This window comes from Pristiophorus japonicus, chromosome 22 (genome assembly GCF_044704955.1).
Source record: "Pristiophorus japonicus isolate sPriJap1 chromosome 22, sPriJap1.hap1, whole genome shotgun sequence".
Lineage (NCBI taxonomy): Eukaryota > Metazoa > Chordata > Chondrichthyes > Pristiophoridae > Pristiophorus > Pristiophorus japonicus.
In genome coordinates this window covers 48,564,720-48,708,898 of record NC_091998.1, presented here as the reverse complement: position 1 = coordinate 48,708,898, position 144,179 = coordinate 48,564,720, and the positions used below count along the sequence as shown (strand labels likewise).

At 48.7% G+C, this 144,179-nt stretch overlaps 2 protein-coding genes across 10 annotated transcripts in view; one reads left to right on the top strand and one right to left on the bottom strand.

The window, feature by feature from the left end:
• LOC139235022 (netrin receptor UNC5D-like) overlaps positions 1-55,387 on the top strand; it is a 664,622-nt gene extending 609,235 nt beyond the window's left edge. For 7 of the 8 annotated variants that reach the window (XM_070866104.1, XM_070866107.1, XM_070866110.1 and 4 more), the window contains 5 exons: positions 28,120-28,347; positions 36,004-36,153; positions 42,307-42,474; positions 48,121-48,299; positions 52,348-55,387. In XM_070866104.1, the coding sequence (XP_070722205.1) occupies positions 28,120-28,347; positions 36,004-36,153; positions 42,307-42,474; positions 48,121-48,299; positions 52,348-52,540 (918 nt within the window). In that variant the 3' untranslated portion in view covers positions 52,541-55,387. The remainder of the gene's footprint in view (positions 1-28,119; positions 28,348-36,003; positions 36,154-42,306; positions 42,475-48,120; positions 48,300-52,347) is intronic. The other variant, XM_070866105.1, reaches the window with a different exon arrangement.
• A 35,525-nt stretch (positions 55,388-90,912) lies between these two features.
• On the bottom strand, positions 90,913-143,841 carry LOC139234759 (cytoplasmic polyadenylation element-binding protein 3-like). Of its 2 annotated transcripts, none has more exons than XM_070865447.1 (8): positions 142,611-143,841; positions 123,894-123,984; positions 118,575-118,742; positions 115,555-115,644; positions 108,094-108,212; positions 100,604-100,718; positions 96,827-97,008; positions 90,913-91,259 (listed from the first exon to the last, which is right to left on the bottom strand). In XM_070865447.1, exons 1-8 carry the CDS (start codon positions 143,313-143,315, stop codon positions 91,032-91,034), a joined length of 1,698 nt encoding a protein of 565 aa, XP_070721548.1. In that variant the 5' UTR covers positions 143,316-143,841; the 3' UTR covers positions 90,913-91,031. The 2 variants fall into 2 exon arrangements, with proteins under 2 accessions (XP_070721548.1, XP_070721549.1); XM_070865448.1 differs by lacking the exon at positions 142,611-143,841 and adding an exon at positions 125,358-125,494.
• Positions 143,842-144,179: the final 338 nt, after the last annotated feature.

Here is a 144,179-nt window from a genome sequence, read left to right as displayed (position 1 = left end):
CTTATTAGGCAGGAAATTGTGTTAGGGAAATTGATGGGATTGAAGGCCGATAAATCCCCGGGGCCTGATAGTCTGCATCCCAGAGTACTTAAGGAAGTGGCCCTACAAATAGTGGATGCATTGGTGATCATTTTCCAACAATCTATTGACTCTGGATCAGTTCCTATGGACTAGGGGGTAGCTAATGTAATGCCTCTTTTTAAAAAAGGAGGAAGAGAAAACAGTAATTATAGACCAGTTAGCCTGACATCAGTAGTGGGGAAAATGTTGGAATCAATCATTAAGGATGAAATAGCAGTGCATTTGGAAAGCAGTGACAGGATCGGTCCAAGTCAGCATGGATTTATGAAAGGAAAATCATGCTTGACGAATCTTCTGGAATTTTTTGAGGATGTAACTAGCAGAGTGGACAAGGGAGAACCAGTGGATGTGGTGTATTTGGACTTTCAAAAGGCTTTTGACAAGGTTCCACACAAGAAATTGGTGTGCAAAATCAAAGCACATGGTATTGGGGGTAATGTACTGACGTGGATAGAGAACTGGTTGGCAGACAGGAAGCAGAGAGTCGGGATAAATGGATCCTTTTCAGACTGGCAGGCAGTGACTAGTGGAGTGCCGCAGGGCTCAGTGCTGGGACCCCAGCTCTTTACAGTCTACATTAACGATTTGGATGAAGGAATTGAGTGTAATATCTCCAGTTTGCAGATGACACTAAACTGGGTGTTGGTGTGAGCTGTGAGGGGGACACTAAGAGGCTGCAGGGTGACTTGGACAGGTTAGGTGAGTGGGCAAATGCATGGCAGATGCAGTATAATGTGGATAAATGTGAGGTTATCCATTTTGGGGGCAAAAACACGAAGGCAGAATATTATCTGAATGGCAGCAGATTAGGAAAAGGGGAGGTGCAACGATACCTGGGTGTCATGGTACATCAGTCATTGAAGGTTGACATGCAGGTACAGCAGGCGGTGAAGAAGGCAAATGGTATGTTGGCCTTCATAGCTAGGGGATTTGATTATAGGAGCAGTGAGGTCTTACTGCAGTTGTACAGGGCCTTAATGAGACCTCACCTGAAATATTGTGTTCAGTTTTGGTCTCCTAATCTGAGGAAGGACGTTCTTGCTATTGAGGGAGTGCAGCGAAGGTTCACCAGACTAATTTCAGGGATGGCTGGACTGTCATATGAGGAGAGACTGGATCAACTGGGCCTTTATTCACTGGAGTTTAGAAGGATGAGAGGGGATCTCACAGAAACGTATAAGATTCTGACGGGACTGGACAGGTTAGATGCGGGAAGAATGTTCCCGATGTTGGGGAAGTCCAGAACCAGGGGACATAGTCTTAGGATAAGGGGTAGGCCATCTAGGACTGAGCTGAGGAGAAACTTCTTCACTCAGAGAGTTGTTAACCTGTGGAATTCCCTGCCGCAGAGAGTTGTTGATACCAGTTCATTGGATATATTCAAGAGGGAGTTAGATATGGCCCTTACGGCTAAGGGGATCAAGAGGTATGGAGAGAAAGCAGGAAAGGGGTACTGAGGGAATGATCAGCCATGATCTTATTGAATGGCGGTGCAGGCTTGAAGGGCTGAATGGCCTACTCCTGCACCTATTTTCTATGTTTCTCTGTTTCTATATATGTGCACATGTAAGTGTGCGTATCTGGTGTATTGTGTGTGTGTGTGTGTCCATTTCTCACCAATGTTATCCCTCGTGTTTCATTCTGTGTGTGTGTCCCTCTCTGTGGGCCCAATTTTCCCCAACCCCTTTTTTCGGCGCACTTAACCTAAATGCGCCGACTTTGCGCGCTGGAAACGGCTCCGAAAAAAAGTGGGCCCATCCTGCCCGCTCTGCTGAGTCTCCAGTGTCCCAGTGTGGCGTATATAGTGCAATGGGGGGGCGGAGCAACAACCCAGCGCAGAAAACACTGCCGGCAGCTGTACGCATGCGTAGTGGAGTCTGCATGCATGCTCCTCGCCCTCCCAGCGTGTCATGCAGGCTGTGGGCAGGACCCGATGCTCGCAGCCCCTATCCCTGGCCAAAGGGACTCCCCGATGTTCACCGTACTCTATCCCTGGCCGAAGGGATGCCCCGATGTTCGCCTGGTGAGTGGGGAATATCCTGCAGTATTTATTCAGGGTCGCTCAGAGTTGTCAGAAAAGGAGTGCAAAAGTTGGGAATTTGGTAAGTGGGTATTCTGTGCAGAGAGGGGTAGAAGGTTCTGTTTTTTGGCTTCAATAGTTGTAGTAGTTCCTGTTACATATTTAAATATTTCATATAATCTACCTAGATCAAGCAATGAGTTAAAAAACTATAAGCTAAGTTGATTAAATAGATGTTGAATGGTTGTTTCCCCTGGCTGAGATTATCCACTTTGGACCCAAGAAAGATAAATCAGAATAAATGGTGTGAAGCTTGGAACTGTGGTGCTTTAAATGTACTAACCTGCACCGAATTCCTAACTGCCCGCAATGTTTTTCAGAGCTGGCCACATACGCTGACCTAAGTGGATTTGGAGTAAGTTTTAGCTGGCCAAAGTGGCATAAATGGCCAGAACTGGCGTAAGTGGCTGGGAACACCCCCTTTTGAAAAAAAACTCAACTAAAAAAAATCGTACCTAACTGAGTTACTCTAGGAGCACGTTTATTGGGGAAAATGGCGTTTTTTAACTTACGCCAGAAAAACCAACTTACTCCAAAAAAATTGGAGCAAGTCTTGACCAAAATTGAGCCCCATGTTTCTTTCTCTGGTGAGGGCCAATCACCCAGTCCCAGCTAGGGGTTGGCAGGGTGGGTTAGCACCCTCCACACTTTGCCCGATGTGCAAAGCTGACCCCTGTGTGATTTCGGTAGCTCAGCTCCCGGCACACGTTGGCACAAGGAACGCACTGTGGGCAGGATAGCCGGACAGACAGCAGCACGTAAAGGGCCGCTACTGATATTTAAACATGTGGGGATACGTGAAAATAAGGGGCCATATATGGAGGGGGTAGCGGAGGGGGAAATTCTCTGAGCCTTCTCAAAATGGATTTCGAAACAGTTTGCTCGAGCTGGGGAGGAGCAATCATAACAATATAGTGAGGAAACCGCAATATGGAAGTAAAAACAGAATCTATGGGCAAGTGACAGAGCAAGGCTTGCTCCCGCTGCACCAAGCCCCAGTGTGACCACAACTGGAGTCTGGAGACTTGCAATGTACATCGCTAGAAAGCACTCGAAAACATTTCTTTCTATAAAGAGAACTCAATAGAAATAAGAACATAAGAAATAGGAGCAGGAGTAGGCCACACAGCTCCTCGAGCCTGCTCCGCCATTTAATATGATCATGGACGCAGCTCCACTTCCCGGCCCGTTCCCCATAACCCCTTTATTCCCTTATCGGTTAAGAAACTGTCTATCTCTGTCTTACGTTTATTCAATGTCCCGACTTCCTCAGCTCTCCGAGGCAGCAAATTCCACAGCTTTTCAATTTTCTGGGAGAAGAAATTCCTCCTCATCTCAGTTTTAAATGGGCGGCCCCTTATTCTAAGATTATGCCCCCTAGTTCTAGTCTTCCCCCACCAGTGGAAACATCCTCTCTGCATCCACCTGGTCAAGCCCCCAAATGTAAGCTGTGTGTCTCTCCCTTGTGTGTCCGTCTTTGCCTGTGTGTGTCTCTGTGAGTGAGGGGAAATTGGGCCACATTGCACCTCCCGTTAGAACGGGGCGCGGATGCGTTTGCGACCAGCCGCGGAGCTGGCAACGGCTCCCGCCATGTTGGGTGGGGGTTTCGTGCCGATCTCCTGCGCCCGGAGATCTTGATGTCACCACCACGCACGTTACCCCGTTAGCGCCCCGAACTCTAAATTCGGTTTCGGCCCCCTGCAGCCCCATTGGGCGATGACAGCGGCAGCTTCCGGAGTTGCTACCAAGGCTGACGACTGAAAAAAAAACACTCATCCCTTTCGTTGCCGCTCCGCATGCGGTTTCTTCGCAGGGTCGTGGGGTTGTGGGCCGCCATCGCTCGGCCGATCGCGCGTAACCCCCCCACCCCCCCCGCTCCCCCCGGTGGTCCAGGTAGATGCCTCCTTCTTTGGCAGAGTCTGCAGTGTGGACCCCTCCCTTTAATTGAGGGAGGGGCCCCCTCAGGCATGGTGGCGCCACGTGGTTCAGTGAGCAGCGCTGCTGAGGCGTGACCTCCGTTACCGCCCCAGGAAGCAAATGCAGCGCTTGATTGGCGCTCCACTTCCTTCCAAGGGCCGTAACCCGAATTTATCGAGCAGGGCAGTTTTTCTGCATCTGCCGCAAAGTTTCACGCCTCCTGTATGTCACCATCCGAAATGGGACAATAGGGAATTTCTAGGCCTTAGTCTGTGTGTATCTCTTAGTCTGCGAGTATCTCGTTGACTGTGCGTATCGTTTTGTGTACCTCTCACTCTTTTGTATCTCTCTCTTTGCCTGTGTGTCTCTCTTTGCCTGCTTTGCCTGTATGTATCTCTTTGTATGTATAATTCTATCCTAATTCGCACTCACTCCCGCTCACCCATCGCCCGCTGTGCTCGTTGACCTACATTGGCTCCCAGTTAAGCAACGCCTCGATTTCAAAATTCTCATCCTTGTTTACAAATCCCTCCATGGCCCTCGCCCCCCCCCCCTCCCTATCTCTGTAATCTCTTCACAGGCATCTTCCACCCTTCAACATGTAGTTCGGGATCTGGAAAATTAGGTCCTTCATTGAAATACCTGTGAAATCATCCATTTTCTTCCGTGGAAACAAGTCATCCTCGATTCGAGGGACCACCTACGATGATGACGATGAATCTGTTTCAGCCTTATAACCCCACGAGATCTCAGCGTTCCTCAACTTCTGCCCTCTTGAGCATCCCTGATTGTAATCGCTCCACCATTGGTGGCTGTGCCTTCTGTTGCCTGGGCCCCAAGCTCTGGAACTCCCTCCCTAAACCTCTCCACCTCTCTACCTCTCTTTCCTCCTCTAAAGCGCTCCTTAAAACCTTCCTCTTTGACCTAGCTTTTGTTCATCTGCCGTAATTTTTTTTATGTGGCTCGATGTCAAATGTATTTGTTTTGTCTTATAACACTCCTGTGAAGCACCTTGGGATGTTTTACTATGTTAAAGGCGCTATATGAATAAAAGTTGTTGTTGTTGTATGTGTCTCTCCCATTGCCTCTCTTTCTGTGTGTGTATCTCTTTCAGTGTTGTGTCTGTGTGTTTCGCTCTGTGTGCATCTCCGTTTGCCTTACTCTCTGTGTGTACCTCATTATGTATCTTTCCTGGTGTATGCCGCTCCATTTCTGCTTGCACTTATTCACATTCCCCTTTCCTATATCTCTCTGACGCTGTCGTCTCCCGACCATTTCTCGTGAGGGTGAAGAGCAGATTATAAATACTTGGATTGCTGTGAATTTAACTCCCTTTCAATTGCAAAGGTAGACAAAGGCTGAGTCTTCGCGTTCAAAATTTTCTTTGAGCAGAGTCTTGCTTCTCAGTGATATTTGAACTCTACGAGAGCATTTGCGGCTTTTTGTTACCCTGAAAATGTGGCGGGCAGGGACTGGGAGATTCCAGTCTGCTCTGTCCTTTTCAAACCCGCTATCACTGTGTGGTATTCTCATCTATAGAGTTGTTAAAACCTTTGTACCCATGTGAAAGTTTTACTCTACAAAGCAGAACTGGGAAGATTATCCTCTCCTGTGCCTGGACATAGAAACATAGAAAATAGGTGCAGGAGTAGGCCATTCGGCCCTTCGAGCCTGCACCACCATTCAATATGATCATGGCTGATCATGCACTTCAGTACCCCATTCCTGCTTTCTCTCCATACCCCTTGATTCCTTTAGCCACATCTAACTCCCTTTAGAATATATCCAACGAACTGGCATCAACAACGTTCTGTGGCAGAGAATTCCACAGGTTCACAGTTCTCTGGGTGAAAAAGTTTCTCCTAATGACTTGGTGGGGTGAAAATTTTTATGTTAATTCTAGCACATGGGGCAGGGGGCGGGCATTGCGGGGGGTCATTTTGACTTTGTGTGATGATGCAATGTAAAACGGGCGATAGCGAATCGGAAGCCTGGTTGACATCTCTTCTGATTTTTATTTCCATTGAATGTTCTTCTCTGCACTGTCTCAACAACAACAACAACAAATTGCACTTATGTAGCACCTTTAACATAGTAAAACATCCCACGGCTATGTCACAACAGCGATTATTAAACAGAATTTGACAGCGAGCCACTTAAGCAGATACCAGGGGCATGTGACCAAAAGGTTGGTCAAAGACGTAGGTTTTACGCAAAAGGGAATTGGATAAATACTTGAAAAGGAGAAATTTGCAGAGCTGTGGGGAAAGAGCAGGGGAGTGGGACTAATCGGATAACTCTTTCAAAGAGCTGGCACAGGCAGGATAGGCCGAATGGTCTCATTCTGTGCTGTATGACTCAAGGTGCTCTATAAATATAATTTATTGCTGTTGCTATATGCAGGGAAGCCTGGTTGACATCTCTTCCGATGAGACATTAAAGCAAAGTCCCATCTGGACTGCAGGTGGCTATTGAGAGGCATGCTTGAATGGACTGGGTGGGTATTCTGCCTGGTATCGAGTAGCCTGAAGCGTTGCTTCATCTGAACCGATGTAATAAAGCATAGAAAACTACCCTCATAAGTGGGATGATTTGTTAACTCATGAGGCACAAAGCCATGGTGAATTTCATGAATAGAATTGTCTCACTCAGTTCTTTCTCAGTCCTTAAGGCTTATAGTCACATGTGCGCTTCAGGGTGCTTATATATAAGGCAAGAATCAAAAGCTGAATATGATTTTTTTTTAAATGAGAGACTTGCATTTATATAGCACCTTTCACAGCTACCGGACATCTCAAAGCGCTTTACAGCCAATGAAATACTTTTGGAGTGCAGTCACTGTTGTAATGTGGGAAAAGCATCAACCAATTTGCACACAGCAAGCTCTAACAAACAGCAATGTGACAATGACCAGATAATCTGTATTTTTGAGTGAGTGATAAATATTCATCAGGACACCCCTGCACTTCTTCAAAATAGTGCCATGGGATTTTTTTACATCCACCTGAGAGAGCAGATGGAGCCTCAGTTTAACGTATCATCCGAAGGATAGCACCTCTGACAGTCGGCACTCCCTCAGCACTGCACTGGGAGTGTCAGCCTAGATTTTTGTGCTCAAGTCTCTGGAGTGGGACTTGAACCCACAACCTTCTGACTCAGAGGCAAGTGTGCTATCCACTGAGCCATTGCTGACACAACTTAAGCTTCAGATGTAAGCTTTATTAATGTATAGAATGCAAGATGGGTTTCTCTCAAGCTGCTGTGCACTCTCTGCTAAGGTATCTTCTCCTAAGGCCAGCAGGAGTTCGAGCAGTTAGTCGGAGAGGCGGGAGCTCGGAGCAGCGCGAGTCCGGGGATTTCGGGAGGCCTATAAACGCCAGCGGGAGTGCGAGCAGTCAGTCGGAGAGGCGGGAGCTCGGAGCAGCGCGAGTCCGGGGATTTCAGGAGGCCTATAAAGTCCAGTGGGAGTTCGAGCAGTCAGTCGGAGAGGCGGGAGCTCGGAGCAGCTACAGGAGAAGGCAAAAAAGAAGTAGAAAGAAATCGAAAGGTGACATCACAGCCAAGGGGGTAAGTGATTGGCTGGTGATTGGTAAGTAGTTTTTTGTTTTCTTTTCTATATCAGTAAGTAACCTTTAGCATTGTTGTTGCCAAATTAAGTTTATCTAAGGATTAAGTCATGGCAGGACAGCTCGGACACGTGTTATGCTCCTCCTGTACTATGTGGGAAGTCAGGGACGCTTTCGGTGTCCCTGACGACTATGTGTGCAGGAAATGTATGACGGACTGCATTGTGGCACTGGAGCTGCAGGTGGATTCAGTCTGGAGCATCCACGATGCTGGGAATGACGTGAATAGAACGTTTAGCGAGTTGGTCTCACCGCAGGTAAAGGGTACATAGCCAGATAGGGAATGGGTGACCAACAGGAAGAGTAGTGCAAGGAAGGTAGTGCAGGGGTCCCCTGCAGTCATCCCCCTGCAAAACAGATACACCGCTTTGGGTACTGTTGAGGGGGATGACTCATCAGGGGAGGGCAGCAGCAGCCAAGTTCACGGCACCATGGGTGGCTCTGCTGCACAGGAGGACAGGAAAAAGAGTGGGAGAGCTATAGTGATAGGGGATTCGATTGTGGAATAGATAGGCGTTTCTGCGGCCGCAACCGAGACTCCAGGATGGTATGTTGCATCCCTGGTGCAAGGGTCAAGGATGTCTCGGAGCGGGTGCAGGACATTCTGAAAAGGGAGGGTGAACAGCCAGTTGTCGTGGTGCACATAGGTACCAACGATATAGGTAAAAAATGGGATGAGGTCCTACGAGACAGATTTCGGGAGCTAGGAGCGAAATTAAAAAGTAGGACCTCAAAAGTAGTAATCTCAGGAATGCTACCAGTGCCACGTGCTAGTCAGAGTAGGAATCGCAGGATAGCGCAGATGAATACGTGGCTTGAGGAGTGGTGCAAAAGGGAGGGATTCAAATTCCTGGGACATTGGAACCGGTTCTGGGGGTGGTGGGACCAGTACAAACCGGACGGTCTGCACCTGGGCTCGACCAGAACCAATGTCCGAGGGGGAGTGTTTGCTAGTGCTGTTGGGGAGGAGTTAGACGAACATGGCAGGGGGATGGGAACCTATGTAGGGAGAAAGAGGGAAATAAAATGGAGGCAGAAGCAAAAGATAGAAAGGAGAATAGTAAAAGTGGAGAAACCCAAGGCAAAAAACAAAAAGGGCCAATTTACAGCAAAATTCTAAAGGGGCAAAGTGTGTTAAAAAGACAAGCCTGAAGGCTCTGTGCCTCAATGCGAGGAGTATTCGGAATAAGGTGGTCGATTTAACTGCGCAGACAGCAGTTAACAAATAAGATGTAATTGGCATCACGGAGACATGGCTCCAGGGTGACCAAGTCTGGGAACTCAACATCCAGGGGTATTCAATGTTTAGGAAGGATAAACAGAAAGGAAAAGGAGGTGGGTTGGCGTTGCTGGTTAAAGAGAAAATTAATGTAGTCGCAAAGAGGGACATTAGCCTGGATGATGTGGAATCGGTATGGGTGGAGCTGTGGAATACCAAAGGGCAGAAAACGCTAGTGGGAGTTGTGTACAGACCACCAAACAGTAGCAGTGAGGTTGGGGACAGCATCAAACAAGAAATAAGGGATGTGTGCAATAAAGGTACAGCAGTTATCATGGGCGACTTTAATCTACATATTGATTGGGCTAACCTAACTGATAGCAATGCAGTGGAGGAGGATTTCCTGCAGTGTATTAGGGATGGTTTTCTCGACCAATATGTCGAGGATCCAACTAGAGAGCTGGCCATCCCAGACTGGGTAATGTGTATTGAGAAGGGACTAATAAGAAATCTTGTTGTGCGAGGCCCCTTGGGGAAGAATGGCCATAATATGGTAGTATTCTTTATTAAGATGGAGAGTGACACAGTTAATTCGGAAACTAGGGTCCTGAACTTAAGGAAAGGTAACTTCGACGGTATGAGGTGTATATTGGCTAAAGGGTTGACGGTGGATAGACAATGACATACGTTTAAAGATCACATGGATGAACTTCAGCAATAATTCAGTAACTTCAGTAAAAATAAAATGGGGAAGGTGGCTAACAAGAGAAATTAAGAATAGTGTTAAAACCAAGGAAGAGGCATATAAATTGGCGAGAAAAAGTAACAAACCTGAGGACTGGGAAGAAATTTAGAATTCAACAGAGGAGGACTAAGAGTTTAATTAAGAGGGGAAAAATAGAGTACGATGGAAGCTTGCAGGGAACATAAAAACTGACTGCAAAAGCTTCTATAAATATGTGACGAGAAAAAGATTAGTGAAGACAAATGTAGGTCCCTTGCAGTCAGATTCAGGAGAATTTATAATGGGGAACAAAGAAATGGCAGACCAATTGAACCAATACTTCGGTTCTGTCTTCACGAAGGAAGACACAAATAACCTTCCGAATGTACTAGGGAACCGAGGGTCTAGTGAGAAGTAGGAACTGAAGGATATCCTTATAAAGTGGGAAATTGTGTTAGGGAAATTGATGGGAATGAAGGCCGATAAATCCCCGGGGCCTGATAGTCTGCATCCCAGAGTACTTAAGGAAGTGGCCCTACAAATAGTGGATGATTTGGTGATCATTTTCCAACAATCTATTGACTCTGGATCAGTTCCTATGGACTGGAGGGTAGTTAATGTCACACCACTTTTTAAAAAAAGAGTGAGAGAGAAAACGGGTAATTATACACTGGTTAGCCTGACATCAGTAGTGGGGAAAATGTTGGAATCAATCATTAAGGATGAAATACCAGCGCATTTGGAAAGCAGTGACAGGATCGGTCCAAGTCAGCATAGATTTATGAAAGGGAAATCATGCTTGACGAATCTTCTGGAATTTTTTCAGGATGTAACTAGAAGAGTGGGCAAGGGAGAACCAGTGGATGTGGTGTATTTGGACTTTCAAAAGGCTTTTGGCAAGGTCCCGCACAAGAGATTGGTGTGAAAAATCAAAGCGCATGGTATTGGGGGTAATGTACTGACATGGATAGAGAACTGGTTGGCAGACAGGAAGCAGAGAGTCGGGATAAATGGGTCCTTTTCAGAATGGCAGGCAGTGACTAGTGGAGTGCCGCAGGGCTCAGTGCTGGGACCCCAGCTCTTTACAATATACATTAACGATTTGGATGAAGGAATTGAATGTAATATCTCCAAGTTTGCAGATGATACTAAACTGGGTGGCAGTGTGAGCTGTGAGGGGGACGCTAAGAGGCTGCAGGGTGACTTGGACAAGTTAGGTGAGTGGGCAAATGCATGGCAGATGCAGTATAATGTGGATAAATGTGAGGTTATCCATTTTGGGGGCAAAAACACGAAGGCAGAATATTATCTGAATGGCGGAAGATTAGGAAAAGGGGAGGTGCAACGTGACATGGGTGTCATGGTTCATCAGTCATTGAAGGTTAGCATGCAAGTACAGCAGGCGGTGAAGAAGGCAAATGGTATGTTGACCTTCATAGCTAGGGGATTTGAGTATAGGAGCAGGGAGGTCTTACTGCAGTTGTACAGGGCCTTGGTGAGGCCTCACCTGGAATATTGTGTTCAGTTTTGGTCTCCTAATCTGAGGAAGGACGTTCTTGCTATTGAGGGAGTGCAGCGAAAGTTCACCAGATTAATTCCAGGGATGGCTGGACTGTCATATGAGGAGAGACTGGATCAACTGGGCCTTTATTCACTGGAGTTTAGAAGAATGAGAGGGGATCCCATAGAAACGTATAAGATTCTGACGGGACTGGACAGGTTAGATGCTGGAAGAATGTTCCCGATGTTGGGAAAGTCCAGAACCAGGGGACATAATCTTAGGATAAGAGGTAGGCCATTTAGGACTGAGATGAGGAGAAACTTCTTCACTCAGAGAGTTGTTAACCTGTGGAATTCCCTGCCGCAGAGAGTTGTTGATGCCAGTTCATTGGATATATTCAAGCGGGAGTTAGATATGGGCCTTACGACTAAGGGGATCAAGGGGTATGGAGAGAAAGCAGGAAAGGGGTACTGAGGGAATGATCTTATTGAATGGTGGTGCAGGCTCGAAGGGGCAAACGGCCTACTCCTGCATCTATTTTCTATGTTTCTATGTTTGTATGTAATATTCAGTGCAGATAATTCCTCCTGTCCATTTACAAATAGATGCTTCAGATTACTGTTTCTTTTTCTTATCTGCATTAATTGGCTTTCCAAGTGTGTTCATGCTTGTGCTGTGGTTTTCAGCCCTGGAAAATTGCACGCACTCATCAAAACTTCATTAACAGCAGTGGTGACAGCTTTTAACAGTCAGAACTAGTGGTGCAATGTGTGCAGTCAAAGCCCAACTCATCATTTTGTCAGTGCTTTCTCTTATAAGTTTATTTGCACTACTGCTGTGTTGTTTTCTTTAAGAATTGCACTGGTCTCGCAAGAGGGGAGTGAAGGGTTATGGGGAACAGGCAGGGAAGTGGAGTTGAGGCCAAGATTAGATCAGCCATGATCTTATTGAATGGCGGAGCAGGCTCGAGGGGCAGTATGGCCTACTCCTGCTCCTATTTCTTATGTTCTTATGTTCTTATTAGATGGTGAATGATTCAAGCTCCAAATAGGATTGCCAACTTTTATCAGGGCCAAAAATGCAACAACAACTTGTCATGCCTGTAAAGTAGGAAAACATCGTACAGGAAATATAAGACAAAAAAAAATTGACATTGAGCCACATAAGGAGAAATTAGGACAGGTGACCAAAAGCTTGGTCAAAGAGGTAAGTTTTAAGGAGCATCTTGACGGAGAAGAGAGAGACGGAGAGGCTTCCGCTGGACCAAAGCAACAGACGGCAATGGTCGAGCGATTATAATCAGGAATGCTCAAGAGGGCAGAATCTCAGGTAGTTGTGGGCTGGAGGAGATTACAGAGATAGCGGGAGGGGCGAGGCCATTTAGGGATTTGTAAACAAGGATGAGAATTTTGACATCGAGGTGTTGCTTAACCGGGAGCCAATGTAGGTCAGCGAGCACAGGGGGCGATGGGTGAGCGGGACTTGGTGCGGGTTAGGACACGGGCAGCCGAGTTTTGAACGACCTCAAGTTTGCGCAGAGCAGAACGTGGGAGGCTGGCCAGGAGTGCATTGGAATAGTTGAGTCTAGAGGTAACAAAGGCATGGATGAGCATCTTGAAGGATGGGAGAGAGGTAGAGAGGCAGAGAGTTTTATGGAGGGAGGTCCAGAGCTTAGGGCCTAAGCTGTTGAAGGCACGGCTGTCAATGGTGGAGCGTTGAAAATTGAGGGTGAGCAAGATGTCAAAATTGGAGAAGCGCAGAGTTCTCAGTAAGTGGCAACGTAGTGCAGGATTTTTTGAATCATCGAATCTAACAGAAATAGGTAATTTGGCCCATCGTGCCTGTGCCAGCTCTTTCATAGAGCTACCCAATCAGTCCCACTCCCCTGCTCTTTCCCCATAGCCCCTGCAAATTTTTTCTTAAGAACATAAGATGATAAGAAATAGAAGCAGGAGTAGGCCATACGGCCCCTAGAGCCTGCTCCGCCATTTAATAAGACCATGGTTGATCCGATCATGGACTCAGGTCCACTTCCCCACCCACTCCCCATAACCCCTTATTTCCTTATCGTTTAAGAAACTGTCTATCTCTGTCTTAAATTTATTCAATGTCCCAGCTTCCACAGCTCTCTGAGGCAGCGAATTCCACAGATTTACAACCCTCTGAGAGAAGAAATTTCTCCTCATCTCAGTTTTAAATGGCAGGCCCTTATTCTAAGATCATGCCTTCTAGTTCCAGTCTCCCCCATCAGTGGAAACATCCTCTCTGCATCCACCTTGTCAAGCCCCCTCATAATCTTATACGTTTCAATAAGATCATCTCTCATTCTTCTGAATTCCAATGAGTAGAGGCCCAACCTCCTCAACCTTTCCTCATAAGTCAACCCCCTCATCTCTGGAATCAACCTTGTGAACCTTCTCTGAACTGTCTCCAAAGCAAGTATATCCTTTCGTAAATATGGAAACCAAAACTACACGCAATATTCCAGGTGTGGCCTCACCAATACCCTATATAACTGTAGCAAGACTTCCCTGCTTTTGTACTCCATCCCCTTTGCAATAAAGGCCAAGATTCCATTGGCCTTCCTCATCACTTGCTGTACCTGTATACTAACCTTTTGTGTTTCATGCACAAGTACCCCCCAGGTCCCGCTGTACTGTAGTACTTTGCAATTTTTCTCCATTGCTCTTTGATTTTTTTCTGCCAAAGTGCATGACCTCACACTTTCCAACATTATACTCCATCTGCAAAATTTTTGCCCACTTACTTAGCCTGTCTATGTCCTTTTGCAGATTTTTTGTGTTCTCCTCACACATTGCTTTTCCTCCCATCTTTGTATCGTCAGCAAACTTGGCTACATTACACTCAGTCCCTTCTTCCAAGTCGTTAATATAGACTGTAAATAGTTGGGGTCCCAGCACTGATCCCTGCGGCACCCCACTGGTTACTGATTGCCAACCCGAGAATGAACCATTTATCCCGACTCTCTGTTTTCTCTTAATTAGCCAATTCTCTATCCATGCTAATATATTACCCCCAACCCGTGAACTTTTATCTTGTGCAGAAACCTTTTATGCGGCACCTTGTTAAATGCCTTCTGGAAGTCCAAATACACCACATCCACTGGTTCCCCTTTGTCCACCCTGTTCGTTACATCCTCAAAGATCTATTGTTTGCTTTTCTCCTGATGAGAATTTATTGAAAACCTTAGGAACCACTGCCTCAACATCGTAATGCACTGCTGGGAAAAAATGGACTTCTGTTTCCAAATCCAGGCATACAATTATCCCGTTCACATTTTAGACATTTCTGTTAATCCAAAACTCGGCTGCCCCATGTCCTAACTCGCACCAAGTTCCGCTCACCCATCACACCCTGTGCTCGCCGACCTACATTGGCTCCCGGTTAAGCAACGCTTCAATTTCAAAATTCTCATCCTTGTTTTCAAATCCCTCCATGGCCCTCACCCCCCCTCCCTATCTCTGTAATCTCCTCCAGCCCCACAACACCCCCGAGATGCCTGCGGTCCTCTAATTCTGGCCTCTTGAGCATCCCTGACTATAATCGCTCCACCATTGTGGCCGTGCCTTCTGTTACCTGGGCTGCAAGCTCAGGAATTCCCTCCCTAAACCTCTCCGCCTCTCCGCCTCTCTTTCCCCCGTTAACATAAGAACACAAGAAATAGGAACAGGAGTAGGCCATATGTCCCCTCAAGCCTGTTCCGCCATTCAATAAGATCATGGCTGATCTGATCATGGACTCAGCTCCATTTCCCCACCCGCTCCCCATAACCCCTTATCCCCTTGTCATGTAAGAAACTGTCTATTTCTGTCTTAAATTTATTCAATGACCCAGCTTCCACAGCTTGCTGAGGCAGTGAGTTCCACAGATTTACAACCCTCTGAGAGAAGAAATTTCTCCTCATCTCTGTTTTAAATGGGCGGCCCCTTATTAGAAACATAGAAACATAGAAAATAGGTGCAGGAGCAGGCCATTCAGCCCTTCTAGCCTGCACCGCCATTCAATGAGTTCATGGCTGAACATGAAACTTCAATACCCACTTCCTGCTTTCACGCCATACCCCTTGATCCCCCGAGTAGTAAGGACTTTATCTAACTCCCTTTTGAATATATTTAGTGAATTGGCCTCAACTACTTCCTGTGGTAGAGAATTCCACAGGTTCACCACTCTCTGGGTGAAGAAGTTTCTCCTTATCTCGGTCCTAAATGGCTTACCCCTTATCCTTAGACTATGACCCCTGGTTCTGGACTTCCCCAACATTGGGAACATTCTTCCTGCATCCAACCTGTCCAAACCCGTCAGAATTTTAAACGTTTCTATGAGGTCCCCTCTCACTCTTCTGAACTCCAATGAATACAAGCCCAGTTGATCCAGTCTTTCTTGATAGGTCAGTCCCACCATCCCGGGAATCAGTCTCCCTCAATAGCAAGAATGTCCTTCCTCAAGTTAGGAGACCAAAACTGTACACAATACTCCAGGTGTGGCCTCACCAAGGCCCTGTACAACTGTAGCAACACCTCCCTGCCCCTGTACTCAAATCCTCTCGCTATGAAGGCCAACATGCCATTTGCTTTCTTAACCGCCTGCTGTACCTGCATGCCAACCTTCAATGACTGATGTACCATGACACCCAGGTCTCGTTGCACCTTCCCTTTTCCTAATCTGTCACCATTCAGATAATAGTCTGTCTCTCTGTTTTTACCACCAAAGTGGATAACCTCACATTTATCCACATTACACTTCATCTGCCACGCATTTGCCCACTCACCTAACCTATCCAAGTCACTCTGTAGCCTCATAGCATCCTCCTCGCAGCTCACACTGCCACCCAACTTAGTGTCATCCGCAAATTTGGAGATACTACATTTAATCCCCTCGTCTAAATCATTAATGTACAATGTAAACAGCTGGGGCCCCAGCACAGAACCCTGCGGTACCCCACTAGTCACTGCCTGCCATTCCGAAAAGTATCCATTTACTCCTACTCTTTGCTTCCTGTCTGACAACCAGTTCTCAATCCACGTCAGCACACTACCCCCAATCCCATGTGCTTTAACTTTGCACATTAATCTCCTGTGTGGGACCTTGTCGAAAGCCTTCTGAAAGTCCAAATATACCACATCAACTAGTACTCCTTTGTCCACTTTATTGGAAACATCCTCAAAAAATTCCAGAAGATTTGTCAAGCATGATCTCCCTTTCACAAATCCATGCTGACTTGGACCTATCATGTCACCATTTTCCAAATGCGCTGCTATGACATCCTTAATAATTGATTCCATCATTTTACCCACTACTGAGGTCAGGCTGACCGGTCTATAATTCCCTGCTTTCTCTCTCCCTCCTTTTTTAAAAAGTGGGGTTACATTGGCTACCCTCCACTCGATAGGAACTGATCCAGAGTCAATGGAATGTTGGAAAATGACTGTCAATGCATCCGCTATTTCCAAGGCCACCTCCTTAAGTACTCTGGGATGCAGTCCATCAGGCCCTGGGGATTTATCGGCCTTCAATCCCATCAATTTCCCCAACACAATTTCCCGACTAATAAAGATTTCCCTCAGTTCCTCCTCCTTAATAGACCCTCTGACCACTTTTATATCCGGAAGGTTGTTTGTGTCCTCCTTAGTGAATACTGAACCAAAGTACTTGTTCAATTGGTCTGCCATTTCTTTGTTCCCCGTTATGACTTCCCCTGATTCTGACTGCAGGGGACCTACGTTTGTCTTTACTAACCTTTTTCTCTTTACATACCTATAGAAACTTTTGCAATCCGCCTTAATGTTCCCTGCAAGCTTCTTCTCGTACTCCATTTTCCCTGCCCTAATCAAACCCTTTGTCCTCCTCTGCTGAGTTCTAAATTTCTCCCAGTCCCCAGGTTCGCTGCTATTTCTGGCCAATTTGTATGCCATTTCCTTGGCTTTAATACTATCCCTGATTTCCCTAGATAGCCACGATTGAGCCACCTTCCCTTTTTTATTTTTACGCCAGACAGGAATGTACAATTGTTGTAATTCATCCATGCGGTCTCTAAATGTCTGCCATTGCCCATCCACAGTCAACCCCTTAAGTATCATTAGCCAATCTATCTTAGCCAATTCATGCCTCATACCTTCAAAGTTACCCTTCTTTAAGTTCTGGACCATGGTCTCTGAATTAACTGTTTCATTCTCCATCCTAATGCAGAATTCCACCATATTATGGTCACTCTTCCCCAAGGGGCCTCGCACAATGAGATTGCTAATTAATCCTCTCTCATTACACAACACCCAGTCTAAGATGGCCTCCCCCCTAGTTGGTTTCTCGACATATTGGTCTAGAAAACCATCCCTTATACATTCCAGGAAATCCTCCTCCACCGTATTGCTTCCAGTTTGGCTAGCCCAATCTATGTGCATATTAAAGTCACCCATTATAACTGCTGCACCTTTATTGCATGCACTCCTAATTTCCTGTTTGATGCCCTCCCCAACATCACTACTACTGTTTGGAGGTCTGTACACAACTCCCATGATCTTAAAAGCCCAGCGGGAGATCGAGAGCCAGCGGCAGTTGGTGAGAGGGGAGCGACCTGTCAAAAGCCCAGCGGGAGATCGAGAGCCAGCGGCAGTTGGTGAGAGGGGAGCGACCTGTCAAACCTCTAAGATCATGCCCTCTTGTTCTAGTCTCCCCCATCAGTGGAAACATTCTCTCTGCATCCACCTTGTCAAGCCCCCCTCATAACCTTATACGTTTCGGTAAGATCACCTCTCATTCTTCTGAATTCCAATGAGTAGTGGCCCAAACTACTCAACCCCCTCATCCCCGGAATCAACCTAGTGAACCTTCTCTGAACTTCCTCCAAAGCAAGTATATCCTTTCGTAAATATGGAAACCAAAACTGCACGCAGTATTCCAGGTGTGGCCTCACCAATACCTTATATAGCTGCAGCAAGCCTTCCCTGCTTTTATACTCCATCCTCTTTGCAATAAAAGCCAAGATACCATTGGCCTTCCTGATCACTTGCTGTACCTGCATACTAACCTTTTGTGTTTCATGCACAAGTACCCCCAGGTCCCGCTTACTGCAGCACTTTGTAATCTTTCTCCATTTAAATAATAACTTGCTCTTTCATTTTTGTTCTGCCAAAGTGCATGACCTCACACTTTCCAACATTATACTCCATTTGCCAAATTTTTGCCCACTCACTTAGCCTGTCTATGTCCTTAGTCACTCCTTAAAACCTACCTCTTTGGCCAAACTTTTGGCCATCTGTCCAACATGTGGCTCGATGTGAAATTTTGTTTGATAATAATCCTGTTAACATAAGAACATAAGAACTAGGAGCAGGAGTCGGCCATTTAGCCACTCAAGCCTGCTCTACCATTCAATAAGATCATGTCTGATCTGATCATAGACTCAGCTCCACTCCCCTGCCCGCTCCCCATAACATTTTACTCCCTTATTGCTCAAAAATCTGTCTATCTCCGTCTTAAATATATCCAATGACAGCTCTCTGGTGCAGAGAATTCCATAGATTTACAACCTTCAGAGAAGAAATTTCTCCTCATCTCAGTTTTAAATGGGCAGCCCCTTATTCAATGTCCCCTAGTTTTAGTTCCCCTATCAGTGAAAATATCCTCTCTGTATCCACCCTATTGAGCCCTCTCATTATCTTATGTTGCAATAAGATCACCTCTCATTCTTTTGAACTCCAATGTGTGTAGGCCCAACCTACTCAACCTATCTTCATAAGTCAACCCCCTCATCTCCAGGATCAACCTAGTGAACCTTCTCTGTACAGCCTCCAATGCAAGTATATCCTTCCTTAAATACGGAGACCAAAACTGCATGCAGTACTCCAGGTGTGGCCTCACCAATACCCTGTACAGTTGGTAGCAGGACTTCTCTGCTTTTATACTCTACCCCCCTTGCAATAAAGGCCAACATTCCATTTGCTGTCCTGGTTACTTGCTGTTAAAGGGGCTGTATAAACGCGATAAGTTGTTTGTTGTTAAACTCACAGACTCTCTGGTCTAAAACTGGATAGGCGGAAACTCTTCGCTCAGCTGGTAGCTGGCACGAGACCTAAGTACTCTTTCCTAAGCCAGCAGAGGGAGGTCCAGATTATATCCATGAAACTGGTCAACATAAGGCGTGAATAAAATGACATTGCATGTCGGACTCCGCCTCCAACAGCACAGATGGTGTTGCATCAAGGCAGAGCTGCATTGTCAGCCCTGCTGTCTTTCACAAGAGATGTTAAACTGAAGTATGGCTGAACTAGTTTTCACTTTGAAAAAGATTAATGGATAGGCGTGACCACCATAAGAGCGGCGTCAATGATGTAGACATAAGCAATCTGTTTGACTTCGACTATGGGTACAGAACTGAAGGACACAGCTTTAAAATGAACAAATCTCAAACAAGACCCGAAATGGCATTTAATGGTACTCTGCTTTAAACCCCTACAAAAAGGAGCGGAGTTATTATTTAAGACGCAGATGAGAAGAAATTTCTTCTCTCGGAGGGTCATGAATCTTTGGAATTCTCTACCCGGAGAGCTGTGGAGGCTGGGTCGTTGAATATATTCGAGGCTGAGATAGACAGATTTTTGAACGATAAGGGGGTCAAGCGTTATGGGGAGTGGGCAGGGAAGTGGAGTTGAGGCCAAGGTCAGATCAGCCATGATCTTATTGAATGACGGAGCAGGCTTGAGGGGCTGAATGGCCGACTCCTGCTCCTATTTCTCAAATCTTATATAGGAGAGGGTTGCAGGAATACGGATGGCCTGAGATAGAATCATAGAATGATACAGCACGGAAAAGCAACCCAGTTTGTCGCACTCTGTACCACCACCCTCTCAACAGTGCATTCCAAATCCTACCCACTCGTTGTGTAAAAAAAGGTTTTCCCTCATGTTGTCTCTGGTTCTTTTGCCAATCACCTTAAATCTGTGCCCTCTCATGCCTTCAGCCATTGGAAACAGTTTTTCTTTATTCCCTTCATGAATTTAAACACCTCTGTCAAGCCTCCAATCCAGTGCTGTGATGCGAGAATATTGCCTGTACTGGGTAATAGGGCATAGTTCGGTAGTTTGCATGCAGAGACCGATAAATCTTTCGATTGCCATTGAGGAACTGCGATAATTTATGCAGAATTTCTCCGGTGGAAAGTGTGAGTTTGCTGGGATGAATGACCTTTTCTTATCCCACGTTTTCTCGTGTTTCCAAAGTGAATCTTGTGTGTAGAGTCAAAGCCTCCTGGTCGGAGAAGGAACTAAAAAAAAGACTTATATTTTTCAGCACTTTTCAAACTTCCCAAAGCGCTTTACAGCCAATGAAGTACTTTTTGAAGTGGAGTCACTGTTGGAAACTCGGCAGCCCCATTTGCGCACAGCAAGCTCCCACAAACAGCAATGTGATAACGGCCAGATAATCTGTTCTTACGTGTCAGTGGAGGGATAAATATCGGACATGAGGGAAGACTCCCTTGTAATTGTTCCGAATGGGATCTTTTTAGGGTTAGGGTTAGGGTTAGGAACACTTTAAGAACGGCACGATTTCTTCACTAAAATTTGAATCCCGACCAACTTATAAAACTAAAACTTCACATCCCTGTTTAAAAAGAAAGAAAAAAAAATATTTATTAAAAAAGTCGAGTATGTACACACGTCATTGTGGAAAACCTTGCTGATCTTGGGGGTATTCTGTATATAAAAAATATTGTTAGCATTCTACAAAAATGGTGCAGTGGTTATTTAATATACAGATAATTATTTTTAAAGTCCACCTGAGAGGGCAGGCGTGACTGCGATGTTGAAGCGAGGGAAACAAAGAATGGGTTTAGCCCATCCTCTGACTGTTGTTTCACATATTACTTTGTGCGGATTTCCAAAGACCCACTGCATTTAATTCTGCGGCGGTTCAAATAATTCATATCAGGCGCGAGCATACCGGCCAACTATGGAGAAATAGAGAAATATTATCTTTCAGCTTTAATAAGATTCTGCTCACCCGCTGTGCAACTTCAGGTGCAGAGCCTCATCTGTTTGAAATGGATAAGGCACTTCACATGCGTCAGTGATTAAGTAGATTCATTATGCCCTCATGTAAACAATTGCCTGCTTCTGTGTAAATGAGGGCTTGCTGAAGAATAGATCTAAGTTAATTAAGACAACATTAACGTGAATTGAATCAGACTTTATATTTAATATTTAAATCAAACTTAATCGCCATTTCTCACCAACATATTCCATCCAGTCTCTTTACGGGCAGTTACCACCCATTTCTTCCCTCGTTGCTGTGCATTGCATTCTTCTGCTAATAATCTTGTGGTGGCCATTGCAACACGTGTTAATGTTACTCCAGCTTTGTTGCAACACTGCATATCTCTCTACATCATCATCATCATAGGCAGTCCCTCGGAATCGAGGAAGACTTGCTTTCACTCTAACAATTAGTCCTTAGGTGGCTGAACAGTCTAATACGAGAGCCACAGTCCCTGTCACAGGTGAGACAGATAGTCGTTGAGGGTAAGGGAGGGTGGGATTGGTTTGCCGCACGCTCTTTCTGCTGCCTGCCCTTGAATTCTGCATGCTCTCGGCGATGAGACTCGAGGTGTTCAGCGCCCTCCCGGATGCACTTCCTCCACTTAGCGAGGTCTTTGGCCAGGGACTCCCAGGTGTCAGTGGGGATGTTGCACTTTATCAGGGAGGCTTTGAGGGTGTCCCTGTAACGTTTCCTCTGCCCACCTTTGGTTCGTTTACCATGAAGGAGTTCCGAGTAGAGCGCTTGCTTATCTGCATATCTCTCTACATAGGGTAAACGGCACAGAAACAGGCCATTCGGCCCAACCAGTCCATGCCAGCGTTTATGCTCCACTCGAGCCTCCTCCCGTCTTTCCTCATCTAGATCTATCAGCATAACCCTCTATTCCCTTCTCCCCCATATGCTTGTCTAGCCTCCCCTTAAATGCATCGATACTATTCGCTTCAACCACTCCCTGTGGCAGCGAGTTCCACATTCTCACCGCTCTCTGGGTAAAGAAGTTTCTTCTGAATTTCCGATGGATTTCTTGGTGACTATCTTATATTGATGGCCTCTAGTTATGCTCTTCCCCACAAGTAGAAACATTCTCTCTGTATCCACTCCATCAAAACCTTTCAGAATTTTAAAGACCTCTATTAGATCGCCCCTCAGCCTTCTCTTTTCAAGAGAAAAGAGACCCAGCCTGTTCATTCTTTCCTGATATGTACACCCTCGCATATCTGGTATCATCCTTGTAAATCTTCTCTGCACCCTCTCAAGTGCCTCTATATCCTTTCTCTAATAATGAACGCAGTACTCCAAGTGTGGTCTAACCAAGGTCCGATACGAGTTTAGCATAACTTCCCTACTTTTCAATTCTATTGCTGTAGAAATAAACCATAGAGCCTGGTTTGCTTTTTTTTACTGGCCTTGCTCTGCGAGACATCTTGCTCTGTTATCTCTCAGCCATGAAGGCAATTCAGTGGTTAAGTGATGGTTAGAGTGAGACATTTTTTCATTCTGTGCCTGCAAACTGGGCAAGCAGCAGCTGTGGGCCATCGCGGTGACAGTGTGCATCCATTTTCCCGGCTGAGTCAACTTTCAGGCAGGCTTTTAAATTGGCGGCCACCACTTTCGTCCCGGGGCACTGTTTAGTTGTGCAAGTCGGGGTCCCTTACGCCCACTACTGCAGCTTTGAAAGAAGAACGGACGGTGCGTGCACATGTCAGACCCATTTCCCCAGGGATCATTGGAGGCCTCGGCAAAGAGGTAACTTATTTTCTGTTTGATGGGATCACGAGTGAGGCTGCAGACCCCACAAAAAATCTTCCGCCCTCATGCCCCCCTGCCCCCCTGCCCCCCACCCCGGCGGTCTGGCCTCTCAATCTGTCTGGCTACAGCTGGGAAACCGAGACAGAAAATGGCAATCGGGTCCTATTGTTAAATTTGGTAGGGCCTGAGGGAACATAAGAACATAAGAAATAGGAGCAGGAGTGGGCCATTTGGCCCCCTCGAGCCTGCTCCGCCATTCAATAAGATCATGACTGATCTGATCATGGATTCAGCTCCACTTCCCTGCCCGCTTTCCATAACCCTTTACTTCCTTATCGCTCAAAAATCTGTCTATCTGCGCCTTAAATATATTCAATGACCCATTCGCACATAGGCTCTATGGCACAGAACTAGGCCATTCAGCCCAAACAGTACATTCTTGATGGTTTCCTAACTGAGGTTGATCTATCATGAAGAAAAGGGCTTGTTGGGCCTAATTTCCCTGTGCTATTCCTGCAAATTCTCATGGTCAAATAAATAACATTGAAAATAATTTCCCCAATAAGACATCTCATTGATGGGAAATGGTGACCAAGGTCAGTGTTGCAACTGCCTCCCATCAAGCAACGTGTGATGAGTTAAGTGACCATTGACCAGAAACATAACTGGACCATTCACATACTGTGGCTACAAGAGCAGGTCAGAGGCTTGGTATTCTGCAGTGAGTGTCTCACCTCCTGACTCCCCAAAGCCTTTCCAACATCTACAAGGCACAAGTCAGGAGTGTGATGGAATACTCTCCACTTGCCTGGATGTCTGCAGTGCAACAACACTCAAGAAGCTCGACACCATCCAGGACAAAGTAGCCTGCTTGATTGGCACCCCATCCACCACCTTCAACATTCACTCCCACCACCACCGGCGCACCGTGGCTGCAGTGTGTACCATCTACAAGATGCACTGCAGCAACTCGCCAAGGCTTCTATGGCAGCACCTCCCAAACCCGCGACCTCCACCGCCTAGAAGGACAAGGGCAGCAGGCGCATGGGAACACCACCACCTCCACGTTCCCTTCCAAGTCACACACCATCCTGACTTGGAAATATATCGGCTGTTCCTTCATCGTCGCTGGTTCAAAATCCTGGAACTCCCTCCCTAACAGCACTCTGGGAGCACCTTCACCACACGGATTGCAGCGGTTCAAGAAGACGGCTCACCACCATCTTCTCGAGGGCGATTAGGGATGGGCAATAAATGCTGGCCCACATCCCAGGAACGAATAAAAAAATCACTTCTGGTTATATTTTCCTCCAGGAAAGAAATAGATTTATTCACGATACTTTTAACGCCAAAATTGCATTTGGTCACAATTTTCCTGCATGAATTTTTGCGGAATCTGATTTATGTTAGTGGGGGACCCACTGAACACAGAATATGTGGTGCAAACTGTAGTTAATCCCTCTGAATGCCACAAAACTGAAGCACTGGGAAATGGCAGGAAACTGGTCTCACAGGGTGCCTTGGTGCTCACTGAGCAGATTATTTGTTGATAAGAAAGGTTTCTGTGTAGTCATCAAAGCCCTTGGAGATATATTACCAAAACCTCCTAAGAAAAGGTACTTAGAGCCCCCATTATCCTTTGAGATTGCATGAGTTGATTTGTTAGCTAAGAACATGATGTTGTGTTCGAAGACTGAAAGTATTCATGAAGTTCTGCTGAACAGCTAAAACGAAAACCATTATTTCTCATCCAGCAGTGGAATACAATACCAAAAGTAATATTGCGGCTGTAATGACTATTCACTCGTGAACGGCCAGGCATATTGCTAAAACAACTATTGAGTCGTTGCGGACTCAAGGATAAGTTGAAAGGATAAGTTCATTTGCTTTGTGATTATTTTTCTACTTGAGCACAAAGTCTTGGCTCACTCTCCAGCATTGGATGAGACGTTAAACCGAGGCCCCGTCTGCCCTCTCAGGTGGACGTAAAAGATCCCATGGCACTATTTCGAAGAAGAGCAGGGGCAGTTATCCCCGGTGTCCTGGGGCCAATATTTATCCCTCAATCAACATCACTAAAACTGATTATCTGGGTCATTGTCACATTGTTGTTTGTGGGAGCTTGCTGTGCGCAAATTGGCTGCCATGTTTCCCACATTGCAACAGTGACTACACTCCAAAAAGTATTTCATTGGCTTTGAAGCGCTTTGAGGCACCCTGAGATTGTGCAAGGTGCTATAGAAATGTAATCTTTCTTCTGAACCTCCCTACTTCCCCATTCTTCTATCAGTGGAACAGCCTTCCATCGTTTTTTTTTTATTCACGGGATGTGTGCATCACTGGCAAGGCATTTATTGCCCGTCCCCAATGGCCCTTGAGTGTCTCGCTAAACCATTTCAGGGTAGTTAAGAGTCAACCACATTGCTGTGGGTCTGGAGTCACATATAGGCCAGACCGGGTAAGGGCAGCAGATTTCCTTCCCTGAAGGACATTAGTGAAGACATTAGTGGGCTTTTACGACAATCACGGTCACCATTACTGATACTAGCTTTTTTTTTTTAATTCCAGATTTATTTAACTGAATTTAAATTCCCCAGCTGCTGTGGTGAGACCACGTCACACTGAAACTCACTTCTTAGTCCCTTTCACCTTGTTAGCTATCACCCCCATCTTCAGAATCCATCTCGAAACCTAACTCTATGACCACTCCTCTGCTCTCCTCTGCTAACTTCTCCCCAGCCGCATGGTCAGCCTCCATTGCTCCGCTGAAAAGTATTCTGGGCCATATTGTTACGTGAAAGATGCAGTTGTAACGGTAACTGGTGGTACCAAAGTTCAGCTTTAAAAGCATTGTAGATTGTTCACGGACTCCTAAGCCGCCTGTAATTTCTGCGGTCTGGAAGAGTCCGTGCTACCAATGTTTATGTGAAATGTGTCAGGTTGCAGCCCCTGTTCCAGTATTTGAAGGGTCTGCTCCTCAAATTCTGGTTGCACTTCAGTCCCACGTTCCTGATCTTTGGGCACCCTGTGCGGAGGGGAGCGGGTAGGTCCGAGGGCCTCCTTGTAGGACTGCTCCTGGGCATGGCCAAGGAGATCATCAACCGGTCCAGGCAGTGGGCGGTCGAGGGGGTCATTCAGCCCGACTGCCGGCCTCTCTTCCGTGGTTACATCCGAGCCAGGGTGTCTCTGGAGATGGAGCACGCGGTCTTCCGCGAAAGGTGGGCGCCGGAGGAACTGGAGTGCATCATCACCCCCGGCAACCAAATTTTAATTTGCCCATTTAATGTCTAAAGTTTAATTTGTCACTTTGTCAGCGCTAGTGCCTCTATTTTAGGGAGCACTTGATTTATAGTTTCATTAAAATAGTTATGCCTTTTTAACAAAGGAGGCACTTGGTTAATTGTATGTTTAAAATAGTTGAGGGGCAATCTGATCATGGTGATTAAAATGTTAAAAGGATTTGACAGGGTAGATACCGAGAAACTATGTCCTTGGGTGCGGGAATCAAGAACAAGGAGACACAATCTCGCAATTAGTGCTGATCCATCCATGAGCGAAATCAGGACTCACGTCACATGCAAGAATATTTGGAAATCTCTCCCTCAAAGGGCTGTGGATGCTGGGGAACAACTGGAGCTTTCAAGACTGAGATTGGTAGATGTTGGTTGGGTCAGGGATATGGAGCAAAGTTGGGTGACTGGAGTGGAGGTGCAGTTCAGCCATGATCTAATTGAATGACGGAGTAGGCCCAAGTGGCTGAATGGCCTCCTCCTGGCCCTGTGCTGCTAAAAGACTAAGGGGATGAAATTCGGTATTGGCCCGTTTGGGGGCGGTGACATTCGGGAGGGGCGAGACTTAGCGGCAGGTGCTGAAATCCCGCCCCCTCAAGAAATTGCCGTTACCACCCCCGGAAGGAAGTGGAGCGCTAAATCAAGAATTCCACTTCCTTCCTGGGGCGCGAACGGAGCGGACGCCTATGAGCGCTGCACACTGGGCCGCTCAGCGCTTCCGCGTCCGAGGGGCCTTCCTATCCTTAAAGAGAAGGCCCCACACTGCCGACCCTGCAGAATCAAAACGGAGATACCTGGTCCACCATGGAGCAGGGGTAATGTGTGATCAGCCCAGCACTCAATACGAGTGATGAAAGGTCATCGACCATTTTAGCCGAATTCGCTGTGGATCGGGTGACAAGCCGGTTTTACATACTGCCCAATATATCTCTCCGTTGACTTGCCTTTATTAGCCGAGGCATAGAATACAAGAGCAGGGAGGTTATGCTTGAACTGTATAAAACACTAGTTAGGCCACAGCTAGAGTACTGCGTGCAGTTCTGGTCGCCACATTACAGGAAGGATGTGATTGCACGAGGTTGCCTGGACTGGAAAATTTTAGCTATGAGAAAAGATTGGATAGGCTGGGTTTGTGTTAGAAACATAGAAACATAGAAAATGGGTGCAGGAGTAAGCCATTCGGCCCTTCGAGCCTGCACCACCATTCAATAAGATCATGGCTGATCATGCAACTTCCGTACCCCATTCCTGCTTTCTCTCTATACTTTTTCTTTGGAACAGCGGGGGCTGAGGTGAGGCCTGATTGAGGTGTATAAAATGATGAGGGGCCTGGATAGAGTGGATAGGAAGGACCTATTTCCCTTAGCAGAGAGGTTAACAACCCGGGGCATAGATTTAAAGTAAATGGTAGGATGTTTTGAGGGGATTTGAGGGGACATTTTCTCGTCCAGGGGGTGGTGAGGGTCTGGAACTCACTGCCTGAAAGGCAGAGGCAAGAAACCCTCAGAGCTTTTAAAAAGCACTTGAAGTGCCGTAGCCTACAGGGCTATGGACCACGAGCTGGAAAGTGAGATTAGCTCTTTGTCGGCCGGCACAGACACGATGGGCCGAACGGCCTCCTTCTGTGCCGTAAATTTCTATCATTATATGACTTCAATTTGAGAGTCGGGCGTAGAACAAAGCATTGCCCCACCCCTCCCCCGATTCCGTCCCTTCCCCAATGGGCGGGTGAGGTTGAAATAGCGCCCGAACTTGCCTCTGCCTCTTGCTCCGCGAGAGCTGCCTAAACCCGCAGGGTGTTTTCTGTTTTTACGGTAGTAGAGTTTGGGCGCATTGTTGCTGCCGCTAATTTTCCAATGTTTCCGTCAATCTTCTGCAGGAAGTGATGTTGCTTGAAGACGAGACCACCTCCTGCTACTGCCTGCTGGACGCTCACTCCTGTCACCTCCTCCTGGACCACCTTGGCACCTACGCCCTTGTGGGCGAGGCCATCACTGAGCGCGCAGAGAAGAGACTGAAGCTCGCCATCTTTGGCCGCTTGTCCTGCAGCTCCCTCGAGTACAACTTCCGCGTGTATTGCATGGACGACATTCCAAGCACCCTGCAGGTACGACGCGAAAGAGACATGGGGCTTGCTTGACTGCATTCTCCACATTTAGCGCCAACTCAGTCCCTGACTGCTCAGGGAGGCCTCACATCTATCTCAGACCTTTCAACGTTCAGTTTTTATTTTAGCGCAACTTCTGAGAGAAACATTTAGCTGTCAAGTTTGAGGGGTTGAAATTCGGCTGTTAACGCCTGCTGTAAACGCTGGTGTTAACTGGGAGTTGGGCAGTTGGGAGTGGCGCTGTGGGGGGGTGCTGTTTACGCCTGACGCGAAATTCGGTGGTCATTTTTAAGAGCGTTAAAACGTTGCGTCCTGCCGGCTAACGGCCATGGGAAATCAGTGCCCGTGCAACACCTTGTCGGCACCTCTGTCGCCATATTTGGTTTGTACAACCTGAAAAACGTGATGGTTAAAGAGCGGAACTCGGGCGGAATCGGCCCGAGAGCAAGGTGAGCGTTTTTCTTTATTTATTTCTTCGTTTTTTCAGTAGCTCTAACAGTGGGGAAGTGTGTGTGTGTGTGTGTGTGTGTGTGTGTGGGTCGGAGAAGTTTGAGAGGTTTTTGTTCTTTCTTCCCGTTTCCCAGCGGGCATGGCGGCAGCCACCCGTTGCGAGATTGAGTGGGCCCCCCCGAGCTCCCGCCCGAGGGGGAGTGTGCAACACCACCTTTTAGCGCTGCTCTCTCATCTTTGGCCGTAAAAACTGAATTTGGCAGTTTAGAACATTACACCCCCGTTGGGGGCTATTTGGTCCATCGTTCTTGTGCCGGCTCCTTGAAAGAGCCCTCCGATTAGGTCCACTTTCCCCATAGCCAATGTTCCCTCTAATTATTATTTTTGTACTGACCGGGGCACAGATTCCTTTGAGCGCAACCTTTTGGCCGGTGGGCATATTTTACAACAACAACTTTTACCACCACAACTTTTTCTCATCATCATCACATGCGGTCCCTCCTGTCCCGAATGACTTGCTTCCACGCCAAAAAGAGATGAGTACACAGGTGTTTCAATGAAGGATATGATAATCCAGGTCCCGAACTGCATGTTGAAGGGTGGAAGATGCCTGTGCGTGGATTTGTTTAACGTGGGGTGGCCGTTGCTCACCAGCCACCACACGGGCTCGACAGAGCTCGGCCTTTATCCAGCGGCAGGGATTACCCAGGGCGACCGGAGACCAGCTCTGCTGCACGGACCTAGTGCGCGCACATGTCGCAGTGTGGGCTGCCCCTGGGCCCCTCGCCTCTTCTGGGCCCCAAACTCACAGCTCTCCTGGGCCCCGATCACATCACTCCACGGTCACTGGCTGCTCCTGCGCCCCGAACTTTTACTACACAACGACAGCAACGGCAACCATGTCAAAGCATATATACAGTAATGCTATATTGCCACCCCACCGTCTCAAGTCTTGAGACTATCAGACGGAGGATCACAGTAGCATAATAGTTATGTTTCTGGACTGGCAATCCAGAGGCCTTGATCCGGGAGAGGAGTTTCAAATGCCATTACTGGCCGCTGGGGTCTGGCTCACCAATGCCCAGCGAACCACTCAGTTGTATTCAAGAAGGAGGTTCACCACCACCTTCTCAAGGGGCAATTAGGGATGGCCAATAAATGCTAGCCTTGCCAGTGTTGGCCACATCCCAGGAATGAATTTTTAACACCAATCAAACACTTAAAACTCATGAAATCAGTTGCTTTTTCGAGGTTCATAAACCTGAGGATAAAGGAATAAGGGGTTATGGGGAGCGGGCAGGGAAGTGGACTTGAGTCCATGATCGGATCAGCCATGATCATATTAAATGGCGGCGCAGGCTCGAGGGGCCGTATGGCCTACTCCTGCTCCTATTTCTTAAATTCTTATGTTCTTATCAGTAGCTTTATTTAAGCTCCAACAGGCTACAGCTCTTACACAATCTATATGAAGACTCCCAAAGCAAGCACTCTACTCGGAACTCCTACACGGCAAGCGAGCCCCAGGTGGGCAGAGGAAACGTTTCACGGACACCCTCAAAGCCTCCTTGATAAATTGCAACATCCCCACCGACACCTGGGAGTCCCTGGCCAAAGACCGCCCTAAGTGGAGGAAGTGCATCCGGGAGGGCGCTGAGCACCTCGAGTCTCATCGCCGAGAGCGTGCAGAAAGCAAGCGCAGACAACGGAAGGAGCGAGCGGCAAACCCGACTCCCCACCCACCCGTTCCTCCAACCACTGTCTGTCCCACCTGTGACAGAGACTGTAATTCCCGTGTTGGGCTGTACAGTCAGCTGAGAACTCACTTTTAGAGTGGAAGCAAGTCTTCCTCGATTCCGAGGGACTGCCTTGTGTCTCGTGTTAGACTTTGCTCTGTCAGGTGTCCCATCAACATCTCAGGGTCATTGTTCGATTAGGATGTGCTAATATTGGGGATTAGGCGGGACAATAGCCTTTGGCCCCGTATCACCAGCTCCGTTCCTTTACCATTGGTTCCTGGCCACTGTCTCAGAATATTCGCAACCTCGATGCGTGTTACTTGACCTTGGACTGATTTCCAATCCCCAGGACCCTCTCCATCACCGAGACCGCCTGCTCCCACCTGCGTAACATCACCTGGCTCCGCCTCTGCCTCAGCTCATCCGCTGCTGAAACCCTCATCCATGCCTTTGTTACCTCAAGACTCAACTATTCCAACGCTCTGCTGGCCGGCCTCCCAACTTCCACCCTCCATAAATTAGAGCCCACCCAGAACTCGGCAGCCCATGTCCTAACTCGCACCAAGTCCCGCTCACCCGTCACCCCTACTGCTCGCTGACTGACATTGTCTCCCGGTGTGGCTACACCTCAACTTTAAAATTCTCATTCTTATGTTCAAATCCCTCCCTTGGCTTCATCCCTCCCTACCTCTGTAACCTCCTCCTGCCCTACAACCCTCCGAGTGCTCTGCTTTTCTCCAACATTGGTATCTTGCTCATCCTCAATTTGTAATCGCTCCAGCATCGGCGGCCATTCCTTCAGCTGCCCGGGTCCTAAGCTCTGGAATTCCCTCCCTAAACCTCTCCACCTCACCAGCTTTTCCTCCTCCTTCAAGTCACCTCCTTAAAACCTACCTGAGGAAGAACGTTAATCTGAGGAAGGACGTTCTTGCTATTGAGGGAGTGCAGCGAAGGTTCACCAGACTGATTCCCGGGATGGCAGGACTGACATATGAGGAGAGACTGGATCGACTGGGCCTGTATTCACTGGAGTTTAGAAGAATGAGAGGGGATCTCATAGAAACATATCAAATTCTGACGGGACTGGACAGATTAGGTGCAGGAGGAGTGTTCCCAATGTTGGGGAAGTCCAGAACCACGGGACATAGTCTAAGGATAAGGGGTAAGCCATTTAGGACTGAGATGAGGAGAAACTTCTTCACTCAGAGAGTTGTTAACCTGTGGAATTCCCTACTGCAGAGAGTTGTTGATGCCAGTTCATTGGGTATATTCAAGAGGGAGTTAGACATGACCCTTGCGGCTCAAGGGATCAGGGGGTATGGAGAGAAAGCAGGAATGGGGTACTGAAGTTGCATGATCAGCCATGATCATATTGAATGGTGGTGCAGGCTCGAAGGGCCGAATGGCCTGCTCCTGCACCTAGTTTCTATGTTTCTATGTTTCTACCTCCTTGAACAAGTCACCCCCTCATAATATCTTCTTCTTTGTCAATCTTTGTCTGATAACGCTGGTGTGAAGCTCCTTGGGGACGATTTCCTACGTTAAAGGCGCTATACAAATGCAGGTCATTGTTGTGCTCTTTCTAAAATGGTGGGTTTGTAAAGCAGTAGCACGGAGGTGAGAATTCTGACAGCTGAACCTCTGTGCAGCAAATTCTGCTCTCCTTCACTGCTTGCTGTCAGCGCTGAAAAAATGATCATTAGCCACAGTAATTGAACATAAGTTACGGCAAAATGAATTCTTACGATAAGTCTAATAAAAGGTGTTGTCCTGTCATGTAAGAAAGTGTGAGAGATTTATCACAAACCGCTTTGCGAATCAGCGGGCTCCGCCATGCGAGTCCGATCAAAACTCATTGTCAGATGAAAAGAAGGGAAAACTCTCTGGGGTGTCGGGGGGATCATAGCCACAGAATAAATCGTGCACAAAACTCAGCTTTTATATCAAAAAGAAGGAAAGACTTGAATTTATATAGCGCCTTTCACGACCACCTGACATCTCAGAGCGCTTTACAGCCAATGAAGCACTTTTTGGAGTTCAGTCACTGTTGCAATGTGGGAAACGCAGCAGCCAATTGGCGCACAGCAAGCTCCCACAAACCATCACCTTCATAGGCAGTCCCTTGGAATTGAGGAAGGCTTGCTTCCACTCTTAAAATGAGTCCTTATGTGGCTGTACAGTCCAATACGAGAACCACAGTCCCTGTCACAGGTGGGACTGACAGTGGTTGAGGGAAAGGGTGGGTGGGACTGGTTTGCCGCACGCTCCTTCCGCTGCCTGCGCTTGGTTTCTGCACGCTCTCGGCGATGAGACTCGGGGTGCTCAGCGCCCTCCCGGATGCACTTCCTCCACTTAGGCCGGTCATTGGCCAGGGACTCCCAGGTGTCGGTGAGGATGCTGCACTTTATCAGGGAGGCTTTGAGGGTGTCCTCGAAACATTTCCTCTGCCTACCTGGGGCTTGCTTGCCGTGAAGGAGTTCCGAGTGGAGCCCTTGCTTTCGGAGTCTCGTGTCTGGCGTGCGGACAGTGTGGCCCGCCCAGCGGAGCTGATCAAGTGTGGTCAGTGCTTCAATGCTGGGGATGTTGGCCTGGTTGAGGATGCTAATGTTGGTGCACGTGTCCTCCCAGGGAATTTGTAGAATCTTGCGGAGACATCGTTGGTGGTATTTCTCCAGCGACTTGAGGTGTTTACTGTACATGGTCCACGTCCCTGAGCCATACAGGAGGACGGGTATTACTATAGCCCTGTAGACCATGAGCTTGGTGGCAGATTTGAGGGCCTGGTCTTCAAACACTCTTTTCCTCAGGCGGCTGAAGGCTACACTGGCGCACTGGAGGCGGTGTTGAATCTCGTCGTCATGTCTGCTCTTGTTGATAAGAGGCTCCCGAGGTCTAGGAAATGGTACACCTTGTCCAGGGCCACACTGTGGGTCTTGATCCCACAAACTCCCACCAACAGCAATGTGATAATGATCGGTTAATCTTTGTTATGTTGATTGAGGGATCAATATTGGCCAGGATAGCAGGGATAACTTTTCTGCTCTTCTTTGAAATAGTGCAGTGGGATCTTTTACTTCCACCTGAGAGAGCAGACGGGGTCTCAGTTTAACGTCTCAGCCGAAAGACGGCACCTCCGACAGTGCGGTGCTCCCTCAGCACTGCACTGGAGTGTCAGTCTGGATTTATGGGTTCAAGTCCCTGGAGTGGGACTTAAACCCACAACCTTCGGATTCAGAGACGAGGGTGCTGCCCACTGAGCTACAGCTGACAATATACTGAAAGTTAAATTGAGGACATACAATATGCAGTGAGAAACTGTGAAACTGTCAAGTGAGGTCACTCTGCAGAGTTGTGTGTTTTTAGTGCTTTGACTTTGAATCTAAGCCATTGATTTCCTTCATGTATTGTACTCTCAAGATGCACAGATGCTGCACAGTTGAATGTCCAACATCTGCCAGATTTTCTGTAGGACAAAATCTGGTGCAGAATGTTGCATTGCTGCTCTCGTACCCAGTCACCTCGTCTCTCTCATAAATCAACCTAACCTTCCAAGGGAGGCCAAATTCACTTTCTGTCATTTGTGCTACACTTGCCTTCAATGCCGTGCCTTCTGGCTTGCTGCACTGCGTGGGGGAGGCCCAGATTTGGGCACTGTCGATTATCCAACCAGTTCCATGATCGGGTGCGGAGTGGGGGAGGGGGTGTCCCCTGAATTATTGATGACAATGGAAGGTCCACTGTATTTCATTATCCTCCACATCCCCCCAGCATTGTAATCACTTGGCTGCAGCAGAGTGGGTGGATATATAAAAGGGCGGGGGTGGGGGGTGGATATATAGCAGGATGGGTGGTTATATAGCAGGGTGGGGGGTTATATAGCGGGGCGGGTTGTTATATTGCAGGATGGGTGTGGTTATATAGCAGGGTGGGGGGTTATATAGTGGGGCAGGGGGTTATATATCGGGGCGGGGGGTTATATAGCAGGGTGGGTGGTTATATAGCAGGGTGGGGGGTTATATAGTGGGGCAGGGGGTTATATATCGGGGCGGGGGGTTATATAGCAGGGTGGGTGGTTATATAGCAGGGTGGGTGGTTAACTCAGGGGTTTGTGGGGCTGGAGGAGATTACAGAGATCGGGAGGAGCGAGGGCCATGGAGGGATTTGTAAACAAGGATAAAAATTTTGATTTCGAGGCGTTGCTTAACTGGAAGCCACTGTAGGTCAGCGAGCACAGGGGGTGATAGGTGAGCAGGACTTGGTGCGAGTTAGGACACGGGGCAGCCGAGTTTTGGATCACCTCTAGTTTACTTAGGGTAGAATATGGGAGGCCAGCCAGGAGTGTGTCGGAATAGTCAAGTCTGGAGGTAACAAAGGCACGGATGGGGGCCATGAAGTGTAGCCACTGTTGTATGGTAGGAAGACTAAGGCCCTTCCTGTGTATCTGAATGCTTCAGGGAAACACTGAGGGGTTGAATATCTGCAGGCATTCTCTCGATTGTCTGCTGTAACTTCGGCAAATGATGGGCAAAACCCTGGAGGAACCGCATACAAGATGTTAACACTGTTTCTCCAGCGTCTCTGTGGAGATTCTGCCGAGGTTAGGGTCTGATCAGGAATTCAATCCCGAAAGATCCCATGGCACTACTGAAGAATAACACAGAGCTCTCATGCTGTTCCATCCACCATTCCTCCATCAATTATTCACCTTGCTGTGTGTGTGTGTATGTATGTGTGTGTGTGTGTGTGTGTGTGTATGTGTGAGTGACATGGTAACCCCTTGAGTCCAAATGACAACAGTTCACTGCTGTTCCAAAGTAATTCCACGTCCGGGAAGTACTTTGTGATGTTCTTGGCAGACATGACCAGGCACTAAATAAATGCAAGTCTTTCTAGTTTAAAATTTCTAATTTAAACATTCACTCCCTCCACCGTGGCTGCAGTGTGCACCATCTACAAGATGCACTGCAGCAACACGCCAAGGTTTCTTGGGCAGCACCTCCCAAACCCGCGACCTCTACCACCCAGAAGGACAAGGGTAGCAGGCGCGAGGGAACACCATCACCTCCATGTTCCCCTCCAAGCCACATACCATCCTGACTTGGAAATATATCGGCCGTTCCTTCATCGTCGCTGGGTCAAAATCCTGGAACTCCCTCCCTAACAGCACTGTGGGAGCACCTTCACCACACCGACTGCAGCGGCTCAAGAAGGCGGCTCACCACCACCTTCTCAAGGGGCAATTAGGGATGGGCAATAAATGCCGGTCTTGCCAGCGACGCCCACATCCCAGGAACTAATTTTTTTAAGAAAGAACAATTGTCCAGAATTATTTACAGTTCAGAAACACATCCTCTTGTTTAGTCGCTCAACAGAAAGTTCCCGTGACCACGGGGCTGTAAGTGTTCGTGCTGGGTGAAATAACTGTCTTCTCCGTTAGCAGATATTAACCGCTGTGCTCTTTCAATACCAGGAGGTGCTGACCGAGGAGAGAAGCCAGGGGGGACATTTACTGGACGAGCCCCGAACTCTGCACTTCAAAGCAAACTCCTACGGCCTCCAAGTCTCCCTGCATGATGTACCCCAATTCTTGTGGCGAATCAAGCCACTAACTGTATTTCAGGTACTTGCCATTGTCTGCGCGCTACTCACGAACGTGCATGTATACCCAGAGGTTACAGCAGATCAATACTTACATGTAAATAGTTCGTTAACGCACCCAATTTTTGTGTTGCATATTAATCGGGCGGGCGGTGGGTGGAGTGTGGATTGCAAACCCAGAGGCATCAACGGGGTGGGGGGGTGGGTGATCGATTTTGGACCTGGGTTCTCATTAATCATCATCATCATCATAGGCAGCCCCTCGAAACGCCAAAAAGGGATGAGTTCACAGGTGTTTCAATGAAGGAGCTAATATTCCGGATCCCGAACTACATCCTGAAGGGTGGAAGATGCCTGTGCGTGCATTTTTTTAACGTGCAGTTGGCTTTGAACACCAGCTACCACATGGGCTTGACAGAGCTAGGTCTTGGTCCAGTGGCAAGGGTTAACCAGGACGATTGGAGACCAGCTCTGCTGCACGGACCTAGTGCGCGCACATATCGCAGTGTGGGCTGGGCCCATGCTGCCCCTGGGCCCTCGCCTCTCCCCGGGCCCCTGCCTCACGCCTCTCCTGGGCCCCGATCACATCCCTCAATGAACTTTTGCCGCTCCTTCGCCCCTCAGCCGTCGCCCTCCTGCAGCAGCACGAGCTGCTCCCTGCAGTGGTATGCCACCGCACGCTGCTCCCTCTATTGGCCCCGGCCTGATGATGGTCTTGCAGGAAATCCACGCGGTCCCGGACCATCAGCAGGCCGGGACCATTAGTGGGAGCAGCGTGCGGCAGCCCGGAAATCTCATTAATATGTGGTCAGTGGCCAGCGCAGAAACATGCTCGCCGATAGGTAGCTTGTGGAGGTGGCCGAATGTGGAAGCAGGACGGTGGCCTAGTGGTTGGACTAGCAATCCATCAGGACCCGAGTTCGATACCCACTCTAGCAGTCTGAGATATTTGAATTTAACTTTATTTTTTAAATTCATTCACGGGCGTCACCAGCAAAGCCTACATTTATTGCCCATCTCTAATTGCCCTCGAGAAGGTGGTGGTGAGCGGCATTCTTGACAACTGAGTCTCACTGGGCCACTTCAGAGGGCAGTTGCAAGTCAACCACATTGCTGTGGGTCTGGAGTCTGGGTCTGGAGGTTATGCACTTTAGCAGAAGAAATCAAAGAGCAAGTTATTATTTAAATGGAGAAAAATTGCAAAGTGCTGCAGTACAGCGGGACCTGGGGGTACTTGTGCATGAAACACAAAAGGTTAGTATGCAGGTACAGCAAGTGATCAGGAAGGCCAATGGAATCTTGGCCTTTATTGCAAAGGGGTGGAGTATAAAAGCAGGGAAGTCTTGCTACAGTTATACAGGACAGTAGTGAGGCCACACCTGGAATACTGCAGGCAGTTTTGGTTTCCATATTTAAGAAAATATATACTTGCTTTGGAGGCAGTTCAGAGAAGGTTCACTAAGTGGATTCCAGAGATGAGGGTATTGACTTACGAGGAAAGGTTGAGTAGGTTGGGCCTCTACTTCATTGGAATTCAGAAGAATGAGAGGTGATCTTATCGAAACGTATAAGATTAAGAGGGGGCTTGACAAGGTGGATACAGAGAGGATGTTTCCACTGATGGGGGAGACTAGAACTAGGGGGCATAATCTTAGAATAAGGGGCCACCCATTTAAAACTGAGATGAGGAGGAATTTCTTCTCTCAGAGGGTTGTAAATCTGTGGAATTCACTGCCTCAGAGAGCTGTGGAAGCCGGGACATTGAATAAATTTAAGTTAGAGATAGACAGTTTCTTAACCAATAAGGGAATAAGGGGTTATGTGGAGCGGATAGGGAAGTGGACCTGAGTCCATGATCGGATCAGCCATGATCGTATTAAATGGCGGAGCAAGCTCGAGGGCCCAAATGGCCTACTCCTGCTCCTATTTCTTATATAGGCCCAAACTGGGTAAGGGCGGCAGATTAGTGAACCAAATGGGTTTTTTCAACAATCCAGTAGTTTCATGGTCACCATTACTACATAGGATTACATGGCACAGAAACAGGCCATTCGACCCAACCAGCCCATGCCGGCGTTTATGCTCCATTTGAGCCTCCTCCCGTCTTTCCTCATCTAAATCTATCAGCATAACCCTCTATTCCCTTCTCCCTCATATGCTTGTCCAGTCTCCCCTTAAATGCATCGATATTATTCGCCTCAACCACTCCCTGTGGCAGCGAGTTCCACATTCTCACCACTCTCTGGGTAAAGAAGTTTCTTCTGAATTCCCCATTGTTTTTTTTGGTGACTATCTTATATTGACGCTAGCTTTTTAATTGCCCAATTTATTTAACTAACTAAATGTAAATTCCCCAGCTGCCATGGTGAGGTCTGAAATGGATCATTAGTCCAGGCCTGTGGAATACAGGTCCAGTAACATAACCACCATCCCCGCAAAATCGGGAAATTAAAATCAGTAATAGAATGGCTTCAGTGAGTTTGATCGACTTTCTGAATATTTTGGAAACCATTCGTTCTTGCATCCACAATGCCTGAGGTTAACTCATTTCCCACTTTCAGGTGTGGCAACGGAATGCAAACTCAAAACAGTGATTAACTGACGCAAGATGTTCTGTCAGCTTGGCGGTGTCTAAGGTGTTGAGTTTTATAATTCATGTGTAGCTAGTGGAGTATGTTTGGGATCTTGCTTTTACTAAACTAACCTGAAACCAACACTAAACTGTTCCCCTTTCTGTTTATATTAAATAAATAAAGCAGTAACTTGTATTTATTTACCACATTTTATGACCTTTACAGCCACTGAAGTACTTTTGTTGTGCAATCAAACAGGTTTCCTACATTACAACAGTGACTAAACTTCAAAAGTATTTCATTAACTGTAAAGCATTTTGGGACGTCCGGTGGTATGAAAGGCGCTATATAAATTCAAGTCATTCTTTCAAACACACAAGCCTATTTGTGCACAGCAAATGGAACACATGAGTGGACCATTTATTTTGACACGAGGAGAACTCCCCTGCTTTTCTCCAAATAGTGGCACAGCACCTTTTCACATCCACCTGAGCGGACAAAATGGGCCTGGGGTTTAACGCCTCATCTGAGAGACGGCACCTCCAACAGCATGGCACTCCCACAGAATTGCACTGGGAGTGTCAGCCTAGATTTATGCGCTCAAGTCCCTGGAGTGGGACTTGAACCCACAACCTTTTGACCCAGAGGCGAGTGTGCTGCCCACTGAGCCACTGTTACGAATGTTGCCTTTTAAACCATTTATTTTTATGTCTTGTTTCAATATTGTGGAAATATAATGAAGTAGTTTTGGTGCGTACATGCATTTTGTTAGTTAATAAAGTATTTTTTAAGAATTATGTTACTTTATTTGAATATCCCAGATCACAAATATTATAATGACCAACAGCCATAATTATTAAGTATTGTTTGTTAGCTCTGTGATTGTCTACAATTATTTTTTAAATTACTGCTGTAACTGTGGCAAGAGCCAGACTCTTTTGCCTAACACTTATTTATAAGGACAGTTACGATGGTGTTATTAATGAATGCCAATTTTTGCAGAACAGCTTGTGTGAATCATCTTATACAGTGCCTATAACTATCTACATTTCTTGTCCCCACACACACCCACACACACACACACCCCACATACACGCACCCCTCACACACACTCACCCACACACACACACACACACACACAACCTCCACACTCACGCCCCACACACACACACACACAACCCCCACACACACGCCCCACACACACACACACACACACCACATACACGCACCCCCACACACACGTACCCCACACACACATCCACACACACACACACACACAGATCCCACACACACACTTGCACACACACGCCCACACACACCCCCTCCACACACACTCCACACATATCCCACACACACACACCAACACACTCACTCCTCACACACACACCCACACACTCACTCCTCACACACACACCCACACGCACACCCCACACACACCCGACACAACTCACCCACACACACCCCACACCCACACACACACCCCACATACACGTACTCACACACACACACCCACACACACTCACTCCTCACACACACACCCCCCCCCACACACATCCCACACACACCCCACGCACATATGCACCCACACACACTCACCCACTCATGCACCCCACACACATAGATCCCACTCACACGCACCCCACACACACATCCACACACACACACCCCACACACAGTCCCTGCATACACGCATCCCACACACACTCCACCCCTCACACACATGCACCCCATACACAGTCCCCACACACATGGACCCAACACACGGATCCCAAACACATGGTTCCTTTATTCTGAATTAAATAATTTTTAGCACTTCTGGAAGGAAAAATACATAAAGCGCCAAAGAAGTAATTAACCCACTAATTAGAGTATATATTATTTATTTTACTATACCAGGACAACTATAATTACAATTGCAGAGCACTAGATAACAGAGGATCTTCACACAGCTAACTATACTGTCATCAACTACAGGCAGCATGACAAGACTGGATCAAATCGCGCATTCAGACAAACTATTGGATGTGTTTTTCCTCCAAGGCGACCAATCAGCAAACTGATCCAACCCACTGGTGTTGCAAATAAACGCAGCCTACTTAGAGAGTGGTTAGAATGTGGAACTCGCTACCACAAGGAGTAGTTGAGGTGGGTGTGGGGGGTAACAAAGGCACAGATGAGGGTTTCAGCTGAGCTGAAGCAGGGGCGGGGACGGGCGATGTCATGGAGCTGAGAGTAGGACGTGTGGGTAATGGAGAGGATTATAGGATGCCATGATAGTCTGGTTCGGACTCAATCAGCTAAACCGCTCAAACTCAATTCTATCCACTATTGGCTCGACAAGCATAAATATTTGATTTATAGTAGATACAATTGATTGAGTGGATGGGGGCCATTTTAGGACTTTGAACTTCCCCCCACCGCCACGTGTCGTTTATTAACCCTATGAAGTAACGGCCACACAATTACCGAGAACAGTAATGTTCCCTCAAACTTTTTGTTTTGTGCACGGCCCATTCAAATTTTCGTGCATGCGCGTTTTTTTCCATTTACCAGCCGGTGAGTGGCCCGCGTGCATCCTCCAGACTGCCGTGTGGCAGAGCAGCTTAACAGGATCATTGCACAGCAAGTTCCCGATTTTCCAGTATTCTACTCCTGGTTGGAAAGTTGGAAAGTTGGAAAATTGCCCCATATAACTGAGTCCCCGTTTAAAATAAAATGATTGCATTTATATAGCTCCTTTCACGACCGCCAGACACCTCAAAGCGCTTTACAGCCAATTAAGTACTTTTTGAAGTGCAGCCACTGTTGTAATCTAGGAAACGCAGCAGCCAATTTGCGTACAGCAAGCTCCCTAAAAACAGCAACGTGATAATGACCAGATCATCAGTTTTAGTGATGTTGATTGAGGGATATATATTGGCCCAGAACACCGGGGATAACTCCCCCGCTCTTCTTCGAAATAGTGGCCGTGGGATCTTTTAGGTCCACCTGAGAGAGCAGACAGAGCCTCGGTTTAACGTCTCATCCAAAAGAAGGCATGCTCCGACAGTGCGGCGCTCCCCCAGCACTGCACTGGAGTGTCAGCCTAGATTTATGTGCTCAAGTCTCTGGAGTGGGACTTGAACCCACAACCTTCAGACTCAGAGGCTAGTGTGAGAGGCAGGGAAGTGGACCTGAGTCCATGATCGGATCAGCCACTATCGTATTGAATGGCCGAGCAGGCTCGAGGGGCCGTATGGCCTGCTCCTGCTCCTATTTCTTATGTTCTTATGTTGTCTACCGCAGACAGTTGTTGATGCCAGTCCATTAGATATATTCAAGAGGGAGTTAGATACGGCCCTTACGGCTAAAGGGATCAAGGGGCTTGGAGAGAAAGCAGGAAAGAGATTCTGAGGAGAATGATCAGCCATGATCGTATTGAATGGTGGTGCAGGCTCGAAGGGTCAAATAGCCTACTCCTGCACCTATTTTCTATGTTTCTGTGTTTCTATGTTCTGTGCTGCCCACTGAGCCACAGCTGACACTCTCTCGCTAATGTAAATCTATTTTTTTTTTAAAGGAACAGTTTTCAAAGGGAGACTGATTCTGTGTTCTCTCTCCAGCAGGAATTTACCTTTTCCCATATATGGTGCAGGAACCAGCAGCCCCTGCCATGTGCCTTTCGAGTGGAAAGATTCAACTCAGCTACAGCGCAGCTCTCCTGTAAGATCTGCATCCGGCAGCTCAAGGGCGATGAGCAGATCTTCCATCTCAACACCTCCATCCTTGAGGTAACAGCCACAAGATTCCCAGGGGAACGTAGATTTAGGGTTGAACCAGAGACCAGCGCGAGAGCCAAATCGGCCCATCGAGTCTGCGCCGGCTCGTTCAAAGAGCAATTCAGTTAGTCTCACCCCCCCCCCGCCCTTTTCCCAGATCGCAGCAATTTTTTCTCCTTCCAATATTTATCCCTTTTAAATATTGGCCCTTATGGCTAAAGGGATCAAGGGATATGGAGAGAAAGCAGGAATGGGGTACTGAAGTTGCATGATCAGCCATGATCATATTGAATGGTGGTGCAGGCTCGAAGGGCCAAATGGCCTGCTCCTGCATCTATTTTCTATGTTTCTATGTCAGTTTTAAACCCAACCAGCAAATTGAAAATCTACCCTTATGTGGTGCAAAATATATTTAAGTAGAAGGATGTCAGGGCTTTGGAGAGGGTGCAGAGGAGGTTTACTAGAACGGTCCCAGGGATGATGGACTTCAGTGATAGAAACATAGAAACTAGATGCAGGAGCAGGCCATTCAGCCCTTCTAGCCTGCACCGCCATTCAATGAGTTCATGGCTGAACATGAAACTTCAGTACCCCCTTCCTGCTTTCTCGCCATACCCCTTGATCCCCCGAGTAGTAAGGACTTCATCTAACTCCCTTTTGAATATATTTAGTGAATTGGCCTCAACTACTTTCTGTGGTAGAGAATTCCACAGGTTCACCACTCTCTGGGTGAAGAAGTTTCTCCTCATCGCGGTCCTAAATGGCTTAGCCCGTATCCTTAGACTGTGACCCCTGGTTCTGGACTTCCCCAACATTGGGAACATTCTTCCTGCATCTAACCTGTCTAAACCCGTCAGAATTTTAAACGTTTCTATGAGATCCCCTCTCATTCTTCTGAACTCCAGTGAATACAAGCCCAGTTGATCCAGTCTTTCTTGATAGGTCAGTCCCACCATCCCGGGAATCAGTCTGGTGAATCTTTGCTGCACTCCCTCAATAGCAAGAATGTCCTTCCTCAAGTTAGGAGACCCAAACTGAACACAATACTCCAGGTGTGGCCTCACCAAGGCCCTGTACAACTGTAGCAACACCTCCCTGCCCCTGTACTCGAATCCCCTCGCTATGAAGGCCAACATGCCATTTGCTTTCTTAACCGCCTGCTGTACCTGCATGCCAACCTTCAATGACTGATGTACCATGACACCCAGGTCTCGTTGCACCTCCCCTTTTCCTAATCTGTCACCATTCAGATAATAGTCTGCCTCTCTGTTTTTACCACCAAAGTGGATAACCTCACATTTATCCACATTATACTTCATCTGCCATTCATTTGCCCACTCACCTAACCTATCCAAGTCACTCTGCAGCCTCATAGCATCCTCCTCGCAGCTCACACTGCCACCCAACTTAGTGTCATCCGCAAATTTGGAGATACTACATTTAATGCGGAGAGACTGGAGAAGCTGGGGTTGTTCTCCTCAGAGCAGTGAAGGTCAAGGGGAGATTTGATAGTGTTCAAAATCATGAAGGGTTTTTAATAGAGCAAATAAGGAAAAACTGTGTTTCCAGTGGCAGAAGGGTCGGTAACCAGAGGACACAGATTTATGGTGATTGGCAAAAGAGCCAGGGACGAGGTGAGGAGAATGTTTTTCACGCAGCGAGTTGTTGCCTGAAAAGAGTGATGAAAGCAGGTTCAATAGTAACTATCAAAAGGGAATTTCATAAATACTTGAAAGGGAAAATTTCGCTGGGTTATGGGGAAGGAGCAGGAGATGGGACTAATTGGAAAGCTCTTTCAAAGAGCCGGCACAGACACGTTGGGGTGTAGGGTCTCCTCCTGTGCTGTACGACTCGATGAAATGTGCTTTGATTGTTTTTTGTGTTTTGAATGTGAGATATCCTTTGATATATCTTTTTTTAAAAGATGCAGCAGGTTTGACTCTTTTTTGAAACGTGTTGTACAAAAAGCTCTGGCGTTAGATCTTCTGTCCTCAAGAGCCGGCTTTCTGTGATGTGATTCTGCTGGAGGCCAAGTCCACGGTGGCTAGATCTTTCTGAACCCAGGCAAATTGTAAGTTCTCCGCTGCGACCCTCTCCTCCAGAGTTTGACGGCGGCTGCGTTGCAGATTCTATCAGTCTGGTGTATGGATTAATTCAGATCCTGCGGTGTCAGATATTTCTGCCAACTGGGTCCCCAGATGCTCGGTGGAAAAAGTTCCTTCCACAGGTGCACTCTGTGGATAAACTAAGCTGAGACCCTCACAACATAGCCTCCCTTGGAACAAGGACTGTTCACTTGGGCCATTATTAGGTGGTGCCCGAAAAAACATTTCATCAAAATATACAGTCCCTCTTTTCACACTGATTTTTAAATGGTCTTTTTTCAAATTTATTCACAGGATGTGGGCGTCGCTGGCAAGGCTGACCCCATAGCCGCTCCATCACCCAGACTGCCTGCTTCCAACGTCATAACATCACGCGTATCCGCTCCCGCCTCAACCCACCCGCTGCTGAAGCCCTTATGCGTACATTTGTTACCTCTAGACTTGACCATTCCAATGCTTTCCTGGCTGGCCTCCCGTCTTCCACCCACCAAAAGTTTGGGTTGATCCAAAACTCAACAGCCTGTGTCCTAACTCGCACCAAGTCCCGCTCACCCATCACTCCCTTTGCTCGCTGAACTACATTGGCTCCCGGTTAAGCAATGCCTTGATTTCAAAATTCTCATCCTTGTTTTCAAATCCCTCCATGGCCCTCGCTCCCTCCCTATCTCTGTAATCTTAGAATAAAGGGCCGCCCGTTTAAAACTGAGATGAGGAGGAATTTCTTCTCTCAGAGGGTTGTAAATCTGTGGAATTCGCTGCCTCAGAGAGCTGTGGAAGCTGGGACATTGAATAAATTTAAGACAGAGATAGACAGTTTCTTAATCGATAAGGGAATAAGGGGCTATGGAGAGCGGGCAGGGAAGTGGACTTGAGTCCATGATCGGATCAACCATGATTGTATTAGATGGCGGAGCAGGCTCGAGGGGCCGTATGGCCTACTCCTGCTCCTATTTCTTATGTTCTTATGTTCTCCTCCAGCCCCACAACCATCCAAGATCTCTGCGCTCCTCCAATTCTGGCCGCTTGCATAGCCCCGATTTGAATTGCTCCACCATTGGCGGCCGTGCCTTCAGCTGCCTGGGCCCTAGGCTCAAGAATGACCTGCCTAAGCGTTACCACCTCTCTTTCCTCCTTTATGACACTCCTACCTCTTGGACCTATCTTTTGGTAACCTGTCCTCAGTGCCCTTTGTCCTCTGTGGCTTGGTGTCAAATTTTGTTTGAAAGTGGTCCTGTTGGGACTGCATTAAAGGTGCAATATAAATGCACGTTTTTGTTATAATCAACCCCAGTCGCCCAATGTTTCGTACAACGGACTGGCTTGCTCAGTCATTGCACAGGACAGTTAAAAGAGTCAACCACGTTGGCGTGGGACTGGAGTCACGTATAGGCCAGACTGGATAAGGTCGGCAGAACCAGTTGTGTTTTTACGACCACCTGCTTTTATGCACACTATTATTTCCAGATATTTCATTTTACTGAATTCAAGTTCTCGAATTGCCATGGTAGGATTGTGAACTTACATACCCTGGATTAATTAGTGCAGACATCTGGATCACTAGTCCAGTAATATAACGTCTCCAAGCCACACACCATCCTGACTTGGAAATATATCGGCCGTTCCTTCATCGTCGCCGGGTCAAAATCCAGGAACTCGCTCCCCAACAGCACTGTGGGAGCACCTTCACCACACGGACTGCAGCGGTTCAAGATGGCGGCTCACCGCCACCTTCTCGAGGGCAATTAGGGATTGGCAATAAATGCCGGCCTTGTCAGCGACGCCCACATTCCGTGAATGAATAAAAACATTTTTAAGAAATAACCACTATGCCACTGTCGCGCCTAAGAACCTATGTTAACGACAATGTGTGCATGTGAAAAACTCATCCATTGTCTCCCTGGGAACTGTGTCACAGATACCCATCACCCTGTCCTAGAGCATCTACAATAAGAGCTGAAGGGGTTGCAGCAGACTGTTACACCATTAACCTTCCAATGCAATGATCCCCTCCCTTTCTCAAGAGAAAGCCCGCTCCACAGTACAATGCCTTCTTTGTGGCCTCCAGCGAATTTCTTGGAAAGAATGTTGTCATTAGTTGGCATAATCTGCTTAAGCCTTTTTCCCTCAGTTGACTGGAGCCCTGTTTATCTCTGTTCCATAATGCAATGTGTGCTCACAGGTTGATAGAGCTGTTGAGTTGTGAGTGGCTTAGCCAGTCACGTGACATTCACATGTCTCACTAAAACCCCGGCCAGTTGGGTTCAGAGAATCCACGATGAGGCAGGTGGTTGTGAACCTAGTGGATGAACTGGTAATATGTAGTGTGATTGTTAAACCTTTGCTCATAAACCAACTAGTTCTTAATAGAAATGTGTTGCTATGAATTCTTAAGCAAAGAACCCTTGAAGCAAATACATTACACATAACTAGTCTCGGTTTCCAGCTGCCTTTTGTGCAGCCTTAACATTGCTCTGTATATTGGATTCATCTCATTGAGGTGTGTTTCAAAAATGCAATAATAAAAGTTATTGAAAACAATTGAAGTCCTGTATGGGAAGGCGAACTACCAACTCGAGGCATTTTTGGAAAGGATATTTTAATGCAATTGGTTTTAATCCCCCTTCCCTTTATTCGACAGAATTGGAAAGAATATTTTTTTTTTCTAGATATAATTTCCTCAAATCACTTTCAGCCCAGTTTAATGCCTAAATATCCAGTTATTATTTGGACACGGCCATATTGCTTACAGGAAAGAGACGTCGCTGTGAGATTTTTAATAAAGAGTATACTATCCTGTGTACCTCATTGCGTCCAATATGTCTGCCTACCTGTAGAGCTGATTGCGAGTGGTACAAGCCGGAGGGACACCAGGGAAATCATGCACAACATCACACAGGCAACACTTCTCCCAGTCCAGCAGCATCCACTTACTTTTAGAGTTTGCTGTGAGACATTCAGAACCGATGAACATTTCATTTTTTAATTCGTTCCCGGAATGTGGGCGTCACTGCATTTATTGCCCATGAGAAGGCGATGGTGAGCCACTTTCTTGAACTGCTGCAGTCCCGTGTGGTGAAGGTTTTTCCCCAACTGGTGGTTGGCTAGGCCATTTCGGAGGAGCAGTTAAGAGCCAACTCTTTATAGGCCAGACCGATAAAGGGCATTAGTGCCCTTTTTTGTTTTAAAACAACAGTCCAGTAGTTCCATGACTAGCTTTTTAATTCCAGATTTATTTAATTGTCATGCTGGGATTTGAACTCGGGTCTACAGATCAATTGCCCAGACACAGTATTCTGTGGCCTCTGGATTACTAATCCAGTAACATAACTACTATGCCACCATACCCATGTGTATAGATAGTTCTCAGATGATGCATCAACATGAGAATGGGAATTGATAATATTTTTTGGAGGGCACATTTTGAGGGATTGGCCTGCAGGCTCCCTGTGTAAGGAAGTACATTTTCTTTTCAATATAAAAGTTAGCTTGAAAATAGTGCGACTGCTCTTTTCAGTTGTGGATGATTATTAAAATCGCTTGCCTACTCTTACAGGACGAGAGAGAAGCTGTTCACTTCTGTGCACAGGCTGCAAGTGGCATGGTCACTTTAGCCGATCCCAAAGCGTTTAAGATCCCATATTCCATCAGACAGAAAATCTGTTCCACTTTTGACGTTCCCAGTGCTTCAGGCAAAGACTGGCGGCTGTTAGCACAGAAACTCCACATAGAGAGGTAAGTGGAATAAGGGTGATCCAACTGGGAGAGCAGGTGATTTTCTAAAAGCCAGCTTTTGTGTTAATCTCGGTTTGAATTTGCACAAACGCCTCCACAGATGCTGCCTGACCTGTTGCGTGCTTCCAGCACTTTCTGTTTTCGTTTAACGGTTTAATATTGCCAGGGCGAACTTGGAAAAAGCATAAGCAGCACAATGGTCCAGTAAGAAGTCTCCATAGAGTAGCCCAAGCACGCCGTGTAATTAGCCCACTGAGTCACCACGGCAACGGACCAACGGAAGTTTATGTGGGGCTGAGATGTGGTCATGTGCTGCCTTGTAGGTGGGTCTTGGGAGATGCTGGTTGAAGGACCACAGTGTACTCTGGCTCTTTGGTCATGTGAGGTGATGTTCCTTCACTGATCAGGTTCAGGCCATTTATTTTACCCGGGCTTTTAAATGTAAATTAAGATCGGAACTGAGAAAGTTGAGGCCCATGATGGAACGTTAAGGTCTTTGATGGAAAGTTGTGGCTTTTGATGGAAAGTTGTGGCCTTTGATGGAAAGTTAAGGCCTTTGATGGAAAGTTGTGGCCTTTGATGGAAAGTTAAGGCCTTTGATGGAAAGTTGTGGCCTTTGATGGAAAGTTGTGGCCTTTGATGGAAAGTTGTGGCCTTTGATGGAAAGTTAAGGCCTCTGATGGAAAGTTGTGGCCTTTGATGGAAATTTAAGGCCATTGATGGAAAGTTAAGGCCTTTGATGGAAAGTTAAGGCCTTTGATGGAAAGTTAAGGCCATTGATGGAAAGTTGTGGCCTTTGATGGAAAGTTGTGGCCTTTGATGGAAAGTTAAGGCCTTTGATGGAAAGTTGTGGCCTTTGATGGAAAGTTGTGGCCTTTGATGGAAAGTTAAGGCCATTGATGGAAAGTTGTGGCCTTTGATGGAAAGTTGTGGCCTTTGATGGAAAGTTGTGGCCTTTGATGGAAAGTTAAGGCCTTTGATGGAAAGTTAAGGGCCTTGATGGAAAGTTAAGGGCCTTGATGGAAAGTTAAGGGCCTTGATGGAAAGTTAAGGGCCTTGATGGAAAGTTAAGGGCCTTGATGGAAAGTTGTGGCCTTTGATGGAAAGTTAAGACCTTTGATGGAAAGTTAAGGGCCTTGATGGAAAGTTGTGGCCTTTGATGGAAAGTTAAGGGCCTTGATGGAAAGTTGTGGCCTTTGATGGAAAGTTAAGGCCTTTGATGGAAAGTTGTGGCCTTTGATGGAAAGTTGTGGCCTTTGATGGAAAGTTGTGGCCATTGATGGAAAGTTAAGGGCCTTGATGGGAAGTTGAGGGTCTTGATGGGAAGTTGAGGCTTTAGGAATGAAAGATTACCACAGGTTTTCTCCAGTCTTTAATGTGCGAGGCCCAGGGTGTTCAGAATGTCCAAGGAAGTAACTGCATTTTACACTTGGTTCATGACAGTTTGCATTGGAAGCAATGTGCAGTGGCAGTTATACATCGGGACTAACCAAGCTGGAGAAACTTTATTTCATTCATTGGCTCAAAACCAATTTTCTGGCCATCGGGTCATAATGACGGGAAATGCTGCATTAATCAAGTTCATGAGTCAGTTAAAAAAAAGCATAGGGGATCCTTAGTCTTTATAGGTAGAGGCATAAAGTACAAAACAACAACAACAACAACTTGTATCTTATTTTGCAAAAGCAAGCAATTTATGGTAAACCTTCATAAATCACTGGTTAGGTCTCAACTGGAGTGTTGTATCCAATTCTGGGCACCGCACTTTAGGAAGGATGTCAAGGACTTGGAGAGGGTGCAGAGGAGATTTATCAGAATGGTTTAAGGGATGAGCATCTTAAGTTATGTGGGAAAACTAACTGGGATTATTCTCCTCAGAGCAGAGAAGGTTATGAGGAGATTTACAGGGATTCCTCAGTGTGTATCTCTGGGAGTGTGCCAGTATTTACAGGGGGTCCCCGAGAGTGTATCAGTATTTACAGGGGGTCCCCGGGAGTGTGTCAGTATTTATAGGAGGTCCTCGGGAGTGTGTCAGTATTTACAGGGGAATCCCCGGGAGTGTGTCAGTATTTACAAAGGTTCCCCAGGAGAGTGTGTCAGTATTTACAGGGGGTCTCTAGGGGTGTGTCAATATTTACAGAGGGTCCACAGGAGTGTGTCAGTATTTACAGAGTTCCCGGGGGTGTGTCAGTATTTACAGAGGGTCCCGGGGGTGTCAGTATTTACAGAGGGTCCACAAGAGTGTGTCAGTATTTGCAGGGGGTCCACGGGAGTGTGTCAGTATTTACAGGGGGTCCCCGGGAGTGTGTCAGTATTTACAGGGTGTCCCCGGGAGTGTGTCAGTGTTTACAGGGTGTCCCCGGGAGTGTGTCAGTATTTACAGGGTGTCCCCGGGAGTGTGTCAGTATTTGCAGGGAGTCCCGAGTGGCCATTGTTCAGGTGTGTACCTAGGCATTGAGCTTTGGTGGGCTATTTGACTGTGGATGGCATTGCTGCCAACCTTGATCATTCCCTAGCCGACGTCCACACATACATACCCCCAGTACTGAATGGGAGGGCCATTGACCATTTGGTCTGTTAAGGTGACAGAGTGGATCAGTTTGACTTTGGACACTCGTGTAAAAGAATTGTTATCAGATCAGACACCCGTTATACCTCTCTCCCGATTTTCATTCGACTTGACATTTACACTATCACCCAATCTCAACATGATCTTCATAAAGCGGGGGAATTAAACCTGAGACTTTCTTGGTTGAATGGCCTGGTCACTTCACTGGCTAAACCCACAGAGCTATCAGGCTAGTAGTCAATTTAAAAATTGTACGGCCGACTTTAGGACATTAGCGGTGGCTGATTTTAATAGATTGCAGAGGTGCTCAACTTTTCTGACTGGTCTGCTTTCCCTTTGCATGGTATCAACTATGGCTCAGTAGGTAGCCCTCTTGCCTCAGAAGGTTGTGAGTTCAAGTCCCACTCCAGAGACTTTGAGCACAAAAATCTAGGCTGACACTCCAGCGCAGTACTGAGGGAGCGCTGTACTGTGGGAGGTGCCGTCTTTCAGATGAGACTTTAAACCGAGGCAGCATCTGCTCTCTCAGGTGGACGTAAAAGATCCCATGGGCACTATTTCGAAAAAGAGTGGGGGAGTTATCCCAGGGACCCCCTGCAAATACTGACACACTCCCGGGGACCCCCTGCAAATACTGATATACTCCCGGGGACCCCCTGCAAATACCGACACACTCCCAGGGACTCCCTGCAAATATTGACACACTCCCAGGGACCCCCTGTAAATACTGACACACTCCTGGGGACCCCCTGCAAATACTGATACACACTGAAGTACTCCTGTAAATCACCTCATAACCTTTTCTGCTCTAAGGAGTTTTTTCACGTAACTAAAGATATTTATCCCTCAATCAACATCACTAAAAACAGATTATCTGGTCATTATCACATTGCTGTTTGTGGGAGCTTGCTGTGCGCAAATTGGCTGCCACGTTTCCTACATTACAACAGTGACTACACTCCAAAAAATACTTCATTGGCTGTAAAGCGCTTTGGGACGTCCTGAGGTTATGCAACAACAACAACTTCTATTTATATAGCGCCTTTAACCTAGTAAAACATCCCAAAGCGCTTCACAGCAGTGTTTTAAGGCAAAACAAATAAATTTGACACCGAACCAGATAAGAAGAATTTCAAAGAGCGTCTTAAAGGAGGAAAGTGAGGTAGAGAGGTGGATAAGTTTAGGCAGGGAGTTCTAGAGCTTGGGGCCCAGGCAACAGAAGGCACGCCCACCAATGATTGAGCGATTATAACCAGGGATGCTCAAGAGGGCAGAATTAGAGGAGCGCAGACATCTCGGGGGGGGTTGTGGGGCCGGAGGAGATTACAGAGATAGGGAGGGGCGAGGGCCATGGAGGGATTTGAAAACAAGGATGAGAATTTTGAAATTGAGGTGTTGCTTAACCGGGAGCCAATGTAGGTCAGCGAGCACAAGGGGTGAGCAAAGTGCTATATAAATGCAAGTCTTTGTTTTTTGCAGGAACTTGAGCTACTTTGCAATTAAAAGCAGCCCATCTGGTACAATCTTGGACATATGGGAGGCACAGCATCAAAATGACAGAGACCTTGACTCGTTAGCCAGTGCGCTGGAGGAGATCGGCAGGATCCAGTGTCCTGCCTCTGTGACAGCAGAAGGCAACGGAGAGGAAACAGACTACAACTATGGCGGGTGAATCAGACCCCAGTGCCGTCAAAACCCAGATCAACCTCTGGGCCCCGCTCCAACCCTGAGCAAGCGTTGCTCAGTCACAATATCGGAAAGATTTCTCAGGAAATGCAATATGGTTTACTGTCCAGATCTTTGGATGTGTATGTAAATAGAATTTATTTGTAAATATTGCCGGCAAGGGTGCACCAATTATAAATGATCGTATCAATTGATCGTCGGCAGTCTATATCGATTGGCTGCAGACGATCACAATTCTGTGCGTATTTCGGACGGGAAATTCCTCCGTCGGTTCCGCGTTCCGCCCGCCATTACTTCACCGGTCGGAAATCCCGTAAAGCGCACTCCCAGGGATTTCCCAGCCTTCAGAATTACACGTGGCTGCTAATTGCAAGCTTTGTCTCTCAATTTATCCCTGTGGCAGTGAGGGAACGGGATGGTGTCAATGGCCAGCACTTGGAGTTGTCGGCTACAATTGACTGCACTGGAATCGAACCGTTACTCAGCCACTTGTTTCACTGTCCAGGACAAAGCAGGCCCGCTTGACCAGCACCCCACGCACCACCTTCAACATTCCCTCCCTCCACCACCGGCGCACTGTGGCTGCAGTGTGCACCATCTACAAGATGCACTGCAGCAACTCGCCAAGGCTTCTGCAACAGCACCTCCCGAACCCGCGACCTCTACCACCTAGAAGGACAAGGGCAACAGGCGCATGGGAACACCACCACCTCCACGCTCCCCTCACAGTCACACACCATCCTGACTTGGGAATATATCGGCCGTTCCTTCATCGCCGCTGGGTCAAAATCCTGGAACTCCCTCCCTAACAGCACTGTGGGAGCACCTTCACCGCACGGGACTGCAGCGGTTCAAGAAGGCAGCTCACCACCACCTTCTCGAGGGGCAATTAGGGACGGGCAATAAATGCCGGCCTTGCCAGCGACGCCCACATCCCACGAATGAATAAAATATAAACATGGGCCCGGATTTTCCAGGACCTATGACCCCGTACGCTGTTGTAAGTTTCCCGCAGGTTCCAGTATACCCCATGCGCTGCGCATGCGTGAAAACCTGGAACTTGTGGTCTGTTAAGAATCTGCTTGACAGATCCTCCGCATCCCCGGGAAATGGACATTTGCTGGCGAAGAGTTGGGCTATTTGCCCAGCGGATGCCCCTGAAACTCTTATGCCTGGTAAAAGCAGGCGTTGGGCCTGAGGGTTTAAATAAATTTCAAAATAAAACTTTTAAAATCATCTTAACACTCAAAATCAAAATAGGTTTGTGTTATTTTTGGCACAATGTTGAAAAATGTTTACATTTAATTTTCAAAAAGTTACATTTTCGTTTTAACTGTGTTAATGAAATTGTATTTTAATTAATTTTAAACGTACAATTTAAAAAAAATTTCAAGGTGTATTTTTGGGTGATTTCTACGAAGCTTTGGGGATTACATGCGGAAATGGAATCCCCACAAGCATAATGGGAATCCCCTTTTCTGATTGGTTGGGCCGGGCCACGTGATCCCAGGGACGCTTGCGAACCGCCTGCATCCCTGGGACACGTGGGCCTTTACGCAGGCCTACGCGTGGAGGCCCAGGAGCGCGAATCCCCGTGGATCCACCGCCATCGGGTAGGCGCGTCGTTTTAGCGCGGTTCGGAGGCCCAACCCTTCCCGCCCGCGGGAAGCCTCCGACCGCAAGTTCAGGCCCGGTGGGACTTTATTTGTCCGGCATCTATCCCGTGAGCGTCTCTCGCTCTCTCTTTCTGCCTTTTTCTTAATCTCAATCGCAAATGTGAGCCCACCGCCCCGTCCCCTAAACATCATTGTGCCTTCTCAGTCCTCTCCAGTCTGGCAAAAGGGGATTGGCACACCGTGGCCCTGCCCCTCCGTCCCCATCGAAATAAGCTGAACAAAGCAGCGTTAGGATGGCTGCAGACCTCCTGCCGACAAAGCACTGAAGAGATTGAGCTTCGCGATACCTTCGCCAATGGGCGTGACCAGTGGTTACACCTGGGAGGGGCCTGATGATAGATGGACGGATGCTTGGGAAACTCTCCCCTCCCCTCCCCGCCCCCTCCCTCTCCTCTCACTGCAATGACTATGCACCAAACGTTAATCAGTTGTGTCCATATGTAACGTCCTGTGCATGTTAATGTGTAAATGTTGCATAGCAAGCGATCAGCTGAAGACTTCAAATGAAAGAGGGCAGTGCTGGGGGCGCACAACATATCCGTCCACATCGACACACACAGCAAAGTCAGGGCCTCCCGGGCGTGGAGCCCTTTGCTCAGACGAAGAATCCACACCCAAAGTGGTCGGCCTGACCTTTTTCCAATGCTGGGGAAAGGGGACGTTTAATCCTGAGAAACGTGGTTGCAAGGGATACCTTGATCTGCGACCGTTATGGTCCTTTCTGTTCTGCTTTCTGAAAAAACAAAATAAACGCTCACCTCCATGAGAGACGCAGAAAATTAACTCAAGCCAACTGCAACTGAAATACGGCAAAGGAAGCAGCGAGTTTGCCCTCTTCAAACCCAGCGTTGGTTTTAATCGGTTGCTGAAATAATTGTTGCACCTTTATATGTTGAAGTAACTGTTCCATCCTCCTCTTGTTCCTTCTGAATATTGTCTTGTTCATCTACATTTGGCGCAAATGTTCCCGCTGAACTCTTGATGGATTTTGTAAGCTATTTACTCATGCCTCCATTCTGCCCCATCAACCGACAAAGGCCCATTTCTATCGGAATCTAAATGTAAAAGATTTACTCCGCAGATTATGTGGATCCAGGTGTGTGTGCGTGTTTTTTTTTCCTGCGTGCAAATCATAAAATTTATGTGGGTCTTGATTTTTTTTTTCCTCCTTGTTTTGTGTTGACGGAAGGCTCCGCGGATTATGGGCTGACAAGATGGTGGTGGGAGTGGACCCATAAACAGTGGAGACGCAAACAGCTCCAGTCATGAGAACCTTGTGCCGTGTGACTGACTTGCTTATACTGCAGACCCCATCATAGAATCATAGAAGTTTACAGCACAGAAGGAGGCCATTTTGGCCCATTGTGTCCGCGCCGACCGTCAAAGAGCTATCCAGCCTAATCCCACTTTCCAGCTCTTGGAGCGTAGCCCTGTAGGTTACGGCACTTCAGGTGCACATCCAGGTACTTTTTAAATGTGGTAAGGGTTTCTGCCTCTACCACCCTTTCAGGCAGTGAGTTCCAGACCCCCACCACCCTCTGGGTGAAGACGTTTCCCCTCATATCTCCTCTAAATCTCCCCCCCTCCCCCCAATAACTTTAAATATATGCGCCCTGATTGTTGGCCCCTCTGCCAAGGGAAACAGGTCCTTCCTATCCACTTTATCCAGGCCCCTCATAATTTTATACACCCAAATCAGGTCTCCCCTCGGCCTCCTCTGTTCCAAAGAAAATAAGCCCAGTATCGCCAATCTTTCCTCATAGCCAAAATTCTCCAGTCCAGGCAACATTCTTGTAAATCTCCTCTACACCTTTTCCAGTGCAATCACATCTTTCCTGTAATGTGGTGAGCAGTTCTGCACGCAGTACTCCAGCTGCGGCCTAACCAGTGTTTTATACAGTTCAAGCATTACCTCCTTGCTCTTGTACTCCATGCATTGACTAATAAAGGCAAGTATTCCAAATGCCTTCTTAAATCAACTTATCTACCTGGCCTGCTACCTTCAGGGATCTGTGGACCTGCACTCCCAGGTCCCTTTTGTTCCTTTATACTTTTCAGTGTCGTACCATTTAATGTGTATTCCCTTGCCTTGTTAGCCCTCCCCAAATGCATTACCTTACACTTAGCCAAATTGAAATCCATTTGCCACTATCTCCTCAGCCATTACAAAAGCTCCCTTGTGCCCCCACCCCCACCCCCACCCATGCCTCTCCCCCATTGGATGGATTTCACGATCCTGAATCACGTTTACAAACATTACAACAACAACTTGTATTAACATAAGAAATAGGAGCAGGAGTCGGCCATTCGGCCCCTCGAGCCTGCTCCGCCATTCAATAAGATCATGGCTGATCTGATCTTGGGCGCAGCTGCACTTCAACGCCCACTCCCCATAACCCTTGACTCTCTTCTCATTCCAAAATCTGGATCTCCACCTTAAATATATTCAACGGCCCAGCCACCACAGCTCTGCGGGTCAGAGAATTCCACAGATTCACGACTCTCGGAGAAGAAATTTAGCACCATTAATGTAGTAAAACGTCCCAAGGTGCTTCACAGGAATGTTATAAGGCAAACATTAAATTTGACACCGAGCCAAATAAGAAGAAATTACGGCAGATGACCAAAAGCTTGATCAAAGAGGTAGGTTGTAAGGAGCGTCTTGAAGGAAGAGCGAGGTTTAGGAAGGGAGTTCCAGAGCTTAGGGCCCAGGCAGCTGAAGGCATGGCCACCGATGGTTGAGCGATTATAATCGGTCAGTGGATTTGAGTATAGGAGCAGGGAGGTCTTATTGCAGTTGTACAAGGCCTTGGTGAGGCCTCACCTGGAATATTGTGTTCAGTTTTGGTCTCCTAATCTGAGGAAGGACGTTCTTGCTATTGAGGGAGTGCAGCGAAGGTTCACCAGACTGATTCCGAGGATGGCTGGACTGACATCTGAGGAGAGACTGGATCAACTAGGCCTTTATACATTGGAGTTTAGAAGAATGAGAGGGGATCTCATAGAAACTTACAAGATTCTGATGGGATGAGACAGGTTAGATGCGGGTAGATTGTTCCTGATGTTGGGGAAGTCCAGAACCAGGGGACACAGTCTTAGGATAAGGGGTAGGCCATTTAGGACTGAGATGAGGAGAAACTTCTTCACTCAGAGTTGATAACCTGTGGAATTCCCTACCACAGAGAGTTGTTGATGCCAGTTCATTGGATATATTCAAGAGGGAGTTAGATATGACCCTTACGTCTAAGGGGATCAAGGGGTATGGAGAGAAAGCAGGAAAGGGGTACTGAGGGAATGATCAGCCATGATCTTATCGAATGGTGGTGCAGGCTCGAAGGGCCGAATGGCCTACTCCTGCACCTATTTTCTATGTTTCTATCAGGGATGCTCAAGAGGGCAGAATTTGATGAGCGCAGACATCTCGGGGGGGTTGTGAGGCTGGAGGAGATTACAGAGATAGGGAGGGGGGAGCGAGGGCCATGGAGGGATTTATAAACAAGGATGAGAATTTTGAAATCGAGGCGTTGCTTAATCGGGAGCCAATGTAGGTCAGCGAGCACGGGGATGATGGGTGAGCGGGACTTGGTGCGAGTTAGGTCATGGGGCAGCCGAGTTTTGGATGACCTCAAGTTTATGTAGGGTAGAATATGGGAGGCTGACCTACATCGGCTCCCGGTTAAGCAACGCCTCAATTTCAAAATTCTCATCCTTGCTTTCAAATCCCCCCCTGGCCTCGTCCCTCCCTATCGCTGTTATCTCCTCCAGCCTCACAACCCCCACCCACCCCTTCCCGAGATGTCTGCGCTCCTCTAATTCTGCCCTCCTGAGCATCCCTGATTATAATCGCTCAACCATTGGTGGCCGTGCCTTCTGTTGCCTGGGCCCCAAGCTCTGGAACTCCCTGCCTAAACCTCTCTATCTCTTTACCTCTCTCCCCTCCTTTAAGACGCTGCTTAAAACCTACCTCTTTGACCAACCTTTTGGTCACCTGCGCTAATTTCCACTCGGTGTCAAATGTTTGGTCTTATAATACCCGTGTGAGGTACCTTGGAATGTTGCACCACTTTAAAGGCACTATATGAATACAAGTTGTTGTTCCTTGTGAATATTTATAAGACCTTTTCTCTCTGAAGGCCCTTTCATCCTCTTTCCCACATTCCATTTCTTCTCGTTTATTCACGAGAGGTTGATCACGATGAGGAGCGCAGTAGTGATCGAAGATTGCTGGGGGCAATAATTTTAAATTGAATTAAATTAATTTTTGGTCTTCAGTAATTCTAATTTAAAGCCTCTTGGAGTTAAGACTGATGTAAAGTCGAGGTGCAGGCAAAGGAAGACAACATTCAGCGGCTAATTGGTGGGGTAGAGGTGGTTGCAGGAGATGTGATAGGGGTAGAACAGTCAGGTAGATGTGAGTGGAGTCTGAGGGAGAGAAAGAACTGGAGAGAAAAGAAGAATGAGCTCACAGAAAGAGTCGGAGATAGGAGCTGATTCTGTTGCAAGAATATATTGCCAGCGGACACAGATTTAAGGTGATTGGCAGAAGGTCGAAAGGTGATATGAGGAAACCTTTTTTTACGCAGCAAGTGGTTAGGATCTGGAATGCGCTGCCTGAGAGGGCGGTGAAGGCAGAGTCAATCGTGGCTTTCAAAAGTTGGATAAGTACCTGAGGCAAAAAACATTTGCAAGGCGATGGGGAAAGGGCAGGGGTGTGGGACTGGCTGAAGTGCTCTCGCAGAGAGCCGGCACGGGCTCGACGGGCCGAATGGCCTCCTTCTGTGCTGTAACCGTTCTGTGATTCTATGAACCAGTTCGAATAATAAGCATGATATGTATACTTTTTTTCTCTTGTTGCTTTATTTGTCGGAGACATTTCCCCCACCCTCCCGCTAGCCCGTTTTTTGTGTCGTGATTTATCTCCTATTCACTGATCCCAGGAGAAAAGACACGGGCACCTAGCTTGCTTGCACAGTCCTGACAGCACGGAGAAGAAGCCAGGAAAAAGAAAAGCATGAGAAATGATCGTAGGCCCAAAGTGTCTCCAGTATTCAGCTCCCTTTGTATAGCAACCACCTTTGGGGAAGAGTGACCATAATATGGTAGAATTCTTTATTAAGATGGAGAGTGACACAGTTAATTCAGAAACTAGGGTCCTGAACTTAAGGAAAGCTAACTTCGACGGCATGAGGCGTGAATTGGCTAGAATAGACTGGCAAATGATACTTAAAGGGTTGACGGTGGATAGGCAATGGCAAACATTTATAGATCACATGGATGAACTTCAACAATTGTACATCCCTGTCTAGAGTAAAAATAAAACAGGGAAGGTGGCTCAATCATGGCTAACAAGGGAAATTACGGATAGTGTTAGATCCAAGGAAGAGGCATATAAATTGGCCAGAAAAAGCAGCAAACCTGAGGACTGAGAGAAATTTAGAATTCAGCAGAGGAGGACAAAGGGTTTAATTAGGCGGGGGAAAATAGAGTACGAGAGGAAGCTTGCCGGGAACATAAAAACTGATTGCAAAAGCTTCTATAGATATGTGAAGAGAAAAAGATTAGTGAAGACAAATGTAGGTCCCTTGCAGTCAGACTCAGGTGAATTTATAATGGGGAACAAAGAAATGGCAGACCAATTAAACAAATACTTTGGTTCACAAAGGAAGACACAAATAACCTTCCGGATATACTAGGGGACCGAGGATCTAGTGAGAAGGAGGAACTGAAGGACATCCTTATTAGGCGAGAAATTGCGTTGGGGAAATTGATGGGATTGAAGGCCGATAAATCGCCAGGGCCTGATTGCATCCCAGAGTACTTAAGGAAGTGGCCCTAGAAATAGTGGATGCATTGGTGATCATTTTCCAACAGTCTATCAACTCTGGATCAGTTGCTATGGACTGGAGGGTAGCTAATGTAACACCACTTTTTTTAAAAAGGAGGGAGAGAGGAAACAGATAATTATAGACCGGTTAGCCTGACATCAGTAGTGGGGAAAATGTTGGAATCAATTATTAAGGATGAAATAGTAGTGCATTTGGAAAGCTGTGACAGGATCGGTCCAAGTCAGCATGGATTTATGAAAGGGAAATCATGCTTGACAAATCTTCTGGAATTTTTTGAGGATGTAACTCGTAGAGTGGACAAGGGAGAACCAGTGGATGTGGTGTATTTGGACTTTCAAAAGGCCTTTGACAAGGTCCCACATAAGAAATTGGTGTGCAAAATCAAAGCACATGGTATTGGGGGTAATGTACTGGAGTGGATAGAGAATTGGTTGGCAGACAGGAAGCAGAGAGTCGGGATAAATGGGTCCTTTTCGGAATGGGAGGCAGTGACTAGTGCAGTGCCGCAGGGCTCAGTGCTGGGACCCCAGCTCTTTACAATATACATTAATGATTTGGATGAAGGAATTGAGTGTAATATCTCCAAGTTTGCAGATGACATTAAACTGGGTGGCGGTGTGAGCTGTGAGGAGGATGCTAAAAGGCTGCAGGCTGACTTGGACAGGTTAGGTGAGTCGGCAAATGCATGGCAGATGCAGTATATTGTGGATAAATGTGAGGTTATCCACTTTGGTGGCAAAAACATGAAGGCAGAATATTATCTGAATGGCGGCAGATTAGGAAAAGGGGAGGTGCAACGAGACCTGGGTGTCATGGTTCATCAGTCATTGAAAGTTGGCATGCAGGTACAGCAGGCAGTGAAGAAGGAAAATGGCATGTTGGCCTTCATAGCTAGGGGATTTGAGTATTGGAGCAGGGAGGTCTTACTGCAATTGTACCGAGGCCTCACCTGGAATATTGTGTTCAGTTTTGGTCTCCTAATCTGAGGAAGGATGTTCTTGCTATTGAGGAAGTGGAGCGAAGGTTCACCAGACTGATTCCAGGGATGGCTGGACTGACATATGAGGAGAGACTGGATCAACTGGGCCTTTATACACTGGAGTTTAGAAGGTTGAATGGGGATCTCATAGAAACGCATAAGATTCTGACGGGACGGGACAGGTTAGATGCGGGAAGAATGTTCCCGATGCTGGGAAGTCCAGAACCAGGGGACACAGTCTTAGGATAAGGGGTAGGCCATTTAGGACTGAGATGAGGTGAAACTTCTTCACTCAGAGAGTTGTTAACCTGTGGAATTCCCTGTCGCAGAGAGTTGTTGATGCCAGTTTATTGGATATATTCAAGAGGGAGTTAGATATGACCCTTACAGCTAAAGGGATCAAGGGGTATGGAGAAAAAGCAGGAAAGGGGTACGGAAGTGAATGATCAGCCGTGATCTTATTGAATGGTGGTGCAGGCTCGAAGGGCCGAATGGCCTACTCCTGCACCTATTTTCTATGTTTCTATGTTTTCTACGTTTCTACCAGCTTTGACCAGCCCTTATTGTCAACGGGGGTCATGGACAACTGTGTAAAATGGACAATATATATATGTATATTTTAATTTATTCCTTGGATGTGGGCGTCACTGGCAAGGTCAGCCTTTATTGCCCATCCCTAATTGCCCTCGAGAAGGTGGTGGTGAGCCGCCATCTTAAATACAACTGAGTAGCCCGCTAGCCCATTTTAGAGGACAGTTAAGAGTCAACTACATTGATGCAATTCATATATAGGTCAGACCGGATAAGGACGGCAGATTTCCTTCCGTAAAGGACATTAGTGAACCAGATGGATTTTTACGACAATCGGGTAGTTTCATGGTCACCATTACTGAGACTAGCTTTATCCAGATTTAATTAATGAACTGAGTTTAAATTCCCCAGCTGCCGTGGTGAGATTTGAACTCGTGTCTCGGGATCATTAGTCCAGGCTTACGGATTATTTGTCTAGTGACATAACCACTATGCTGCCCTACCCATAGCACAGTTGTTATGTGGGTCGCCCATCATACACCCTGCCCAATTTACATAAGAACATAAGAAATAGGAGCAGGAGTAGGCCCTTCAAGCCTGCTCTGCCATTCAGTGGGTCCACGGCTGATCTTCAACCTCACCTCCACTTTCCAGTCCCATCCCCATATCCCTTGATTCCACAATTCTAACAATTTCAGCCTTGAATACACTCAATTTTTCACTACCTTACCTGGTAGATTATGTATCAACCTTAAACTGATAATTTTTTATAAGATTATTCTAGCGCCTTGCATGACCACTGGACATCTCAAAGCGCTTTACATTCAATGAAATACTTTATTAGTCATTGTTGTAATGTGGGAAACCCGGCAGCCAATTAGCACATAGCAAGCTCCCACAAACAGCAATGTGATAATGACCAGATCATTAGTTTTGGTGATGTTGTTTGAGGGATAAATATCGGCACCAGGACACCAGGGATAACTCCCCTGATCTTCTTCGCCTTGGGATCGTTTACGTCCACCTGAGAAAGCAGACGGGGCCTAGGTTTAACGTCTCATTCGAAAGGCAGCACCTCCAACAGTGCAGCTGTCCCTCAGCACTGCACTGATTTTTGTACTCAAGTCTCTAGGGTGGGACTTGAACCCACAATCTTCTGACTCGGAGGCGAGAGTGCTGCCCACTGAGCCACAGCTGACACGCTCAGTAAACCTTTCATGGAAAGGTCTTGTGAGCATAACTTAACAATTCTACACTGTCGACTAAACTACAGTGTGTACAGTATTTCTAGATACGTCTATGCTGACAGATTTAGACGAGGAAAGACGGGAGGAGGCTGGACTGGAGCATAAACGGCGGCATGTACTGGTTGGGCCCAAAGGCCTGTTTCTGTGCTGTATACCCGATGTATATCAGCTGTGGCTCAGAGGGTAGCATGCTCACCTCTGAGTCAGAAGGTTGTGGGTTCAAGTCCAGAGACTTGAGCACAAAAATCTAGGCTGACACTCCCAGTGCAGTGCTGAGGGAGTGCCGCACTGTCAGAGGGGCTGACTTTCGGATGAGACATTAAACCGAGGCCCCATCTGCTCTCTCAGGTGGGCGTAAAAGATCCCATGTCATTATTTTGAAGAAGAGCAGGGGAGTTATCCCGGTGTCCTGGGTCAATATTTATCCCCCAATCAACATAACAAAAACAGATTATCTGGTCATTATCACATTGCACTCTTCCCCCACCCCCCCCAAGCCCACACTCCCCCTCCCCTCCCACAACACCCCCGACCCCACAATCCCCATGCCTCACAACCCACCTCCCCACCATGCCCCAGAAAACTCCCCCACTATGCCCCAGAACCCCACCCACCACAACCCACCTGCCCCCATGCCCCAGAACCCCCCACCTCCCCCCCATGCCCTGTAGGTTACGGCACTTCAAGTGCACATCCAAGTACTTTTTAAATACTATGAGGTTTGCTGCCTCTACCACCCTTTCAGGCAGTGAGTTCTAGACCCCCACCACCCTCTAGGTGAAAAAATGTTTCCTCATCTCCCCTCTGAATCTTGTACCATTTACTTTAAATCTATGCCCCCTGGTTGTTGAACCCTCTGCTGAGGTCCTTCCTATCCACTCTAGCCAGGCCCCTCATAATTTTATACACCTCAATTAAATCTCCCCTCAGCCTCTTCTATTCCAAAGAAAACAACCCCAGCCTATCCAATCTTTCCTCATTACTAAAATTCTCCAGTCCAGGCAACATCCTCGTAAATCTCCTGTTTCCCACATTACAACAGCGACTACACTCCAAAAGTATTTCACTCTGAGACGTACGGTGGTTGTGAAAGGTGCTATATAAATCCCAGTCTTGCTTTCTTTCTGTAAAGCGGTTTGACGCAAACGTGTTTAGCGTCCGTGCGATTTAAAGAGCGCACCATCAAGTCCAGGCTGATTATTTTTCCGTTATGGAAATGAAAACCTGTTTGGGGAAGGGTGCAAGACCTGCGGCCAATACCTGTCCTCAGTGATGTGCTGAGGTCACCGGGAATGGAAATAGAGACACAGGCAGTCCGACCTGAAAACCAGACCAAGGAGAGGGAGGAGGTGAAAACCCCTAAATCACTGCATCACCGCTCAGTCCCTCGAAATCGAGGAAGACTTGCTTCCACTCTAAAAGTGAGTTGTCAGGTGACTGAACAATCCAATGCAGGAATTACAGTCTCCGTCACAGGTGGGACAGACAGTGGTTGAAGGAAAGGGTGGGTGGGGAGTCTGGTTTGCCGCACGCTCCTTCCGCTGCCTGCGCTTGCTTTCTGCATGTTCTCGGCGACGAGACGCGAGAGGTTCGTCTGTGGAAAAACCCGACAGCTATGCACAATGCCGAGAAGGCTCCTACCTCCCTCAGCTGGTCCAAGATGATAGTTACAGGCACTGTGACTATCCTCAAAGCTCTGAGCATATGTGCAGTGCAGGAGCTGCTCTCATTAAACACACACACACACACACATACCGGGCTTCTCAGAGTGTTTATCATATAAATAATGTAATTTAAGACGCTTTATTGAAACAAAATCCCTCGTTCCCAATTAGCCATGAACAAGGCCAGCACAGAGGCAACATACCAGCTTGTGTTAAAGTGCAGGTGGAAAGCATTTTCCAGTTGAACATCCAAATTCTTAAAAGCACTCAGTTAAATACACGTCCGGTAGAAACTCGACACAGGGAGTGCAGCCCGTTATACGCAGTGCCTGATATTCTGCTCCATTGCAGTCAATGTGTCAGCCACAGCTCAGCGGGTCGCACTCTCGCCTCAGGTCCCACTCCAGAGACCCAAGCACATAAATCTAGGCTGACACTCCAGTGCCGTGCTGAGGGACTGCTGCACTGTCGGAGGTACTGCCTTTTGGATGAGACATTAAACCGAGGCCCCATCTGCTCTCTCGGGTGGGCATAAAAGATCCCGCGGCACTATTTCGAAGAGGAGCAGGGGTGTTGTCCCCGGTCTCCTGGCCAATATTTATCCCTCAATCAACGTAACAAACACAGATAATCTGATCATTTATTACATTGGTGTTTGTGGAAGCTTGCTGTGTACAAATTGGCTGCTGCAGTTTCCTACATTCCAACAGTAACTACACTTCAACCAGTACTTCATTGGCTGTAAAGCGCTTTGGGACGTCCTGAGGTTGTGAAAGGCGCTATATAAATGCAAGTCTTTCTTTTTAAATGCCAGTTCTTTCTTTAAAGTTTGCAAACCAAACTACTGTGAAATGTGCACAAGGAGACTTGATGTTTACCTGATGTGGGATGCAAGTTCTCTCTCCCCAGAGTTACGCTCCCCCCTTGCCCAAGCCAGAACCATCCAGGGTCCTTGGAGTGGATAAATTGGAACATTAAAGTGTGCAGGACAGTGCAGCGCTGCATATGGGCACTGATCCCAGATCTGAGTCAGATGTGGCATTATATTTTCATGGGAAGTGGATTATTTTCTCCAACAACCTCTATTTATATAGCGCCTTTCATGTGGTGAAACGTCCCAAGGTGCTTCACAGGAGTGTTCGGAGATAGATGTTTGACTCCGAGCTGCATAAGGAGAAATTAATGCAGGCTTGGTCAAAGGGGTAGGTTTTAAGGAGCATCTTGAAGGAGGAAAGAGAGGTAGAGAGGCGGAGAGGTTTAGGCAGAGAGTTCCAGAACTTGGGGCCCAGGCAACAGAAGGCACGGCCACCAATGGTGGAGAGCTTATAATCAGGGATGCTCAAGAGGGCAGAATTAGAAAAGTGCAGACATCTCGGGGGGTTGTGGGGCTGGAGGAGACTACAGAGATAGGGAGGGGCGAGGGCCATGGAGGGATTTGTAAACAAGGATGAGAATATTAAAATCGAGGCTTAACTGGAAGCCAATATAGGTCAGCGAGCACAGGGGGTGATGGGTGAGTGGAACTTGATGTGAGTTGATGCGAGTTAGGACACGGGGGCAGCGAGCACAGGGGGTGATGGGTGAGTGGGACTTGGTGCAAGTTAGGACACGGGGCAGCGAGCACAGGGGGTGATGGGTGAGTGGGACTTGATGAGAGTTAGGACGCGGGGGCAGCGAGCACAGGGGGTGATGGGTGAGTGGGACTTGGTGCAAGTTAGGACACGGGGCAGCGAGCACAGGGGGTGATGGGTGAGTGGGACTTGATGCGAGTTAGGACACGGGGCAGCGAGCACAGGGGGTGATGGGTGAGCGAGACTTGGTACGAGTTAGGTGCTGCCCTGAGTTTTGGATCACATCTAGTTTACTTAGGGTAGAATGTGGGACAACTCCCAAAAAGAAGCTTTGCTCTCGCAGGAGTGGGACTGTCTGAGCAGTTCTGTTGGAGGTTGGCAATACGACCCAAAAACACGGGCGGGTAGTATCAATTTCACCACATTGGGAATACTCAGCCTCAATAGATTCAATGTTTCCGACTGGGTATAATGGCCATCTGTGTTATGAAGTGCCTCATGAATTGCTGGGAAAAGGGCTATCTTTGTGCACGTACAGAGAGTGGCTTAAAAAGGGTCAGAGAGCTCTGTCAATGACTTGTAGGAATGTAGAAACAGGAGTAGGTCATTCAGCCCCTGGGGCCTGCTCTGCCATTCAATGATACCACAGCTTTTTTTAATTTATTCGTTTTTAAGAGATGTGGGCGTCGCCAGCAAGGCTAGCATTTATTATCCTGGAGAAGAACTGCTGCTCTTTTTGTAGCAGTTTGGTACAACTGAGTGTCTCGCTGGGCCATTTCAGGGGGATGTTACGAGTCAACCACATTGCTGTGGGTGAACTCCAGGATATAGTCAATGTATTCACCGAGGCATCTGAAAGCATGGGCCTTACACTTAACATCCGCAAGACAAAGGTCCTCCACCAGCCTGTCCCCCGCCACACAGCACTGCCCTCCAATCATCAAGATTCACGGCGTGGGCAACAACGTGGACCATTTCCCATACCTCGGGAGCCTCTTATCAACAAAGGCAGACATTGATGCGGAGATTCAACATCGCCTCCAGTGTGTCAGTGCAGCCTTCGGCCGTCTGAGGAAAAGAATGTTTGAAGACCAGGCCCTCAAATCTACCACTAAGTTCATGGTCTACAGGGCTGTAGTAATACCCACCCTCCTGTATGGATCCGAGGCATGGACGATGTATAGAAGGCACCTCAAGTCGCTGGAGATATATCACCAACGATGTCTCCGCAAGATCCTGCAAATCCCCTGGGAGGACAGGCGCACCAACATCAGTGTCCTCGACCAGGCTAACATAGAAACATAGAAAATAGGTGCAGGAGTAGGCCATTCGGCCCTTCTAGCCTGCACCGCCATTCAATGAGTTCATGGCTGAACATGCAACTTCAGTACCCCATTCCTGCTTTCTCACCATACCCCTTGATCCCCCTAGTAGTAAGGACTTCATCTAACTCCTTTTTGAATATATTTAGTGAATTGGTCTCAACAACTTTCTGTGGTAGAGAATTCCACAGGTTCACCACTCTCGGGGTGAAGAAATTCCTCCTCATCTCGGTCCTAAATGGCTTACCCCTTATCCTTAGACTGTGTCCCCTGGTTCTGGATTTCCCCAACATTGGGAACATTCTTCCTGCATCTAACCTGTCTAAACCCGTCAGAATTTTAAATGTTTCTATGAGGTCCCCTCTCATTCTTCTGAACTCCAGTGAATACAAGCCCAGTTGATCCAGTCTTTCTTGATAGGTCAGTCCCGCCATCCCAGGAAGCAGTCTGGTGAACCTTCGCTGCACTCCCTCAATAGCAAGAATGTCCTTCCTCAGGTTAGGAGACCAAAACTGTACACAATACTCCAGGTGTGGCCTCACCAAGGCCCTGTACAACTGTAGCAACACCTCCCTGCCCCTGTACTCAAATCCCCTCGCTATGAAGGCCAACATGCCATCTGCTTTCTTAACCGCATGCTGTACCTGCATGCCAACCTTCAATGACTGATGTACCATGACACCCAGGTCTCTTTGCACCTCCCCTTTTCCTAATCTGTCACCATTCAGATAATAGTCTGTCTCTCTGTTTTTACCACCAAAGTGGATAACCTCACATTTATCCACATTATACTTCATCTGCCATGCATTTGCCCACTCACCTAATCTATCCAAGTCGCTCTGCAGCCTCATAGCATCCTCCTCGCAGCTCACACTGCCACCCAACTTAGTGTTATCCGCAAATTTGTAGATACTACATTTAATCCCCTCGTCTAAATCATTAATGTACAGTGTAAAGAGCTGGGGCCTCAGCACAGAACCTTGCGGTACCCCACTAGTCACTGCCTGCCATTCTGAAAAGTCCCCATTTACTCCTACTCTTTGCTTCCTGTCTGACAACCAGTTCTCAATCCATGTCAGCACACTACCCCCAATCCCATGTGCTTTAACTTTGCACATTAATCTCTTGTGTATGACCTTGTCAAAAGCCTTCTGAAAGTCCAAATATACCACATCAACTGGTTCTCCCTTGTCCACTCTACTGGAAACGTCCTCAAAAAATTCCAGAAGATTTGTCAAGCACGATTTCCCTTTCACAAATCCATGCTGACTTGGACCTATCATGTCACCTCTTTCCAAATGCACTGTTATGACATCCTTAATAATTGATTCCATCATTTTATCCACTACCGATGTCAGGCTGACCGGTCTATAATTCCCTGTTATCTCTCTCCCTCCTTTTTTAAAAAGTGGGGCTACATTGGCTACCCTCCACTCGATAGGAACTGATCCAGAGTCAATGGAATGTTGGAAAATGACTGTCAATGCATCCACTATTTCCAAGGCCACCTCCTTAAGTACTCTGGGATGCAGTCCATCAGGCCCTGGGGATTTATCGGCCTTCAATCCCATCAATTTCCCCAACACAATTTCCCGACTAATAAGGATTTCCCTCAGTTCCTCCTCCTTACTAGACCCTCCGACCCCTTTTATATCCGGAAGGTTGTTTGTGTCCTCCTTAGGTGAATACCAAACCAAAGTACTTGTTCAATTGGTCCGCCATTTCTTTGTTCCCCGTTATAACTTCCCCTGATTCTGACTGCAGGGGACCTACGTTTGTCTTTACTAACCTTTTTCTTTTTACATATCTATAGAAACTTTTGCAATCCATCTAAATGTTCCCTGCAAGCTTCTTCTCGTACTCCATTTTCCCTGCCCTAATCAAACCCTTTGTCCTCCTCTGCTGAGTTCTAAATTTCTCCCAGTCCCCAGGTTCGCTGCTATTTCTGGCCAATTTGTATGCCACTTCCTTGGCTTTAATAATATCCCTGGTTTCCCTTGATAGCCACGGTTGAGCCACCTTCCCTTTTTTATTTTTACGCCAGACAGGAATGTACAATTGTTGTAGTTCATCCATGCGGTCTCTAAATGTCTGCCATTGCCCATCCACAGTCAACCCCTTCAGTATCATTCGCCAATCTATCCTTGCCAATTCACGCCTCATACCTTCAAAGTTACCCTTCTTTAAGTTCTGGACCATGGTCCTGAATTAACTGTTTCATTCTCCATCCTAATGCAGAATTCCACCATATTATGGTCACTCTTCCCCAAGGGGCCTCGCACAATGAGATTGCTAATTAATCCTCTCTCATTACACAACACCCAGTCTAAGATGGCCTCCCCCCTAGTTGGTTCCTCAACATATTGGTCTAAAAAACCATCCCTTATGCACTCCAGGAAATCCTCCTCCACCGTATTGCTTCCAGTTTGGTTAACCCAATCTATGTGCATATTAAAGTCACCCATTATAACTGCTGTACCTTTATTGCACGCACCCCTAATTTCATGTTTGATGCCCTCCCCAACATCACTACTACTGTTTGGAAGTCTGTACACAACTCCCACTAACGTTTTTTGCCCTTTGGTGTTCTGCAGCTCCACCCATACAGATTCCACATCATCCAAGCTAATGTCCTTCCGAACTATTGCCTTAATTTCCTCCTTAACCAGCAATGCTACCCCACCTCCTTTTCCTTTTATTCTATCTTTCCTGAATGTTGAATACCCCTGGATGTTGAGTTCCCAGCCCTTATCATCCTGGAGCCACGTCTCCGTAATCCCAATCACATCATATTTGTTAACATCTATTTGCACAGTTAATTCATCCACCTTATTGCGGATACTCCTTGCATTAAGACACAAAGCCTTCAGGCTTGTTTTTTTAACACCCTTTGTCCTTTTAGAATTTTGCTGTACAATGGCCCTTTTTGTTCTTTGCCTTGGGTTTCTCTGCCCTCCACTTTTCCTCATCTCCTTTCTGTCTTTTGCTTTTGCCTCCTTTTTGTTTCCCTCTGTTTCCCTGCATTGGTTCCCATCCCCCTGCCATATTAGTTTAACTCCTCCCCAACAGCACTAGCAAACACTCCCCCTAGGACATTGGTTCCGGTCCTGCCCAGGTGCAGACTGTCCGGTTTGTACTGGTCCCACCTCCCCCAGAACCGGTTCCAATGCCCCAGGAATTTCAATCCCTCCCTGCTGCACCACTGCTCAAGCCGCGTATTCATCTGCGCTATCCTGCGATTCCTACTCTGACTATCACGTGGCACTGGTAGCAATCCCGAGATTACTACTTTTGAGGTCCTACTTTTTAATTTAGCTCCTAGCTCCTTAAATTCGTTTCGTAGGACCTCATCCCTTTTTTTACCTATGTCATTGGTACCAATGTACACCACGACAACTGGCTGATCTCCCTCCCTTTTTAGAATGTCCTGCACCCGCTCCGAGACGTCCTTGACCCTTGCACCAGGGATGCAACATACCATCCTGGAGTCTCGGTTGCGGCCGCAGAAATACCTATCTATTCCCCTTACAATTGAATCCCCTATCACTATCGCTCTCCCACTCTTTTTCCTGCCCTCCTGTGCAACAGAGCCAGCCACGGTGCCATGAACTTGGCTGCTGCTGCCCTCCCCTGATGAGTCATCCCCCTCAACTGTACCCAAAGCAGTGTATCTGTTTTGCAGGGGGATGACCACAGGGGACTCCTGCATACCTTCCTTGCACTGCTCTTCCTGTTGGTCTTCCATTCCCTATCTGGCTGTGGACCCTTTCCCTGCGGTACGACCAACTCGCTACACATGATACTCACGTCATTCTCAGCATCGTGGATGCTCCAGAGTGAATCCACCCTCAGCTGCAACTCCGCAACGCGGACCGTCAGGAGCTGGAGGTGGATACACTTCCTGCACACATAGTCGTCAGGGACACTGGAGTCATCCCTGAGTTCCCACATGGTACAGGAGGAGCATAACACCCGACCGAGCTCCCCTGCCATGACTTAACCCTTAGATACACTTAAATTGGCAGCAACAATGTTAAAGTTTACTCACTGTTATAGAAGAGAAAAAAAGAAAAACTACTCACCAATCACCAGTCAATCACTTACCCCCTTGGCTGTGATGTCACCTTTTGATTACTTTCTGCTTCTTTTTTACCTTCTCTCCCCGCTGCAGCTGCACAGGTATGCCTCTCGCTGCCGCTGAGCCTTTATCGGCCTCACCAACGCCAGGAACTCCCGCCTCTCGGACTGCCGCCATCCCTCGCTGCCGCTGAGCCTTTATAGGCCTCACCAACGCCAGGAACTCCCGCCTCTCGGAATGCCGCCAAGCCTTTATAGGCCTCACCAACGCCAGGAACTCCCACCTCTCGGACTACCGCCGCCTCTCGCTGCCCCAGTATTGAAGCACTGACCACACTCGATCAGCTTCGCTGGGCAGGCCACATAGTTTGCATGCCAGATACGAGACTCCCTAAGCAAATATGCTTTATGCGGAGCTCCTTCATGGTAAACAAGCCAAAGGTGGGCAGCGGAAACGTTACAAGGACACCCTCAAAGCCTCCCTGGTAAAGTGCGACATCACCGCTGACACCTGGGAGACCCTGGCCGAAGACCGCCCGATGTGGAGAAAGTGCATCCGGGAGGGCGCTGAGCTCTTGGAGTCTCAACGCAAAGAGCATGAAGAGGTCAGGCGCAGGCAGCGGAAGGAACGAGCGGCAAACCAGCCACACCCACCCCTTCCCTCGACGACTATCTTTCCCACCTGTACCAGGGTCTGTGGCTCTTGTATTGGACTGTTCAGCCACCAAAGAATTCACTTTGGGAGTGGAAGCAAATCTTCCTCAATTCCGAGGGACTGCCTATGATGATGATGTGGGTCTGGAGTCACATATAGGCCAGACCGGGTAAGGACGGCAGATTTCCTTCCCTAAAAAGGCACCAGATGAGTTTTTATGACAATCCAATAGTTTCATGGGTCACCATCACTGACCCTAGCTTTTTAATTCCAAATTTATTTAATTAACTGAATTTAAATTCCCCAGCTACCATAGTGGGATTTGAACTCGGATCTCTGGATCATTAGGACCAGGCCTCGGGATTATTAGTCCAGTAACATAACCACTAGGCTACCGTACCCAGCATCTCAACTCCATTTATCCGCCTCGATAACCTTACCCAACTAAAGTCTACCTGTCTCAGTCTTGAACGCTCCCGCTGTTTCCCCAGTCACTACAGCCATTTGGTGGTGGGGGGGGGGGGAAAAGAGCATTCCACAGGTTCTGAATGACCTACTCCCGTTTCTACATTCCTACACTTCATCGAGAGAGCGCTCTGACCCTATTTAAGCCACTCTCTGTATGTGCACAAAGATAGCCCTTTTCTCATCGGTTCATGAGGCACTTCATAACACAGATTGTGTGCAAAAATGCTTGACTCCTGCCAGCCGAGCTCCAATTATAAGATTAGGCCCCCTTGTTTGGGATTCGCCCACCAAAGGATATAGTCTCTCTATTTCTACCCAGTTGAATCCACCATTTTAAACACCTTGATTAGATCAGTCCGCAACCGTCTACACTCAAGGGACTGGACTTTAGGCCTTTCTGTTTTCGGGACGAAAACGGAGGTGGGGCGGGAATGTTACTGGCCGGGAATAGATTGCGCTTTGGTAAGATTGTTTGGGCATCTGGGCCCTGAGTCAGGGGGCGTAGCGCGAAGGGAGGCGTTGTACACTTTGAGGTGCAAAAATGGGAAACTCGCGAACTGAAGTGTCGGGCCGGGAGTGCTCCGCGAGAGGCCTTTGGTTGGGGGGCGGGAATCCTTAAAAAGAAAAACACACCAGCCTGTCCCCCGCCACACAGCACTGCCCTCCAATCATCAAGATTCACAGCGTGGGCAACAACGTGGACCATTTCCCATACCTCGGGAGCCTCTTATCAACAAAGGCAGACATTGATGCGGAGATTCAGCATCGCCTCCAGTGTGTCAGTGCAGCCTTCAGCCATCTGAGGAAAAGAGTGTTTGAAGACCATGCCCTCAAATCTACCACCAAGCTCATGGTCTACAGGGCTGTTGTAATACCCACCCTCCTGTATGGATCTGAGGCATGGACAATGTATAGAAGGCACCTCAAGTCGCTGGAGATATCTCACCAACGATGTCTCCGCAAGATCCTGCAAATCCCCTGGGAGGACAGGTGCACCAACATCAGTGTCCTTCTCCAGGCTAACATCCCCAGTATTGAAGCACTGACCACACTCGATCAGCTTCGCTGGGCAGGCCACATGGTTTGCATGTCAGATACGAGACTCCCTAAGCAAATGCTTTATGCGGAGCTCCTTCATGGTAAACAAGCCAAAGGAGGACAGCGGAAACGTTACAAGGGCAACATTGCCCAAACTGCCACAACACAAGTCGCTAGAAAAAAAGTTAAAGAACAACCACTCGCACTGACCTTGAGAGAACTTTGCCCTCCTCACCGCCGCCGGCTATGCTGGACTGCTCTGATTTTCCCAATGGTCATTGAGGGGCGCCCTTCCGGGCGGACAGGCCGGGCAAAATTCCAAACCCACGCTGGTGTCGCGAACCAGGGGCGTTGCGCGCCCGACGCAGCTCTTCCCAGCGGTGCCGTTCCGCCCCGTCGCAAAAGCCGACCCGGGGACCGCCGCTGGAGACCTCAGCGTCTTTCCCACTGCTCTGGGGCGTAAACCCCGAGCACAAAGGACCGGAAAATCCAGCCCGAGGAATACGAGCCAATTTTCTGCAACCCGAGCTCATAATTTAACCCGGGAAATCTGCGGGGACATTCCGACTGGGTTGGGAATGGGACGATGTGTCTGAGATGTGCAGGACCTAGATTTGATTCCAATCCTGTGTCGAGACAGCTGGCCTTGTAGCCTGCCCCACACGAGGGCCGGACACGTTGAGTGAGGCACCAGAGGGTGATGATGGAGGAATGGCACGTCAGGGGAAGGACAAGACAAACCCATTGAGGAGTCAGCAACAAAAGCAAGAGGTCCCATTGCCGTAGTGACCTTTCAATGCGTTGCGATCGAACTCTGATGTAACAATATATTCAAAATTATTCTAAGGGTCTCAACGGTGGCTCAGTGGGCAGCAACCCTTGCCTCTGAGTCAGAAGGTTGTGGGTTCGGGCCCCACTCCAGAGACGAGAGCAAAAAAATCCAGGCTGACACTCCCAGTGCAGTGCTGAGGGAGTGCCGCACTGTCGGAGGTGCCATCTTTCGGATGAGACGTTAAACCGAGGCCAAGTCTTCCCCCTCAGGTGGATGTAAAAGATCCCATGGCACTATTTCGAAGAAGAACAGGGGAGTTATCCCCAGTGTCCTGGGACCAATATTTATCCCTCAATCAGCATAACTAAAACAGATCATCTGGTCATCACCACATTGCTGTTCGTGGGAGCTTGCTGTGCGCAAATTGGCTGCTACATTACAACAGTGACTACACTTCAAAAAAGTACTTCGTTGGCTGTAAAGCTCTTTGGGACATCCAGTGGTCGTGAAGAGCGCTACTTAAATGCAAGTCCGTCTTTATTTTAATGCATACCCTGAATTTGGTAACAAGCCCATCGCTGTTTCATAAATTGCGCCATGTGAGAGGGTTCCTGGATTCAGAATCCTAACCCTCCACGGCTACACTTTGGCTGTCAATGTTAAGCCCTTCTTCTGCCAAATGTCTCACTTTAATGTTGTGATCTGCTGTATGGGGCCCTGTGAACAATAAAGAGCAGGCTGAACTACTGCCCGCATACCCCCCGGGCCCCAGGTTTGAATCCAGGCTGGATTGAAGGGATAATCACCTCCTCTCTCTCTCGACAGTCATGATCACCTGGCCGCTTGCCTCCTTTTCGCTCTGGCGAACACACAATGTTGAGCTTCCTAGTGCAGTTTATGAGTTCGAAGAGGCAGCCTCAGTCCTTTGAAACGGGCCAACGGATTCATTACACAGGATATATGGCACAGAAACAGGCCATTTGGCCCAACCTATAATATAGACTAGTTAGCCCAACCATCGGTTGTTGGGAAAATGCTGGAGTCCATTATTAAGGAAGCAGTAGCGGGACATTTGGAAAAACATAACTGAATCAAGCAGAGTCAGCATGGTTTTATGAAAGGGAAATCATGTTTGACAAATTTGCTGGAGTTCTTTGAGGATGTAACGAGCAGGGTGGATAAGGGGGACCCAGTGAATGTGGTTTAGTTGGATTTCCAGAAGGCATTCGATAAGGTGCCACATAAGAGGTTACTGCACAAGATAAAAGTTCACGGGATTGGGGGTAATATATTAGCATGAATAGAAGATTGGCTAACTAACAGAGAACAGAGAGTTGGGATAAATGGGTCATTTTCCGATTGGCAAACAGTGACTAGTGGGGTGCCGCAGGGATTGGTGCTGGGGCCTCAACTATTTACAATCTATATTAATGACTTGGATGAAGGGACTGAGTGTAATGCAGCCAAGTTTGCTGATGATACAAAGATGGGTGGGAAAGCAAATTGTGAGGAGGACACAAAAAATTTGCAAAGGGATATAGACAGGCTAAGTGAGTGGGCAAAATTTGGCAGATGGAGTATAATGTGGGAAAATGTGAGGTTATCCACTTGGCAGAAAAAATAGAAAAGCAAATTAAAATTTAAATGGAGAAAAATTGCAAATTGCTGCAGTACGGAGGGACCTGGGGGGTCCTTGTGTATGAAACACAAAAAGTTAGTATACAGGTACGGCAAGTAATCAGGAAGGCAAATGGAATGTTGGCTTTTATTTCAAGGGGGATGGAGTATAAAAGCTGAAGTCCTGCTACAACTGTACAGGATATTGGTGAGGCCACACCTTGAGTACTGCGTACAGTTTTGGTCTCCATATTTAAAGAAGGATATACTTGCAATGGAGGCTGCTCAGAGAAGGTTGATTCCAGAGATGAGGGGTTTGACTTACAAGGATAGGTTGAGTAGGTTGGGCCTATACACATTAGAGTTCAGAAGAATGAGGTGTGATTTTATTGAAATATATAAGATAATGAGGGGGCTCGACAAGGTGGATGCAGAGAGGATATTTCCACTCATAGGGGAAACTAAAACTAGGGGACATAGTCTCAGAATAAGGGGCCGCCCATTTAAAACTGAGATGAGGAGGAATTTCGTCTCAGAGGGTTGTAAATCTGTGGAATTCGCTGCTCCAGAGAGCTGTGGAGGCTGGGTCATTGAATAAATTTAAGACGGAGATAGATAAATTTTTGAGCGATAAGGGAATAAAGGATTATGGAGAGTGGGCAGGGAAGTGGAGCTGAGTCCATGATCAGATCAGCCATGATCTTATTGAATGGCGGAGCAGGCTCGAGGGGCCAAATGACCTACTCCTGTTCCTAGTTCTTATGTTCAACCGGTCCATGCCGGCGTTTATGCTCCACTTGAGCCTCCTCCCGTCTTTCCTCATCTAAATCTATCAGCATAACCCTCTATTCCCTTCTCCCCCATATGCTTGTCCAGCCTCCCCTTAAATGCATCGATACTATTCGCCTCAACCACTCCCTGTGGCAGCGAGTTCCACATTCTCACCACTCTCTGGGTAAAGAGGTTTCTTCCGATTTCCTTTTGGATTTCTTGGTGACTATCTTATATTGATTGCCTCTGGTTATGCTCTTCCCCACAAGTGGAACCATTCGCTCTGTATCCACTCTATTGAAACCTTTCATCATTTTAAAGACCTCTATTTGGTCACCCCTCAGCCTTCTCATGAGAAAAGAGACCCAGCCGGTTCATCCTTTCCTGATACGTACAACCTCACATTTCTGGTATCATCTTTGTAAATCCTCTCTGCACCCATCAGTCGGCCAGAGTTCATCGTGGGAGAGGAGGGGGAGCGGGTGTCCAGGGAGGCCGTCAAGAGGCCAGCCGGTGCAGCTACAGCAGGGAGGCAAAAAAGTAGAAAGAAATCGAAAGGTGACGTCACACCCAAGGGAGTAAGTGATTGGCAAGTAGTTTTTCTTTTTCTTTTTCTTTATCAGTAAGTAACCTTTTAGCATTGTTGTTGCCAAATTAAGTTCATCTAGGGGTTAAGTCAAGGCAGAGAGCTCAGACAGCTGTATTATGTGGGAAGTCAGGGACGCTTCCAGTGCCCCTGATGACTATGTGTGCGGGAAGTGTATCCGTCTGCAGCTCCTGACGGACCGCATTGTGGCCCTGGAGCAGCAGGTGGATTTACTCTAGAGCATCCACGATGCTGAGAATAATGTGAATAGCACGTTTAGTGAGTTGGTCTTACCACAGGTAAAGGTTACACAACCAGATAGGGAATGGGTGACCAACAGGAAGAGCAGTGCAAGGAAGGTAGTGCAGGGGTCCCCTGCAGTCATCCCCCTGCAAAACAGATACACCGCTTTGGGTGCTGTTGGAGGGGATGACTCATCAGGGGAGGGCAGCAGCAGCCACCAAGTTCATGGCACCGTGGGTGGCTCTGCTGCACAGGAGGGCAGGAAAAAAAGAGTGGGAGAGCTATAGTGATAGGGGATTTGATTGTAAGGGGAATAGATAGGCGTTTCTGCGGCCGCAACCAAGACCCCAGAATGGTATGTTGCCTCCCTGGTGCAAGGGTCAAGGATGTCTCGGAGTGGGTGCAGGACATTCTGAAAAGGGAGGGTGAACAGCCAGTTGTCGTGGTGCATATAGGTAAAAAACAGAATGCGGTCCTACGAGACGAATTTAGGGAGCTAGGAACTAAATTAAAATGTAGGACCTCAAAAGTAGTAATCTCAGGATTGCTACCAGTGTCACGTGCTAGTCAGAGTAGGAATCGCAAAATAGCTCAGATGAATACGTGGCTTGAGGAGTGGTGCAGAAGGGAGGGATTCAAATTCCTGGGACAACTGGAACCGGTTCTGGGGAAGGTGGGACCAGTACAAACCAGACAGTCTGTACCTGGGCAGGCCCGGAACCAATGTCCTAGGGGGAGTGTTTTTGCTAGTGCTGTTGGGAAGGGGTTAAACCAATACGGCAGGGGGATGGGAACCTATGCAGGGAGACAGACGGAAATAAAATGGAGGCAGAAGCAAAAGATAGAAAGGAGAATAGTAAAAGTGGGGGGCAAAGAAACCCAAGGCAAAAAACAAAAAAAGGGCCACATTACAGAAAAATTCTAAAGTGTGTTAAAAAAGACAAGCCTGAAGGCTCTGTGCCTCAATGCGAGGAGTATTCAGAATAAGGTGGACGAATTAACTGCGCAGACAGCAGTTAACGGATATGGTGTCATTGGCATCATGGAGACATGGCTCCAGGGTGACCAAAGCTGGCAGCTCAACATCCAGGGGTAATCAACATTTAGGAAGGATAGACAAAGGAAAAGGAGGTGGGGTAGCATTGCTGGTTAAAGAGGAAATTAATGCAATAGTAAGGAGGGACATTTGCCTGGATGATGTGGAATCTGTATGGGTGGAGCTGCGGAATACAAAGGGCAGAAAACGCTAGTGGCAGTTGTGTACAGGCCACCAAGCAGTAGTAGTGAGGTTGGGGACAGCATCAAACAAGAAATAAGGGGTGTGTGCAATAAAGGTACAGTAGTTATCATGGGTGACTTTAATCTACATATTGATTGGACTAAACAAACTGGTAGCAATGCGGTGGAGGACGATTTCCTGGAGTGTATTAGGGATGGTTTTCTAGACCAATACGTCGAGGAACCAACCAGAGAGCTGGCCATCCTAGACTGGATGATGTGTAATGAGAAGGGACTAATTGGCAATCTTGGGGAAGAGTAACTATAATATGGTAGAATTCTTTATTAGGATGGAGAGTGACAGTTAATTCAGAGACTAAGGTCCTGAACTTAAGGAAAGGTAACTTCGACGGTATGAGGTGTGAATTGGCTAGTATGGACTGGCGAATGATAATTAAAAGGGTTGATGGTGGATAGGCAATGGCCAACATTTAAAGATCACATGGATGAACTTCAACAATTGTACATCCCTGTCTGGAGTAAAAATAAAACAGGAAAGGTGACTCAACCGCGGCTAACAAGGGAAATTAAGGATAATGTTAAATCCAAGGAAGAGGCATATAAATTGGCCAGAAAAAGCAGCAAACCTGAGGACTGAGAGAAATTTAGAATTCAGTAGAGGAGGACTAAGGGTTTAATTAAGAGGGGGAAAATAGAGTACGAGGGGAAGCTTGCCAGGAATGTAAAAACTGACTGCAAAAGCTTCTATAGATATGTGAAGAGAAAAAGATTAGTGAAGACAAATGTAGTTCCCTTGCAGTCGGATTCAGGTGAATTTATAAAGGGGAACAAAGAAATGGCAGACCAATTGAACAAATACTTTGGTTCTGTCTTCACGAAGGAAGACACATATAACCTTCCGGATGTACTCGGGGACCGAGGGTCTATTGAGGAGAAGGAACTGAAGGATATCCTTATTAGACGGGTAATTTTGTTAGGGAAAATGATGGGATTGAAGGCCAATAAATCCCCGGGGCCTGATAGTCTGCATCCCAGAGTACTTAAGGAAGTAGCCCTAGAAATAGTGGATGCATTGGTGATCATTTTCCAACAATCTATCGACTCTGGGTCAGTTGGCATAGACTGGAGAGTAGCTAATGTAACACCACTTTTTAAAAAAGGAGGGAGAGAGAAAACGGGGAATTATAGATCGATTAGCCTGACATCAGTAGTGGGGAAAATGTTGGAATCAATTATTAAGGATGAAATAGCAGCGCATTTGGAAAGCAGTGACAGGATCGGACCGAGTCAGCATGGATTTATGAAAGGGAAATCATGCTTGATGAATCTTCTGGAATTTTGAAGCTGTAACTAGCAGAGTGGACAAGGGGGAACCAGTGGATGTGGTGTATTTGGACTTTCAAAAGGCTTTTGACAAGGTCCCACACAAGAAATTGGTGTGCAAAATCAAAGCACACGGTATTGGGGATAATGTACTGATGTGGATAGAGAACTGGTTGGCAGACAGGAAGCAGAGAGTCGGGATAAACGGGTCCTTTTCGGAATGGGAGGCAGTGACTACTGGAGTGCCGCAGGGCTCAGTGCTGGGACCCGAACTCTTTACAATATACATCAAAAATGATGAAGGAATTGAGTGTAATATCTCCAATTTGCAAATTACACTAAACTGGGTGACGGTGTGAGCTGTGAGGAGGATGCTAAGAGGCTGCAGGGTTTCTTGAACAGGTTAGGTGAGTGGGCAGATGCATATAATGTGGATAAATGTGAGGTTATCCACTTTGGGGGCAAAAACACAAAGGCAGATTATCTGAATAGTGGCAAGTTAGGAAAAGGGGAGGTGCAACGAGGTTCATCAGTCATTGAAAGTTGGCATGCAGGTACAGCAGGCGGTGAAGGCAGCAAATGGTATGTTGGCCTTCATAGCTAGGGGATTTGTGTATAGGAGCAGGGAGGTCTTACTGCAGTTGTACAGGGTCTTGGTCAGGCCTCACCTGGAATAGTGTGTTCAGTTTTGGTCTCCTAATCTGAGGAAGGTCGTTCTTGCTATTGAGGGAGTGCAGCAAAGGTTCACCAGACTGATTCCAGGGATGGCTGGACTGACATATATGAGGAGAGACTGGATCAACTGGGCCTTTATACACTGGAGTTTACAAGGATGAGAGGGGATCTCATAGAAAGGTATAAGATTCTGACGGGACTGGACAGGTTAGATGCGGGAAGAATGTCCCCGATGTTGAGAAAGTCCAGAACCAGGGGACAGAGTCTTAGGGAGTAGGCCATTTAGGACTGAGATGAGGAGAAACTTCTTCACTTAGAGTTGTTAACCTGTGGAATTCCCTACCGCAGAGAGTTGTTGATGCCAGTTCATTGGATATATTCAAGAGGGAGTTAGATATGGCCCTTACGGCGAAAGGGATCAAGGGGTATGGAGAGAAAGCAGGAAAGGTGTACTGAGGTGAATGATCATATTGAATGGTGGTGCAGGCTCGAAGGGCCGAATGGCCTACTCTTGCACCTATTTTCTATGTTTGTCTCCAGTGCCTCTATATCCTTTTCATAAAACGGCAACCAGAACTGAATGCAGTACTTTAAGTGTGCTCCAGCTAAGGTTCGATACAGGTTTAAGCCCAACTTCCCTACTTTTAAATTCTATCCATGTAGAAATAACACCGAGTGCTTGGTTTGCTCATTTTATGGTCTTATGCGTCACTACTTTTAGTGATTCAAAGCAGGCTTTGAGCTTTGCCTCACTAATCACCATAGGCAGTCCCTCGAAATCGAGGGAGACTTGCTTCCACTCTTTAAAAACGAGTTCTCAAGTGACTGTACAGTCCAATATGGGAATTACAGTCTCGGTCACAGGTGGGACAGACAGTGGTTGAAGGTAAGGGTGGGTGGGACAGGTTTGCCGCACGCTCCTTCTGCTGCCTGTGCTTGTCCTCCGCATGCTCTCAGCGACGAGACTCGAGGTGCTCAGCGCCCTCCCGGATGCACTTCCTCCACTTAGGGTGGTTTTGGGCCAGGGACTCCCAGGTGTCAGTGGGGATGTTGTATTTTATCAGGAAGGCTTTGAGGGTGTCCATGAAACGTTTCCTCTGCCCACCTGGGGCTCGCCTGCCATGTAGGAGCTCCGAGTAGAGTGCTTGCTTCAGCATTCAATGTGCAAATCGTTCAATATGCTGATAAGTTATCCCCGGTGTCCTGGCCAATATTTATCCCTCAATCAACGAACAAAAATAGATTATCTGGTTATCACGTTTCTGTTTGTGGGAGCTTGCTGTGCGCAAATTGGCTGCCGCGTTTCCCACATTACAACAGTGACTACACTTCTATAAGCATTTAATTGGCTGTAAAGCACTTTGAGACGTCCGGTGGTCGTGAAAGGCGCTATAGAAATGCAAGTCTTTCTTTTTCTGTAAAGATGAACAACATTGCTGGACAAGACTGTTTGAGAAGAGTGGAGATACATACAACACATGCGTCTGAAATTCCTTCAATGGGCAAATCGCGTTAAGATGGCCTCTTTTAGCAGTGGGAAATTGTACTTTAAAAGGAAACATTTGCAGGGTGATGGGGAAAGAGCAGGGGGAGGGGGACTGATTGGGCAGCTCTATCGAAGAGCCAGCACAGGCACGATGGGCCGAATGGACACTTTCTGTACTGCCCCGTTTGCGCTGTCGGTAGGCACTCATCATCATCATAGACAGTCCCTCGAAATCGAGGAAGACTTGCTTCCACTCTAAAAGTGAGTTCTTAGGTGACTGAACAGTCCAGTATGGGAATTACAGTCTCGGTCACAGGTGGGACAGACAGTGGTTGAGGGAAAGGGTGGGTGGGGAGTCTGGTTTGCCGCACGCTCTTTCCGCTGCTTGCGCTTGATTTCTGCATGCTCTCGGTGATGAGACTCGAGGTGCTCAGCGCCCTCCCGGATGCTCTTCCTTGACTTAGGGCAGTCTTTGGCCAGGGACTCCCAGGTGTCGGTGGGGATGCCGCACTTTATCAAGGAGGCTTTGAGGGTGTCCTTGAAACGTTTCCTCTGCCCACCTGGGGCTCGCTTGCCGCGAAGGAGTTCCGAGTAGAGCGCTTGCTCTGGGAGTCTCGTGTCTGGAGCATGCGGACAACGGATGGTCGAGCGTGGTCAGTGCTTCGATGCTGGGGATGTTGGCCTGATCGAGAACACAGACGTCAGTGCGTCTGTCCTCCCAGGGAAGATTTGCGGGATCGTGCGGAGGCAACGATGGTGGTATTTCCCCGCATTGGCCACATAAAATGTTGTTCCACTTCACCTCAGCACGAAACTCGAGTTAGGATACAGGCAGCAGATGAGCACAAGCTTACGGCGGGTGGAAGGTGAGAATCCAGCCAGGAGAGCATTGGAATGGTCAAGTCTGGACCATTTTGTTACCTCATTGTTCTGTATGCAGTCTCTTCCTTTTCCTGCCCCGCTCCCTAACCTAAAATGATCCAACACCCCAGATACTAGCATGACATCACGGTCACCTCGGACAGGGCCTTGCAGAGAGAACGTTAGCAGGACCAGGAAGATCCCGTGCCTGGGAGCGCCAAGTGTACCACCTGTACACTTCAAACGCATGTAAACATATCATGGACAAGGTGGTGCCTTTTTCAGCCTATCAAGGCATCCATTATCGACAACTTGTCCAACCATACCTTGGAGCGCACTTGGAACTTGCCCTGAAATGTTTGAGCCACAAAGGATGAGAGCGGGGTTGAGGAGAATGTTTTTTTTCCACCCAGAGGTTGGTGGGGGTCTGGAAATTACAGCCTGTAAGGGTGGTAGAGGCAGAAACCCTCACTGCATTTCATCATCATCATCGGCGGTCCCTCGAACGAGGATGACTTGCTTCCACAAGAGTTCAGAGATGTTTCAATGAAGGACCCGATGTTCCAGGTCCCGAACTCCAATTGAGGGGGTGGAAGATGCCTGCGCGTGGATTTTTTTTTTTTATAAACGTGGGGTGACCGTTGCACACCAGCCACCACACGGGCTCGACAGAGCTCGGCCTTCATCCAGTGGCAAGGGTCAACCAGGACGACTGGAGACCTGCTCTGCTGCACGGGCCCAGTGCGCACACATATCGCAGTGTGGGCTGGCCCCTGCTGCCCTCTTCTGGGCCCCGTACCCTCATTCACTGCACCTCTGCCAGGGTCTCTCGCCGCTCCTCCGCCACAAACAGTCGCCGCGATCTTCCGCCCGCCTGCGCACCAAACATTCGCCAAACCTCCGTCACGATCACCCACCGCATTTCAAGCTATGATCCCTCGCCGCAGGTCCGCCATGACCTTCCACGCTCCTTTGCTTTACCAGGGACCCGACTATGCTCCTGCCCACGACCTGCATCCCGACGACGTCGCCCTCCTCGAAGCTGTCGCACATTTCGAGCGGCTCGCGTTGGAAGCTGCAGTGGCACACTCCAGCTCTATTTGTCGCCCCAACCTGCAGTGGTGCTCTCACACAGGTCAGGGCGGTGCATGAGGCAATGCATTGAATAACTACTTGGATACGCACTTTAAGTACCGTAAACTGCTAGGCTGCAGGCCCAAGAGCTGGAAAGTAGGATTAGACTGGATAGCTCTTTTTCAGCCGGCATGAATGGCCTCCTTCTGTGCCGCAAATGTCCACGATTCTACGAACACAAACACACACGATTTTTTTTAAAAAAGCACGCTGAGGGAACACTCTCACGTAAATCAAGCGTTTATTTGGCAAATTCTCATTGTCAAACATTATACCTCAGGACCTTGTACATTTTTTAATTTTACAGTGTGCATACTGTTTTTATATATATATATATATATATTTATATATATCATATGTTATCTCCCAACTAAACTAAAAAGATAAATTATCTGTCAGTCTTTGCAGAACCGAAATATACTTATTTTAGAGAAAAAAAAATAAGATTTTAAAATTGAAAAACTGAGGTATCTACGAGATATCTACAGAGTCACATGTTCGTGTTTAACATTACATACAACAATTAGTTATAGAAAACATCACTGCACAATAAAGTTGCAATACAAAAATACAAAAATCATGTGACTCTTTAGTAGAAAAAGCAGCAATGTCATTTAATGATTTTATATACTTTCTTTACAAAACTGCTACAATCTAGTTCAAGTGTCAATTAGACCAAACACTGGTAGTTCGGTTAAAGGGGGCTGAAATATTAATCAGGTTAATGCTAGAGCAGATGTAACAGCAACTGTACAAGAAATAATTACATTTTCACCCATTTCCCCCTCCCCCCCCACCCTCCCTCCGCAGTCGCCCCTGGTTACAATTCTGTTGCCTCTCTATCCCAAGCCCCCCAACCGAAGCCCCTTCTCCCCCACAACCCTACTCCCAATCACCACTGCACTCCGAGGGCACGTGTACACACCTCACAGAGGCCATTTTCTTAGTTTCCTCATCCAACCACATCACCGAATCTCTCCTCCTCCTCCACTCTTGTAGTGCAGCAAGCTCCCATGCACACGGGCCCCTTGTCAAGGCTCCCCCCCCACCCTCCTGCGATCATTATTCAACACTTTCGGCAAGTCGGGCAGTGCCACGGGTCAGCCCAATGTTCTGCTTGCCCGCCTCCCACGCCCCTCCCCTCCCCTCCCCCCGCCCCCAACAAGTTGCTCAATCGGGACGGGGAGGCCCTGGTTCACTTTCCCCCCTCTCGCCTTCAGCACCACAGCTGCCTTTATCGCGATCAGACAACTCGACACGTATTGGGTTGGGGGGGTGGGGGGGGGGGGGGAGGGGAGTTGCCACCTCAGCCCTTTCTGATCGATCCGGCTCGCCAACATGCTCGGGGTACAGCAGCGGGTTGGCGAGGCAACGGCTCCATCTCCACGGAGAGACAAGATCGGCCACACCGAATCTCTCATCGCCTCGTTACTCAAGCAGCAATGGTGGGATCAAAGAAAAAGCCCTTGGGCTCCAATCTCAGTTGGACCCCCATTCATCCCGGTCAACCGAGTGGTCACACGACTCCCCCCCCCCCTCCCCACCCCCGCCGCATCCTGGGAATCGTGCTACCGAAAAGGCGGCCCCAGAAATAGCCTCAAAGTATTCTTTTCCTCGCGAACGGACACCCTGTTCCAAACGGACGAGACGGAAGAAAATAAGCGTACAAGTGACTATCTGGCCTCAAGCGTACACGCCTCGCTGCGTTTGTTGTTTTTTTTTCCCCCCCGTCGAGGCATTTGATCAGAAACTTGAAGTAGAAACTCTGTAAATGGTCTGTAAATAACAGGACTGCACCAAACCCTGCACAATCGCCGCAGTGCAAGAGTTGCACCCATTAGGGACCATCAATCTGAGGCATTGGCAGTGGCTTGTTAAGGGCTGGTACGGGAGGGTGGAGAGAGAACTCAGCCATGCCAGGGCAGATACTCCTGCCCCCTGCCCCATGCCCCCTGCCCCCCCCAACGGTGCCAGGGCAAGCTATGGGCCACAACAATAATAAACAGAAAATAGGAAACAAAAATCGAATTAACAAAAGAATATATTGAAACAAAGTGCGTAAGTCAATGCAGGGGACACCGATTTATAAAGTAATTGGTGGGAGGTTTAGAGGGGAGTTGAGGAGAACTTTCTTCACCCAGAGGGTGGTGGGGGTCTGGAACTCGCTGCCTGAAAGGGTAGTAGAGGCAGAAACCCTCACCACGTTTAAAAAAAGGTACTTGGATGTGCGCTTGAAGTGCCGTAACCTACAGGGCTACGGACCAAGTGTTGGAAAGTGGGATTAGGCTGGGTGGCTCCTTGTCGATTGGTGCAGACACGATGGGCTGAGTGGCCTCCTTCCGTGCCGTAAATTTCTATGATGTGGTTGGGTTTGGGGGGGGCGGGGGGAAAAAAGAGAGACAGATTACTCCGTCCAGAAGAGTGGCAAAAGAAGCATTAAAAAAAATCCAGCTATACAACTCAAACTGCGGATAATACCACAGGTGATGGAGGGGGAAGGGGACACCTGGCCGAGCTGCCAAAATCAACAGTATGGTTAGATGTAGCAATGTCCGTCTATTCGGCCTCAAGAACATGAACATTCGCAGCACATAGTGACACGGGCTCCACCCAGACGGACTTCCCCAGCTCCCACACCAACCCTCTCCTCCCATTCAACACCAACTGCACAGCTCGGTGAGGCCGAGTGGGGGATCACCACGTCATTCCGCGTGTAACTCTCACCAAAGCGACTGCAGCACAACACGGTGACGGGTAGCGAAGGGTGGGGCCATCCCAATTGGGAGCGTGCCGGGGGCCTACCCAAGGCCACCAAACCTTGCCCCCCCAAGACACGCCATTCCTCCTCAGTGGCCAAAGCCAGCAGACCTGTGTGTGAACCTGGCCGTACCCTCAACACCCACCCCCTCTCGCCTCGCCCCAACACCTACTCCGTCACCCCCAAACAACCCCCCCCCCCCCAGACCCCGTTGCTCATGATATGGACCACCTCCTCCCAGTCACCTCAGACCCATCATAGAATGACACAGCACAGGAGGCCATTCGGCCCATCGTGCCTGTACCTGCCGCCCTCTCCGGGCCTGTCCCATTGGGGCATTCGCTGAGCTGGGATAGCGGACAGCGACCGGGTGTAACAGGACGTTGCTTGGCAACCAGACTACTACAGCATCCACGCAGCCAGTGGAGGAGACTCGATTAAAACCACAGGGTTACAGTTTTGAATAGTCACATTGATCCAATTGGCCTTTTTACCCACCACTGCATCAAGCTAACAACCCGGAAAGGTTTGTTTTTTAAAACCAGAGAGAGACAGGATATGAGATCGAGTAGATTAGGGCCTATACCCTCTGGAGTTTGGGGAGACCACAGCTGGAGCACTGTGTACAGTTTTGGTCTCCTTACACAATGAAGGATATACCTGCTTTGGAAAGAGTGCAATGAAGGTTCACTAGACTGATCCCTGGGATGAGGGGGTTGTTGTATGAGGCGATATTGAGTAGATCGGGCCTATACTCTCTGGAGTATATAAGAATGAGAGGTGATCTCATTGAAACATACAAAGGTTCTGGAGGGGATTGATGGGGTAGATGCTGAAAGGCTACTGCCCCCTGGCTGGAGAACCAGGGGGCACAGTCTTGGGTAAGGGGCCGGCCATTTAAGACAGAGACGAGGAGGAATTTCTTCACTCGGAGGGTTGGGAATATTTGGAATTCTCTGCCCCAGAGGACTGTGGATAGAGAGTCATTGAGTATGTTCAAGGCTGAGATAGATAGATAGATAGATAGATTGTTGGATGACACACACCAGCCTACTGGTGGTACAGTGACATTGACTCTGCCAGCACTGTTGACAGCATGCCAGGAGGATGGGTGACGGGAGGGGAGTGCGAGGAGAGAGAGAACGTCTTTATGTCCTCATTTATCTGAACGCATTGCAAAGGTAGCATCGCTGGTCAGCCCAAAATATTGTCCCTCCTGCGTCACCCCAGGAGTTTAGCTTGCCATCGCCCATCCAAGGGGTCTCTCATCTTTGCAAGTGGGTAAAATCCCCAGGCCCGGATGAAATCTACCCCAGACTGTTAAGAGAAGCAAGGGAGGAAATAGCAGAGGCTCTGACCATCATTTTCCCATCCTCTCTGGCTACAGGTGTGGTGCCGGAGGACTGATAACGTTGTAAAGTTGTTTAAAAAGGAAGAAAGGGATAGACCAAGTGATTACGGTCAGTCGGTGGTGGGAAAACTACGAGAAAAAATTACTGAGAAACAGTGTGAAAGGCGTGGATTAATCGAAGACAGTCAGCGTGGATTTATTAAGGGAAGGTCGTGTAGGGTCGATGAAAGTAGGAAGGATCTGTTTCCCGCAGCAGAGAAGGGGCAGAGATTTAAAGTCATTGGACGAAGGATTAGAGGGGATTTGAAGATAACTTTTTTCATACAGAGGGTGGTGGGGGTCTGGAACTTACAGCCTGAAAGGGTGGTAGAGGCAGAAATCCTCGCCACATTTAAAAAGTACCTGGATATGCACTTGAAGTGCCGTAACCTTTAGGGCTACGGACCGAGAGCTGGAAAGTGGGATTAGGCCGGATAGCTCTTTGTCGGCCGGTGCGGACACGATGGGCCGAAATGGCCTCCTTCTGTGCCGTAAGTATTCTTTGATTTTAAGAATGCTTTTGTATCATGCCCTCGGGAAGGTGAGGTGGGGGGTGGGGTTAAGTGAAGAGGCACAAACATGTACAGGCAGCAAACACAAGGCCGCAAGAGCTGCAGTGTAAACCTCCCTCGATTCAACCCCAAAAATGTGCTTCAGATTCAACCCTCAAAAGTAGCCCTATGGCGCCAGAGTTCCTAACGACCATCCACTGCCAATTTGGCACCGAAATCGCAGCTTGGTGATGTGGGCTCAGTGCCCAGTAGGAAGTAGATTGAGACTGGTCCCCCAACTGAGATTTTAGAACGATAAAGGAGTCGAGGGTTATGGGGAGCGGGCGGGGAGGTGGAGCCCAGTCCAAGATCAGATCCGGCCATGATCTTATTGAATGGCGGAGCAGGCTCGAGGGGCCGAATGGCCGACTCCTGCTCCTATTTCTTGTGTTGTATATTAACTCCTTCGACGCAGGGGCCTTGCAAACCCACCCGAGATGTTCGAAAAGCCCAGTGACTGACACGCGACAACATCCAGTTCCCCTTTAAGGTCAGATTCCAAGCGCAGGCCCTTCCTCCCTTCTCAGGTCACCAGGGAAAAGGATCTGGAGAAGCCCAACAGCAGACGCAAGCTCGCTGCCCGACAACCTGCTCGGGCACGGTTCAATGCTTGGTGGGCTCCTTCTCGGTGAGGGATCTGGCCTCTCGGTAGAACGAGCCCTTGGCTATAACAGAAACAGGCGCAACATTCCAGGGGCACCGCAGGTCAGTCACGGAGAGACCAGTCAGCGTAGCTGCATCATCCGTCTTCCTTTCCTTTCCTGCAGCTCCAGAATCCCCACAGGTAAGGGTCACTCCCCCGCCCCCGATACCACACCACAGTGGGCGTTCGTCACGTCTGAGCCAACTATTGGCAGGCTATTCAACTGTGGGAGCTGTCGCCGGCCACCTTGTTCTCCCCTGACCAGCCCCCGCACCTGCACTCACAAGCGCTGGAAGGCCTCGGGGAGGTTTAACTTCTCCCAAATCCTGGGATTGGAGCGTCGAGAGAGGGAGGGCGCACGGGCGGGCGGGCGAGCGAGCGCGCGCAAGAGAGACAGAGTGCGAGATAGAGCTAGCCTGTTGTCAGTGAGTTGTGGGCCGTGGATTTGCACGCTCAGCTATCGCGAGACGCGTGCCGGAGCCCCGACGAAGTGCCCCACCCCGAAACTATTGCTCCATTCGCCGCCCCGGCCTCGAGGGGCTTTCCAAATGCCACTGACGCATGGCGAAGGGCCCTTGGCCCAGCTATCGTCAGGGTGCAGGGACGAGTGAGGGCACCTGCAGCGAGAGCACACACACACACACAGGACGGGGAAATGGCCTCCGGCTCCCCCGCGGCACTCCGCAGAAACGCGGCAAGGCACCGGAGTGGGAACCAGCCAGTCCCAGGGTCGATCCCGGCCTAGCCCACCCGCCAGCAATCGCCCGTCACGCTCCGCCAACACATTCCTTCACACAACGCACGCGCGCACCTCCTGCCTCTGGTACCCCACACCCCCCCCACCCCACCTCCGCCCCTCACACACACACAAACACACAAACAGCACACGTCACCCCCTACTCTAAATACCGCGTCCTCCTCCCTCTACAGACAACATTGTCGCTCCCAGTCTCCAAATCACCGCATTCCCTTCGCCTAACACCCCCCCCGACCATTCCCCACCCTCCTCGCTGCGTCTAATAATTAAATTACGCGCCCCTGTCCAGGGAAAAACAAAATAATTCCGTGGGTGGAGAAACCCCCGCCACCCCTCCAAAAAAGAAAACACTTATCACACCCTCATTTACACAGCTGCACGAACCAGGGCCCTGAACCGGAGATGCCGGAGGTTTTTTTTTTGTGTTTTAAACGAAGATATATTGGGTAGGACATTCTGGTGCACAAACACTTCTAGATAAAGGAACGGCAGGTTAACAAATAGCCACTAAATATCGGCCTGGCGGGTCCTGGAGCTCGGCCCCCCCCCCCCCAGCCCGCCCGGGAGAGAGAGGGGGACCAGCGGGAGCGGTGGGGCTCAGCTCCAGCGGAAGGGCAGTTGTCGCAACCTCTCGCCGCCCTCCTTCACCAGGGGCTTGTGGTACTCGCGGCCAGCCTGGGAATGGATGCTGCTCCAGCAGTAGTCGCAGTAGTACTGCAGGCAGGTGATGTTGGCGCAGAAGAAGGGGGCAAACTTGCCGTTGCAGTGGGCGCCCTGGCATTCGTCACACAGCTGGTCCACCAGCACGTAGGGCTTCACCTCCACCTGGGGGCAAACACACAACATCCATAACATCATCGCAACAATGCTGCTCAGTGAATGATCCCACCCCTCTCGCTCTCCCTCCCTCTCTCTCTCGCCCTCCCCCCGCGCTCTCTCTCTCGCCCTCCCCCGCGCTCTCTCTCTCGCCCTCCCCCCGCGCTCTCTCTCTCGCCCTCCCCCCGCGCTCTCTCTCTCGCCCTCCCCCCGCGCTCTCTCTCTCGCCCTCCCCCCGCGCTCTCTCTCTCGCCCTCCCCCCGCGCTCTCTCTCTCTCTCCCTCCCACCGCGCTCTCTCTCTCTCTCCCTCCCACCGCTCTCTCTCTCTCTCTCCCCCCGCTCTCTCTCTCTCTCTCCCCCCGCTCTCTCTCTCTCTCTCTCCCCCCGCTCTCTCTCTCTCTCTCCCCCCGCTCTCTCTCTCTCTCTCCCCCCGCTCTCTCTCTCTCTCTCCCCCCGCTCTCTCTCTCCCCCCGCTCTCTCTCTCTCTCTCCCCCCGCTCTCTCTCTCTCTCTCTCCCCCCCCGCTCTCTCTCTCTCTCTCTCTCCCCCCGCTCTCTCTCTCTCTCTCTCCCCCCGCTCTCTCTCTCTCCCCCCGCTCTCTCTCTCTCTCTCTCCCCCCGCTCTCTCTCTCTCTCTCCCCCCGCTCTCTCTCTCTCTCTCTCCCCCCGCTCTTCTCTCTCTCTCTCCCCCCGCTCTCTCTCTCTCCCCCCGCTCTCTCTCTCTCCCCCCGCTCTCTCTCTCCCCCCCTCTCTCTCTCTCTCTCTCTCTCTCTCCATCCCCCGCTCTCTCTCTCTCTCTCTCTCTCTCTCTCTCCATCCCCCGCTCTCTCTCTCGCCCTCCCCTCTGGCTCAGTGGGTATCGCCTGAGTCAGAAAGTTGTGGGTTCAAGTCCCACTCCAGGGACTGACATTCCAGTGCAGTGCTGAGGGAGTGCCGCACTGTCGGAGGTGCCGTCTTTCAGATCAGAAGTTAAACCGAGGCCCCGTCTGCTCTCTCAGGTGGATGTAAAAGATCCCATGGCACAATTTCAAAGAGCAGCAGGGCAGTTATCCCCGGTGCCCTGGGGCCAATATTTATTCCTCAATCAACACAACAAAAAAAAGAGATTATCCGGTCATTATCACATTGCTGTTTGTGGGAGCTTGCTGTGCACAAATTGGCTGCCGCGTTTCCCACAGTACAACAGTGACTACACTCCAAAAGTACTTCATTGACTGTAAAGCGCTTTGGGACGTCCAGTGGTCGTGAAAGGCGCTATATAAATGCAAGTCTTTTTTCTTTTGCTAACGCTTGACGGATCGTCCTGCACCCACCTGAACCTCTGTAGTGACCTGCTCCTTGCCCACATCCTGGAGAGCGGTTTTTAAACCCCAGATATCCTCCCCCTCCCGCCCCCACCCCCGCCCTGCACCGCTCCAACTGCGATCGCCGGATGCTCTGGGGCGGACGTGAGGGGGACTGCGCTGCTGACTCTCAAAGCACTGAAGGGACGAGAAGGCCCAGAGGCCTAGAGCGAAATCGAGCCTCTCCAGAGGGGAGCAAGAGCATGGCTGTGAATTATCAGAACATCGGGCTGTCGCACCCAGATCCCGTACTGGGTACGGTAGCATGGTGGTAATGTAACTGGGCTAGTGACCCAGAGTATCTGGACTAATGATCCCGAGTCGTGGGTTCAAATCCCACCAGGGCAGCTGGGGAATTTAAATTCAGTTAATTAAATAAATCTGGAATTAAAAAGCTCGTGTCAGTAATGGTGACCTAAAACTACCGGATTGTCGTAAAAACCCAATTGAGTCACTCATGTCCCTTTCGGGAAGGAAATCTGCCGCCCTTACCCGGTCTGGGCCTATATGTGACTCCAGACCCACAGCAATGGGGTTGACTCTTCACTGCTCCCTCTGAAATGGCAAGTTGGACCAGACCGCTTAAAGAAGCATCACCGCACGGACTGCAGCGGTTCAAGAAGGCGGCCCACCGCGACCTTCTCCAAGGGACGGCAATAAATGCCGGTATTCGTAGTGACACCCACATGCCGTGAGCAAATAAAAAGATGCAGATAGCCCGTGTTAATGCACCTTTCCGGAATTAAAGGCGTTTGTTTCCATGCACCCTGGGGAGAAATTTGAACCACAGGGCCTTCCTTCCGCTTGTGACGCTTGGTTGCTCTCGAACCACAAAGTTGATGCTGAATCACTGATGCTGCACAATTCCAGGCCTTTATTAACAGGCTGCACAGATGGCCACCAGAGGGCAGTGTGCACCAGCAGAACATTGAGCTGCCAAGAGCAGCAACAATTCTCATTCTGGCCAGCATAACTTGCACATATAAATAAATACTTCTATTACTATAGCACCTTATCTGGACTTGCACATTTCACATATAACGAGTTACACAGAAGCGCAGTAACTGTCGTGTTAGCCAACAGCAGCCATTACGCTCACAGCACCAACCCGCTAACAAGGCAAAGATTGCTATTTTTTTTTGCTGCTGTTGAGGGATTTAATGATAACTTGAACTCCCCGCTCTTCAAGTACGGCTGTCACATCGTTCCCATCCAGTTTAGCATCTCAGCCAAGGGATCTACCACCTAGAAGGACAAGGGTAGCAGGCTCATGGGAACACCATCACCGCCACGTTCCGCTCCAAAGTCACACACCATCCTGACTTGGAAATATATCGGCCGTTCCTTCATCGTCGCTGGGTCAAAATCCTGGAACTCCCTCCCTAACAGCACTGTGGGAGCACCTTCACCACACGGACTGCAGCGGTTCAAGAAGGCGGCTCACCACCAACTTCTCGAGGGGCAATTAGGGACGGGCAATAAATGCCGGCCTTGCCGGCGACGCCCACATCCCGGGAATGAATGAAACAAAAACAAGGCAGTGCCCGCTCTCTACTGCCCTCTTGTGGCAGCCCGCAGCAGGTGCTCAGATCCTGGGCTGGGCCTGGAACCCACATCCATCTGGCTTTTAAGAACATAAGAAATAGGAGCAGGAATCAACCATTTGGCCACTCGAGCCTGCTCCACCATTCAATAAGATCCCGGCTGATCTGGTGGTAAGATACAGACGAACAGACGAAAAATGACGTACTGGTAAAGACCATTTGGCCCATCAAGCCTGTCCCACACAAATAACCAGCAACAGAGCCAAGCTGACACAGAGTCACTGTCGAGGAGAGAATTGTAGCGACGTGGTCAGGCTGATACAGGAAGGGAAAACGGATAAACCACCAGGTTTGTTGTCTTATTCGTGCCTGGGATGTGGACATCGCTGGCAAGTCAGCATTTATTGCCCATCCCCAATTACCCTCGAGAAGGTGTGCTGGTCAGCCGTCTTATACATTGTCCACATGCCAGACACGAGAATCCCAAAGCAAGCGCTCTACTCGGAACTCCTTCACGGCAAACGAGCCAAAGGTGGGCAGAGCAAACGTTACAAGGAAACCCTCAAAGCCTCCCTGATAAAGTGTAACATCCCCACTGACACCTGGGAGTCCCTGGCCAAAGACCGCCCTGAGTGGAGGAAGTGCATCCGGGAGGGCGCTGAGCACCTCGAGTCTCGTCGCCGAGAGCGTGCAGAAATCAAGCGCAGGCAGCGGAAGGAGCGTGCGGCAAACCTGTCCCACCCACCCTTTCCCTCAACCACTGTCTGTCCCGCCTGTGGCTCTCGTATTGGACTGTTCAGCCACCTAAGGACTCATTCTATGAGCGGAAGGAACTGCCTATGATGAGGACGACAACGGAGTGTCTCGCTGGGCCATTTCAGAGGGGCAGTTAAGAGTCAACCACATTGCTGTGGGTCTGGAGTCACATATAGGCCCAGACCGGGTAAGGGCGGCAGATTTCCTTCGCTAAAGGACATTAGTGAACGAGATGGGTTTTTACGACAATCTGGTAGTTCCATGGTCCCCATTACTGGCACTAGCTTTTTATTCCAGATTAATTTAATTAACTGAATGTAAATTCCCCAGCTGCCGTGGTGGGATTCGAACTCTGGTCTCCAGATCATCCGTTCAGGCCTCTGGATTACTGGTACGGTCGCATAACCACCGTGCTATCGGACCCTGTTCCGTGTCGAGCTGTTGTGGGATTTAGGAGAATGAACAATATTTTCAATTTTTGATGATTATTTTCCAATTTTCTCAAGAATTTGATGGTTTGTGGCTCAACATGACCCCACTTGGGAACAATCATCGAATCGCTCAGCACAGGAGGCCATTCAGAGGAGCTATCCAATCAGTCCCACTCTCCAGCTCTTTCCCCTTTGCCCTGAAAAGTTTTGCTTTTCAACTATTTATTCAATTCCCTTTTGACAGTTCCAATTGAATGTGTTTCCACCGACCTGTCAGGCAGCATGTTCCAGATCGTAACACGGAAAATAGGTGCAGGAGTAGGCCATTCGGCCCTTCGAGCCTGCACCACCATTCAATAAGATCATGGCTGATCATTCCCTCAGTACCCCTTTCCTGCTTTCTCTCCATACCCCTTGATTCCTTTTAGCCGTAAGGGCCACATCTATAGAAACAATTCGATGCGTAAAAATAAACTCTCATCTCTCCTCTGGTTCTTTTGCCGATTAATCTTAAATCTGTGACTTCTGGTCACCAATCCTCCTGCCACTGGAAACCGTTCCTCTCTACTTTCGCTATCAAGTTATGAGACGTTAAACCGAGGCCCCGTCTGCCCTCTCAGGTGGACGTAAGAGATCCCATGGGCACTATTTCGAAGAAGAGCAGGGGAGTTACCCCCGGTGTCCTGGGGCCAATATTTATCCCTCAATCAACATAACAAAAAAAACAGATGATCTGGTCATTATCACACTGCTGTTTGTGGGAGCTTGCTGTGTGTAGATTGGCTGCCGCGTTTCCCACATTACAACAGTGGCGTACTTTTTTTGAAGTGTATTCATTGGCTGTGAAGTGCTTTGGGATATCCTGAAAGGTGCCTGAGCAATGCAAGTTTGAGGAGGGATATACTTGCTTTGGAGACAGTTCAGAGAAGGTTCACTCGATTGATTCCGGAGATGAGGGGGTTGACTTCTGAGGAAAGGTTGAGTAGGTTTGGCCTCTACTCATTGGAATTCTGAAGAATGAGAGGTGATCTTATCGAAACGTATAAGATTATGAGGGGGCTTGACAAGGTGGATGCAGAGAGGATGTTTCCACTGATGGGGGAGACTGGAACTAGAAGGCATGATCTTAGAATAAGGGGTCGCTCATTTAAAACTGAGATGAGGAAGAATTTCTTCTGAGGGTTATAAATCTGTGGAATTCGCTTCCTCAGAGAGCTGTGGAAGCTGGGTCATTGAATAAATTTAAGGCGGAGATAGACAGATTTTTGAGCAATAAGGGAATAACGGGTTATGGGGAGCGGGCGGGGAAGTGGAGCTGAGTCCATGATCAGATCAGCCATGATCTTATTGAATGGCGGAGCAGGCTCGAGGGGCCGAATGGCCGACTCCTGCTCCTATTTCTTATGTTCTTTCTTTGACCAATTTGAACACTTTGATTAAATCTCTTAACCGTCTCCGGCTCCAAGGAGAACCATGGCGAGCCCTGAAGGACGTGTCCCTTACCCGCTTGTCGATGTCCCGATGTTGCAGCTGGATGAAGCGGGCACTGATGGCCGCGATGTAGCTCTGCTGGTTGGCGAAGGCCACCCTGCCCGCCCCCTTGGGGTACTTCAGCTCGGGGTCCGTGTCGATGCCGGCGTAGCAAACCCCGCCATACAGCTGGTCCATGATCATCGCCAGCTCCACTGCAACAGCAAGGGGGAGGGGGGAGCAGCGTTACCGTGGCAACCTCCGCAACACATCATCCACCCACACCCCTCCCCCCGCACACATCATGGACCACCTCCCGTTCCTGGCACACCGCGCTGAAAGTGAGACCGCCCACACACCACCCCCCCCCCCCACCCCTCCCCTCCCACCTGTCCAGGACGCTGGCTTCACGCGTTGGGTCAACTATAAGACCCCGAGCAAAGATTCCGGAGGCGGTGGGCTGACCAGCATCAGGGGGATGGTGGAGGCGGGAGCTCTTTAGCCCAGTACAGCACAAATGGCAGCAACCCACCAAGCTTGCTGTCGTTAGCAGCTCTCTTACCCTCCCGTGAACCCCCCCCACCCAGTGACACCCCCCCCCCCCCCAGCCGCAGGATCATAGGAACAGCCGCCGAGTCAATCACACTTGGGCGCGCTCAGCCGTTCCTACATCGGCGCCGAGCACACCAGAGAGCCCACGCAAAAGTCGCGGACATTCTCCCTCAGTGGCGGCCACCATCCTGCCTATTCTGCCCTTTGTCAGGTAGTCTCCGGCCCTGGGTGTCCCGCTTCTGTGCCCCCGTGGGACAACTTGAGGAATTCCGTCTGGTGTGTCTCTGGAACTATCCACCCATCCCCCCCCTTAAAAAGAGCGTCCCCTCCTTTACGGTGATGTCCAAACGGACCTTCTACCTTCTCGCCCTCAACTGGCTGTTCCTCCCTCACGCTCTCTGCAGGAGCCCATCGATCGGGAATGGCTGTCCGGCAACCTTTCCGTCTTCACTGTTTTCAGGGGGGGGGGGGGGGGGGGGGGCGCGGCCCCTTTAAAGGGGCAGCGCGACCCATTCAAAATACCGCTCAGTGCGCGGTTTCTGGCACTGGGAGGTTGCTGGGCGGGAGGTCCCGGGAGCTGGGCAGCCGCGCAGACAAAACAGAACATTCCTGCTCGGGATTGGCGGACGTTGGCCAATGACGGTGAGCTTCCAGCTCAGAGGTGGCTGGAGCAGAGGTCAAGAGGGGGATAGCTGGGGCGTCCCAGATACCCCTCAAAATCTACAAAGAAGTATCCAAGAGCTTTGGTTAGAGCAGCTACTGTAAGATACTATTCACGTGGGATTGGGATTTGGTTTAATCTCGTACGATTTTTGACTTGTGGGTTCGTATTGTGGCTAGCATTAAATGAACGGTTAAAGCTGTTCATTCCCAGGATGTTTCTGGGTTTCATTACATACATAGAATGTACAGCACAGAAACAGACCATTCGACCCAACAGCTCCATGCCGGCGTTTATGCTCCACGCGAGCCTCCTCCCACCTCTCTTCATCTCACCCCATCAACATATCCCTCTATTCCCTTCTCCCTCATGTGTTTGTCCAGCCTCCCCTTAAATGCATCGATACTATTCACCTCAACCACTCCCATTCAGCAAGTTCCACATTCTCACCGCTCTCTGGGTAAAGAATTCCCCATTGGATTCATTAGTGACTATCTTACATTGATGGCCCCAAGTTCTTGTCTCTCCCACAAGTGGAAACATTGGCCCCAAGTTTCCACATGATTTGCTCCTGATTTTTAGGAGCAACTGGTGGAGAATGGAGTATCTTAGAAATCGGAATTCTCCACATTTAAGTTTTCTGCAGTTCTAGTCAGGTAGAACAGTTTCACTTTTGAACAGAATTTTTTTTTCAAAAGGGGGCGTGTCCGGCCACTGACGCCTGATTTGAAAGTTTCCACAGTGAAAACGTACTCCAAACTAACTTAGAATGGAGCAAGTGAAGATTTTTGTAGGCTTGAAAAAACCTTGTCTACACATTAAAAAAATCAGGCGCAGGTTACAATTTAGGCGTCGGGAACGAGGTGGGGGGGGGGGGGGGAGGAGGAAGGGAAGTCATTACATTCTACAATAAATCCTTAGTTATACTTATACAAATAAATCCAACCTGAATAAAAATTTATAAGCAAAGAAAAGATTAAATAAACCATGTTCCTACCTGTGTGAAAGTGCTTCATGAAGGCCTTTCAGGCAGCCGTTTGCCATCGGGCCCGACCAATGGGGGGGGGGGGGGGGGCGGGGAAGGGAGGGAGAAGGCTGCAGGAAGCCTCATTACTTGAGGCAGCCGTTTGCCGTCAGGCCCGACCGATGGCGGGGGGAGAAAGCTGCAAGAAGCCTCAGTGCTGATCATGGAAGGGCAATGTGGTTTTATTAAAAAATGTAAAAAAATTGAACAGCTACAAAGAATTTGAATAGTCTCAAACAAGTGCATGTGCCCCGTTTATCACAGTCTATCACAGTCAGAATGCACTCACTCACCCTCACACACAGAAATATCAAGAAAATTAAAATGCAAGCCTTTGCAAGGGTTCAATAAACAAATTTTCACTTTTTCTGCAGAACTTTTTAAAATGGCCGAGTGCCAATGTTTCCTTCACGCGCACGCGCAGGGTTGCCGGCACAAAAAAAACTCATTTAAATTGTACCCGCCCCCTCCTACTTCTTACAAAATCGGCGCGAGTGGTAGGCTCCGCCCCCTGGGCGCCGCGCCAAGCTGACATCGAGCTGCAAAGCGCTCGAGAATAGCGCGTTTTTTTTCAGGGGCCGTTTTCGGCGCGAAAAACGCGCGCCCAGCTCGGAGAGGCGCCCGTTTTGCCGCGTGTAGAAACTTGGGGCCTAAATCTCTACATCTTTCCTATCAAATCCTTTCATAATCTTAAAGACCTCTATCAGATCCCCCCTCAGTCTTTTCTCTAGAGAATAGAGCCCCAGACTGTTCAATCTTTCCTCAGTTCTGGTATCATCCTCTTTTTGCACCTTCTCCAGTGACTATCTATTTTTATAATATGGAGACCAGAACTGTTCACACTCCAAGTGTGGTCCAACTAAGGTTTGATGCACGTTCAACATAACTTCTCTGCCTTTCTGTTCTATCCCTCGAGAAATGAGCCCCAGCGTATCAGTTAACAAGTAACAGGGCTGTTTATTTCCTGCAGGATGTACTGCTTTGTGAAATGACATAGCCAAGACAGACTTGAGATAGGAAGTGACACGATGGTCTCAAGGCGATGAGTAGTATGCTTAATGGTAATTAAGATAGCATCTGGTGTTTTGTAGCAACGACCTCATTTCTGAGGGTGGTCTTGCTCACAACAATATTCGCCATGACAAAATAAGTGATCTATGACCACGTGCATGACTAGAGGTCTATAAAGATCTGGAACTTCCCTTTACAATGTGACAAGAATGATGGTTACGTCTCTCCCAGAGGTTAAACGGGGCAAGTGCGAGTTTATCTCTGTCTGACTCCTGCTCAGAGACATTGAGTGCGTCAAAGACTTGGTCAAACAACAACAAAAAGTTTCAGCTGCAAGGTGTATTTGGTGTCAGATTCAAATTCACTTCCACGACCAAACCCTGAATCGATTTGGCCAGGCCCTTAAGGAGTCCTGACCGCCGCCTGTTCCTTCGGTCGGAAGGTCTGGGTTCTCAGCAGTGGACGAGAGGAGAGGGGCTTTTTCTTCTGAGCCAAGTGCAGTTGTGCAAGGAGCCCCCCCCCCCCCCCCCCCTTTAAACAAACTGAGCGTCCAACAACCTACCGGCTTTCAGTGGTCTCGGGACCCCTCCCACGAAGACGGTCTTCCTGGGATCCAGAGGTTGGGATCCGTCCAGGACAAAGTCGCTGTCGCTCAGACTCCAGGGCCGGATCTGCACCTACAGACGGACAGGGAAGCAAAACCGGTAAACCAAAGGCCCACCCTGTGGTACATTCGTCGCCGTGGAGCCAAGACAAACAGATTAGGATGATTCCAGGTCTCGTTCCAACGGTGCGTCATTCTCCGTCCAATCAGAGAAGTCTGATGTCATTCGACCAGTGGCGACTTGACCCCACGCCTTTTGTTGGAGTAATTATAAATCTAACCCCTGCTTGGGGGGGAGGGGGGGGGGCGCACACAGGGAGGAGGGTTCGGAAGAGGAGGAGTCAGAGGAGGAGGGGTCAGAGGAGGAGGAGGAGGAGGAGGGGGAGGGGTCATACTCACAGTCTCGGAATGCCTCAGCCTATCTAACTCAAGTAGCCTATCATTGTCACACAGATTGACAGGAGGAAAAACTTTTTTCCGCAACGAGTGCTAAGGATTTGAATGCATTGCCTGATAGAGGTGGCAGACACAGATTCAATAATTGCCTTCAAAAGGAAATTGGGTAATTATCTGAAGGAGAAAAAAAATTGTCGGGATATGGGGAAAGAGCGGGAAGGGATTTCTTTTCGCGAGAGCCGGTGCAGACTCAATGGGCTGACTGGCCCCCTCCTGTGCTGTACTATTCTGTGATGTTATGATTTATCAAATCGCCTCAAAGTCTATTACTTTTATCCAGAGTAAAAAGTCCCAGCTCCCTAAAGCTATCCTGGTAACTCGAGGCTTTTGAAACTAGGTGATCAATCTGGTGGCGATCTTGTCAACAACCTCCCGGGGCTTGAAAACCAGGAACTGAAACGGGACACAATATTTCAAATGAGGCCTGACAACTTGTACAAGGACAGTCTAGTGGGTTTTTTTTTTGTATTTGTCCTGGCAATAATCTTTAAACAATCTCTGCTTTCGCAATAGCCCTGTGGCAATGGTTGTGAACATTCAGAGATTCATGTCCGATTAATATCCCAGTGTGCTCTTGACCATACAGCTCTGTGGGATGTACACATCTTTAATGATGTTCCCCCAACCCAAGGACAGCAGGCTACATCTTATCTATTGAAAGACATCCGCTACACACAGGCCTTTTCTCCCACATCACATCGAGATCGCCCTTCAATCTATTTCACGCACCTTATAACCTGCATTTATATAGCGCCTTTCACAACCACCAGACGTCCCAACGCGCTTTACAGCTAATGAATGTACTTTTGGAGTGCAGTCACTGTTGTAATGCAAGAAAACACGGCAGCCAATTTGCACACAGCAAGCTCCCACAAACACCAATGTGATCATGACCAGATCATCCACTTCAGTGATGTTGAGGGATACATATTGGCCCAGGACCCCGGGGAGAACTCCCCTGCTCTTCTTTGAAATAGTGCCGTAGGATCTTTTACGTCCGCCTGAGAGCGCGGACAGGGCCTCGGTTTAACGTCTCATCTGAAAGACGGCACCTCCGACAGTGCAGCACTCCCTCAGCACTGCAGTGTCAGCCTAGATTTTTGCGCTCAAGTCCCTGGAGTAGGACCTGAACCCACAACCTTCGGACTCAGTAGACAAGGGACGGCAGAGACAGTAGCCTGCCGTTCCCTAATCACCCCTTGCAGATTCAGTTCTTCTGCGACTGTTTAGGTGAAATTTTGTTCGGAGTAGCCTCTGGTTCCTCAGTGATACACAATCCCTTAGTGACATCGTATTAACCCACTTAGAAGAAGAAATTGGTTGCAGTCTGGTGGCGAGAAGGTGCTGATTGGAGTGGGGACTGGTCACTAGGGATCCGCAGGGGTTGGTATTTGCAGCAATGTTCTGGATAAAGACTTTAAAGGAAAGTTCACAGATGAAATGCAGACTTAAGTGAGTTTGAGAATCTTAAGCAGAAATTTCCTCCCAAGTAAATATTGGCAAAATTGCCGCTATTGTCTTCAGTCCCCACCACAAAGCCCATCCCTCTCGCTGGTTACGGTCCGAGGCTTAACCAGACCATTCGCAATTTCGTATTTCACCCAGAAAACGACATCCGACCACATTCCGCTCCATCACCGAGACCGCCTACTTCCACCTCCGTAACATCACCCATCTCTGCCCCTGACTCAGCTCAGCTGCTGCTGAAACCCTCATTCAAGTCTTGGTTACCTCTAGGCTTGACTGTTCCAATACTCTCCTGGTCTTCTACCCTACGTAAACTTGAGCTCATCCAAAACTCGGCAGCCCGTGTCCTAACTCGCACCAAGTCCTGCTCACCCATCACCCCTGTGCTCGCTGCCCTGTGTCCTAACTCGCACCAAGTCCCGCTCACCCATCACCCCTGTGCTCGCTGCCCTGTGTCCTAACTCGCACCAAGTCCCGCTCACCCATCACCCCTGTGCTCACTGCCCCGTGTCCTAACTCGCACCAAGTCCTGCTCACCCATCACCCCGTGCTTGCTGACCCGTGTCCTAACTCGCACCAAGTCCTGCTCACCCATCACCCCGTGCTGGCTGACCCGTGTCCTAACTCGCACCAAGTCCTGCTCACCCATCACCCCGTGCTTGCTGACCCGTGTCCTAACTCGCACCAAGTCCCACTCACCCATCACCCCTGTGCTCGCTGACCCGTGTCCTAACTTGGACCAAGTCCTGCTCACCCATCACCCCTGTGCTCACTGCCCCATGTCCTAACTCGCACCAAGTCCCGTCACCCATCACCCGTGCTCACTGCCCCGTGTCCTAACTCACACATCACCCTCTGTGCTCGCTGACCCGTGTCCTAACTCGCACCAAGTGCTGCTCACCCATCACCCCCTGTGCTCACTGCCCCGTGTCCTAACTCGCACCAAGTCCTGCTCACCCATCACCCCGTGCTTGCTGACCCGTGTCCTAACTCGCACCAAGTCCTGCTCACCCATCACCCCGTGCTTGCTGACCCGTGTCCTAACTCGCACCAAGTCCTGCTCACCCATCACCCCGTGCTTGCTGACCCGTGTCCTAACTCGCACCAAGTCCTGCTCACCCATCACCCCGTGCTTGCTGACCCGTGTCCTAACTCGCACCAAGTCCCACTCACCCATCACCCCTGTGCTCGCTGACCCGTGTCCTAACTTGGACCAAGTCCTGCTCACCCATCACCCCTGTGCTCACTGCCCCATGTCCTAACTCGCACCAAGTCCCGTCACCCATCACCCGTGCTCACTGCCCCGTGTCCTAACTCGCACCAAGTCCCACTCACCCATGCTCACTGACCAGTGTCCTAACTCGCACCAAGTCCCGCTCACCCATCACCCTCTGCGCTCGCTGACCCGTGTCCTAACTCGCACCAAGTCCCACTCACCCATCACCCGTGCTCACTGACCCTCCTATTGGTTTCTGCTCCCCCAACGGCTCGATTTTAAAATTCTCATCTTTAGTTTTCAAATTTCCCCGTGGCCCCGCCCCTCCCGATCTCTCCAACCTCCTCCAGCCCCACAACCCCCCCGGAGATCTCTGCATTCCTCCAGTTCTGGCCTCGTGCGCATCCCTGATTTTTTTTAAATCGCTCCACCACTGGTGGCCGTGACTACAGCTGCCTGGGGCCCCAAGCTCTGGAATTTCCGGCCTAAACCTCTCCGCCTCGCAACCTTCCTTAAAACCTTGGTTCTTGACCACCTGTCCGATTGCCTCCTCCTGTGGCTGGCTGTCAAATTGTGTTTGATAACGCTGCCGTGAAGCGCCTTGGAATGTTTTACTACGTTAAAGGCGCTATATAAATGCAAGCTGTTGTAAGGTGAGTAAAATAGATTGAAGGGCAATCAAGATGTGATGTGGGAGAAAGGGCCTGTGTCTGGCGGATGTCTTTCAATAGACAAGATGTAGCCTGCGTTGGGAGAACATGGTTAAACATGTGTACATCCCACAGAGCTGTACGGTCAAGAGCACACTGGGATATTATCGGACATGAATCTCTGAATGTTCACAACCATTGCCACAGGGCTATTGCGAAAGCAGAGATTGTGCAAAGATTTATTGCCAGGACAAATACACAAAAGAAACACTAGACTGTCGTTGTACAAGTCGTCAGGCCTCATCTGAAATAGTGTGTCCAGTTTTAGTTCCGCGTACATGGATTTAAAGGCCCCAGTAAGTTGTTGACAAGATCGTCACCAGATTAATAACCTAGTTTTAAAAGCCTCAAGTTGTGGTCGGAAGTCAAATTCTAGAAGGGAGGAGCCTCTCTAAGTCACGCATAGAATCACAGAACGGTTACAGCACAGAAGGAGGCCATTCGAGCCCGTGCCGGCTCTCTGCAAGAACAATTTAGCCAGTCCCACTACCCCGCCCTTTCCCCGTCGCCCTGCAATTTTGTTTTCTCTCAGGCGCTTATCCAATTCCCTTTTGAAAGCCGCGATTGAGTCTGCCTCCACTGCCCTCTCTGAGGCAGCGCATTCCAGATCCTAACCACTCGCTTCATAAAAAAGCTTTTCCTCACATCGCCTTTTGGTTCTGCTGCCAATCACCTTAAATCTGTGTCCTCTGGTTCTCGACCTTTCCGCCAATGGGAACAGTTTCTCTCGATCTACTCTGTCCGGACCCCTCATGATTTTGAACACCTCGATCAAATCTCCTCTCAACCTTCTCTGCTCCAAGGAGAGCAACCCCAGCTTCTCCAGTCTATCCACGCAACTGCAGTCCCTCACCCCTGGTACCATTCTCGTAAAGCTTTTCTGCACCCTCTCTAAGGCCCTCCTAAGGCCTTCACATCCTTCCTAAAGTGCGGTGCCCAGAATTGGACACAATAATCCAGTTGAGGCTGAACCAGTGTTTTAGAAAGGTTCATCATAAATTCCTTGCTTTTATACTCTATTTATAAGAACATAAGAAATAGGAGCAGGAGTCGGCCATCTGGCCCCTCGAGCCTGCTCAGCCATCCAACCAGGTTGATTCCAGAGATGAGGGGGTTGACTTATGAGGAAAGGTTGAGGAGGTTGAGCCTCTACTCATTGGAATTCAGAAGAATGAGAGGTGATCTTATCGAAACGTATAAGATTACGAGGGGCTTGACAAGGTGGATGCAGAGAGGATGTTTCCACTGATGGGGGAGACTAGAACTAGGGGGCATAATCTTAGAATAAGAGGCCACCCATTTGAAACTATGAGGAGAAAGTTCTTCTCTCAGAGGATCGTAAATCTGTGGAATTCGCTGCCTCAGAGAGCTGTGGAAGCTGGGTCATTGAACATATTTAAGGTGGAGATAGACAGATTTTTTTACGATAAAGGGATAAGGGGTTATGGGGAGCGGGCGGGGAAGTGGAGCTGGGTCCATGATCAGTTCAGCCATGATCTTATTGAATGGTGGAGCAGGCTCGATACTCCTGCTCCTATTTCTTATGTTCTTATGTTCAATAAGATCATGGCTGATCTGATCCTGGCCTCAACTCCACTTCCCTGCTCACTCTCCATAACCCTTTACTCCCTTATTATAAAATCTGTCTAAATCTCCACCTTAAATATGTTCAATGACCCAGTCTCCACAGCTCTCTGGGATAAAGAATTCCAAAGATTCACGACCCTCAGTGAAGAAATTCCTCCTCATCTCAGTGTTAAATGGGCGACCCCTTATTCTGAAACTATGCCCCCTAGTTCTAGATTCCCCCACGAGGGGAAACAACCTCTCTGCACCTACCCTGTCAAGCCCCCTCAGACATGACGCGAGTTGGGTTCTTAATCCAGTTCCATCATCATAGGCAGTCCCTCGAAATCGAGGAAGACTTGCCTCCACTCACAGTGAGTGCTCAGGTGGCTGTACAGTCCAATACGGGAATTACAGTCTGTATCACAGGTGGGGCAGATAGTGGTTGAGGAAAGGGTGGGTGGGGAGTCTGGTTTGCTGCACGCTCTTTCCACTGCCTGTACTTGATTTCTGCATGCTCTCGGCGACGAGACTCGAGGTGCTCAGCGGCCTCCCGGATGCTCTTCCTCCATTTAGGGCAGCCCGAACCAACTGGGTGCTGGCCCACAGCACAAACATGCGCTTAATTCAACGAACTGGCCTCAACAACTTTCTGCGGTAGAGAATTCCACAGGTTAACAATTCTCTGAGTGAAGAAGTTTCTCCTTATCTCGGTCCTAAATGGCTTTCCCCTTATCCTTAGACTGTGACCTCTGGTTCTGGACTTCCCCAACATTGGGAACATTTTTCCTGCATCTAACCTGTCCAATCCCATCAGAATTTTATATGTTTCTATGAGATCTCCTCTCATCCTTCTAAACTCCAGTGAATATAGGCCCAGTCGATCCAGTCTCTCCTCATATGTCAGTCCTGCCATCCCTGGAATCAGTCTGGTGAACCTTCGCTGCACTCCCTCAATTGCAAGAATGTCCTTCCTCAGATTAGGAGAACAAAGCTGAACACAATATTCCAGGTGAGGCCTCACCAAGGCCCTGTACAATTGCAGTAAGACCTCCCTGCTCCTATACTCAAATCCCCTAGCCATGAAGGCCAACATGCCATTTACCTTCTTCACCGCCTGCTGTACCTGCATGCCAACTTTCAATGACTGATGTACCATGACATGCAGTTCTTGTTGTACCTCCCCTTTTCCTAATCTATCAACATTCAGATAATATTTTGCCTTCCTGTTTTTGCCACCAAAGTGGATAACCTCACATTTATCCACATTATACTGCATTGATCATGCATTTGCGCACTCACCTAACCTGTCCAAGTCACCCTGCAGCCTCTTAGCATCCCCCTCATAGTTCACACCGCCACCCAGTTTAGTGTCATCTGCAAGCTTGGAGATATTACACTCAATTCCTTCATCTAGATCATTGATGTATATTGTAAATAGCTGGGGTCCCAGCACTGAACCCTGCGGCACCCCACTAGTCACTGCCTGTCATTCTGAAAAAGATCCGTTTATCCCGACTCTGCTTCCTGTCTGCCAGCCAGTTCTCTATCCACGTCAATACATTACCCCCAATACCATATGCTCTAATTTTGCACACCGATCTCTTGTGTGGGACCTTGTCAAAAGCCTTTTGAAAGTCCAAATACACCACATCCACTGGTTCTCCCTTGTCCACTCTACTAGTTACATTCTCAAAAAATTCTAGAAGATTTGTCAAGCATGATTTTCCTTTCATAAATCCATGCTGACTTGGACCGATCCAGTCACTGCTTTCCAAATGCGCTGCTATTTCATCTTTAATAATTGATTCCAACATTTTCCCCACTACTGATGTCAGGCTAACCCGGTCTATAATTCACCGTTTTCTCTTTACCTCCTTTTTTTTTTTTAAAAAGTGGTGTTACATTAGCTACCCTCCAGTCCATAGGAATTGATCTAGAGTCGATAGACTGTTGGAAAATGATCACCAATGCATCCACTATTTCTAGAGCAACTTCCTTAAGTACCAACGGTTAGCAACTCTCCTGCTCACCGGTTTGTCCTTGACTGTGCGGCTGGAGACGCACAAGTAGAGCTTGCCGTCGTCTTGAAAGCACGCGTCGATCAGAACCTGAACTGAACTCTCCTCCTGAAACAGCAAGAAGGCGTATCCTGCAAGACAAGAGACACGCGGTTAATGAAAAGGACCCTGAACCGAGCTCAGCCTTGTGGGAGCGATAAACTTGCCGAAATCCAAACTGCTTTCCTCCCTCAGTCTTCCCCCCGCCCCCCCTTCTTCCCGCAACCTTCGGAAAGTCGAGGCATTGCCGGACCGGGAGCCAGTGTAGGTCGCCGAGCACAGGGGGTGGTGGGTGAACGGGACTCGGTGCGAGTTAGGACACGGGGCAGCCGAGCTTGGATCACCTCACGTTTATGAGGGATGGAAGATGAGAGGCCGGCAACGTTTCCCGCTAGGTGTGCGGCGGTCAGTTCAAGGGCCCGTTCCCCAAAACAAAATTACAGGAAGCGGCAGTTTGACTCGCTTTAGTCTAACTACACTAGTTAGGCCGCAGGGAGTACTGCGTGCAGTTCTGGTCACCACATTACAGGAAAGATGTGATTGCACGAGAGAGAAGGTGCAGAGGAGATTTACGAGGATGTTGCCTGAATTTTAGCTATGAGGAAAGATTAGGTAGGCTGGGTCTGTTTTCTTTGGAACAGAGGAGGCTGAGGGGAGACTAATTGAGGTGCATAAAATTATGAGGGGCCTAGATCGAGTGGATAGGAAGGACCTTTTTCCCTTGGCAGAGGGGTTAACAACCAGGGGACATAGATTTAAAGTAATTGGTACGAGGTTTAGAGGGGATTTGAGGGGAAATTTCTTCACCCAGAGGATACTGGGGGTCTGGAGCTCACTGCCTGAAAGGGTGGTCGAGGCAGAAACCCTCACCACATTTAAAAAGTACTTGGATGTGCACTTGAAGTGCCGTAACCTGCAAGGCTACGGACCAAGAGCTGCAAAGTGGGATTAGGCCGGATAGCTCTTAGTCGGCTGGCACGGACACGATGGGCCGAAATGGCCTTTTCCATGCTGTAAATTTCTATGATTCTATGATTTTCTATGAACATTGGAGGCCAGCCAGGAGAGCACTGGAAGAGTCATGTCTAGAAACATAGAAAATAGGTGCAGGAGTAAGCCATTCGGCCCTTCGAGCCTGCACCACCATTCAATATGTCCTTACTATACAGTATAAATGCACACGAGGCCCATACTTGAGAGAAGGTCACTCTGTGACTAGTTACCTTTATTACCAAGACCTCAAGTGAAAGAGCTTCCCCTTTTATATCTGAAAGTCCAGGTTAGGAGTGTCTCCCACAAGTTCACCCCCTTGTGGTCAATGTTCTCAAGGTGTACAACTTAGGTCAGCTTATACATGGGTTACAATGATAGTTGAATACATGACATCACCTCTCCCCGAAAGTCTTATTGGGATTACAGGTTAAGTCTCTCTGGTGGTTTATGCTCCCTTGTAGAGCGCCTGAGTTGGGGCTCCGGTTGGCCTGAGTGTCTGCTGTTTGCAGTGCCTCAAGCCTGCCCGGACTGCCCACAGTGACTGAGCTCTCCTCCACTTGGTTCCGGTGTTCGGTCACCTGTGGTGGAGTAAACTCTACATCGTGCTCTTCCTCTGCTTCTTCTATGGGGTTGCTGAACCTCCTTTTAGTTTGATCCAGATTTGTCCACTGGCAAGTTTAACTACCAAAACACTATTCCCCTCTTTGGCAACCACAGTGCCTGCGAGCCATTTGGGCCCTGCAGCGTAATTAAGGACAAAAACCGGGTCATTGACATCAATACATCGCGCCCTCGCATTCCTGTCATGGTAGTCATATTGTGACTGGCGCCTGCTCTCAACAATTTCTTTCATAGTGGGATGTATGAGGGATAACCTGGTTTTGAGCGTCCTTTTCATTAGCAGCTCTGCAGGTGGAACCCCTGTGAGCGAGTGTGGTCGGGATCTATTGGCCAACAGGAGGCGTGATAAGCAGCTTTGTCGGTAACCCCCTTGGATTCTGAGCATCCCCTGTTTGATTATCTGCACTGCTCGTTCCGCCTGGCCGTTTGAGGCCGGCTTGAACGGGCCGTTCTGACATGGTTAATTCCATTGCCTGCCATGAAGTCCTGGAATTCAGTGCTTGTGAAACATGGGCCATTGTCGCTGACCAAGATATCCGGTAGACCATGGGCGGCGAACATTGCCCGTAGACTTTCTACCGTGGTAGAGGATGTGCTTAAATTTAAAATGGCATACTCAATCCATTTGGAGTAGGCGTCTACTACAACCAAAAACATTTTTCCCATGAAAGGACCTGCGTAGTCCACATGGGTGCGTGACCATGGCTTGGCGGGCCAGGAGCTAAGGGGGACTTCCCTGGGTGCATTGCCCAGCTGGGCACATGTGTTGCACCTGCAAACAAAGTTCCAGGTCTGCATCTATCCCTGGCCACCAAATGTGTGATCTGGCAATTGCCTTCATCATGACAATGCCCAGGTGCTCATTGTGAAGTTCTGTGATAAACACCTTTCTGCCTTTCTGGGACATGACTACTCGGTTTCCCCACAGTAGGCAATCGGCCTGAATCGAGAGTTGCGCCTATGAAACGGTTTAAATTCCTCAGGGCATGCCCCGTACGTGGCTGCCCAGTCCCCATTCAGAACACATTTCTTAACTAAAGACAGTAGCGGGTCTTTATTTGTCCAGACTTTAATCTGACGGGCTGTCACAGTGAGCCTTCGCTTTCGAAAGCTTCAACAGCCATGACCATCTCAGCAGCATGCTCAGTTGTCCCCTCAGTGGTGGCTAGTGGGAGCCTGCTGAGTGCATCGGCGCTGTTTTCAGTGCCCGGTCTGTGCCGAATTGTGTAGGCGGCTAACTTAAGTGCCCACCTCTATGCGGGCCGATGCATTCGCATTTATGGCCTTGTTGTCGGCCAAAAGGGACATTAGGGGTTTGTGATCTGTCTCCACCTCAAATTTCCTGCCAAACAGTTACTGGTGCATTTTTTTTTTTTACTACATATACACATGCGAGCGCTTCCTTTTCTACCATCCCGTAGCCCCTTTCTGCCCGGGACAGACTTCTGGAGGCATAAGCTACCGGCTGTAACTGACCCTTGGCATTCATATGCTGCAACACACACCCGACCCTATAGGACGACGCATCGCACGTTAGAACAAGTTTCTTACATGGGTCATATAATGTTAACAGTTTATTGGAGCACAACAAGTTGCGTGCTCTATTAAAATCCCTTTCCTGGCTGTCCCCCCAGACCCATTCGTGACCTTTGCGTAGGAGCATGTGTAGCGGCTCTAGCAGCGTGCTCAATTTGGGAAGAAAGTACCAAAATAGTTCAGGAGCTCCAGGAACGAACGCAGCTCCATCGTGTTACGGGGTCTGGGTGCTCTTTGGATCGCTTCTGTTTTGGACGCAGTAGGGCTGATCCCGTCTGCTGCTACCCTCATCCCCAGGAATTCTACCTCTGGAACTAAGATGACGCACTTCGCCTTTTTCAGTCGCAGCCCTAACCGGTCTAGTCTGCGTAGCGCCTCCTCCAGGTTGTGGAGGTGTTCTTCAGTATCGCGACCTGCGATGAGGATGTCTTCTTGAAAAACCACCGTCCTTGGAATCGACTTGAGGAGGCTTTCCATATTTCGCTGAAAGATCGCGGCGGCCGAACGAATCCTGAACGGACATCTTTTATACTCAAACAACCCCTTGTGTGTCGTGATGGTGGTCAGCTGCTTCGAGTCACTCGCCAGCTCCTGGGTCACGTAAGCAGAGGTCAGGTCCAATTTTGAAAAAAGTTTGCCACCGGATAGTGTCGCAAAGAGGTCCTCCACTCTCGGTAGCGGGTACTGGTCTTGGAGTGACACCCGATTGATGGAGGCCTTGTAATTGTCACATATCCTGACCGATCCATCCGCCTTGAGCACCGGCACAATCGGGCTCGCCCAGGTCACTGAATTCGACTGGCGAGATGATGCCTTCCCTCAGCAGGCGGTCCAATTCGCATTCAATCTTTTCCCGCATCACGAACGGCACCGCTCTGGCCTTGTGTACTGGCCTGGCGTCCGGGTTTATGTGAATCACTACCTTGGCCCCTATGAAAGTGCCAATGCCGGGTTGAAATAATGAGTTAAATTTGTCCAGAACCTGTGAGCATGATGCTCGCTCCACAGAAGAAATTGCACGGACATCGCCCCATTTCCAGTTCATGACAGCAAGCCAACTCCTCCCCAGTAGTGCAGGACTGTCCACGGGGGACAATCCAGAGTGGCAACCTGTTCTCCGAATCTTTGTGGGTCACGACTACCGTGGCGTTGCCTAGCACCGGAATTATCTCTTTTTTATATTTCTGTAGCTGTGCGTCAATCGGCAATAATTTTGGTCTCCTGGCCTTGGACACCTACAACCTTTCAAACTGTTTGATACTCATCAGAGACTGGCTGGCCCCCATATCTAGCTCCATTGATACTGGGATGCCATTGAGGGGCACTTTCATCATTATCGGTGGCGTCCTGATGAACAAACTGTATACGTGCTCCACATGAACTCGCGGAACTTCAGCTTCCAGCGATTTCCCCCAGTATTCATTTGGCCTCGTAGGGCTTACATCGGGCCCGTCCTCCTCGTACATCAACCTGGCTGCAGGCTTCCTGCAAATACGCGCCAAGTGACCGCTGACGTTGCAGTTTCTGCAGATATATTGCTGATACCTGCAAGCTCTGGCTGGGTGTTTGCCTCCACACCTCCAGCATGAGGTCCCGCTGTTGGAAACAAAAGGTCCATTACTAGTCGATCGTCTAACTGCCTCTGTAACTGTCCTTAAGCGCACCATTAACAGGTGTTGATGGCCCCATTACTGGCCGCATTGTCCATTGCGATGGCATGAATCGAAGTTCAGCTAGCCATTGTCTCTGTTGAATTCCCCATTTGGGTTCGACTACATGCTGGGGCATGTCCGATTGCCCTTGTCTGCCTAGAGAACTGTGTGCCGCATTAACAATGTTAACTCCCTGGTCGTTTGCCGCATTTGAGCCAAGATTTTTGTCATACATCATTCTGGTCTCTTCCTCCCCGGAGATAAATGTCTGGGCTATCAGAGCCGCCGCTTCCAAGGTCAAGTCTTTGGTCTCAATCAGTTTCCTGAAAACCCCAGCGTGCCCGATGCCCTCAATAAAAAAGTCTCACAGCATCTCCGCTCTGCATGCATCTGGGAACTTACATAGGCTCGCCAGTCGCCGGAGGTCTGCCACGAAGTCTGGAACGCTTTGCCCTTCTCACGCCGGTGCATGTAAAACCGGTGTCTCGCAATGTGCATGCTGCTCGCCGGTTTAAGGTGTTCCCCGATCAACTTACTGAGCTCTTCGAATGTCTTGTCCGTCGGCTTCTCTGGCGCTAGAAGGTCCTTCATCAGGGAATACGTTCTGGATCCACAAACCGTCAGGAGATGAGCCCTGCATTTGTCGGCCAAATCCTGTCCCAATCATTCCTTAGTGACAAAGCTTTGCTGTAGTCTCTCAATAAAGCCGTCCCAATCATCACCAACACAGTACCTCTCTTTTATGCTGCTAGTGGCCATGCTTGCGTGGTTTAAATCCCAGTTTCTCGTCGCCAATGATGTGTCCTTACTATAGAGTATAAATGCACACGAGGCCCATACTTGAGAGAAGTTTACTCTGTGACCAGTTACCTTTGTTACCAAGATCTCAAGTGATGAAAGTGGGTGGAGCTTCCCTTTTTATACCTGAAAGTCCAGGTTAGGAGTGTCTCCCACAAGTTCACCCCCTTGTGGTCAATGTTCTCAAGGTGTCCAACTTAGGTCAACTTATACATGGGTTACAATGATAGTTGAATACATGACAATGATCATGGCTGATCATGCAACTTCAGTATCCCATTCCTGCTTTCTCTCCATACCCCTTGATCCCTAGAGATAACAAAGGCATGGATGAGGGTTTCAGCAGCTGGGACAGAGACGGAGTCGAGCGATGTTGCAGGGGTGGAAGTAGGCAGTCTTGGTGATGGAGCACACGTGTGGTCAGAAGCTCATCCCGGGGTCAAATGGGACTCCAAGGTTGCAAACGGACTGGCCCCACCTCAGACAGTGGCCAGGGAGCAGGATGGAGTCGTTGGATAGTGAACAGGGTACGGGTGGGGGAGAAACCAAAAACGATCGCTTCGGTCTTCCGAAAATTTAGTTGTATGGCAGGGCTGGATGTCGGACAAGCAACGTAGCAAATCAGAGAGTGGAGGGGTCGAGAGAGGTGCTGGTGAAGTAGAGCCAAGTGTCGCCAGCCAACACACACGTGGAACCTGGCCTTGTGTTTCCAGATGATGATGCAGAGGAGCAGTATGTAGATGAGAAATAGGAGGGGGCCAAGGATAGATCCTTGTCGGACTCGAGGTAACGATGCGGGAGCAGGAACAAAGCCATTGCACATGATTCTCTGGCGACGACTGGATAGATAAGAATGGAACCATAAAGGTGTTTAAAATAATAGATTCAATAGGGTAGATATAGAGAAATTATTTCCTTTTGTGGGGAATCCATGATAAGGAGGCATCATCTTAAAATGAGAGCTAGGGCACTTAGAAGTCGAATCATGAAGCATTTGTTCATAGAAAAGGCAGTGGAAGTGTGGGATTTGCTGCCCCAAAGGATACGTTTTTGGATGGATTCACTGAAATTTTCAAGACAGAGGTTGACAAGAGTTTTGTTGGGTAAGGACACCAAGGGATGTGGAGCCGAGGGGTCAAAATAAAGTTGAGGTACAGGTCAGCCGTGATCCAACTGAGTTTCAGAGCAGGCTTCAGGCCTACTCCTGTTGCTATGGAGACATCTGGACAGAGACGAGGTGCGAGAACTCCAACTGAGCTTTGACCAGCTTAGTCCAAGGTGCTCAGGCCAATTCTACTCCCCACCGGTGGCCAAGGACCCTACTGAGGCCTTTCCTCTTCGTCTGCAGTACATTGGGCAGTTCTCCATAACTTCATCATAGGCAGTCCCTCGAACGAGGATGACTTGCTCCCACAAGAGTTCACAGATGTTTCAATAAAGGACCCGATGTTCCAGTCCTGAACTCCAATTGAGGGGGGTGGAAGATGCCTGTGATTGGACTTTTTTTTTAAACGTATGGTGACTGTGACACTAGCCACCACACGGGCTCGACAGAGCTAGGCCTTTATCCAGTGGCAAGGGTTGAACCAGGTCGCCTGGAGACCAGCTCTGCTGCACGGATCTAGTGCGCACACACATCGCAGTGTGGGCTGGCCCGAGCTGCCCCCGGGCCCTCGGCTCTTCTGGGCCCTGTACCCTCATTTGCTGCACTTTCGCCCACGATGTTCCATAACTTACCAATCCATTAGACCACAAGCTCTTGAATAAAAACACGAGTCAAATATACAGTTCGTACACCACGCCAACACTAATTCCGTTGAATATAATTGCTCACCTTTGGGTGGAAAGTAGGATTTGCTCCCCGACTTGTGAGGCCAGTCAACCATCAGCTGCCCGAAGCAGCAGAAGGTGGCGATTATCTCATCTAGACAGGTATAAAAAAGGGAAAAAATATTAGATATATTTACCCCCCTCATCTCCGCCCCTCTACTGAAGGCTCTCGCTCGGGCACACAAAGGGTGGAGGAAGTTTGGAACTCTCTGCCGCAAACAGAAAATGAGGCTAGGTCAATTGTTAATTTAAGATCGACAGACTTTTGTTCATCAAAGGCATGAAGGGATATGGGGAAAAAGTTGGGTATATGGAGTTAGGTCGCAGATCAGCCATGATCTCATCGAATGGCGGAACAGGCTCGAGGGGCTAAATGGGCTCCCCCTGTTCTTATATTACGAGAGAGATATTTTTTCCCCACTGGCAAGGGAGTCCAGGACAGGGGGACATAACATTAAAATCAGAGCCAGGCCATTCTGGAAAGAAGATAGGAAACACATCTTCATGCAAAGGGCATTAGAAGTGTGGAACTCTCTCCCGTAAAAAGTATTAGATGCTCGCTCAATTAATACTTTTAACCCAAGAGTGCTGGATTTTTGTTAACCAAAGGTATGAAGGGTTATGGGGCAAAGGCGGGTATATGGAGTTAGGTCACAGATCAGCCAAGATCTCATTGATCAGCCATGATCTCATTGAATGACGGAACAGGCTCCAGGAGCTAAATGGCCTCCTCCTGTTTCGACAATTCTACCAAATCAGAGTAACACCAGGCAAGAAATAGGCACACCTCTCAAAATTGGGAATTCAGGAGAAATATTTTTTACCCAGAGAGTGGTGAGAATGCTAGCACAGGGAGTGGTTGAAACGAATAGCAAAGATACATTTAAGGGGAAGCTAGATAAACACACGAGGGAAAAAGGAACAGAGGGTTACAACTGTACAGGGCGTTGTGAGACCACACCTGGAGAACTGCGTACAGTTTAGGCCTCTTTATTTAAAGGAGGGATCTACTTGCATTGGAGGAAGTTCAGAGAAGGTTCATGAGATTGATTCCGGAGATCAAGGGGTTGTCACATGAAGAAAGGTTGAACAGGTTGGGCCTATACTCATCAAAGTTTAGAAGATTAAGGTGTGATCTTATTGAAACGTATAAGATTCTGAGGGGGCTTGACAGGGTAGATGCAGAGAGGATGTTTCCCCTCATGGGGGAAATCTAGAACTAGGGGCCATAGTTTCAGACTAAAGGGTTGCCCATTTAAAATGGAGATGAGGAGGAATTTCTTCTCTCGGAGGGTCGTGAATCTTTGGAATTCTTTACCCCAGAGGGCTGGGTCACTGAATATATTTAAGGTAGAGATAGACAGAATTATGAATGATAAGGGAGTCAAGTGTTATGGGGAGCGGGCAGGGAAGTGGAGCTGAGGCCAAGATCAGATCAGCCATGATCTTATTGAATGGCGGAGCAGGATCGAGCAACCAAATGGTCTATTCCTATTTCTTATGTTCTTCTTTGAAATAATGCCATGGGATCTTTTATGTCCACCCGAGAGGTCTCATCCAAAAGAGGGCATCTCCGAGAGTACAGCACTCCCTCAGCACTGCATGGGAGAGTCAGCCTGGATTTTTGTTGAAGGAGTCGCAAGGTGGGTGGACCTAGTTATCCCGATCGACGTGTACCTTAATTTTAAAGGTGCCCTTTTGACACGGTGCCACACAATGAACACAAAGATGCAGTGCCCTGGGATTAGTGGGCAGATTGTTGGATTGGGTAAGGAGTTGGCAGACCAAAGGCAGTTACTGATGGTTGTGGTTCTGCGGGTGGGAACCGGTCAGTCGTGGATTCCCGCAGGGATCGGTGTTGGGGCCGTCGCTCTTCCACCATCTGAATGGAGGTATCGAAGGAACTATTGGTGCATGACAAAATACATGCAGTTGACTAAGTGCTACACTGTCTCTGTCCAAGGCCTCGATCAGGTCTCATCTAGAGTACAGTGTCAAACTTTTAGTTCCCCATGCATGGTGGCTGATGTCAAAGGCCCTGAAAAAGGTTCATGGAAGAAAGAAAGACTTACATTTCTTTCGCGCCTTTCACGACCACCGGATGTCTCAAAGCACTTTACAGCCAATGAAGTACATTTGGAGTGTAGTCACTGTTGTAATGTGGGAAACGCGGCAGCCAATTTGTGAACAGCAAGCTCCCACACACAGCAATGTGATAATGACCAGATAATCTGTTTTTGTTATGTTGATTGAGGGATAAATATTGGCCCCAGGACACCGGGGATAACTTCCCCTCTTCTTCTTCGAAACAGTGCCGTGGGATATTTTATATCCACCTGAAAGAGCAGACGGGGCCTTGGTTTAATGTCTCATCCAAAAGACGGCACCTCCGACAGTGCAGCACTCCCTCAGCACTGCATTGGAGTGTCAGCCTGGATTTTTGAGCTCAAATCTCTGTAGTGGGACTTGAACCCACAACCTTCTGACTCAGAGGCGAGGGTGCTGCCTACTGAGGCACGGCTGCCACTAGTTTAAGGCCGAGTTTAAAAAGGCCCTTAGTTACCATGATAGGCTCGGGTGGACCAGGGACATGAGTATAAAGGTATCACTCACTCATAGCAGTCCCTCGAAGCGAGGATGACTTGCTTCCACGCCAAAAAAAGGATGCGTTCAAAAGGTGTTTCTATGAAGGACCAGAATTACACCCTGAAGGGTGGAAGATGCCTGTGCGTGGATTTTTTTTAAACTTGTGGTGACCGTTGTACACCAGCCACCACACGGGCTCGACAGAGCTAGGTCTTGATCCAGTGGCAAGGATTACCCAAGACAAAGGTATGCAAGTAGGTTAGATGGCAGGAGGCACTTAACGCAGAGAGTTGGCTACCTCTGGAACAGAGGGGAGAGAGTGGGAACCGGGTAGGCACTCCCACAAGTTAGGTCTTTGCACATTCATTGTCCAACCGTCCGGACTCCTCCTAAATAGGAGGGAACCTGTGCTCCAGGGGCCCAGAACCGTTAACTCACCTTCATCAATGTCAGGAGGCAAACCGCCAACGAAAACCTTCCGGGAATATCGTTCTCCTGGTTTCCCGTTCTGACTGAGAGCCGGGGAGTTTAAGCCTGAAGATAAAGACTGGTCGCCCTGGCTGTTGTCAAGGAAGCCATCTTCCACAGGGAACAGAGCCGATCGACCTGTGGAATGAGAGATGGGCAGCTGTTAACGTCACGGCGGCTATTAATATCGAGCAAAGAACATGGCGCGGGGGGGGGGGGGGGGGGGGGGGGGGGGGGGAAAGCGAGACTCCATGCAACCTGAAAGGCCCTCAATACGTTTCTACAATTTGATGATTTCCTGGTCCTCACCCCTGTGCTCGCTGACTCCCAGTCCTGCAACGCCTAGATTTTAAAATTCTCATCCTTGTTTTTAAACCCCTCCATGGCCCTCGCCCCTCGCCATCTCTGTAACCTCCTCCAGCCCCACAACCCTCAGAGCCATCGGCACTGCTCCAATTCTGGCCTCTTACGCAGTCGCGATATTAATCGCTCCACCATTGGCGGCCGTGCCTCCTGTTGCCGAGGCCCCAAGCTCTGGAATTCCCTCCCTAAACCTCGCCACCTCCTTTAAGATGCTCCTTAAAACCTACCTCTTTGACCGAGCTTTGGTCACCTGCCCTAATATCTCCTTACGTGGCTCGTTGTCGAATGATGTTTTATTTTAATCACTCAACCATCGGTGGCCGTGCCTTCTGTTGCCTGGGCCCCAAGCTCTGCAACTCCCTCCCTAAACCTCTTGTTCCTCCTTCAAGACGCTCCTTAAAACCAACCTCTTTGACCGAGCTTTTGACCACCTGCCATAATATCTCCTCACGCAGCTCGGTGTCAAATTTTTTTCTCCCATAATACTCCTGTGAAGCGCCTTGGGGCGCTTCACTACGTTAAGGGCGCTATAAAAATACAGGTTGATGTTGCTCGGAAAGGGTACAGAGGAGGTTTACCAGGACTCCAGTTGTGTGGAGGGATTGGTGAAGCTGGGATTGTTCTCGTCAAAGCAGAGAAGATTAAGGAAGATTTATTAGAGATATTAAAAATTGTGCAGGGTTTCAAGAGAGAGCAAGTAGGGAGGAACGGTTTCCTCTGATAAATGGGTTGGTAACCAGTGGTCTTAAATTTAAAACGAGGGGGGAAATGTCCTCAGAGTGTTGTTGAGATCTGGAGCGCATTGCCGGAAAGGCTGGTGGAATCATAATCCAGAGGAACTTGCAAACGGCAATTGGACATGTACTGGAAGAGGACTAATTTGCAGGGTAATGGGGGGGGGGGGGGAAGGTGGAGGAGGGGCTATGGGACGAAATCGGACAGCTCTTTCACAGAGCCAGTGCAGGGTCGATGGGCCCAACGGCCTCCTCCTGTGCCGAGAGATTCTATGATGAGCAGGACCCCAATTGTTAGGGTGGAACAGATTTCACCGGGCCACTGTATCTCCTGTCTCGGCTCTGGGAAGAGCCAAGTGCCGACTATAAGCAAGAGGTTAGGAAATTGGACAGAAAGCGGTTCACTGATTGGCAGAGGCAGGGCAGGTCAACCAACCACTGGTGTCATTCACAGAAAGTACAGGGAGGGGAACGAGACAGGCAGAGGCAAAAAATGTCAGTGTATTTTTTTTTTATTTATTTGTTTATGGGATGTGGGCGTCGCTGGCAAGGCCCAGCATTTATTGCCCATCCCTAATTGCCCCTTGAGAAGATGGTGGTGAGCCGCCTTCTTGAACCGCTGCAGTCCCGTGTGGTGAAGGTGCTTCCACAGTGCTGACTTTGTCGTAATGGTTTTGGTACAACAGAGTGTCTCGCTGGGCCATTTCAGATGGGCAGTTAAGAGTCAACCACATTGCTGTGGGTCTGGAGTCACATATAGGTTCAGACCAGGTAAGGACGGCAGATTTCCTTCCCGAAAGGGCATTAGTGAACCAGATGGGTTTTGATGACAATCCGGTAGTTTCATGGCCATCATTTCGGATACTAGCTTTTTATTCCAGATTTATTTAATGAACTAAATTTAAATTTCCCAACTGCTGTGGTGGGATTTGAACTCGGGTCTCTGGATCATCAGTCCAGGTCTCTGGATTACTAACATAAGCACTATGCTACCGTACCCTAACTACACGCATGACTACAATCGCCTAAATAACTAGTCACCGAGAGAGCCAACTGAGCCAAAGTGACATGGAATAAGACTTGCATTGCTATAGCGCCTTTCACAACCGACCAAAGTGCTTTGCAGCCAACTAAGTACCTCTGGACTGCAGTCACTGTTGTAATGTGGGAAACACGGCAGCCAATTTGCTAACAGCAAGCTCCCACAAAAAGCAATGTGATAATGACCGAGATAATCGGTTTTAGTTGAGGGGTGTTGGTTGAGGGATTGAGGGAAGTGGAGTGGAGTCCAGAATCAGATCAGCCATGACCTTATTGAATGGTGGAACAGGCTCAAGGGGCCAAATGGCCGACTCCTGCTCCTATTTCTTATGTTATGATAAATATTGGCCAGGGCACCAGGGTTAACTCCTCTGCTCTTCTGCAAAATAGTGCCATGGGATCTTTTACGTCCACCTGAGGGAGAAAGCAGGGCCTCGGTTTAACGTCTCATCCGAACAACAGCACCTCCAACAGTGCGGAGCTCCCTCCGTACAGCACTGCACTGGAGCGTCGGCCTAGATTTTTGTGCTCAAGTCTCTGGAGCGGGACTTGAACCCACAACCTTCTGACTCAGAGGCGAGGGTGCTGCCCACTGAGCCACGGCTGACTACAAGCCTACACCATTTACGCTAAGCTCTTAATAATGTATTGAGTCGGAAAATACTCGGGAGCCTGGTGTTCAATTCTGGTCATCAAGCCACAAAAGGATTGCGGAGACAAAAAAAAATATATATATATTAGGTACATATACTGCAGAGGGAAGCAAAAGACTGATCCGCCCTTGTTTGCGTGCTGTGTGTTGTCAAACATCTGTTACTGGCAGGTTGAGAGCAGCCGTCAGAAACTTGGAGTGCTGCCCAAATCCCCTCCTGTCCTATTTGTGATTTAACTGGGCGAACATTTCACCAGCAGCCCTCGAGGGAAGGTTTGACGAGGAGTGGCTGCCTCCAACAAGCCCGAGTTCATGAAGAGTCGGACGCAGGAAGCGAGGAGGATGGAGAAACACCCGGTACAGCCATCTCGCCGCCCCCCTCCCGCCAGCAACTCTGCATACGCTCGACTGTCTTTGACACTAACGCACTGTTCTCTACATCAGCAGGCGTCAGCTGTCCAGATCGCTCAGCGGGCAGCTGAAGCTCTGCAGCTCAGTGCTTCTGTACGGACAGACTTTACATCACAAAAGAGATGCCGTTTGATTGATTGCGTCAGTACGAGCTCTTTAACCAGACCAATCCCAACCAAATCCCACTGCCCCGCACCCCAGAATCTAGTCACGTGGTAACATTTTACAGCAACACAAGGGGAGGCCATTCAGCCCCTCGAGCCTGCTCTGCCATTCAATGAGATCATGGCTGATCTGCAACATAATTCCCGCCTTTGGCCCATGTCCCTTAGTACCTTTGGTTAACGAATCTTAGATTTAAAATTAATTGACCCAGCATCAATTGCCGTTTGCGGAAGAGAGTTCCAAACTTCTACCACCCTTTGTGTGTAGAAGTGTTTCCTAATTTCATTCCTGAAAGGCTTAACTAATTTTTAGACTCTGCCCCCGAGTCCTAGAATCCCTAATCAGCAAGAATAGTATCTCTCTATCTACCCTATCTGTTCGCATTAATATCCTGTAAACGCCAATCAAATCTCCCCTCAACCATCTAAATTCCAGGGAATACAACTCTAATTTGTGTAATCTCTCCTCGTAATTTAACCCTTGGAGTCCGGGTATCATTCTGGTAAACCTACGCTGCACTCCCTCCAAGGCCAATAGATCCTCCCTAAGCTGTGGTGCCCAGAACTGCTCACAGTGCTCCAGGTGTGGTCTAACCAGGGTTTCGTATCGCTGCAGCATAACCTCTACCCCTTCGTATTCTAATCCTCTAGATATAAAGGCCAGCATTCATAGAATCATAGAACGGTTACAGCACAGAAAGAGGCCATTCGGCCCATCGAGCCCGTGCCAGCTCTCTGCAAGAACACCTCAGCCAGTCCCACCCCCCCGCCCGTTCCCCGTAGCCCTGCAATTTATTTTTCCTTCAGGTACTTATCCAACTCCCTTTTGAAAGCCGCGATTGAGTCTGCCTCCACTGCTCTTTCAAGCAGCGCATTCCAGAATGGGACAAATTGGAGCGCTTTTTCAAAGAGCTGACACAGGCACGATGGGCTGAATGGCCTCCTTCTGTGCCGTGAGATTTCACGATTCGATCGTCCTGGTCCACAGGTCCCAGTAATGCACCACATGGTGCAGCCGCCCTACAGGCCATCACACAAGTCTGCTTATAATCTGAAGGCAAATAATCATTGTCCAATTGTTGCAAGGTGGGAGGGAGAACATGGAATGATTTGAGCTCCATTGTAACCCAACACTTGCAGACACCATGGTCATAACATGTGGCAATTCCTCACATTGGAAGAGGTGGGTGTATTGTATTTGCTTCATGGGTTCTTTGCTTAAAAATTCATAGCAACACATTGCTATTAAGAACGAGTTGGTTTATTAACAAAGGTTTAACAATCACACTGCACATTACTGGTTCATCCACCGGCCTCATCGTGGATGACCACGACCCAACCGACTGGGGTTTTATTGAGTCTTGTGAACATCACCTACTGGCTAAGCCACTCACAATGCAACAGCTCTACAACTATTTAAACATTAATACAAGTGCCCTTATTAAAAGGGGCGCTAAAACCGACCACATTAAACAAATTAAACTTTGGACGTTAAAATAAATCAAATTAAAATTTGGTTGCCGGGGGTGATGATGCACTCCAGTCCCTCTGGCGATCACCTCTCGTGGAAGGCCGTGAGCGTACCGGTGGACACCGCGTGCCCCATCTCCAGGGACACCCTGGCTCGGATGTAACCGCGGAAGAGAGGCAGGCAGTCGGGCTGAACGGCCCCCTCGACCGCCCGCTGTCTGGGACCGGCTGATGGCCCCCTTGGCCGCGCCCAGGAGCAGTCCTATGAGGAGACCCTCTGACCTGCCCGCTCCCCTCCGCACAGGGTGCCCAAAGATCAGGAGCGTGGGACTGAAGTGCAGCCAGAAGCAGCAACTCTACAAACTGTGAGCATACTCATAGGTGCATACATTACAATAGGAAGGGGAGGGGAAACACAAGAAAAGATAGCCGTGCATTTGCGTGAGACACTCACCTTTGATTGGTTCCTGCTCGTTCTGTAAGATGTCAATCAAGGAGTTCTCCAAGGAGTGCATGTTGAATGTATCGTATGGGTGGGTCCATTCCTGCAACAACAAAATAACGATTAAATTGAGGAAAAAGATGAGAACTGGTCAGAGACCAGAGGAACAACATAAGAAATAGGAGCAGTAGAAGGCCTTTCAGCCCCTTGAACCTGCTCCGCCATTTATTAAGGTTCTGGCTGATCTTCTGCCTCAACTCCACCTTCCCGCTATAGCCCCATATGCTATTATTCCCTTAGTGCCCAAAAATGTAACGAAAAAAAACACCTGTAATGTAATGTATTTGCTTCATGGGTTCTTTGCTTAAGAACTCATAGCAGCACATTGCTATTAAGAACTAGTTGGTTTATTAGCAAAGATTTATTAGACTACACATTACCAGTTCATCCACCAGGCGCACAACCACCTGCCTCATCGTGGATAAACTAGACTCAATTAACCGGGGTTTTATTGAGTCTTGCGAAGATCACGTGACCGGCTAAGCCACTCACAGTGCAGCAGCTCCACATGCCCGTGAGCATGCTCACAGGTGCAAACATTACACTGCTCAATATTGCATTCGCCAATTGAGATGCAACGGAACACTGCTGATATCACATTCCTTGTGGAGAATATGTACAGCAAAACCGTTCTCGGTAAAAACTCTCTTAATAAAATTAATTATTTCCTCTCCTCCCTGGGCATTGCTGACTTTAGGAGACAAGAAACTCTGCAACGTGTCCCACTCGTGGACCATTGTTCCTAAGGGAGCATAGATGGTCGGAGGACAATTCCCATCCATGTATTGATTTTTTGACCATTGAAAAATCTCTCTCTTCCATAGTGCAGCTGAACCTCTGGTTGTCAGCCATGGCTCAGTGAGCAGCACCCTCGCTTCCGAGTCAGACGGATGTGGGTTCGAGTCCCACTCCAGCGACTTGAGCACATAAAATCTGGGCTGACACTCCGAGGGAGTGCTGCACTGTCGGAGGTGCCGTTTTTCAGATGAGACGTTGAACCGAGGCCCTGTCTACCCACACAGGTGGACGTAAAAGATCCCATGGTACGATTTTGAAGAAGAGCGGGGGAGTTTTCCCCGGTGTCCTGGGGCCAATATTTATCCCTTAATCAACATAACAAAAACAGATGATCTGGTTATTATCACATTGCTGTTTGTGGGAGCTTGCTGTCTGCAAATTGTCTGCCGCGTTTCCCCACATTACAACAGTGACTGCACTCCAAAAAGTACTTCATTGGCTGTAAAGCGCTTGGAGACGTTCAGTAGTCGTGAAAGGCGCTATAGAAATGCAAGTCTTTCTTTCGTTCTAAAGAAGTTTCTCCTGAATTCCCGATTGGATTTATTAGTGACTATCCAATTTTTATGGCCCCGAGTTCTGGTCTCGAAACGCAATTGGAAACATGTTCTCTACACCTACCCTACAAAACCCTTGCGTAATCTTGAAGGCCTCTCAATCAGGTCACCCCTTCAGCCTTCTCTCCTGCCTTCACCTTCCCTCCTGGCCTTAAAGGACGCCGTTTAGGGAGAGAGAGGAAGAGGCAAGCCCGTCAAACACGGCACCTCGTGAAAAGTGTACAGGAGGCCTGTGACACCGAGCCAAAGTGGCTGAGTCACTGGTAAAGAATAGAATCTGGCACAGTCAGTGAAGAGGTCACAGAGCACGAGAAAAAGGAAACTCAATACCCGCCAGCTCCCTTGGGCAGGGCCGGTAAATCCTAGCACATCTCACACAGCCGGTTCTGCAGCTTGCTCTCGCTGAAGGCGGGCACGTTTCTTTACTCCTCCCTTGCCTTGGTGCCAAGCGCCAGTAAAACACGGCGATTATCAGTTAGCTATGCGACCATGGGGGGGCGGAGGGCAGGCATTGCGGCCTATTCTCAGCCCTTTCCACAGGTAGGGTCGCTGGACAGCGATCAGAAACAACAACTTGTATATTTATATAGCGCCTAAAATGCATCCCAAGGTGCTTCACAGGAGGGTTATGAGATTTTTAAAAATTGACACCGAACCGCAAAAGTAGAAATTAGCGCAAGTGACCAAAAGCTTGGTCAAAGAGGTAGGTTTTAAGGAGTGTCTTGAAGGAGGAAAGAGAGTTGGAGAGGCGGAGAGGTTTAAGGGAGTTCCAGAGCTTGGGGCCCAGGCAACAGAAGACACGGCCAACAACAATTTGCATTTAAATAGCGCCTTTAACACAGTAAAACATCCCAAGGCGCTTCACAGGAATGTTTTCAAACTAAATTTTGACGCCGAGCCACCAAAGGAGATATTTGGACAGATGGACAAAGAGGTAGGTTTTAATGAGCATTTTAAAGGAGAGAGAAAGGCGGAGGGGTTTCGGGAGGGAATTCCAGAGGTGGGACAGACAGTCGTTGAGGGAAAGGGTGGGTGGAACAGGTTTGCCGCACGCTCCTTCCGCTGCCTGCGCTTGGTTTCTGCATGCACTCGGCGACGAGACTCGAGGTGCTCAGCGCCCTCCCGGATGCTCTTCCTCCACTTAGGGCGGTCTTTGGCCAGGGGCTCCCAGGTATTGGTGGGAATGTTGCACTTTATCAGGGAGGCTTTGAGGGTGTCCCTGTTACGTTTCCTCTGCCCACCTTTGGCTCGTTTGCTGTGAAGGAGTTCCGAGTAGAGCGCTTGCTTTGGGAGTTTCGTGTTTGGCATGCGAACAATGCGGCCCGCCCAGCGGAGCTGATCAAGTGTGGTCAGTGCTTCAATGCTGGGGATGCTGGCCTGGTCAAGGTCACGGTGGTGGGTCTGTCCTCCCAGGGGATTTGCAGGATCTTGCGGAGACAACGTTGGTGGTATTTCTCCAGTCTTCGCAAGGTCCTTCCTATCCACCCTAGCTAGGCCCACTCCAAAGACTTTTGAGCACAGAATCCAGGCTGACACTCTGGTGCAGTGCTGAGGGGAGTGCAGCACTGTTGGAGGTGCCATCCTTGGAGGTGACCTTAAACCGAGGCCACTTTCCCCCCCTCCCCCACCCTCCTCTCGGGTGGATAATAAAGATCCCAGGACATTACGGGATCGAACCAAAGCATGGTGATTCTCCTAGTGCCCCGACCAATGCTTTACTCAACCAAAAAACAGATTATCTGGTAATTTCTCTGGGAACTTGCCATGCACAAATTCACTGCCACATTTCATACATAGAATACACAGCAGAGGAACAGGCCATTCGGCCCAACCAGTCCATGCCGGCGTTTATGCTCCAACTGAGCCGAAACACCATAGCAGTGACTACGCTTCAAAAATAAAAGACTTCATTGACTGTAAAGCGCTTTGGGACATCCGGAGATCGAGAAAGACACTGTACAAGTGCGAGTTCCTTTGTTGGTTCTTTCGTAACCAGTCATCCCATTCACTGGTGAGGGAACGACATTGGCAGAAGCTGAGAAAGAGGCCATTCCATAATGTCCTGGGATCTTTATTCTCCACCCAAGAGGGAAGACGGTGGCAGAGGGGGCACGGGCACTCGGGTTAAGGTCTCCTTTTGGCTGGGCAGCTACATGTGGCTTAAGTAAGAATTCGGAGCAGGAGTAGACCACCTGGCCCCTCGAGCCTGCTCCACCATTCAAGAAGACCATGGCTGATCTGATCATGGACTCAGCTCCACTTCCCCGCCCGCTCCCCATAACCCTTTACTCCCTTATCGCTTAAAAATCTGTCTATCTCCACCATAAATATACTCAATGACCTAGCCTCCACAGCTCTCTGGGGCAAAGAATTCCACAGACTTACAACTTAGGATAGGAGAGCAGACAGCAGTGAAATACTCACATCTTTCATCTAACTACACGAGTTAGGCCACAGCTAGAGTACTGCGTGCAGTTCTGGTCACCACATTACAAGGAGGATGTGATTACACTGGAAAAGGTGCGGAGGAGATTTATGAGGCGGTTTCCAGGACTGGAAAATTTTAGCTATGAGGAAAGAGTGGATAGACTGGGGTTGTTTTCTTCGGAACAGAGGAGGCTGAGGGGAGACCTTACTGAGGTGTTTAAAATTATGAGGGGCCTAGATATAGTGGAAAGGACCTATTTCCCTTAGCAGAGGGGTCAACAACCAGGGGGCATAGATCTAAAGTAATTGGTAGAAAGTTTAGAGGGGATTTGAGGGGAAATATTTTTACCCCGAGGGTGGTGGGGGTCTGGAACTCACTGCCTGAAAGGGTGGGCGAGGCAGAAACCCTCACCACATTTAAAAAGTACCTGGATGTGCACTGGAAGTGCCGTAACCTACAGGGCTACGGACCAAGAGCTCGAAAATGGAATTAGGCTAGATAGCTCTTTGTCGGCCGGTGCGGACACGATGGGCTGAAATGGCCTCCTTCCGTGCTGTAAATTTCTATGATTCAATGATTCTATGATTTTATGAGACATTAAACCGAGGCCCTGCTTGCTCTCTCAGGTGGATGCAAAAGATCCCACAGCATTTTTTCGAATAAGAGCAGGGGAGTTCTCCCCGGTGTCCTGGGCCAATGTTTATCCCTCAATCAACATCACGAAAGAACAGATTATCACATTACTGTTTATGGGAGCATGCTGTGCGCAAATTGGCTGCCACGTTTCCTCACATTACAACAGTGACTACACTTTGAACAGTACTTCATTGGCTGTAAAGCGCTTTGGGACGTCTGGAGATCGCGAAAGGCGCTATAGAAATGCAAGTCTGTCTTTCTCTCTCTCTAACTCTCATCCCAGGGTGCAGTGCCTCCTGCCCACCAACAGCTCAGATGGCATGTTTCCCCATACTGACAGGGCGAAGCACCAGACCAAAAATTTAGAGGCCTAGTCCCTCAGGCTTCTCTCCATTCGGATCAGACTCTGCACTGGCCCGACAGCAGAAGAATACTGTTTGACCTTGGCAGTGGGCCCAGGAAATCTAGAGAAGGGAACAAGGAGGTTTTAGCCAAGTGATACGCCCACCTCGTACTAACAACGAGATGTAGAGATGCTATTTTTCAGTTCACAGGTTTATAAAGAAAACAGAAAAAGACTTGCATTTATATAGCACCTTTCACGACCACCGAATGTCTCAAAAGATGCTTTGCAGCCAATGAAGTATTTTTGGAGTGTGGTCACTGTTGTCATGTAGGGAAACGCGGCAGCCAATTTTCCTCACAGCAAGCTCCCACAAACAGCAATGTGATAATGACCAGGTAATCTGTTTTTGAGATGTTGATTGAGGGATAAATATTAGCCAGGTCACCGGGGATAACTCCCCTGCTCTTCTTTCGAAATAGTGCCATGGGAACTTTTACATCCAGCCGAGGGGACAGATTGGGCCTTGGTTCAACGTCTCATCCGAAAGAAGGCACCTCCGACAGTGCAGCATTCCCTCAGCACTGCACTGGGAGTGTCAGCCGAGATTTTTTTATGCGCTTAATTTCCGGGAGTGGGACTTGAACCCACAACCTTCTGACTCACGAGGCGAGGGCGCTGCCCACTGAGCCACAGCTGATTCAAAGAGCCGGCACATGCATGAAAGGCCGAATGGTCTCCTTCTGTGTTGTATCATTCTATGATACTATCATCTGAATGCCCTGCTTGTCTCTCCCCATAGTCCCGTATCTTCCCCAGCTTCAAATATCTCGCGACTTTCCCCCATTTAAAAAAAAAGGTACAATTCTGACTCCGTGTGACAAAGTATTCCCACAAATTACTGCGTATCGAGATCTCCCCGAAGCGCTTTCCTCATGGTCTTGCTGACTATTTTAATTCCGTGACCCCCTCATTACTGACTCTTCAACTGAAGGAAATAAGCTTGCCCCGTTCACCTTTCCGAAACCCCTTTGTAATTATAAAAACCTCTATTTAATCTCCGCTTGACCTTCTGTGCTCTAGTGGAAAATAGTCCCAGTGTTTCATAACTGGCCCGCCATCTCTCGCATCACCCTGGTGAGCTTATGCTGTACGCTCACTATGGCTTTCTTGTCCTGTCTATAGGGGGCGCCCAAATCTGCGCACAGTATAACTCTGGTCCGTTAGCTGCCTTGTCCAATTTTATCATTATTACTTTGCCCTTGTGTCTATGCTTCTGTGAAAGCTAAAATATGTTGGCCTTTATGACTTTATCTATACTCGCACTTGCAGGGAAATTGTGGATTTAAACCCAGAGGTGTCTCTGCTCATCCCCGACCCTCAGGTACATACTCCCATTTCATTCTCCTCCCAACACGCAGCACCTCAACACTGAATCGCATCTGCCACCTGTCCGACCATTGCACGAATAGTCCTCCTCGCCAATTTCTAAACCCCCGTACTTGCATCAGGTGAGAGCAGGTTTGGCACTGACTGTGCCGCCCCTCTGGCTGAATAGCCTGCATCGAAATAAACGGCGGATAAAAGTGGACTGACCCCCCCCCCGCCCGGGCTTACGCCACCCCAGAGACTTTTGCACAAAATCCAGGCGGACACGGTCGGAGGTGCCGTCTTTGGGACGAGACGTTAAACCGAGGCCCCATCTGCCCCCTCAGGCAGATGTAAAAGATCCCATGGCCACTATTTCGAAGACCAGGGGGGGAGTTCTCCCTGGTGTTCTGGCCAATATTTATCCCTCAACCCACATCACAAACAGATTATCTGGTCGTTATCACTTTGCTTGTTTGTGGGAGCTTGCTGTGCGCAAATTGGCTGCCGGGTTTCCCACATTACTACAGTGACTACACTCCAAAAGTACTTCATTGACTGTAAAGCGCTAGGAGACTTCCTGAAAGACGCTGTATAAATGCAAATCTTTCGTTCTTTAAACACCTCGAAGCATAAGAACATCAGAAATAGGAGCAGGAGGAGGCCTTACGGCCCCTCGAGCCTGCTCCGCCATTTAATACGATCATGGCTGATCCGATCATGGACTCAGGTCCACTTCCCTGCCTACTTTCCCCTTATCGTTTAAGAAACTGTCTATTTCTGTCTTAAATTTATTCAATGTCCCAGCTTCCACAGCTCTCTGAGGCAGCGAATTCCACAGATTTACAACCCTCAGAAGAAATTCCTCCTCATCTCAGTTTTAAATGGGCGGCCCGTTATTCTAAGATTATGCCCCTAGTTCTAGTCTCCCCCATCAGTGGAAACATCCTCTCTGCATCCACCTTGTCAAGCCCCCTCATAACCTTATACGTTTCGGTAAGATCACCTCTCATTCTTCTGAATTCCAATGAGTAGAGGCCCAACCTACTCAACCTTTCCGCATAAGTCAACCCCCTCATCCCCGGAATCAACCGAGTGAACCTTCTCTGAACTGCCTTCAAAGCAAGTATATCCTTTCGTAAGTATGGAAACCAAAACTGCACGCAGTATTCCAGGTGTGGCCTCACCAATACGCTGTATAGCTGTAGCAAGACTTCCCTGCTTTTATACTCCATCCTCTTTGCAATAAAGGCCAAGATTCCATTGGCCTGCCTGATCACTTGCTGTACCTGCATCCCATCCTTTTGTGTTTCATGCACAAGTACCCCCAGGTCCCGCTGTACTGCAGCACTTTGCAATCTTTCTCCATTTAAATAATAACTTGCTCTTTGATTTACCCTGATTTTGTTTCCTGTCTAACAGCCCACTGCTCCTCCTACCATATGCCTCAGCCTTTGCAACAAGCCTCCTGTGAGACACCTTATCAAACACCTTCTGTAAATCAATGCACAGGTTTTATTATATTCCCCTTATCAATCCAAATAAGGCACTTCTTACAACCAAAACAAAAACCCTCAAACTCTAACTGATTAATCCTTCCATTTCTAAATACTCATGAGTTTTTTTTCTCTCTGATAATCCCATGTGGTAGCCACATTTGCTGCTTTTTAAAATGTTTTTGGCTTCAAATCGATGTCTCGAGCGGGCTGCTGACAAGTCACAATCTCACACCAAGAATTCATCCAGTGCTGGCAGTTCCAAATAATGCAGATATGTTTAGCAGCTTCAGCACAGGAAGCTGGTTGCTTTATTGCAACCACCATCGAACCTTCATTTTACAGCCTAAATTTAGGTTGCCTGGCCTTGGTTCTGAAACACTGATCCGTTTCTCAGTTGCAACCTCCAAGGGCTTCTTTCCCCTTTGCTGCATTTGAGATAAATAGGTTAGCCGCAGCGGGAGGAGATAGAATTAGTCCGTAGTCCGTTCTCGGGAGTTACGGGCTGGGAGATCTGGGCCTAGCATCCCAGGCTCCGTCTCGGGAAATGGTTTCCGAGCTGGCAAGTGCGGCCACCTCCCACAATGGCTCAGTGGTTAAGTGCACTGGAGGATGTAGGACACATTCACAGAATCGTAGAAGTTTACAGCACGGAAGGAGGCCATTTCGGCCTATCGTGTCCGCGCCGGCCGACAAAGAGCCATCCAGCCGACTCCCACTTTCCAGCTCTCGGTCCGTAGCCCTGCAGGTTACGGCACTTCAGGTGCACATCCAAGTACTTTTTAAATGTGGTGAGGGTTTCTGCCTCTACCACCCTTTCAGGCAGTGAGTTCCAGACCCCCACCACCCTCTGGGTGAAGAAATCTCCCATTAAACCCCCTCTAAACCTCCTACCAATTACTTTAAATTTATGCCCCCTGGTTGATATCTCGAGAGAAGAAAATAAAACGATCCAACACCAATTTGCATTTATACAGCAGCTATAACGTAATGAAGTATCCTTAGGCGTTTCACAGGAGCGTAACCATACAAAATTTGACACCGAGCCACATATGATGATACTAGGTCAGGTGACCGAACGCTTAGTCAAAAAGGTAGGTTTTAAGCAGCGGTTTAAAAAGGAAGGGGAGCGATGGGTTTGGGGAGGGAGCCGAGAGGTTTAGGGAGGGAGTTCCAGGGCTTGGGGCCTAGGCTGCTGAAAGACATCATTCCCATTAAGCGGCCTTCAAGGTCCCACACAGACCGTTCACCAGCTTTTAAATGGGGGGAAAAAAAACGTGCGGAAATTGGAATCGGCCACGCAGCCCGTTAAAGGGACCGCTCACCCTCCCCCCCAAAACAATTAGTAGGTACATCGCGGAAGGCATGGCTGCCAATGGTGGGGTGAGGGAAGTGTGGTGCAGAAAGAGGCCAGAGTTGGAGGAGCGCAGAGATCTCGGAGGGTTGTTGGGCATGGGGAGGGCGCAGAGATAGGGAGGGGCGAGGGCCGTGGATGGATTTGAATGAGGGGAAGTATTTTAAAACGGAGGCGTTGCAAAACCGGGAGCCACTGTAGGTCTTCGAAGTTCTATCCCTGGTCTGTGCTGAGTTGGCAAAGCTCAGTCGGACTAACAGTAAGGCGTTACAACTGGGCTCCGGAGTCCCTGTGGTGGGGGCGAGGCGAGGGTGGAGGGGGAAGCGGAAGAAACCAGGGTCTGGCCACCAGCTTGTCCACATAATCATTTTCACACGCGAGCCGACATAATGAGCAGCGGCCGGCTATTCATCCAGTGGGGGCATCACAGCCAAGCCTAAACCTGTCCTCGCCCGATACTCATTCACAGCAGGAGTCACAGGGTAGAGGGCAGAAAAAGTAAAATACTTCCATTTACATAGCGCCTTTCACGACCACTGGACGTCCCAAAACACTCGACAGCCCAGTACATTTAGGAGTGTAGTCACTGTTGTAATGTGGGAAACGCCAATTTGCACACAGCAAACTCCCACAAACAGCAATGGGATAATGACCAGATCCTCTGTTTTTTTTTAAAAAGTCATGTTGATCGAGGGATAAATATTGGCCCAGGGATAACTCCCCTTGCTCTTCTTCGAAATAATGCGTGGGATCTACTGCATCCACCCGAGAGGGCAGACGGGGCCCTGGGTTTAACGTCTCATCCGAAAGGTGGCACCTCCAACAGTGCGGCGCTCCCTCAGCACTGCACTGGGAGCGCCAGCCTAGATTTGTGTGCTCAAGTCCCCGGAGTGGGAGTTGAACCCGTGAACTTCTGACTCGGAGGCGAGGGTGTTGCCCGCTGAACCACTGGCAAGGAATCAGGGCCCAAATCTCCCTCACTAGCCCAGGGACGCCCAGGCCCAGTCGCGGCACTCGAGCCACTAATTTAGCCGCAGACAGCTACCTCGGCTCAGTCAGATGCTAGCTGCGATCCTCAAAAAAAAAAGTCCTCTTTCACCTTGAGAAGCACATGAATGCACACCTGTGTTTCCACTCCCCAAGTGCTGTTGGATTGAGCTGTGGAACATTTTCCCTGACCTTCAGATTGCTAGCGAGATATTGCGTACAACAAACAGGCAAATCCTCAGGGTTTTTTTTTTAAGGTTGTCTTTCTTTCCCACTCCCTCTAGATGTCATCAATTTCACACCGAAAGCACCAATCGCATCTTAAAAGGTTAGTTGACAGGCAAGCTTAATGTTGTTCCCGTGGATATCTGGAACAGAAGGCTGTGGGTTCAAGTCCCACTCCAGGGACTTGAGCACAAAACTCGACGCTGTCACTCCCGGTGCAGTACCGAGGGAGCGCTGCGCTGTCGGAGGAGACGTTAAACCCGAGTCCCCCGTCTGCTCTCTCAGGTGGATGTAAAAGATCCCGCGGCACTATTTCGAAGAAGAGCAGCGGAGTTCTCCCCGGGGTCCTGGGGCCAATATTTATCCCTCAAAATCAACATCATAAAAAAAAACGTGTGATCTGGTCATTATCACACTGCTGGGGGGGGGGGGAACTGGGAGTTTGTGGGAGCTTGCTGTGCGCAATTTGGCTGCCGCTTTGCCCCACAGTACAACAGTGACTACACTCCGAAAGTACTTCATTGGCTGTGAAGTGCTTGGAGACGTCTGGTGGTTGTGAAAGGCGCTATACAAATGCAAGTCCCGTTCTTTCTTTCTATACTGGACTGGTCTGGTCAGCCATTTGCTGCTGACTGCCACAGTTTGCAGGGATCTTTCTTTCCTCGACCCCACCCTCGCACCCACTACCACCATCACCATCCATAGGCCCAACCACTGTCGGAGGTGCCGTCTTTCGGTGAATGCAAAAGATCCCATGGCACTATTTCGAAGAAGAGCAGGGGGAGTTATCCCCGGTGTCCTGGAGCCAATAGTTATCCCTCAAACAACATCACTAAAAAAAAAAATGATTATCTGGCCATTATCACATTGCTGTTGGTGGGAGCTTGCAGTGCACAAAATGGCTGCCGCCTTTCCTACAGTACAACAGTGACTACACTCCAAAAGTACTTCATTGGCTGTCAAGCGCTTTGGGACATCCTGAGGGTGCGACAAATGCAAGTCTCTTCTTTTTGTTACCTGCCCAGAGACCAAGACAATACAAGCCACCACAATCCCCCTGACCCTCACGACAACCAGTGCAAGCACAGCGAGGCCAGGAAGCCTGCAGTTATCATCCCAAGAGACCCTGTACCAGCGTTGCTGCTAAGCTGCGCGGTCTGGAGGTCACTCATCAGCTTTTGTATTGGTGCGTATGTACGCGCGGAAATCTGAATGGGCCATGCAGCCAGTTAAAAGGGACCGCACGCCAAACAATAATAGGAGGGACCACTGCCCTGTACAAACAAATGAAGCATCATCAGCTTAGGCAGTCCTTCGGAAAGCAAGGAAAACTTGCTTCCACTCTTAAAATATGAGTCCTTAGGTGGCTGAACAGTCCAATAGGAGAGCCACAGTCCCTGTCACATAGAAACAAAGAAAATAGGTGCAGGAGTAGGCCATTTGGCCCTTTGAGCCCGGGACAGGTGGGACAGAGAGTCGTTGAGGGAAAGGGAGGGTAGGACTGGTTTGCCGCACGCTCGTTCCGCTGCCTGCGCTTGATTTCTGCATGCTCTCGGCGATGAGACTCGAGGTGCTCAGCGCCCTCCCGGATGCACTTCCTCCACTTAGGGCGGTCTTTGGCCAGGGACTCCCAGCTGTCGGTGGGCATGTTGCACTTTATCAGGGAGGCTTTGAGGGTGTCCTTGTAACGTTTCCTCTGCCCACCTTTGCCATGAAGGAGTTCAGAGTAGAGCGCTTGCTTTGGGAGTCTCGTGCCTGGCGTGCGGACGATGTGACCCGCCCAGTGGAGCACAATGTCATCAGACAACAACAACAACTACTTGCCTTTATATAGTGCCTTTATTTGTTTTTATAGGATGTGGGCGTCGCTGGCAAGGCCCAGCATTTATTGCCCATCCCCAATTGCCCTCGAGAAGGTGGTGGTGAGCCGCCGTCTTGAACGGCTGTAGTCCGTGTGGTGAAGGTGCTCCCCCAGTGCTGGTTTTGTCACAGCGGTTCGGTACAACCGAGTGGCTTTGCTCATGTAGCAAAACATCCCAGACACGGCACAGGATTTGACACCGAGCCACATGAGGAGGTATTTGGGCAGGGCTTGGTCAAAGAGGTAGGTTTGAAGGAGCGTCTTGAAGGAGGAAAGAGGGGGAAATTCAGGAGAGTATTCCAGAGCTTTGGGCCTAGGCTGCTGGAGGCAGGGCCGACAATGATGATACAAATATAAAAAAGTCGACCTTCTTGAGAATTTTGTTGCTATAAAAAAAACAAAAGCGCCTCGAAACTCTGCGGGGGCGAATGTGCCAACTGAATTGTTCAGCTAAGAAGGTCGTGGGTTCAGTCCAGACATTTCCCATTGGGGAGTAACAGTCAGTGACATGATGTTGACAAATGGACTTAGGACAAGGGGCTGGGGGAAGTCGGGGTTGCTGTTCCAAATCATTCTCCAGTGACCTGCGCTGTGGAGCGAATTGGGCTCGGTCATGATGGCCTTCACGGTTGAATACAACAACTACAACTTGTATTTATATAGCGCCTTTAACGTAGTGAAACATCCCAAGGCGCTTCACAATATTGAGTTAAAAATTTGACACCAAGCTGCATACATCGCGATTAGAGCAGGGCTTGGTCAAAGAGGTAGGTTTTAAGGAGCGTCTTGAAGGAGGAAAGAGAGGCAGAGAGGTTTAGGGAGGGCGTTCCAGAGCTTGGGGCCCAGGCAACAGAAGGCACGGCCACCGATGGTTGAGCAATTATAATCAGGTATGCTCAGGAGGGCAGAATTAGAGGGATGGAGTACAAAAGCAGGGAGGTCCTGCTGCAACTGTATAGGGTATTGGTGAGGCCGTACCTGGAGTACTGCGTGCAGTTTTGGTCACCTTTCTTAAGGAAGGTGATACTAGCTTTGGAGGGGGTACAGAGACGATTCACTAGACTGATTCTGGAGATGAGGGGGTTACCTTATGATGATAGATTGAGTAGACTGGGTCTTTACTCGTTGGAGTTCAGAAGGATCTTATAGAAACATTTAAAATAATGAAAGGGATAGACAAGATCGAGGCAGAGAGGTTGTTTCCACTGGTCGGGGACACTAGAACTAGGGGGCACAGCCTCAAAATACGGGGGAGCCAATTTAAAACCGAGTTGAGAAGGAATTTCTTCTCCCAGAGGGTTGTCAATCTGTGGAATTCTCTGCCCAAGGAAGCAGTTGAGGCTAGCTCATTGAATGTATTCAAGTCACAGATAGATAGATTTTTAACCAATAAGGGAATTAAGGGTTACTGGGAGCGGGCGGGTAAGTGGAGCCGAGTCCACGGCCAGATCAGCCATGATCTTGTTGAATGGCGGAGCAGGCTCGAGGGGCTAGATGGCCTACTCCTGTTCCTAATTCTTATGTTTTTGTGTAGCACAGATAGCTCAGGGGATAGTGGGACTGGAGGAGATTACAGAGATAGGGAGGAGCAAGGCCATGGAGGGATTTGAAAACAAGGATGAGAATTTTGAAATCGAGGCATTGCTTAATGTCGGCCAATGTAGGTCAGCGAAAACACTCACTGTCATGACTTGCACAACTGCCAGTGCCTGTGGAATTGTACCCAGCAAGAGTAAGCCCCTTCCACACACTTCAGCACATAAATCTAGGCTGACACTCCCAGTCGGAGGTGCCGTCTTTCAGATGGGACGTTAAACCAAGGCCCCGTCTGCTCTCTCAGGCGGCACTATTTCGAAGAGGAGCAGAGGAATTATCTCCGGTATCCTGGGGCCAATATTTTTCCCTCAATCAACATAAGAAAAAAAACAGATTATCTGGGTCATTATCACATTGCTGTTTGTGGGAGCTCGCTGTGCGCAAATTGGCTGCCGCGTTTCCCACATGACAACAGTGACTACACTCCAAAAAGTACTTCATTGGCTGCAAAGCGCTGTGGAATGTCCTACGGTCGCGAAAGGCGCTATACAAATGCAAGCCTGTCTTCAGATCAATAAAGCGAGATGCATGAACCAAAAAAAAACCAACCAGCGGTTGGAATATCGGCGTCCAAAGACACTGGACCTCCCCTCAATGCAGCAGGCCCACCCGAAGCCATTCACAATCTCAAATACAAACTGAAAATAGTACCTTTTAGGCCAAGTTAGGACAAGCAGACAGTTCCAGGCACCGCTGCTGTTTTCAATGGCTTGGAAGACACTTAACGGCAGGAAGAATTAAACAAAGTGCGGATTGTCACTGTGGGATCTGACTTTACCGTAATGGTCGGTCTGCCAAGTGCTCTGCAAATTAGGATAGCTTTCTCCCCCCTCTTTCTCCCCTTAGTCCTCTGCTAATGAAGGGTTGAACAGTTCCTTTACTGATAATTCCACCCTCCTGAGCATCCCTGATTATAAATCGCTCAACCATTGGTGGCCGTGCCTTCTGTTGCCTGGGCCCCAAGCTCTGGAACTCGCTGCCTAAACCTCTCCGCCTCTCTTTCCTCCTTCAAGACGCACCTTAAAACCTACCTCCATCTGCGCTAATTTCTACTTATGTGGCTCGGTGTCAAATATTTATCTCATAATACTCCTGTGAAGCGCCTAGGGACGTTTCACGACGTTAAAAGGCGCTATATAAATATAAGTTGTCATTGTTGTTGATACACCTCCAGCCACTTGCTCCCTTTCACACTATGGCCTGTTGACAACCATTTTGACCTCAAAAAAAAAAAAAGGTCTCATCTTCCAACTGTCCCAGTGATTTTCGGTTGTGTCCCTCTGTTCCCATTTCAGGGCATCCTTCCTGAAGCTAAAAATGGCTTGCATGCCAGAAATGTGTTGGGCTTGAAGAGCTCGGCTTAATTAGTTTACCCCACCGTCTCGGTCAGAGGGATTAACACCTTATTCACGTATGATGATGCATGGGTTACGGCCTTCGAACAGCAATATGACATGAATGCCTCAGATTTGGAAATGTGAATCAGGCAAAATAACAGGCCACAAACCTCCCCCAAGTAAAGAAAAAACAGAATGCTACAAATGGTCGCACAGCAGATTCAGCAGCAGTTGAAGAGCAGCAAGACAACATCAACTTGCATTTATATAGCGCCTTTAACACAGTAAAACGTCCCTATCAAACAAAATTTGACACCGAGCCACAGGAGGAGATATTACGGCAGGTGAGCAAAAGCTTGGGCAAAGAGGTAGGTTTTAAGGAGCTTCTTGAAGGATAGAGAGGCGTAGGGATTTAGGGAGGGAATTCCAGAGCTCAGGGCCCAGGCAGCTGAAGGCTCGGCTGCCAACGGTTGAGCGATTAAAATCGGGAGTGCTCCAGAGGGCAGAATTGGAGGAGCACAGGCATCTCGGAGGGTTGTGGGGTTGGAGGAGATTATGGAGATAGGGCAGGTTAGTGTTTTGTGAAGAAACTGGGCCGGTTCTGCTGAAGGACCCCAACTTGAAGCATTGACCTAGTTTTTCTCTATTACAGGCCTACTGTGTGTACTCCCAGCCGCTCTGCTGGTTGAAATTGCCTTCATTTATACTTATGGAACCCATAAGAACAACTTGCATTTCGATAGCGCCTTTAATGTAGCAAAGAATCCCAAGGCACTTCAACAGGAGAGTTACAACAACAACTTGTATCTATATAGCGCCTTTAACAGTGAAACATTCCAAGGCGCTTCACAGGAGTATAATGAGAAAAAAGTGAAATCAAGCCACACAAGGAGAAATTAGGGCAGGTTGGTCAAAGAGGTACATTTTAAGGAGTGCCTTGAAGGAGGAAAGAGAGGTAGAGGGGAGGAGAGGTTTAGGCAGGGAGTTCCAGAGGTTGGGGCCTAGGCAACAGAAGGCACAGCCACCAATGGTTGAGCGATTATAATTAGGGATGCTCAGGAGGGCAGACAGACATCTCGGGGGTTGTGGGGCTGGAGGAGATTACAGAGATAGGGAGGGGCGAGGGCCATGGAGGGCTTCGAAAACAAGGATGAGTATTTTGAAATCGAGGCGTTGCTTAACTGGGAGCCAATATAGGTCAGCGAGCACAGGGGTGATGGGTGAGAGGGTTCAGACACAGGCTGCCGAGTTTTGGATCACCTCTAGTTTACATAGGGTAGAATGTGGGAGGCCAGCCAGGATTGCATTGGAACAGTGAAGTCTAGAGGTAACAAAGGCACAGATGAGGGATTCAGCAGCAGATGAGCTGAGGCAAGGGCGATGTTACGGAGGTGGAAATAGGCGATCTTAATTATGCTGCGGATATGTGGTCGACAGCTCATTTCAGGGTCAAATATATGAGACCAAGGTTGTGAACAATCAGGTTCAGCCTCAGACAGGAGTTGGGGAGAGGGATGGAGTCAGTGGCTAGGGAACGACGGGCGTTACCAAACAAAATTCGACACCTTGCCACACAAGGAGGTTATTCAAACAGGTGACTAAAAGCATGGTCAAAGAGGTAGGCTTTAGGGAACATCTTAAAAAGGAGAGAGTGGTAGAGAGACGAAGAGGTTTAGGGAAGAGGACACCAGAGCTTGGGGTCTGGGCAGCTGAAAGTATAGCCGCCAACATTGCAGAGAATAGAATTGGGGATGTGCAAGAGGCCAGAATTGGGGGAGCGCAGAGATCTGGGAGGGTTGTAGGGTAACAGGCCAAGCAGGAGAAGCAAAAATTATCCTTATAAAATAAATTAGGCCAGTTGAACAGAGGCTGTACTCTAGGCCCAAAAATAAAACATCCTTGAATTTTGGCAGGAGGAGATAGAAACATAGAAAATAGGAGCAGTAGTAGGCCATTCGAGTCTGCACCGCCATTCAATACGATCATGGCTGATTCCCTATCGACATCATATTCCCGCTTTTTCCCCATACTCCTTGAGGTCTTGTGTCTAGAAACCTATCTATCTCCCTCTTAAATATATTCAGTGACTTAGCCTCCACAGCCTTCTGTGGTAGAGAGTTCCACAGGTTCACCACCTTCTGAATGAAAACACTTCTCCTCATCTCGGTCCTAAATTTCTTACCCCGAATCCTGAGACTGTGACCCCTTTTTCTAGACTTCCCAGCCAGGGGAAACATCCTCCCCACATCATATATCCAACCCCGTCAAAATTTTATACATTTCAATGAGATCTCCTCTCATTCTTCTAAATTCTAGTGAATACAGGCCTAGTGGACCCAATCTTTCCTCATACGACAGTCCTGCCATCCCAGGAATCAGACTGGTGAACCTTCTCTGCACTCCCTCTATGGCAAGTATATCCTTTCTTAGGTAAGGAGACCAAAACTGCACACAATACTCCAGGTGCGGCCTCACCAAGGCCCTGTGTAACTGTAGTAAGAATGGATCATTTGTTGGGTTGTGGGCGAGGGGCGGGAAACATAAATCACGGCCGAGCCCCAATCCTGCTCAAGTGCATGTCACACTCTTGCACTTTGCAGACTGGGTGTGGATTGGCGGTGGGGGGGGGGGGGGGTGAGTGCAGCTGAGGTAGGAACCCGAGCTGATTGATTCCCCCCCTCCCATCTCCTCCTCCGTGCCCCTGCTGCTGCCTCAGGGGAAATCAGCCACCACCCCCACCTTTGAGGGATGAACCCCGAAAGCTTGGTCTGTAGGGGCTGAGTACCACTTCGAGCGGTGCGTTTACTCACTGAGCCATTGGGGAGGGTGGATGGAGATCACAGAATCACGTAAATTTACAACTCGGACGGAAGCCATTTCGGCCCATCGTGTCCACGCCGGCCAACAAAGAGCTACCCAGCCGAATCCCACTTTCCAGCTCTGGGTTCGTAACCCTGCAGGTTACGGCACTTCAGGTGCACATCCAGGTACTTTTTCAAAGTGGTGAGGGTTTCTGCCTCTACCACCCTTTCAGGCAGTGAGTTCCAGACCCCCACCACCTCTGGGTGAAAACATTTCCCCTCATATCCCCTCTAAACCTCCGACCAATTACTTTAAATCTATGCCCCCTGGTTGTTGACCCCTCTGCTAAGGGAAATAGATCCTGCCTATCCACTCTATCCAGGCCCCTCATAATTTTATACAGCTCAATCAGGTCTCCCCTCAGCCTCCTCTGTTCCAAAGAAAACAGACTCAGCCTAGCCAATCTTTCCTCATAGCCAAAATTCTCCAGTCCAGGCAGCATTCTTGTAAATCTCCTCTGCACCCTTTCCAGTGCAATCACATCTTTCCTGTAAGTGAAACTGTCATGAGATGACAATTTCTCATGCGACAGTATAACCACTTTCATAGAAACATAGAAAGTAGGTGCAGGAGTAGGCCATTCAGCCCTTCGAGCCTGCACCACCATTCAACATGATCAAGGCTGATCATGCAACTTCAGTACCCCATTCCTGCTTTCTCTCCAAACCCCTTGATCCCTTTAGCCGTAAGGGCCACATCTAACTCCCTTTTGAATATATCCAACGAACTGGCCTCAACAACTTTCTGTGGTAGAGAACTTTCACCGTGCCGTTAATTTTCACACACAAAAAAAAAGCTAATGTAAAAAAAAAAGGAAAGTTTACCTCATGATGAGGCAGCCAGTTGCTGTTGCCGTCTGTCCTCAACGGGTTGTCCTCCATCCAAGATTTGTGAGTCAAGGCCGGGCGGCCTCGGTTGAGTTTTGGAGGCACCATCACGTGACTGGAGTAGGACCTCTTGGAGGAGCAGGAAGGAATTGAGTTCGAGACGCCCATTACTCCGACCGATCTTCTCAAGCCCCTGCTGCAGCTGTTGGCGACGCTGCCCCAGCTGCTTCCACCTCCGCCGCTCTGGTGTTGGTGGCCGCCCCAGTTCAGGGCCCTGAAAGTCTGCGGCTGTGGGTTGAAGCTGTTCCGTTGGGAGAAGGTCCCTTGGTGGGGATGGTGGCCCAGCGGCGACTGCCTGTGCTGCTGTTGCTGCTGCTGCCCCATCTGCTGCACCGAGGGGAAGGTCCCCCCAAAGAGAGGCCCCAGGTGGACCATCTTTGGTAACAACATGGCGGTGGGCAGGACCCCTTGCTGCAGAAGACCCTCATCGCCGGTCTGGCTGGTCGACCACCCCAAAGTGTTGAGCGCCGAAGTGGTCCCTCCTTGATCTTGCAACACCAGGCCGCCGGGGGCAGGGGGGCAGTCCAGCTGGGAGATTCCCATCCCATCCCCACCACTGACCTCTGGACCCTTCAAGGACTCCAGACTCTGCTCCAGATAAGGGCTGCAAACCGATTGCATTTTAGTGTCATTTTGGAGCATGGCTAAGATTGGGGAAAAGGGGAGGGGAGGGGGAAAAGGAATTTTTTTAAAAAAAAAAATGCAAGTTGCAATTAATTAATTAACAGAAAACAAAACAGAAAAAGAGTTGGGGGCTACTTGTTTTGGGAAGTGGGTGCTTGGCCTGGGAAGGCAGAAATAAATATCTCACGGTCCCAGCGCAGCAATCGCGCAGTTCCAGTCTCGCCACCAAATGCAACTGGGCAGAAAAAGCGCTTGGCTTTTCAGCTCAACGAGAAACACACACACCCTGGAAACGAACCAACCAAGCACAGGAGCGGCCAGCAGCTTGTGTGGTGTGTTGTGTTAGATCTTTTTATCTCTCTCGCTCTCTATTTCCCACCTCCCTCCCACCCTCCGCCACCCTTTCAGTCCATCATCGATCGTAGCAAAAATGGAACAACCAAGATCACAAGATGCTGTTTAATGACCTGCTCATCGCCTCTTTACTCCGGAACTGAAGCTCTTTTCACTCTGAAGCATTCTGGTTGTTTCACATTTTTTTTCTCTCTCTGTGTGTATATATATTTTCCCACTCCTTGCACCTGACTTGCGCAGGAAATTTTCACACCAAGTGCAGAATCCATTCAAAATTCCTTGCTTTTTTTTTTGGCACCCCTTCTCTCTCGCTCAAGCTTTCTTTAAATTCATTGGGAAAAAATTTTTCCTACATTGCATTTCCATTCGGTGCCTTGAACCCTCCCACCGAGCTGTGTTTGTGGGCGGAGAATCAATAACCTGACTGGATTTTATGTTGAAACGTCTCTGTGGTTTAATATTATTTTTTTAATCCCACAATTGCTCAGAGCTGCAAAATGCAAATGTGGGGATTGCTTTAAGTGTGCT

What these genes read in the sequence shown, in the direction of transcription:
- LOC139234759 (XM_070865447.1), bottom strand. Translation starts at nt 143,315, where the DNA reads ATGCTCCAAAATGACACTAAAATGCAATCGGTTTGCAGCCCTTATCTG. An exon ending in ATCCTACTTTCCACCCAAAG is followed by an intron (nt 108,213 to 115,554) that starts GTGAGCAATTAT and finishes CTTGTCTTGCAG; the next exon opens with GATACGCCTTCTTGCTGTTT. An exon ending in GCACAGTCAAGGACAAACCG is followed by an intron (nt 100,719 to 108,093) that starts GTGAGCAGGAGA and finishes GTCCGTCTGTAG; the next exon opens with GTGCAGATCCGGCCCTGGAG.